The 144,179-nt window shown below is 40.6% G+C and overlaps 1 protein-coding gene across 1 annotated transcript; it reads right to left on the reverse strand.

Moving 5' to 3' along the window:
- Positions 1-12,095: 12,095 nt before the first annotated feature.
- Positions 12,096-70,771, reverse strand: UBE2E3 (ubiquitin conjugating enzyme E2 E3). Its single transcript, XM_055812643.1, has 6 exons — positions 70,551-70,771; positions 69,138-69,340; positions 66,934-66,984; positions 16,661-16,793; positions 14,750-14,897; positions 12,096-13,668 (listed from the first exon to the last, which is right to left on the reverse strand). Exons 2-6 carry the CDS (start codon positions 69,329-69,331, stop codon positions 13,571-13,573), a joined length of 624 nt encoding a protein of 207 aa, XP_055668618.1. The 5' UTR covers positions 69,332-69,340; positions 70,551-70,771; the 3' UTR covers positions 12,096-13,570.
- Positions 70,772-144,179: the final 73,408 nt, after the last annotated feature.

The following is a 144,179-nucleotide window of genomic DNA, read 5'->3' on the forward strand; positions in this document are numbered from 1 at the left end:
GAGCTGTCTATACCCTCTTGGGCAGAGAGGAGAAATGTTTAAAAGCTCTGCTCTTCATGTTTCCCACAGGGCCACTGAAGCCATGACATACTTTTCAGCTCTCGGCCTCTTGGGAACTCGTTTTTTTGGGAACCAGAGCCTGCTTGCTGCAACTGCTGCCTCTGAGTCACTCTGCATCAGCCTGCAACTACTGGCAACTTCCCCCACTGAAAGATCTTTTCCTCTTTTTCATTTCCCTTTTCAGAGGCTGGGCCAAACAGCCATGCCTGGAACTAGATGTCAGGAATCATGACTTCATATCTATCATGCTGACCTGGCGTTTGGGAAGATGCTTTTTACTGAGGCTATTGTTTTTACTTTCCTTGCTTGGCGGCACACGTTTCTGGTTTACACCCATACCACATACAACTTCAAAATACATGCCCCTTCAATTCTAAATGGCATTGCTGTTATTTGTCAGATTTTAGATTCACTATGAAACTATGTGTTGTGTGTTCATTACATGAAGTGTTTCTGTGCTGGTTTGAGACTCCATGGATTTGGCTAATTGTCTTGTTAGTTCATTTTCAATTGCTACTGCAACCCTCTGATTTCAGCTACTAGAAAGAGTCCTGAGGCATGTTCTGGAAATCCACAGATTTTGGGAGACATTTTTCTCTGCTGGCAGCTCTTCTCCCAGGAAATACTCTTTTTCTCTGCTTTCATGCTGGTCATTGTCAGCTGTTGCACTCAGAAGAGCAGAATGGGAAAGGATAGGTAGCATTTGACATAAGACATTTCTGGAAGCACCAGGAGCTCAAATTAGCACAAGGACTTACCTGGCAATTTATGAGGGATGGGATGCCTTAGGTTTGTGTGGTTTTGGCACATGGCAGTGTGTAATTTGAGTCACAGTGCAGGACGCTCTCCAGTGTGGAAAGAAGGGGCAAGGAAGAGTGTGTAACTGAATTCAGGCAAAAGATGGGAGCTGGGTTTCACTATAAGATGGAGAAGAGGTAATCCACTGCTGTCCCTATTTCTATAGGGAGCCAAGAGTGCTCTATATGTGGACACGTCTCTGGTGTTGAGGAACATTATGATTAACTTGATTTCTTTGTTAGTGCCATTACCACCTATGTAACAGCTTCTGTCCTGAAACACTTGAGCTACCATTTGAATCAGCCCAGCATGTAATCTATTTCTTGTTCTTCACTGTGTCTTTTTTTGGCAGCTTCTGAGAAATACTGAAGTGGAGGATATACAGATCAGTACCTTGGGGTACTGGTTTCAGTATAGCCTGAGATATATCAGACCCTTGGCACCAATTTGTAAGTGGGTTGAATGTAATTATGACTTTGTAAAAGATGAAAATAAGGAACTGATTGAAGTACACATTGAAGTTAGCATAGCATAACGATAGTGATCCACCTACAGGTTTCTTGGAAGAATCTGAAGGGGAATATTTAAGATGAAATTTCCACATTTATAACCCAATTGTTCACAATGTTAATCTGTTATCACAATATGACTTGATTTCAAAGGCTGCCTTGTTGAGGTTAACATACAGGCTAAGGCCCACCCTTACCTTCAATAGACTGGAGAAAATAGGATTAAAAATCCTTCTTTCTCTGTTGCGTCTTTTGAGGAAGTCAGAGAAATAAACAAAGAACTGTAATTCCCAGGCTTGCAATAAAAGCCTAAGTGACATGAATCTCAGGTCTTGGGTCCAATATATCTCACTGTTCCACTTGCAAGTTTTGCACTGAGTTAAACTGGGAGAGCGTATAGCAGGAGTTGATGGCAGCTGTCAGGTATGTAGTCACAGCTCACATGAATACTTTTGCTGAAAAAACACCAGTCTCTGGTTCAAAGCTGTCATAACCAGAGGGAGGTCTCAGGGAATATTTTGTTCTTGTTGTTATTTTACCTTTTCTAATCCAACATAGACTTCCAGCATTCCCAAAATAATGTTGAGGAAAGGAGTTCCCTAACATGCTTCCTCAGTGCTTTAAGGAATATTTATTGTCTTTAGTTTGTTTTGAAAGTGAGCTGTCCTTGCTTCATCCTGACATTGGAAGAGACAGTGAGCAATCAGGCCCAGACACCACTCTTGAATGGCAAGCAGCAGCTCAAATCCTATAGTGTACAAAAAGTCTGAGTCTTTTCCTCCTGATTATTACTTTACATTTAACTGTATTGAACACTGTTGGCTGTATTAAATCCTGGTCACTGTAAGTTATTTTGATAGTTCTTCACAGTTGGCTTTGCTCTTAACCACTTTGAATAACTATAAATCAGCAGCAAACTTTGTCCCCTTAGAATTCAGCCCTCTATTGCTTGCTTGCTTTTAATAGTTTCCCTTATCATGTTGCTAGCTTCTTTTTTCATATTGTGAAAAATCTTTCTTGAGAAGAGCTTTGCTCTGAGACCCTATATGCTTTCTCAACAGAAATGCTTTCTTTAGATACTTCCCAGTCTGCTTAAAATATTTCATCCCTTTGAATGTGCTCCTAGTGTACTGTTAACAGGCTTCTACATTTTCATGTAGTTCTTTTTTAATTTTCTTTTTCCAAATGTGTCTTGGTTTCTGGAGCTCCAGTATGGATGCTGAACAGAAGTATATTTTGGGCCCTATACAGCATTGCTTTGCAAAAGAAGCATTTTGTCTGCAGGGAGTAGGGCTGCATTCTCATTTATGGGTGCTTTCTGTAGCTGCTCAATCTTGGGCTTCCAGTCTTCCCACTGTTTATTATTTCATTAAATAAAAAGAGCAATAGTCCTACAGTTCCAGAACCAGCTTCATCCCTAACCCTAGTCCTTGTCTGGGTCTGATGCTGAGCCTGGGACTGCCAGACACCGAGAAACTCATCGGGGGATGAGTCTTTTGGCAGTGCAGCCTGTCCCTCAGTGGCCTCCATCTAGCAGCACTTCAACCTAATGCCAGGCGTTGTCTGTCTCCCAACCCCGTTCCTAACCCTAACAGGATAAGAGCAATGAAGGCCCAGTGGGATCACAGCCACCTCAGAAAGCAGCAGGCACAGCAGCCAAGATGGGGAAATCTGCACCTTCCCATCCATGTCTTTTGTCTCATAGTCAAATTATGATCCCTCTCTCTAGGAAGAGGATGAGTAGAGCCGTCCATCTGTTCATTTGCCACCAGTCAGGCCTAGCTCCAGCACATCAGTTTTATTCTCTTCACTCCCACTGTCTTGCTCCTCTTGTTCACAAGAGAAGTCCTTTGGACTGGCCCAAATTTTTGGATTTTATTCAGTCAGGCTTTATTTCTGCCCTTTGCATTGTGTTGGATTTTTGCAGGCACAGTGGCAGGCTGACCTGGCCCTCAGTTACTGGCTCTCTGAGGAGCAGAGACCCCACACTGAGAGTTGCTGGCTCCCTGCCACCTGCTCCTGTGATAGAAGATGGGTGTCAGAACAAAGCTGGCGGCATGAATTGGCATGATGAGGTGAGAAAGTAGGGTGCACAGTGCTCCAGCTGATGCTTGCCAATGTAATTGCCCTTCAGGCAATAATTCTTGCCAGTGTGATGGCCTCTAGGGACCTTCTGCAAGGCAGCGTAAGCCAGAGCCACTTCTGCTCGCCCATCACTCAGCTGCCATGAGTGTTAACCTTACATTAATTCAAGACTGAACCCCTAGATTCACATTAGTCGCTTTTTCATAATAACAAATTGAAGGAAATTACCTCTTCTTTCAAAACCCTTAAAGTGGAAGGAAAAGAAAATAGTGGCAAGGTTTGGAAGGATGGCCTTGAGAGAAAAATCTTTTGTACTGTGCACATTATAAACACCACAAGGAAGGTGTACTCATCTGGTGCTTGCAGCCTGCTTGGCACTTGCTACAGTAACTTGGTTGTTCTTAAACCAGCAGAACAGATCCCAAAGCCACTTTCCCAATGTGTCCGTAACAATGGCAAAAAATGGCAGTAGTTATATGGCAACAAAAGCAGGAAAGCGAGAACTACTGTAAACTTAAGGCAGAAAAATAAAATGAGGACAAGACCTGAAAAGAACTAAGTTAACTCCCTCAGTTTTCTGCAATAAACCCAGAAAAATCTTAACTCTTAGATTGCAAGAGACAGCCAGATCCTCACAAAGTCAGCTCTAGCAGGTTGGAGCAGTTAACAACTTTGGAGACTTTTAAACCTTCCCTTCTCCAGAGCTTCATGTTTCCCAGATTCTTGAGTCTCAGGGCACTGCAGAGACCTCACTTTCTCCCTTCTGAAGAGCTGGGGGTTGAATACCAAGGACTGCCTTGTCACTACACTTTCAAATTTCTCTCAGATAGGATTCTCAGTTGATTCTTGTTTTGGGTACATTTTTATTTTACCATGTGATAAAAGTTCCTCAGGTCTGGATGACTGCTGTTATACAAATAAATTGGGTTGGGTCATGAAACATACCTCCTCTCTTTGTAGTTCCCCTTCTAAATGGAAGTTTGAAGGTTTCCAAAGGCCAGCCAGACTGACCAGCAGCTAGAAAGTCCACCATCCTGAGAGAGTGAGCAAGAACGTTCCTCGTGAAGCAGCAACTGCCTACAGGGAGTATCACTGTGATAGATGGGGCAGATGGGTCATACAGTGCCTGGGGTGGGGGCTTAGCACCGCAGGATATCCTCATGATGCTGCCTTGTGCTAAAGTCCCAACCTGAATTCTGGCCTGACTGGAAAAAGCCTGTTTATTTTTAACCAGCTTTCCAAGCACCACTGCTGACCACTGAAATTATGAAATGTTTAAAAAGTCCACAGCCAGGAAGTATTGGTTCCTCCCAATGCAGTCTGTGGGACTTGGCAGTAGTTTTTGTAGGATTTCCAGCACATTTGCAAACCTACAACACATTTAAAGCATAAATCTCAGCAATCTGCATGAGCCATCCCCCTTTGCAGTTTATGGCTCTTTAAATGTCTTTAATAAAAACCCTACCACAGGAAACATCTTAAGACGACTGCTATTTCACAGCTTCACTACAGGTTCCTAATGTAAGTTAATAAGGCAAACACAATACCTTACGTTTGCAATAATAATTGCTCAGGCCTCACTTTGAATGATGGCCAAATACCATTGTGCGTGACTTCCTTTGCGGAGCGTCTGAATTACAGCGCAGGTTGAGGCCTGAAAAATCAATGGCTGCTTTAATCACTTAATTAAAGCCTTTGAAAATCATTAGCAATTTGGTAAATTTGAAATATTTATCCATACATCACTTTTAAGCAGACAGTGCCAGACCAGCACAAGTCCGTTTGTTACACTGGGGAACTGCTGCTGGAGGGGTGAAAGGAACAGCGTTAGCGCACTGCAGCTGAGTAGGCAAGTGTGTCACCAAAGCTGGAAGACTGAGAAAGTCAAGAGTAACCTCTGTCAGCTTTACCTGATCTACAGTGTTTAGCTGAGGTCACCCTTCAAGTGGCAAAATGCAAGTCAAGAGCCAGGAAAAGTCTTGCTGGCTTACAGAGCAGCAGCCCCCCACAGCTACCACGGGTCTGGATCAACTCCTGCGAGACCTGAACAGCGGAACAGAGCGCGCAGAGGGGAAAAGGAGGCAGCACCAGCAGAATCCTCCGTTACTGAAGGAAAACCAGCTGACTGCAAGGCCACCCTTCAGAGTGGGACTTGTGAATGAATATGGCTTATAAGAATCGTAAAAATAACTTTCTGATGCCAGCAGCCTAATATATAATCTCATAAAGAAAATCGAATCTGAACATGATATTTTAGTCCATCTGGACTAAAGCTACCCATCTGCAGATATTTAACTTTGTTGATAATCTCTCGTCTTGCATATTTATTTTCTTTAACTGCCTCTTTTTTGGAAGCAGTGGCATCTAAGCGCAGCACCACTGTTCTAAATACATGGTGACTCTTGAGAAAAAAAAAAGAGACCGAGAGGATGAACAAGTAGGCTGAGAGGAACTGACCGGTGCACGGTGCTTCACGTTCCTCCAGGGCTGTTGGCCTTATGCAAGCGATGTTTAATTTTGTGGAGCTTAAGGGAGCTTAATGAACTCGGGAGAGATGGAGCAGGGGGCTGGCAGCAGCTATTTCAGATAACCTGCCGCAGCTTCTTATTTTTACCAGTTCGGGGGTAAAAACATACTCTGAAGCGAATTGTCTGTCCGCAGGGTGCAGCGTAGCGGCGGTCGAGCAGAGCAAGGCGGCAGGTCACCGTGCTAGCACCCCACGAGCAGGGGCCGCTCCGGGATGTCGCCCTCCGGCACTGCCGGCGTGAGGGTGCCCGCTCGCTGCAGCCCCCGGTGCGCTGCCGGGCGAGGGGCCGGCGCAGCCGCCCAGCCCCGCACCCGCCGCGCTGCCGAGCCCCGCGAGTCCGCGCTTCTCACCCCCGCTGCCCCCCCCCCCCCCCGGAGGCCCACGGCAGCCGGCCCCGCGGTTCTCGCCCCCGCTGCCCCCCGGGAGGCACGGCAGGCTGCGCGCAGCCCCGTCCTGCCGGCTGTGCCCGAGCTCCGGCGGGGCCGCCGGGCGCCCCAGCTCCCCCGCCGGGCCCCCGGGGCGGGCCGCGGCCGTACCCGGTGCGGCAGCGACACCTAGCGGGGAGCAGCCCGCCCCGCAGCCGCGGGGCCCCGGCACCGCCCGGCGCTCCGGGCGCCCTCGCCGCTCTGCGGGAGCTCCGCGGCTCGTTGTAAGCACCTCCGCGGGGCTGGAGGAGCGCGGCCACCCACCCGCGCTGCTGGGGAGGCTTTCCAGAGGCTGCAGGAGCGGCTAAGCCTGGGATGCTGCCCTCTGCCAAAGGGCAGGCGCCCGCACATAGCTGGGATACGCGTGGCTCAGTAGGGACCACTGCCGCTACAGCTGGGTTTCAAAAAGCCCGCTCAAGTGAAAACTTCTCCAGTGTTTTATTTGTCTATTTCCTTGGCTTGGTATTTGGCTATTTTATTTCCACCAGAAAGGCCAGCATTCGGTTTGGTTTGACCTGACTTTAGGCTTTCTTTAATGCAAAGTTCAGACATTTAATGTTTTTTATATATGTGATGGTTTCTATTTTCCTTCTCCCTCAATCCAACGAAAATTCATGGTACTTCACCTTTTTCATTTATTCCGTCTGCTAGTTTATGAGTGCTTGGATCAAATATCACAGTAGGCAAAGGAAAATTGCCATAAAATTTTCCTTTTTAGTCCATGATTTACCTATATAAAATATATAAGGCACTGAACTAGGTAACATCCTGCTATTAAACAGCATAATCTTCCAGAAGAACTACTGTGTAATTTAATTCTTACTCTCTTTAAGAAATATAATTTGGGCCATTTCACAGTAAAATATCGACTAAATCAATGAGGAAAGCTTAAATGATACCTTAATGTTTTGAGTTCTTCATTAAATCCATACCTATGAAAAAAATCAGCTGGAAACAACAACACTCAGAAGTGAATAGAATGAAAAATGTTGCTTGTACACAATAACTAATCATTCCAGCAGTGAAAAGAGAGCACATTAGCTTCTCAGCTAACGGCAAAACCCAGGCAATGGCAGAAAAGCATAGAGCATATTAATATTTCCCTTCAGAAACTGACAAGTTTAAAATAATTTGTCACTTTAATTCCACTGCCTATAAATTAGAAACTGGAAGTACTGGTAACCTCTTTATTAGCATGCAGTCAAGGTGGTCCCAGCTCATTCTCACAATGTATGCAGATTTGAAGTGCTGGAATGCATAAACAAAACCATAGACCTCTACACTTGTAAGAAACTGTCTTCCTCGGTGTAAGAAATGCCATCACACCCTGCTGGACTTTAACAGCTTCATTCTGCTTCCATTAGTCACCTCTGCATTTCCAGCCTCACTATGGCTGCCTGGCTCTGTGAACAAATGCTAGACTGTAGATTTTCAAGCCAACCGTACCCTTCAGAGGTACATCCAATTGCTATGTTCAGGGGAATGGTCTCCCACACGATTGTGATTCACCCCTGTCTATCTATATGATATCCCAGAAAACTGATCTCCAGGATGACAGCTCATTCAGCACTCTGGAAAATTTACCCACGCTGAGCTCCTCTTTAAATAATGACCTGACATTTGTTCTGTAGAGGGAGACAAAGCCCAGACTGGTGAAAACAGTTGGCAGCTGCTTTCATTTGTGCCATTCAGAAGCCAGATGATAATTTGTCCTCGGGGACCCATCACTTCTTGGCAGACAGACCTGTCCAGTGCACTTTGCTATTACTTTTGCTGTTACCTCCCGCCCCTGGTGCATGCAGCACACACACACAGAGTCAGTATTCAAGGCAGACTAAACTAAAACTGACTGCCAAGAGTCATAAAGGATTTCATGATACTGAGAACTGGGAGATAAGATCACAGATTAATTTGGTGATGATAGAGACAATGCAGCGGATATTGGGAAAGACAAATGTGTTAGACTACGTAAAAGGTTAAATTAGCTATTGCTCAGAAAAGAGACCCCAGCATCTCCAAACACAGCTTAATGAAGACATTAGCTAAGCAATAAGCAACGGTCAAAAAGGCAGAGTATTACGAATTACTAGGCAAGCAGACCAAACCAGAGAACATTATTCCAGATGAATTGTGAGTTCACCTTTTGCATACAGATCACACACGCTCTCATTCCTCTAAATTAGCTGGAGCAGAATTACAAAATGTACAGACAAGGGTGACCGGGATACTCAGAGCATCTACTGGGATGAGTACTGGGAGAGATTAAATAAATGTGGATTACATAAATAAAATTTCCAGCCTGAAAAAAGAGGTTACTAGGGGCTGATAATAATGATGGTACATAAAATTATAAATGGGATCAAGGAGGAGAACAAATGAAACTATTCATTATTTCTCACAGTACAAAACTAGGAGACATAAAACAAAGTCACACAACATAATCACATAACAAAAAAGCCTTTTTTCACACAGTCCATAATTAAACGGTAGCATTCACTATCAAAAGATGTTGTGGACAGTAACAATTTAGGGTGGTTCAAAGAGGTGCTTATCTTGGACAGCAAAGCTACAAAATGCTTCCCAATACTTGGAAACACTATGTAAACAGACAGGGCTGTCCACACATTACCTGCAGAAGAGCAGTACCAATGACAGACAACTGTATGCATTTATTATCCACGTGTGTGGTCCCACCACATCTTACATCCCTACGAGGGGACGAGATATGTATATTTTTCATACTATACTTCTTATTCTATCTATTCCTGGCAGGTTTTATTTTTAAGGATCACCCCAAATTGTTGCTAGCATGTTGGATGCTTTCTGTTCAACCCACCAACAGAGGTACTCACAGCTGCACTCCAGAGACACATGCGCACAGAGAGGTGAGAGAAGACAAGCTGAAGCAGGTTTCCCTCTTTAAGGAATAAAAAGCAAAAGCTCCTATATGCTGCAAACATTCCATCAATTATCTTCCAAGTGCTTTATCTGCTCTTCTACCTAAGCTACAGTTGAACGTGTCTAATTATCATTGACATCAGCAAGGTCAGGCAGCAGTACAAGCAGCCGTGTTGTTGTCTCACTTCTCCCTTTAAAACACGTGCTCTATTACACGATCTCTCCTGTTGTCTTGGGATCCTCTCCAGCCGCTTTCAGCTGAGGTGGTTAGTGAGTGAAAGGGAGTGGTGGCTCAGCCTTGAAAGTTACCATGCGGTACAAACGCAAGCGGTGACACCATGAAAAGGCTGAAGGGATACTGCACACAAAGCAGCGCTGAATTCTCAAATGCATCTATTTCCCTGACTATAGCGCGGGCTGCAGAAATACAATGGTGGTTTATGGCTGAAACAAATCTCATTTTAGTCACACTACTGTCACCGTCCTTTGAAGATGTTTTAGTTCAGAATGCCTGCACAGGCCTTCCTTCTTTCACACAAATATCTAATGCTGAGTTTTGCTGAAGAAAATGCAGGAAAGACGAAATTCACCCTTCAGACTGGAGTCCGGAGTCCTTCCTTTGCTGGCTGCACCCATGCAGATGAGACTCCAGTGGCAGAAGACTGTAAGATCAATATAGAAGCTGCTGTGGTCTCCAGCTTTCTCCCCTACAGCGCTGTGGTGACCCAGGCAGGGCCATGGGGAAGCTGTGGCAGCAGTGGCAAAGGGGCAGCTGCGGCTGCCCCGGCTGGTGTAAAGCCCCGTGGCCCAAGCCTTGCAGCTTTTCCATGGTGGTGCAGGCAACTGGGGACACTGCTGTGAGGCCACAGATCTGGTTCCCACACATGAAAGTAAAGGAAGGGAGAGGCTTGGTTTCACTTTCTGCAGTACTCATGGCCACAGATAAGCTGGTACAGAACAGGAACCGGCGTGCAGCCAAGTGTAGCAGTTTCCCCACCAAGGGGCAGGGAGGGAGCAGAGCACAAAAGAGCCCTGGTTCAGTTCCTGCTTTCCTTACCGGGCTGTCTTGCTCTGTAGCCCCGTAGGACTCTCTTCCCTTCCTGGCTATAGACTTAAAATGATCACTAGTCAACACTGATCAGTGAGACTGTCTCCACATAAGGCACCCACACATCGCTAAGACATCACAGAACGTAAGGCAGCTCACCAAGAACATGTTAGTAAAGAAATAACAAGGCTTACATATTTACCTTTCCATTGTAATTAATATATTTTATTTAATACATTTATATTCATCCCTCCCTTCTCATTTGATACGACAAAGCGTTTGCTCTGAATATAGACAACGACCTCAGCTGAAAAGCAGAGATGTGACCGTGTTTGCTCATTTGGTTTGGCCCTCTCTGTTCCTCAGCAGTGTCACAGCTGGTTCCCATGTGAGTGCTCCCTGTGTCCAGAGATCAGGCAGCCTGGTTCAGGCACCTTCCCAGCCAGCTGCATGTGTTCCCCACTCAGATCCCACAGAACAAGAAAAGCCCATCCGAAATAGAGAGGAAGAGGGAATAAGAGGTATCTTTAGATCGTCTTTTCACATAAATGTTATTTCAATTCACTTTTTCTCAAATACAGAGCCCAGTGATTGGTGATAAGAAGATGGAACTGAAAATTAAAACTGTAAAATAGGATCAGTGCTGTGCTTTGATAGTGTCCAGTATTCACCCCAGCACAGCCAGGAAGGAAATAGTTTGAAAACACCAGATGCTCATTGCAATTGGTATTTTGCATGTATTTCCAGCACAGATTTCTCCCCTCCCCATGAAAACAGACACACATTCTCATTTAACAACTAATTGATTTATTTAACAATACAAATTTCTTTCTACTGCATGGTTTAGCAGAGAGAACTTGAGAAACAAAATTAGCTTCTTTTCTTTTTTTTTTTTAAAGTTTAAATGTTTACACAAAAACAACCTTTACTTCAGTAAATATAAAATTTACACACAAAGAAACTACATTAAAAAAGAACAGAATCATGACAAACCGACCAAAAAAAAAAAAAAAAAAAAAGAAAAAAAAAAGATGGGAATTCAGTGTAAAGGATCCAATTGCAAGGAAGGCAAGATGGGGCAACACTAACAAGGCATCCCACTTGTACACCTAGGTATCTGAAGTTGTAGGTACAATACAAACCAAAAATACATTAAAATTAGGATTAAAACCTGTATTTTTATACCATAATATTTTATGATAAATATCTGTAAATTCTGTAGGCAACACAGTTAATGTGTGAAATACATAGTTTGCTCTTCACTGGAAAGTCACTGGAGTGGTGTACGAGCACCGTGTCACCACGAGTGCACTAATGGTCATCAGTGAGCAGACTTTAGGTGTCCAGCCCAGACGTGATAGCCCCTTGTTTCTTTGCCAATCTGTGCTATTTCTCACATGTCCAATGACATAATGAGAAACTCTGGTCACCTTCAGCAGTGATTTCCAGCACTTCATCTCCTGGCATTTGTTACCTGACTTAGGCATATTCATCTGCCAGATCCCCTGTTTCTCATTCCCTTTTGCACTTTATAACCTGAACTCTAAAGCTATCTTGTAGCTACCAAGAGAGACTGGCTTCTAGGTTAAGATATTTGGGATACACAGTTCTTCAAGCCACCTTCAGGAATCTGTAGAAATATTTAAAGTAGGGTGGACAATTCATGGTCAAAGGTTATGTGATACAAAAAACAGGGACCTATATAGTGATGGCTAACTTTAGATCTAAATCTTTAACATTTTTTCTATTGCTTTAATATTTAAACAACATTCAGTTTTCATATATTAAATGAGCATCTTACTGATGGAAGTGCTACATTATCTCCAAAAACACCAGGTAGTAAGGGGGACTGTAAAGTTTAAAATTAAGTGTATTTTTAAAAATCATTTAAAGGGTTCAAGTCTCTTTTTTTTTTTTTTTATAATCAATATTGTGACTGGCAACCTATAAAAGCTTAAATTATAAAACTATTAGTGACTCTACTTTTTAAACTGTATGTACTATAAAGCTGTATCTTTGTTACTTACAGATGTTACAAAATTTCCAAGCCAGAAAGTGAAGGAGGGGAAACATAGTCTAAAAGTTTTACAGATTTATTATTCACTAACAAAGGTTCATCTCCCCCACAACTGTTTTTATGTCATAAAAATCTGATTAGATTTATTCTACTCCTCTCTTTTCTGGACAGATGATACAGTGTTCAATCATGCTTTGGAAGACCATTTTCAATGGATAACTGTAGTTCTCTAGATCAGCAAGTCCAACTTGCTTTACTTAGAAACAAAAGCACCAGACTATCTCTAACTTGGCCCTTGTCCTGCAAAAAAAATTTTTGTAGCAAGATTCAGGCAGTCTGTTATGAAAGCAGGACCAGCCCTGAAGCAACCAGCTACATTAACTTCTGGAGCAAGCATGTGCAATGCTCTCATTCCGACTTGAGAAAGAGCCGAACAGTATTAAATTTAAGGAAACTGTAGAAATGACATTTGTTCTGTTAAAAACAAAACAGGGAAAACTTAAACAATCCACAGGTGTGCATTAAACATTTAATAGCAAGCCTTTGCTTATGTATATTAATTTAAAGGTTATCCACAGGGATCTGTGATACATTGGCCCTGCCTTGTTACTATAATTAAATTTATTCAAATATTAATTTAAAATAGGAAAACAAAGAAACTACTCCTTGGGGAACATGTTTATTGTGTTTGAGATGATACACTGGGTGCTCTCTGAGCTACAAAGGGAAAAAGGAAATCCTTTCATTACAAACTGACAAAGGTAAAAGTTAAAACAGTTTTCACAACAGCATGTACCACATATTGGAAATAGATCTGGGTTTAATACAAATGACATAATTCCTAGTAATCTACAGCTACCTTTAATAACTTCATACAGATAATGAATTAGGCTAAAATGCACTATAATATTTGGTTGACTTCAGGAACAGTATCCTTAGTACATCACAAAATACATTTTGATATCCCAAAGAAGCAAGACTTGCAAGTAGGCATTTTAAACATAACTAATCTACAGCTACAAATTTCTACTCTTGATAGCATTTACCTTTTTGGGGGGCAGTATCCCAGTCTTCAAAAGGATAAAAGCAGAGTAGAATCAGTATAACATATACACAGAAGTCCGTATTGTAAAGGCTATAAAGATTTGTTGCACACTGCAAAGTTGCCTTCTGCACCTTCACACTGCACAAGTAGTTTGTCATTTATGTTGCATATCTCTTGGTCCACTGTCTGGCTATCCTGTCATGTTCTGCTCTGTTGGTCAGGTACTGAGTGGCTATGCTTCCAACCAGAGGGTCAGCTGCAAAAGGCAGGAGAAGATGCATTAGATGCCATACCAGAATAAAACCAAACCAAACAAAAACACACACATGATTTAAAACACGGGACCTATTTCAAAATAGTCTTTGTTAGGCCAGAAAATGCTGTCAGGTATAGTAGGGCTCTTATACAAGACTTTCCAAGAGAAAGTACACAAGGCACAATGAACAGAAAAAGAGAAATGGAAAAATCTGTCATGGTCATATGCATATTAACAAATCTTGCACCAGCCAGGTGCCCTGCTTGCACCCCTTTGGAAGGGCCGCTGGGCGCAGGGGATGCTCAGTGAGCGCCGTCTGGCACACCCCTGTCACAGTGCTGGACAAGACTCATGTACATTAGAGTATCAGGACTGTAGGACATACACCGAGGGGATTCAGTCTGCCTCAAGAGTCACCAAACTTTTACATCGTAGCGGCTAATCCATTTCTCCCTGATCATTACCAGTATTTCGTAAATGAACGGTTATCTTATTGCTACTGCTCAGTTCCTGCCCTGACCACCCGCAGGCAACTAGCATTCATTTCCTAACGACACTAGTCACCCAGTTGTTGTGGAAAAACTGCTGCTTCCAGTGGAGTTCCTCCCCTTCCAACAGGAACAAGAAACTCAGAAAAATGGAAAAATCTCTCTGAACACTGTCCCACCCACATCTGCAAGATTAAATGTTTCAATTGCTGCCTTAAGAGAAGGGACTTCCTGCGGCCCCTTCTGATCTGCAGGATTTGTGAGTTTATAACTCAAAAGAACTTTGCTGCTTTCCTAGATTGACTGCTCATTAGCTGGAGCTCCTGCAATACAGACCTTCAATAATATCAGCTTATTTTTTCCACCATATCTTGGGGGAAAAATGGGCTTAATGCTATTTGCTTTCTGTTGTGCCACAGGAGTGAAAAGTGCCATTAACTGGGGGACTGCACCCAAGCAGGCGTGTTTCATACCAAATTTAAAAAAACAGTAACTTTTATTTAATCTGCATAGAATCAAATATACAATTACATTCCATGGCAACTAAGTCACACGACTAACAGTGGATGCTCAGAAAACAATCAGCTCCTTACCTGGGTTGCAGTCTGTCAGAAGAGAACAAATAGACAGCAGAACCTTTGAAATAGTCAAAGCAGGGCTCCAGTTGTCTTTCAGGATATCCAGACAGATGACTCCCTGACTGTTGATGTTGCAGTGATAAATTCTGGTACGGAAAGTAACCTGGAATCACAGCATAAGAGACAGAAAGGTCATTCAGTGTTGCCCAGCAATGCTGCCCCTTGACTCTAAGCAGCAGCAGTGTCTGGGGTGCTCCCGGTTCTGCAGAGCTTCTGTGGAGTCAGCTCCTCTGCTCATTTTCTGAAACACAATTATTTCACAGAAAAGTGTGTATTTACTGTAGCCATGGCTACCTGTAAGAAACCTACCATGGAGATCCTTGGTACACAAACTGCTTTCACAGAGGCCCTATCTGTTACCCACAAAAATTAGGACCTACCTTGTAATGCTATGTGCTATTTAATGAACATATCAAGCATGTCAAGAACGATCTAATGACAAATGTAACTTTACTACCATTTCTGATGGTGAAGAAGTAGACAGAATTTGGCTGCATGTGCAATACTAGTTGATCTCCTCCTTTATTTCGAAATCCTAAATACAGACCGTGAAAATCAATATTTGAAATCAGAGTATTGTATTATTCTTGTTAAAATTAACAATGAAATCTTTGCCTTACCCTTCATTAGGCAGGACATAATATACAGCCAAAACAGTGCTATCACACTAACACCATCCTTGTTTTTAAATTATTTCAGAGTAGTATCAGTAGAGCATGTAAGCATTATTCTGCACAAATAAGAGGTTAGAGACATTTCTAAGTGCTTTAATTATATAAAGACAAGGAGATGAGGAAATTTTTCTTTTTCTTACTGAAGCAGGGGAAAAAATCCAAGATGTTTTCTGAAACTACTGAAAATTCAAAAATGATCATGCTCTAAAAAAATTCTACAAGATTTTCAGGAGGAATTGGTCTAAAACTCTGTAGCACTTCATTTTAACAATCTTAACTCAGAGAGTATTAAATTTTGTGGGTTTCAGAGAAGCGTGAAATACATAGAGTTTATTACACTTTATGCTGTAATCCTTCTGGGAATTGAAAAACGTGTCTGATTTATGGTAACAACATTATAGCCACAAGAGCCGTAAGTTGTAGAAACAGAACGTATCGGTCTTTGCAAATGTCAGCAGCGTCCTTTCTGGTGACTTGGTCAACAGTTGTAATTTGGCATTAAGGGAGGGGAGAAAGGAACAACCTTTAACTTCTTTGATATCGGTTAGAAATTGTAATTTCTTACACGTCCATACTATTTCCAAACAAGGAAATTAAATTTTAGTTTAAGTTAAGGTTAGTTTCATTTAATAATAAGAACTTCTGCTTACAAATATTATCAAAGAAGGTTGTTTATCTTACCAGTAGTAGACAGATTGACAATTTACAATAACAGAAATCATCACAGTATTACCCAATTTGAAGTCACAATATAATACTCCAGTTGTCTATCTAAATTTACTTTAGCTTTCTGTTATTTTGCTAAAAACCATGTGAAAATAAATAATATAGAATCTGTTTCATAACAGAAAAAGTTTATTATAAATACATTTTAGTAGCTGGAATGAGAAGCATAAGTAGGTCTTGCACTGTCTTCTATTGAAATTAAAAATTCTTGAATCTTAACTATTGATCAGAATTATCATCTCATTTATCACTTGGTAAAGCTTGGAAATCAGTATTTACTGTGGTAATCAGGATATAAATTAGACACAGGATTTTTCTCAAACTGCCAGCCAGAGTTTGGATCTTGTCGTTTTCAAGAGACATAAACAGATCTGATATTCAGAAAGGAATAAGCACTCACTCCTTGCAAGTTACATTTTTCTCACATGTGGAAAAATGACAAACACAATAAAAACCTTACCCTTACCTTTGGTGGCTTGAATGGATAGTCAGATGAAAACGTGATATCCAGGAAAAAAACACCTCCTTCATATACAGAACCTGGAGGTCCAAGTATAGTAGATCTCCATTCGTAAATGTTATCCCCTTTAGGACCAGCACTGTGCAAAAAGAGAGAGAGAGAAAGAGTCAGGTGTTACCTTTGAGAGAGGTGTTTTATGGATTTCCTTCTACATTCATTTTGTTTAACACAAACCACTTGCCTATCTTTAACATCTGCCTAATTTCCGACTGGTTTCAGGGCACTGAGTGTTTTAAACTGGCACGAAAGCTGGGCACTCCGCTCTCCCATTGGAGATACAGCAGTGAAACAGCCTGACAACGAACTGCTGAACTGTCACTGTATGAAACATACCCCCCAGATCTGCTTTCTCGAGTATGGGGTTGCTCTGAGCTTCTACATCATGCCCTTCCGATGACATCACAACCATACACAAAAACAGTTGAATATTTCGACTGCATTCATCTTCTCCAGGCATTAGATGAATCATACTGTCATAAAAACCACGACCTACACATATATTGATACATATCCATTGCCACTTGCTTCACAGGGTAAAGCGAAATGTTAGACCTTGGGCAGGAAAACTGGGGATGGAAGACACAGAATCAAGTAACCTGGAACTGAGCTTCTTACAGCACTGTCAATCCAAATAACTGTTTCCTTCAGGATATACTTGTGTTATGCCTCCAGAAAATCACCATTGAGACTACTAGCCAAAATAGTTTATTTTAAGAAGTATGATACTGAATGTATTTCTCACTAGGGGAAGGGGTTATTGCATCATTAATTATTAAAGTAAAGCTTTAAAGAAGGGATAATGAACAAGCATTTTCTTGACCTCTGAGCTATCACAATTAATGCTATTATCAAGCAGTAACCATCTAACCTCCTCACAAAAAAATCAAAGCACCATCTTATTTCTGTAAGCAAGTCTCATGAACCTAACCTTCCACAAAAGGTCCTGAATCTGAGCTGCCGAGATCAAAACCAACTGCTATGGAAAACACCTCCACTGAGCTCACGCAGGTATAGTGGATTCATCACATCAAATCACAGACTCAGAGAATCATTTAGGTTGGAAAAGACCTTTGAGATCATCAAGTCCAATCGATAACCCAGGACTGCCAAGTCCATCACTAAACCATGTCCCCAGGCACCACATCCACACATTTTTTAAAACACCTCCACAGATGGTGACTCTACCACCTCCCTGGGCAGCCTGTTCCAGAGGTTCAACACCCTTTCAGTGAAGAAATTTTCCTAACATCCAACCTAAACCTCCCCTGGCGCAACTTGAGGCCATTTCCTCTTGTTCTGTCACTTGCTATCTGGGAGGAGAGACCTACCCCACCTGCCTACAGCCTCCTTGCAGGTAGTTGTAGAGAGCAGTAAGATCCCCCTCTGAGCTCTCCCTTTTCTCCAGACTAAACCACTCCAGTTCCCTCAGCTGCTCCTCATAAGACTCGTTCTCTAGACCCTTCACCATCGACATTGCCCTTCTCTGGACACGCTCCAGCACCTCTGCATCCTTCTTGAAGTGAAGGGCCAAAACTGAATACAGTATTCAAGGTGAGACAAGCCAATACTGTGGCACTGTAAAAGATCCTTTCAATTCTCCCCACTTCGGCAGCCTCCCAGGCACCACCTACATCTCGCAGATACATGGGGAAGCGCCCTCATCCTTCTGCCTCTGTGGTCCCTAGGAATAGGCGCTGAGGACTGTCATCATATGTGATTGCACATGAAGCAAGCAACAGGGCATGGCACCATCTGTAGCCTGGGAGTTTGTGGTTTCTGGCATTGCTCGACACTCAGAGGAGCCTCCCTACAAGCCCTCCAAGTGTTAAGGCTCTTCCTATGTCATGTCACCTCATGTCTTTGTCATACATTTGTCCACAGCCTATAACATGGCATGTTGGACATTCATCCTTACCATGCAGCCAAACACGTGGAGACACTCACCACAGAGAAGGAACATGAGCAGTCCGCACTATGCATCTGCAATTCCTACACCAAAAATTCAGCTATTTTTACATTAAGATCATATTTGAGAAACAACCAAAAGCTGATTTTGATTATGAATTCCCTTTCAATTCATTACTTTCCAACATGTTTTTTATCTTGAGGACGTTTCGTGTACCAAATGTTTAAACTGTTGCAGGCCTTTCATTAAACAGGACAAAATAATCATGGATTTTGGCTAACATTGTATTTAATTAAAAACAAGAACATATTTGATGGAGCTGTAGCTATCTTCCTGTTGCCAAAATGAAAGTAGGTAAGAACAGTGTGCTGGTCTCCACAGTACAGCTAGGGAAGAAAAACAAGAAGTGCTGTCAAAATAAAGTTTGGGTCTAAAATCACTGATTTTACCTTTCTCTTTGCAATGCATGCACAAAAGTGGAAGAAAAACAGTGGAAAAATTTCAGGGAAATAAGGGGAAATCCAGAGGCAAGGAGGTCCATTTTCAATGACCTGTTCATACCCTCAGTCACTTGAGAAGATAATTCTATTCATGCTCTCTAAAAAGCAATTAGTGTAAGAACTGAAAATATTGGGGCAATAATGACAATATTTAAAACCCACACAGGCCACTGAAAAGTTTTAATTAATTCTTGACATTCATCAAGCTTACAGCTAATTAGTATTGTGCTTGGAAACCAAATTTCTATGGAGCAATTCCATTTCAGCATTAGATGTCCTAATGACTGTTTTACAGTTTAATGCAGAGGTTAGTGCTCTTGCCTCATGTGTCAGGTACCTTTCTTCCATACACCCCTAACAGCTGGATGCAATTCAATCAGATTAATGAAACAGCTCCATTAAATTAGTGACATATTTCAGACCAATGAATCAGTCACAATTAACCGTGGCACTAGTCCGGTGCCAAACTATCTGGTAATCACTCACCAAGTCAGAGCAAGGGCATCTATCAGCTAGTAGCCAGAAGCTAAGTGCAGTAACTCTATGCCTGTCTGCTATTCTCTTCTATGCTACCACTAGCAATATATAAAAGGACTGGGCTATAATATGAGAAGGGAATTCCTAACCTTGTAAGAGAAAGAAAATGCTGTTTGAACTCCTTCCTACTCCTGAGAAAAGATCGCTGCAATGTCAAAAGTAACACAAAGCTGTAATGATAATTACACTCAGATAAAGGAAAAAATTGTTAAATTGAAAAATTTCATTACACCTGATGGAGATTTGTGAAACAGCTGAAGTGGTATCTCACTTCCAGTGGTGTAAAAGATACCCCTGCTTCATTAGCAACATGAAATCCCCCACAATTACTACGTTATTGGTGTGAGGAGACAGGAGATGCGTGAGCAGGTACAAGACACTACACTTGGCTTCTACCACCTGCATATTTCCATTGCGGATCATCCTCAGCCAGCTATACCCCACTTTGGCTTTTGTATACATACCAAGGTAATCCTTTTTGGAAGTAAACAGATCCACACTCTCCAAGGCTTAGCAAAATATACCAGACCTACTCAGGTCAGTCTCGGCCTCTGCAATGATTTCCACAAGGACAGGGCAGTGGGGTCACACCCACTCGGGCAGCTGCAGAGGAGAGCAGAACGTGCAGTCCTGCCTCAGGCAACACTTCAGTTGCGTACCCAGCTGGAAGCGACTGCCCGAGCCCCCCTGGAGTCACTGCAGAGCATCCCTCAGTGCTGCAGAAAGCCCCAAGCAGGGAACTGCCACTCCCTAGTGCAAATCTAACTTCTCTGTTCCTGCAGAGGACAGCAGAAAACCCAGGCTGAAAACTGGGAATAAGGAAGCTTTGCTCTGTCCGCAATGTTCTATTTCACTGATACACCCAGAAGAAATACTCTTCTGCTGTTGGGCACTAAAGAGGCTGGCATGGGAGGTGCTTCTAGGGGCTCTACTAGAACTCTTTATTCCTGTAAGTTCTCCCGCTATTCAAGAGACTCACTTGCTTATTGCAAGCATGGGCTTCAAGCATCTTACCTTAAACCCTGAGAGCTGTGTTGAGTAACAGCCTAGGAATCTTTCTCACGGTCTGCCACACTAGACAGAATACCCCAGGCAGAGTGCTACAATGGGGAATTTCCATGGTCTTCTTCCCTTTCCATTTTGCATCACTGAAAGACCCAGCTCCTTCTGACTTCCTACCATGGAATACATATGGACACAAAATCCTCCATTATTCTGTCCTTTAAAACACAAAATCTTGATGGAGTAATGGATCTGATGACAACTTCAGTGTTTTAGCCACACAGCATACATGTGCAGTTCTTTGCTACCAGCCTGCTGCCCTCCTAAATTAGTTTACAGAACACCACAAATTCAGTAAAGGCACCAACAGTATATTCTCAATAAAAGAACTGCTCAATTATTTTTTTAAAATATGGGCTAAAAAAAAATCTTAGACAAAATAACAAAGCAAATTAATTGAATTGACAAAACATTCTTTGCAAAATTAAGGGGGTTTTACTTCATACATAAAAGCATGATTATTTTTTCTTAATAAATTAGATAAATTGACAGAATAGTTACCTGGCTACATCTGCTTCCTAAGTAAATATTCATTATGCTACTTCACGAAGGGATACACACCTGATCCACGTAAGTCAAAGGACTTATAACCATGCTCTATCTAAGATAGTCTGCTGAACAGATTTAATTCACAAGTGTGACTTCAGATGGTGAATTTGAGAAGAAACTCTAGAGGCCCATAAGCTCACACCAGGTCCTTTAAACCTAAGTCTGCTAAACCTTGGCTGTCAGGTTTCACAAAGATGAAGTCCAGCACAGCGATATGAGCATTCACATGGATGTAGCAGCATTCATATCAGCAAGAAGTCTGTTAAGACTCCTGATGCAATGGTTACAGAAATCAGAATTCAGCATTTGTTACAATTCACTAAATAAAAATGCATTAAAGCTGCCCATATAGAACTAGCTGCAGGATGAGAAACTAGGACAAGAAATTTCCAGTCTACATGATGCTAGTAGCATGCTGCCTTCTGCACTTGCTAAATGTGCTTCTGTCAACAGCACTCCTCTGAAACACAGGGCTCTAAATTTGGTGACAGAATGCAACTTCATAGTACTGAGACTGTGATAATTAAGAAAAATGTTGAAGGAAAATGTAATTTAGCTAGATTTGATGTTAACTCTGTGTTATGCTTTGTTATGAGAAACAATTGGGGGCTGTAATAGGGTATAGCTGGGGGCGGGGGGATTTAAAAAAATCTGTTTTTTAGGAAGCTTGTTGACAGTGAAGTTTGTCAGACTCTAAAACAGTCTTATGAGAAATGTCATTGGTGCCATAAACCCAAAGGTAAACATTGGCCTATATCCCAAGATGCCCATCGGGGTGCCTACAGAGCGTGACTTAAGTGGTGGAATATTTTCCTGCATTCTCCTCTCAAGGGCCCCACCCTCAAGGTCTGACACCCAGGCAGGCATCACAAAGGCAGCAGCTAACAAGCCAAATGGGGTACCTGGAGTGAGAGTTAGGTAAGGAATGAGCCCCCTCCCAAATGAGATTCAGGAAAAGTAAAACTCCTAAAGCTCTTCTTCGCAGACTGCTCAACCACCGTAACTCTGTCACAATGGTATAATTACAATACTTTTACAGCAATGTAAGTGAAGACAGTGTTTTATGAGAGGAGCAAGGTATCTTTTTTTATTTTTCTTAATTCAAGTGAAGGTACTAAAGAAAGGAAGAATGAATGCCCTCAAGTATGTTCCACAACCTCATGCTTGAAAAGTCCACTTCACAAAGCTACATAGTGAGTTTTGCAAAAGCCACAACACAGCTTCAGAAACTGAGTTTTACAAATCCTGCTGTAAGGCACTCAGCATGTTACCAGCATGAAAGGCGCTGTTTTGGACAGCAATGTCTCAGCTAAAGCTGTTGGATGATGTTCTAGTTCAGTACCGTGCCACTAGAGGGTAATGGGGCTGTAACAGATCCTACTAGCATATACAAGCCAGGCAAATACAGATCCCATCTGTATTGGGTCTGCCTGCCTCACCATCTAAGCTTCCGAGCTTGATGAACTCCTCTGCAGTGGAAGAAGAAAGCCCCAGCCTCACATAACTCCAGGTTATTGCAGAGGTGGAGATCATATCTACCATATAGCGTACCTAGTGCAGATGCCAATATTCCCAGACAATCCGGGTAGAGAGACCAGTGACCCTCTAAAGCACAAGAAGCATCTAAATACTCCCTAATACCAAGGTACTCCATCTCCCTCTGGTGGCACCTACTTTTCACTGACTGCATGGAGAGCTTGGCTCCTAGCTCAAGCCTCTAAGCTCAGTACTTAAGAAAATATTCCTCACCCTACATGCACTAAGAAAGGGTTGTGTAGCTTTGTATCCACATGCTATCTTGTAGCATACTGGCTTTTTATCTAGCTATAGATACCCACTGCCATGCTGCTCGTAATTAAAAAAAAAATAATCAAAAACCAAAACACAAAAAAAATCCCACAAGGAACCAAAAGATCTCTGTCTGAGGCAAGCTGTCTCCAAGTTAGTTCAGTATTACTCTGTGAAGCCTGGAGAGAGCCCAAATCACTTATCAGTAGTTGTATTTAATGTTAAACACAGGAATGGAAAGATGCTCAGATTATTTTCCTGCTTTGATATTTTCAACATTTTGAAGCAAATTTATCCATTACCTTTTTTTCTTAATCCTCTTTTCCCTATCATGGAGGCGCTCTTTTATTTTTGGTTACAGAGTACAAGGAAAGGAAATTAGCATTAATTAAAAGACATACGTTTGTGGCTTTCAGCCCTGTGACCTTTAAAAACTGCCAAGCATTGACAGCAGCTTCCATTTTCTTTCAATGCCTCGTTTACATGGCTTTCTGCAGTACTCATTCTCAGTGTTGATATTGTCAGCACCAGTGCCCTAAGCACCTCCACTGACAGAATTTGGGTAGTACATCCTCTATACACAGAAAGTGTACTGGTTTCACTAGCAAGAGCCTTAAGTATAGCCCTAATTTTTGTATTACAGCATTTTTCTAGGGTTAGACACGTGTGGGTTTACTACAGCAATATATCAAATCCATATTGAAAATGCTTTTTGATAAGGTACTTAGTATTATTAAGGTTTCCAGGTTATGTGCAATTTCCCACAAAGAAAAGTTTCAGTCTATTGTGTTCTTTATATAGCTAAAACTGTTCTAATTTTACTTGCCACTGAACTATCTGCTATGTCTGTTTGCTGAAAAAGGTTATTTACTGCTTCTAGCAGATCCATAGAGGCTCTGTGTAACTGAGGATACGCAGACTCTAGTGCACTGTACAAACCTTTGCTTCTGTCACTTCCTTAAAGTCTATCATGCCCTTAAGACTGAAATCTAGAAATTACTGCTGGAAAAAAAAAAATAAAAATAGAGCCTATTTTTAACTCGTGGATCCCCTGCTAATTCAGCTGGTTGTAAAGTAGTGCAGGACTTGTGCCTGAAGCCATGGTTTGATGCAACAGTAAATTCAACCTGAGCGCTCTGCCTACCAGATCAAAAGCAGCGTGGCTACTCAAAGCGAAGTGCTGGTCCAACATAAAGTAACCTGGCCAAACCGTACACATTCTGAAAATGTCAACGGATTAGCTTTGTAACACCAGGATTTATGATTAATCAGGTATCAGTTGCCCTCTTGCAGCCAGCATAAAGGGGACATAAACTTCAGATTGCACGGTCCAGCAAATACATGGCTGTATTTGGCTCATGTCAAATTGTACCATTAGGGGAACCTAACCAAGTGCAGATCTGCTATTAATCACCCTAAAGAGAAAGATGCAATATTACAGTGTTTTAGACAAAACCTCCAGTGCTAAATTTGCTATCGGTAGAAGAATACACACTGTTGTTACTAAAGGAAGCTGAGTAACAAATCATTTGATAATTCCATCAAAGCTGTACTATGTAGATAACCCAAGTAATATATTTCGGGAAGCTGACAGTTTTTCCACTGCCAAAAGCCCCATTAAATTAGTTCATTGCTACAATCACTCAACTTTACTTTCCTCTTTGTATTCCTACTAGTTCCTAGGACCTTTCTTGCTGCTGTTACAAGTCTGCTTAGGTTCTCTCTGTCTTCCAGAACAATCATAGCCAATTATGGAGACAGAATTCCCGTCATTTTTCTTTTGAAAAATAATTATTCCCAGAATGTAGCTTGCTAAACCACAACAGAAATACTGAATTTAAACCAAGTAACAAAACATATCAGATTGTTTCTTTCTACGCTTTTGACAGAGGAGTTGTAAATATATACTACTCAGGCAATACATAAAATGTTTACCAAACATGAGTTGGTTTTAAAAACAGAGAAATCACAGGACTCACAGGCATGAAGAAAGTTTGTGATGAACATTTCGTCTATTTTTAATATCGAAATCTGCATAGAAGTCCCTGTCACATGCCTACACTACAGAAATTATCCATGCTCCCTATTAAAACACAGAGCAGGACAGTCAGTAAAGGGAAACATTTCTTGCTACATCACCATGTGCTTATAATAACAAAGCCATAATTTACCATAAAATAAAAGACTAGCATCCTGTCATCAGTATTGAAACACTAGTAGTACTAGTGGCAAAATGTGTGCTATTTTCTTAGTGTTGGTATGAAGCTCAATTTGTACTAAGGCCAAATCAATTTGCCACAGAAATCTGTCTACCAGGTATACAGTGCATGTCTTCCTTCCACTCAAAATTACTGATGAACCTGTACTTAGCGAACATGGCAAATTTTGCTTTTCTTCCATGAGAGAGGATCTTTCTCGACTCCCTAACAAAACAAAACTCATTTGGCATACACACATATTTTATTCTTCTGTATGTTATAGCCTCCATACTGATGTCAGCAATCCGTACTGAAAGGATCACACGGTACCTGAGAAATGGCGCCGCCTTAGTTTAAGGCCTACAAAGACACAAAATGGAGGCACTCAAACACAAGATCGTTTGCCTAATGTCATCCAGAAAATGTGTGTGGTGGAGTATGACTGCAATGTAAATCTCTCAAATCCCAGGCCTTACCTTACCCGCTGGGCTGAGATTAAACTATTAGTAGCTCATTCAATAGTTCTGTGGCATCCACGTGTTTTAGACATCAGTCCCCTCCATGATCCACTTGCAAAATCTTCACATCAAAAAGCTAAGTGATTCTGAGAAATCCAGTTTAGGACTTCATACCAATATTTTCAATTATACTTTTACATGAACAAAGGAAATTTATTAATTCAAACATCCTCTACGCACACACTTTGGATGAAGGAAGAAAAAACAGTTAAAACAATTAAATTCACTGAAGGATATAAATAATCTAAAAAGACCACTGGCTTTAAAACTGTAGCAGACTTATAAAGATTCATGCCTAGGAACAATATCTGGGCAATCTTCAACAGACTGAGCATGCAAGTCAACGAGAGTTGTTCAAATGAAATCCCCAGCTATGAATCTACACAAAATACCCAAATATCAGGCAATTTCGATACTGACTGATGTATTAAAAGATCTGCCACTGCTCTGTGGATTACGTTTTGTTTTTTAAGGATTGCATCTTCACCAAAAACTGAAGGGAACTCCACCTACGAACAGTGCTTTTCAGGACAGAAAGCACATTAGGAATTAGACAATCACCACAGTCTGACAATACAAGCCTAAAGGCAGGCTCCGTGATTAAACTTGTGAATGGTATCAATGTAGTGGAAAACCTTCTTTCCAATATCGTAAAAAGAGAAAGTGCAATTTAGTGCATACGATTTATTCAGATACTTCATGAAGGACCAAGAAAGACAGACTTATTGGGAAGCCACCTCCACTGAAACGTGGGTGCATCGAAGATGAACACCCAACACTCCTGGTGCTACCACAATAGAACCTCCTCCTCTGGGATGTTCAGGATTTGGCTTTTCCAGCACTTCACAGCAATATAGCTCCAAGCTGCCTTCCCCACTCTGTGCCTGCCCCACCCCCCCACCCCCCAAATCAGCTTTCAACTTCAGCAACAAAGTTACAGCTTGGCCACCCAGAGATGGAGAAAAGGCAAAACCCTGGGTCAGACAGCCTGCCTCCATTAAACCACATTAGCGCTCTGAGTAAGAAGCACCTACTTAGGTATTTAATGGTCTTCAATGCATGCATATTAGTTTCATACTTTTAGTTGTTTCATACTAACTTCCTGAATGTTGCCCTGCAGCAAGCACTCTTAAGTGTTTTCCCTTAGGTGACATAAGTCAGTTCTTGGATCAGTCTTCCTAACCTTCTAGCATAGGCTTTCTTTCAAACGTAATTCTATTATTACTTTTAAATACTTCCTTGCTCTTGCCTCCATCCATTTGCACATCGAACTGTACAGCCTAAAACCCCAGCAAATACCATGCCACAGCTCCCTGTGTCGGATGCATAACTTGAAGCCAAAAAATTTTGGTGGAAATCTGTAACTAGGGAAAGGCTCTATTTCTCAAAAATAAAATTGACCTTTCCTAGTTCATACGCAAAGACCTTCCCCACCTCCCGCACAATAAGGATGACTTCTCAAGTCTGGCTCCTTTCCAAACATTGTTGGGGTCACTACGTGGCTTTTGTCACTAACTACTTCATCTGAATTCAAAGAAGTTAGCTGTTTTGAAGGGGTGTGAATCTGGTTAGCCAAAACCCAAGAATCCTGTTCAGTGTAATGGTGCATATCCGGAAGGCCTGTCTTTAGTACGATTCCCACACTGGTTAACAAAATTTCCTACACTGAGAACTGATTAAATGAGATTTTCACTTTTTTCACAAGATTCATGGTCTGAAATGATCTTCATAACTCTGGCTATGGGCTTTAAACTCTGCTTAAAGCAAAATGATGACAAGCTTCACATTCAGCTCAGGGGAGGAGTTGTTTTGTTGACAATTTTTATAAATTTTATGTATTATTTGATACTAGATTTTAAAATTTTGCACTTTTAACAAAATAATTCTGCAAATAAGGTTTTGCCAATCTGAATATATAAAGCAAACCTCCAGGGTATAACACATTCCAGCAGACCTGACTGCAAGGTGACAAATACTGTCCCACAACGGATTAACCCCAGCAAAACCAGCCCTGTGCCTCCCCTTACTCCTTCCCCTCCCTTGACACCTGCAGTGGTACTTGTGAAATCATATACTGAATTGCTCTGTGGTGCTGAGCAGGTTGAGAAGTAATGAAGGATTGCTGTCAGGCCGCCTGGGCTCCTGGAAGCAGCACCTGGCTGCAACTAGCATGGATGCCAGCATCAGCACAAGAATGGGAGCAGGAAGCTGCAGCAGGGAGTAAGGCAGAAGTTGGGGGCTGCAGCAGCTCAACCTGAATTGGCTTAAAACGTGCTGGAATTATACTCTGCGAGTGCAATTCTGGATGCACAGTGTCCTATTTATCAAAGCAGGGGCTCGGGATCCTCTCTCTGGCTCTTTATGATTCCACTCTAGTACATAAGCTGGAGAGTGACCCAACGTTATGAGCAGTAACTGTCCTGTACCGAGCACGAGGCAGACTCGATTCAAGCGCTAAAACATTAGCCCAACAATGTATGTTTCACTAGTTGGATATGAATATTTGGGGAGTTTCAAAACAAAAGTAGTTGAGGATAGGAATCTGTTTTGTATAATGTAGAATTGGAGACAGCTGAAGCAACACTTGGCGCACAGTATATATAAATATAAAAAAACCCTTGTGTATTAAAAGCATTACAAAACTGTGAACACCAGCTTTAGCTCCAAAAGCACAGTAATTCAAAGGAATGGAGAAAGTATCATGCATACAAATACACAGAAATCAATGTCTGATATGAGTTCATTTTGTTCCACAAAAGTGTACTACACTAAAGAAAAATGTGAAAATAATAATCATTCCAAGGGAAAAAAAGTCAATAAACATCTAAGTGAAACAAGTCTCACTCAGTAAAATCTGTTTATTGGCAAGCCAGCTCCAGCCCAACTATTGCTCCCTCTAACAATGTTAATTTAATGAGTAACTCTTCCAAACGAACGTTCTCTGTGGAGACAGCTGTAGCATATGGAGCAGAAGCTGTTTGTGCTGGCCTTGGGAGCAGGGCTTTGTACCCTCCTCTAAGAGAGCTGCCACTGCTCAGGATGAGCTAAGAAATTTATGACCCGCACAGAGTTTTGCTGTAGGGTTTGGACCACTGGTACCAGTGGACTAAGGTATGCTGCAACTTCATTCCACCTTTTTACACATCTGTCTGTTCAGAATTATTATTAAAAAGAAATGTAACTTCCCACATAGCCCAGATTCGAGGCAGCTGTTAGGAAAGCGGCAGTTTACTGCCTGCAGTAAGATACAGCAATGCAGACCTCAGGCAAAGCAAAAGCACGTGGGCAGCACCGACCCCTTCCTGGGTGCCAAATCCTTCTTTCCAGTAGATCAGGTTGCAACACCAGTTGCACTGCGTTCAGGAATTAGATACCGCTACAATACGGACACAGGGTGGCTGTAATCTCCAGAAGAAAAGGCTCAGACTGTGTACGGTTTTTATTTGAGACTATAAGCATGATTTATCAGTGGAAAGAATACACTTAATAACTACCGTTGCAAAATTCATCAGGTTATATACAAATTAGGTATAATCTCTTCCAACATGTCCTAATATTATATATTGATACATAACTCTACTGCCCTCGTATTCTCAGTCAGTTATAATTTAGTGAATGCCATTAAGCACACATTTGCTTACATTTGCAATCTAGAGAAAATAATGTTCTTTCTGATAACTAATCTCAATAAAGCTCTTTCTTTACTGCAAATGCCTCATTTTAAAGTTCAGCACTGCTAGAAAAATTAACTTAAGACAAGCTGCCTGCTCACTGTACTTAACAAGATTCTGAGCTGAAAGGATAAACATAATTACTAGCAGTTAGCCTGCTGGGATTGATTACCTATGTTTCGATGACTAATATTTAGAATAATAATAATAATTATTATTATTATTAGTAGTAGTAGTAGTTGTAAATATGCAATTTTTATCTTAACTATTTTTACTGCAGATGTCTAAGACAAGATCAATATCCTGTTTTCAAGACAGAATAATGAACACGATGGGCAATGACATGCTAAAAGTGACTGTATAGGTAAGGGGCAGAATGGGGTACAGAAGCAGTCTCCCAAGTCTCTGACCAGCCAAAGCACCAGGTCTCAGCGATTCCCATTCAGTGCTTGAAGGTTCAGATGCCTGAACCTCAGAAAACACACAAGCACACATTATCCTATAACCAGGGCAAAGATAGATGCTCCCAAGAGACACCTTAGAGCACAAATCCAAATGGAAAGTTTTCTTTCTTGTTTAAATCTTCTTTAATGAAATCTTAAAAATTGTGCTGGAAAGTAACAGTAGCAGCAGTAGTAATAGTAATAACAACAACAATAATGGTAATAATAATGAAAGGCTCAAACCCTGTGGCCTGGCTCTGGGTCCCTTGCACCCGAGCACACCGCCGGGAGAAGGTTACTCAGCAGGTGCCCAGCTCTAACAGCAGTCCCAAGCATCGCCGGCATTTTGGGCCGGGCAGGGGGAGGTAACTTCAGCTGGTCGCACTCCAGCAATTCCCAGCTGTCGCGCAGTCCCCAGGGAGCGCAGCAAGCTGGTGTGGGGTAGAGTGGCAGATTGGCTCAGGCACGGAAAGTCATTAACAGTTCTTTGATAACTTGTTCCCCCTCCCCCACTGCACCAAGCAAATGCCAGCAGAGGAGACAACCTTGCAAAGGGAGAGATGCTGGGCGTGGGTTTTTTTGTAGGAGGCAGTTTTCCAAAGGGGCACCCTGAGACTCTCCAGTAGCCTACTGATAATTTATGAGCACAAAGATCTAGCTTTTCAGGGTTACGCTTCGTCTCCCTCCCGCTCCCCCCTCCAGTGCAAGCAGCAGCAGCTTACACAGGGCAGGACTCCATAGGAGCTGGAAGCTAATTGCCAGATGTCTTATAAATCTTTCCAGTCTGCGCAACTTCATCCAGTTTGCAATGCTTAACATCAACTCTTTTGGAACCTTTTCATCCTTATTTTTGTGCAACAAATTTTCAACAAGCCAGGAGTTCTTTGTTCTCTCCTAATAAAACAACCTAAAAAGTTAACAGTTCATCATGAAACTAATGAACTAAATGCACTTTTCTGGACATCTGAGCACAAGTACAGGCATTTCCAGATATATGTGGATTATTAATTCTGGAAGAAGTCCTTTGGGCTGTTTCTTTAAAATAATTCTTGAATTACAAAAATGAATAAAAACAATGGTTGTAAATTATTTATGTGTTTTGCCAAACATATGGCCACTCAAATGCTGTGCTTATTGAGGCCAACTTACATGAAAATCTTAAAGCGGGCTGTAAAGAGAAGTGGACCAAGTCAGACATTAGCTCAGATTAAGCTGTTCTGCCCACAAAATTTTACTCTGAATAACTGCTAGTGGCAATGCAGAGATACCCTGCAGAGCGTTGAGCATTCAAGTCTACAATCTACATGAATGGAAGCGATTTTCAATTGCCTCCTCTTGGGGGATACAGTGAAAAAGATGAAGAGTGAAGAGTTATTCGGTTGAGTATTTCTGCTCCTGCAGTACTGCTGACACAGGAGACTGTCAGTTCTCCCTAACCTATTCCAGTGGGATCCATACCAAGTAACCATATGGATTTAGCATGAAGCAGGAACACAGACCCTCACTCACTTGAATCCTCCAGCTGGCAGAGTTGAGAGGGGTTTGAACAACCACAGAAAGCTGGTAACATCTCTGCAGGAGCAGCTGATGGCAAGGTGAATGCCTGACCATGCTCTGATTGTGCTATGGAAGGAAAGATGACTCTGAACTACCTAGCAAATGTGTCCTATGCCCAGGGCCAAGAAGAATGGATGATATATAACTTTTTACTAGCTGTATAGAGGGAATGTCCTATTGTTTTAAAAGGTTTTAAGAGTTGCTTTCTTTAATCCCCTTTGGCCAAAAGAAACAAGGCAAGAACTTTCACCTTGGGCAAAACAACAAGGCTGCTGGATGACACCTACTCTGGAAAGACTCTGTCATGACAAACTGGAAGCAGTACCATCACTTTTATTTTTTACAAACAACCCACCCCTGTGGATGCTGCAGATTACATGGTGTAAAAATAAACTTTTTTCAGCACTCAGTATTAAATGTATTTAGATGTATGCATTTTGGATAACAAGTCTAAAATACACTGCACTTCTTGGTAATTGAAGATCATCTGATAGAAATAGCATCTTTCCCCCCTTCAAAATACAAACTTAAGTACTTAAAATATTGTTCTCTACAGATTATATGCACAAAAGCATTCAGGAAACATCAAGTTTATACAAACTGCCACTATAGAAGGCACAGCTATGCCCCAAACCAAGTGACATTTAAATCTCAATCTTCATTTGAGCTGCTGTTGCAAGTAAACACTAGTATTTGCTACAAAACTTCTGTTCCTAAAAAGAAAAGCGGCAAACAGAATCAGTGGCTGTGTTCATGTGTGGGCAGCTATGCAGGAAGATTATGGTTACATGAGGCTCACATTTGGCAGGTGCAGAATTACATCATCCCTCCATCACCCGCACAGCCACAGCTCCCAAGCAGCAAAATTAAGTGAAAGTGGACTGGACCCTTCTACCACCTCACATCCCTCATGACTTCAGAAGAAAGGAAGCAAGAGGCCTCATTCATTCAAAAGAATTCAGGACAATGGGGTAGAAGAGTTGCCTCCAGTTACAGAAGTGCAGCTGCAGCACCTGAAAGACAACGCCTGAACTACATGACTGTGATGAACTTGAGGCCCATGTGGGTGTGCCGTACGAGAGCCAAAAGTGTAATGCTAAGGCAGCAGCAGTGGGGTTTTTTTCAATCAGGCTAAAAGCATAAACTGTTTACAATATATTCTAGGAAAGGAAGTACCGCAAAATCTGGTAGCATTCTCCTGCTGAGAGTCAATGCTGAAGTGATGACACCAGTAATTTCTATCCGACTTTTTCCATGTGCTTTTCTTGCATTCAGCGGGAACAGTCACTCTTGCCCACTCTACAGAGCCCATCCTAAGCTTTTGTATATTAAAGATAAAAAAAAGATTTACACTGTTTTTCTCCAGGGCACTTGGCTCCCCATGCTATCCTGAATGCCTTAAACACTTACGAGTACTTCTTTTCTTTAAATGTTAACAAATTTCAATCATTATTACAGCAATTTTACAAGCCTGGCTTTGTGACAAGATAAATTTCCTAACATGCTCTGAAACAGTCAATCTACAACACTTGCATGCACCTCTCAAACACTTCAGAGCAGGCATCTCCCTTTAAAGATCTGCCCTGGAGAGACCTCCGGCACCCGGCACAACCTCATTAACCACTGATTCATCTGAGCCATGGAAGAAGCAGCAGTCCACCTTTAATACAAGACACTAAACCACTTGAAGGTATAAAGACAGCGATTAGCAATATAAAGTGGAGCATATCACGTAGAGATTTTCTTGACAATGCTTCTTAGCCTTCTTTCCATTTTTAAAGTTTTATATATACTCTGCAGATTGGCATTTCTGTGCTGCTCAGATCAACAAAGTGGCTACGCTGAGCCTTCCTACAAGCAAGAATCACATTAGTCACTTAAACATCAACCACCTACACAATCATAAACTAATCCACTCAGCTCAATTATACTGCAGTCACAAATCCTGACCTGAACTGCAGTCCAATGAGGGGAGAACTCTGTGGAGCACAGAAAAGAGAGAACTCGCCAGACTCTGGGAAGCGGGTGCTATTGGGATACGCCTTGGAAACCCAAGAATCCTCCCAGGCAGCAGGTATGGAGCAGAGAGGAGCCATCTCTGAAACACCTGGGCTTTGAAAATCTCTAATGCTCTGAAAGTCAAGCTCCACCATGAATCCATCTAAAAGCCAGGAGGCAATTTTGTTGGCACTCCCAACAAAGTGCAGCCTGACAGACAGGCACAGGCTGCATTTTAGCTTCTGAACAGTCTCTAAGCACAGCCCCAAGCAGTGTATCATGGAGTGAAGGTACAAGGTGAAGTGTGGATAGGGGCTGCATACAAAACAACATGGTACACTCAATATGCCAAGCACAAATAAACCAAACATAGCTGTCTATATGGCATCAGAACGCATCCAACAGAAGAATAAATCCCAACCTGCAAACACTGACTTCCCCCTGCCTTTACTTACTTGTCTGATGAATTTTGACAAGTTAGGTCCACAAAACTAACGTACTACTACTGCAGACTGTACATTTGCAGCCTCCTTATAGTTCAAAATTTCAAGCTCTTCTATATCTTCCCACTCCATCCATAGCCTTCTCAACTTCCCTTTGGAACTGCAAGGAAAATATATGTCTTCCGCTAAAATCTCAGCCAGCAGAGACTGACCAGTTCTCCCAGAATGCGCCTACATTTGCTCTGCCTCCCTCCATCTGGCTAGCTTGAATGCCTCCCATCCAGCTGCAAAGAGATCTTCTCCCTCTTCCGTTAAATATGCCCCTAGTACTCCAAACTATTACTCTTACAGTGAACATGATCTTCATCTTATGAAGACAAAATTCCTTTTCCTTGACAATCTAACAGACTCAAGGAAGAAATATTAATTATAAATCACATAGTTATCTGCTTCATATCTATTGAAAATATTCATCAGACAGGCAGCAATACTTAGGTGTCTCTCACCATTGCTGATTCCAACACAGATTGAATTATTCACCTTGGACTCACTCAAACAGGAGAAGTTTTGTTTATAAAACTTTTCTAAGCATGCCAGAGATAACCATTTAACAACCAGAAACTACTGAAAACCAGAGTATTTTTTTTAGTCAAATAAATCTAATGATCCTCTTTGCGCATGGTAAAATACTTCTTAATTGGTTTAAGGTTTATGCATGTTGCATAATAATACAGAAATAATCTATCATGTTTTTACTATAAACTAAGTCTAAAGAGGACGATACACTACCTCTAGCTGCTTACATGTTTATCTCAAACTACTATATTGACATCTCTTGCAGTTACCTGAAATACTTTGATCTGTTAACAGTGCTTCTATTTCTACTGTCAACATTTATTTATCCTTAAAAATCTTTCTTTTCAATCTAGAAATATTTCAATAATGAAGACTAGACATAGAAAAGGAAAATTATAAAGAAATACTAGAGCAGATTGATTAAATATTCATACACTAGGAAATGCTAAATTTAAACTTATACATGGTGACCTTAATTCTAAACTCACCTACAAGTTCATGAAGTTCCCTTTAACTACTGACTACACACTCTAACTTTTCACAATGTTAAAGACACCACCTTTTAGTAAGACAAATATTTTCTATCTATAATCTATAGTGCAAATTGTCTATACTCAGCTTCCTGCCAGTCAAAAATATCTAAATACCAGAGAACATCTACGGCTCTTACACTGAGCCAAGTTCATTACTAACACATCCCCCTGAAACAACTACGAGGAAGACAGTTCCGCTGTTAAAATGAATTACACGTTATATGATTATTAATCTTGAGAGGAAAGAAAAAGTCATGTAGAATACTGTTGGGGTTTTTTTTCTAGAAAAGACATCAAACTAATACCAGTGTTATATGTATGATGCAAATATAGAAGAAAAAAATATTACAGGATGTATTAAGTGCATATGAAAACGTAGGCCAATATAGCAACATCAATTTGCGAAACAAACAGTAATTTAAAGGGACTACAAGGACAGGACAGTTGTACATGCAATTTTAGAGATACTGCAAGAAGCTGCTTAATGTAAAAAAAATGCATATGTATAAACATTCAGATTTGATAATCTTTTACACTTGGCCATTTGTAATGTTATCCAAGCAGCAGCAGCAGCTGCATTCCTTCTGAGCTTAGTGCTCTGAATCTTCATTTTTTGTAAGAAAGCCGAAAAATGGTAAGGCATAAAAACCCCTCTGACTTTTTCACAGTAAAATCTCAGCCAAACACTCTGAGAGTTTGTTTGCTTGCTTGCTTTCAGTCCATTCAGACCATTACATTTTATACAGTTGTCAAGCTGTTTTCCTGCCTTCTCCTTTCTTCAGCTACATGACACTGCTGTTACATTTCTGCAATTTACAGCTAAATCAGAGCTTGAGACAGCACATGTCAATACTCAAATACCCACAAAAATGACACAGGATTGAGTAATTTATTCTGCAGAACCCCAAGAGTGAAAATTACTTTAATCTGTAAAGAAATAATCTCATTTTCCCTCTATTTCAATAAATAAAACTTTTTTCTTTTGTTCATTTCAATTTGGAAGACATAAACAACAGAAACATTTGCTTGCTTTGGATTTAGTTTTCTCAAATGCTTTATTTTTACTTTAGCTGAGGACCCAGATTAAAAATATATCTGTATTACTGAAGACCACAAAAAATTATGCCAGCAGCGGCATCCAATCCTATCCTCTCCCTGATGGACAAAGTTCTTAGTCAGCCTCAGGTTGAATATCCCAGTCTGACAGCATAGAAACACCCACAGAAGACATATTGGCAAAAGTACCCAAAACCCAGTTAAAACCTACAAAACCATTCTCAGGGATTTCTACACAGTTACCAAATCATGACCAAATCCTTAAGAACGATCAGGCTCCAGCAGCAGAAACAAGCAACCAGTAAGAGCAAGAGCAGCAGAAAAACTCCACCAGCACATGGTGCACATAAATAATATGGATGAAGATTAAAGTTGCTTTTCCCCAAAAACGCCTCAGTGCCACCACGCTGCTCTGCTCTGGGAATGTACACCACACCAGAGGCTGAGGGAGGCACGAGCTGGCCTTGTCTGTGGCAACTCCATGAATGAACCCTGGGAACAAGCCAGCTCCCGTCTGAGTTCAGCATCAATTCATTTCCCCGCCTGGCACATGACAGGTAATGCTAAGGAGAAGTGGAAGCTATCTATAGGGTGGCTATTGATTCAGGCCTCTACCAGCTGGACAGTGCCTGGGCTGTGCCCTATGCCGTGACTGGGAGGAGTTTTCAGAGTCAAACACCACCTCCAGACTTCAATGGATCCCACAGCTGTTTTAACAACAAAACCAAAAACCCACAACAACAAACCAGAAAGACCCAACGCTCAAAAACTAAACCCTCAAACTCTATGTGGTTGGTTTTTTTAATCGCACTTTTCTCAGAAACACCAAAAATAATCTCTGCCAAGGTAGGGCGTAATTTGCTTACTTGACGAAGTAAACAAGACTATGTCAGCAGACTCACTGCATCCCAAGGGACTTTCCTCAAATGAAGGTGCTTGCACAGGATTTTTAAGACAGAAAAGTCTGGCTGGAAAGGGGTCAGGACAGCTCCCTCAGCCTGGGGGCCTGCCCACATACGTCCTGCACCAAAAGGATGGACAAGGTGCCCTATACTAAGTCAGTCACTGGTCTTAGATGGGAATACCTGTGGGAGGAGAGGCTACAGCTATCTGTCCCGGCAGAAGTACTGCACACACAGCAGCACGTGACTCCAAGTCTGAAATTTGACTCCAAGACAACATTCAACTTCTTTCCTGATGCTGGCGCAATGTTAACTTTTGAAACCTAATTATGAACATTGAAATGTCAATAAACTCACTCCACTGTCAAACTGAAACGTGTTATCAGGCAGGGATTTGTTCAGAGCCAGCAGGGATACACCTGGCATGTCCCACTCCTCTGTTGGTTTCAGTAGGGCTGTTCCAGAATGAACACGCGTTCAGAAAAACTGCAATACTCTGGAACAGCTGGATGCAATCTTGGCAATCTTGATTCTTACTTAGGAGAGCAGCGTTCAAAACCACGTCCAAAAATGAACCAAAAGCTGAGTGCTCAGGCCCAGACTCAGAGGGGGAATTCACATGACTGCTGAGGAGCTGTCAGCAGCGGGTCCGTGGGAACTGGTGGAGAGGAGCGGAGGGAAGAGGACCATTTTCCCGGTGGTTAGAGCAAGTCAGACAGTGGCTCAGTTCTATTATCTGGGAAATGTTACAAATGTCAGCAGCAAGTGGTCAGTTAAAAGGAGCCTTAAAATGATAAATGAGCTCAGCGTAATACACTGTATTACCTCTGTTCCTAAAGAGATAGAGTTTATGCTGGCTGGAACAATTTTAGAAACATCCCAGGCGGAACGTATTACAGGAGGATGTTCTATTCTCCCCTTTCCTGAAGATTTACCAGAGACCTCAACTAGCTCTCAGGAAACCAGGGACGATCTAGTGGAAGAGCTGGTTTCTCACAACTAGCCACTGCCTTTGTCCATCTGAGGAGCAGGTTTAGCTCTTGAGCTATTAATGGCTTTTAGTTGCAAATCTGGGAAATGTGCAACAGGGTGAGAGGAGGGGAAGGCAATGAAGACCAATGAAGACCCAAAACTCAGAACATTTTTCTATTTAAACGCTTTCTGAATAGATGTTCCCCCAAATTTAATGGAGGAGGTAGAAAAGATTTCGGCAAAGCTATTTTAATCTGTAGCTTTTCACAGAACATAGGTAGGGTATATACTGGTTAGTATATTTAGTCGGTATAGGAAATATTTTGCTGGCATTAGCTAGGCAGCGCATTATTAAAATGGACAAGGGTACTCAATCCCTTTGACCAAATTCTGTTCTCAGCCTCATCTGAGGCTTGACCAATGTCACTGAAGTTAATGGAGTTGCTTTATACCAATACACTATATTATATTCTACACTAAGAAACACCAGTAAGATTTACTTCATCCAAAATTCATAAAAAGACAGCAACTTGTGCTTTTACCTACAACTGTGTAGCAAGAGTATAAAGAATACTTTAAAGTATAGCTAATGAATTAACATTATTAATTAACATTTACCAATTAACAATAATTAACATCAATAATGTCTAGCTAATGAATTAGTATAGCTAATTGAATTAATAAACAGCATAAAATAAGGTAATAAAATTGAAAATGAACCAGACCTCCAGTACTTTAGCTAAAAACTGGTTTATAATTTCTTTGGATTTAATATTTGTTTTACAGAAATAAACATATCTTTTCTGTTATCACAAGCTATAAAGCAGTTCAAGAGCCCTGAAATGATCTTTTCATTAGTTTGAGATGCTTAAGCATCTCAGTACTGAAACGTCCCATATAAGCCTTATGAGACGGGAAGGATATAAATCCTGCTCTCCCATTCCCTTAATGAGAATGCCTAGTAAAAATGTAAACTAATTCTCTTGGCTGCCACTATCCTGTCTACTGAATGAAATCTTCCTTTTCACCCTCATATATTTCTATAACTTTAAAGCTACAATATCAGTATGGCTGTTTGAGGTTACTCATCAAATGCCACAAGCTGGCACTAGTTTCTTAACTTCCCTCATTTATTATTATTATTTTTCCTTGTCTGAGACCAGACAGCACCACCTGCCCTGTTAGCAAATCCATCCTCTTCAAGTCAATACTGCAATAGCCACACTGAAGTCCATCCTCCGTCAACAAAGCAATCACAAACCCCTCAGCTTGCAGCATTTCCTTGTTGAAGGTATACTTTACTATATTTGAATTATCTGTTTGATTATAAACATTTATGTGCTTTTAAACTCAAATACATATGAAATATGCTTAAACTGTGCTTTCCTTTCTATCTCTGTAAATGCCTCCTTGTCCTCCTAATTCAAACAAATACAGACGGTGCTTCTCCTGCATTTGTCACTGTTGCTAGCTGGTGGATACTTCCGTCTCCTGTTCTACTTACACAGAGTTCCTTGCTCAGTCCTTTCCCTGCAGCCCCAGGGTCTTTCCAGGGAAGTGAGGTTTTCATTCAGGCAACAGCCTGACTGTCCAGCAGCAAGAGAGTGGAGATTTCAGCTTATTTTCATGCCTGACCTAGAAGCCAGACATGAATGCCAGCAGTAAGTACCTCTGGACAATTCAAAAAAAACTATAAAAGAAAAAATAATCCTGAAGCCTCAAGCTAAAAGTTATAAGAGAGATTATAAGGGTTATAAGAGAGATCCCAGAAACCCTGGGATGATGCAGAGAAGCAAGCTGTCTGGAGAATGGGTCAGGGAATGCGTTGAAGCATGGGCTATTCTCCGACGCGGCCAGCAACCACCACTAACCCCAGAGCCGAGCCATGCCGCCCGCACCAGTCTGCTTATATCACTGCCCAGCCAAAAGCAGGATCACAAGACGTGTTTCAAAGCAAAGAGATACCATGGGGGAAGCTGCCAGAAAGAACATCTAGCTGACAAGACTGTTGGAGAGGTGGGCTGCCTTCCACCATATAAAGCTGGAAGCAAAGGCATGCTCATTTAGTCCTGATCAGCCATCAAAAAAGCTGTGAAGCCTACTGCTATACGGGGGTGTTTCTCCAACCTTACTCCTGAAAGCGCACATCTTGCCAGGGACCAAAGAGGGAGAAGGCTGCAAATCTGTATTAGACTGCTGCTCTTGTAGTGTGGTTAGCAATGTGAAAAGAAGCACTTGGGACTCAGCTAGGCCAAGGTACACCCAGGGGGCACAGCTGGACAAAACTAGTCTTTTAGGTGTGGTTCTCCACACTTGCTGGGTGCCCTCTCTCCTTCTGCCCCAGGTTTGCCATATCACAGCTTTGGAATGGACTGGCAGGCACCCAAACTTGTTCCTGGCTCTCCCAGGTAAACGCTCACTGCCAAGGATATACACTTTCCCTGGAAACAGCAATCCTCCCCCTCCCTGTCTGACATCCAACAGGGTGAGAGAGTGTCTCCGCGGTCAGAGAGCAGGCTTCCAGGCGGAGAAGGTGCTCAGGAGAAGAGCACCCCTGAACATCACGAGAAAGCAGGAACTGAACACCAGCACTCCTTTGTGCATCTGTACAACAGGAATTAGACCACGCAGGAGACAGCAGCCTTCAGCTCATTTGTTTATTACAAGGTACCTAATGCATAATGAGGCAGGGGGCCTTGCCCTTCAAAGTCCCTCTTCTTTCAGCCTATGCTTTAACCTTTTGATAAAAAACAGACAGAAGAAAGGAACCAAGTGTGTTTAGTACATGTAATATAAGCAGGTCTAGTGGCATGCTGATACTTCCCAGTCTCCAAGGAAAGGATAACAGCTGTCTTGCTGCTTCAACCTCCTGCTCCTGAGTCGATTCACGCAATGTCTGAAAAAATAAAGCTATGCCACAGTGCCTCTGAGCTGGGGGACAGGCAGAGGACAGCCTCTCATGCAAGCCTCATTATGCAGCCCTACACACAAAACATCCCACATCAACCACTCTGTCCCCGCACAGATCATGAGTATTTCCTCACAGCAAGCTCCAGTCAAATCTTCTGTTTCTTCTAATGCTTTGTTTTTATGAAAAAAAAAATAAATATCTTGTCCTTTTACTTCAGTATTGGCATTTTCCTGGAGCACTAGAATACAAGGCAAGGGCATAGCTTCTCCTGAGAAACACTCTGCCAAGCCTTCCCTCCCCAGCTTGTTCCTCTTGTCTTCTCCACACAAGTGCAGGACGTGGAGGGGGCCTCTCTCATGGGCACCGGCTGTCTTGGCTCGGTTGTGTTGGTCTCTGGTATATTCATACAGCTCCTCGCAGGATCCAGTGACGTTTCCATACCAAGCAGGCAGCCGTTGAGATAAAGTCAGGCCAGCTGGTCTTCCCCTACAGTATTGATCCCTCTGTGAAGCTCTGCCTTTTGGCAGTCTCTGTGGTGTGTGTTGTCAGGCCTGGCAGCTCACCTGCACTTCTTGCTCCTCACCATCTTCCCAGTGGCACGGGAAGGGGAGCTCACTGCTGCCTCAGCCCCGCTCTGTGTTTCCTAATGCTGGCAGCCACGCACCCCAGTTCACACAGAGAGAGCAGCTCCCAGAGGAGACAGAAAATCTCTGGCAGCAGCCCACTGCCTGCAAGCTTGGTCTATAGTTTTTAAATACACACACGACTCCATGTAAGAGCTGACTGACCCCACAGTGCCCCTCACCAGAGGCCTGCCCGCACAAGGGCTGAGGCCTTTCTGAGCTCCCAGCTTTCAGGAGCTAACATGACTCTCTTCCATGTTCACAGAACAGACCCAACAAATGTCATCCAAGCTATTTTGCTCTGAAACAACAGAAGTGGGATGAAATCACCTGCAATCTCATAAAGGTGTGTTTCAGACCCTGAGGGCAAGCTGAAGGTTTTTTTAATTGTAACTGATTCAAAGCAAACAGAGAAATTCATATGCCTGGCACTGAGGTAAGACATCAGATCTGCTTTAGATGATCTCCTGCAATGCTGACATTACACTGGGCTGCTCAGCTTTGTGCAGAGGAAGACAGCTTCTGCAGTGATGGTAGCCACATGTAACACATCCTCAAAACCTGCTGCTCCTCACAACTGCTAAAAGCTATATTTTCTTCCATTTGGCATATTTTCCCACCCTTCTGGAAACACCATGATTAAACAGTTGGGTTATTTTGGGTTTGTTTCCCCCACCCCCCAAAAAAAGGTTGTGACTTAAACCACAAAGTTTTTTCTTAAAATGACTACTTAATCTCAATTTTAGCAATCACAAGTGCTAGAGGAATAGCGGTGCTCAGCACCCAGGCCAGGCATCTCAGCCACAGACAGGCAGACAGACACACAAAGCACTGGCAGCTGGGTAGCCACCTCCAGACACTGCCCATTCCTGCCTGGTGTCTGGAAAGGGACCAATCTTCTGGGGTGAAGCACCCTAAGGCTCATTTCCCATCATCACGGATATGCAGACATTGCCTATTCAAACAGGAGCTGCCAAGGAAGGGAGTTAACTGAGGAGGATCTGCAGCAGCAGTTGCTAGGGTTTGTAAGCCATCCTTGTCACAGAAGACGACAGATCAGAAAGACACTGTGACCCCAGATCTGACTTTTTATTCCACCACCCACCCAGACTGCAGCCCAAAGCCTTTGCAGGGTACTGCTCCCCTCTATTTGGGTCATTGCCCATTTATGTGCACTGCAAATGAATTCAACAGCTGCAGATCAGGAAGGCTTACACTGGCATTTCTGGCATATGTGCAAAGTGCATCCAGATCATGCTTTCTTCACCATCGTCAAGGACCACAGGAATTGCCTGCATCATGTGGGAATGTATTTAATTAACTTCTCCCAAGGACCAGGATCCTCTGTAAGCGCAACCTCCCTATGTGGGGTAGCAGCCTGAGCTCTATTTCCTAATTATGTCTGACCTGGAGGTCATCAAGGCAAGCCATCCAACCCTCTTTTTCATTCAGGCAGGAGAACCATTAGCTACAGTGGGTCAACTCTTCAGAGCAAAAACTGTCCTTCCAAACATGTTTGTGTTAAGAACAGCGAAACAGGATCCCCTGGCAAGCATCCCCCCAAAAAAATCCAAACATGGAGGTATTTGCAGTGTTGAAGAGGCCTGTACAAACAGACAGTACAAAAGAATAAGAGCCATGTTACCTTTCAACCCTCTTACTTACTGGGTAGTGCTAGGGGTTGCCCACCCTTCTCCCACATGTGAGCCCAGAGACACTCCTGCTCTGAGCATTACACCCTTCAGCACTTACTGATGACAAAAGAAGGTGCAGTTTACACTTACTTTTACAGCTCCATTAAAAGGTGACCTGCAAACAAAAAAAAAATCAAGCACATTTAGTATTATGTGCTGAATGCCCCCAAATAAACAGGATTAGATGAGCATTCAGCCCTCATGTAAAAATTAGGTGAAAAACTTGCACTGAATGTGTACTTTGATTTTAAGCTCATGAAACAAGTCCTTCCTAATAGCAATATAGTGAGCAGTTCTTGACGACTACTGGCTTCATATTTCTGCCCCTCACTGCTTGCAGACAGCATACTGGGATGGAGGTGTGGCAGAAATATTACTCCTTTGAATGGCATATTTCTGAAACTGCCACAAGAAAGCTGGCAAAGGCGAGGGGACAGCAGGCAGGCCCCACTTCTCCCGCTATGTCTCTCCTCACCCTGCTTGGGTACCAAAGGCTATGCTTTCCAAATGCATTGACCTGACATGGGGCTAAGCCCCTTTCAGAGCCACTGGTGGATCAGACATCTTTGAAGACGAGGTTTTGAGATCTGTTTAAAAAATCATCAGTGCATTGCACAACTACAGGTAAAGCTTTCTTCTGAGACACTGAATGCAATAGCTATTTCTGACTCATGATCACCACACTACTTTCCCCTCTTTCCTTCTGCATCTGGCCCCACTTAACCAACTCCCTGCCCTTGGACCCAACTCAGGAAAGTGTTTGTGCAAGTGCTTTAAACCCACCGACTTCAACGGCAGATAAGCATATGCTTCAGTACTTTACTGACTGGGCTGTTTAAAAGAATGCAGACCTCTCCCACCAGTGCTCTTCTGTACCAAATTTTGTACCTTTGTTATCAATTACACTGTGATGAAAAATTAGCCCATAGGTGATTTGATTACTTCATCGTTACTTCCATTCATTCTGACTTCCAAACATATAGACGTGTAAAAGAAGGTTAAGGGTTTTTCTGTCACGGTGTCCTTCTACCGCTTCCCTGGCACAGAAGTGGAGGCTGCTGGTTGTGCTGCGATTCTCAAAGAACCTTGCTCTCTCCCCCGCCCCCCCTCCCAGTTCTTATTTGTCATTTCTCTAAACTGAGGCTTCACAAAAAAAATACATTAATCTACAGACATACACTGCAGTGGTGTTCAGAAAGCTGGTCAAAGAAGAGTCTAGCACCTAGTTTCAAATCCCTTAAGTAAACAGTAGTTTTGGTGACCTACTGTCATCAAAATGCATTCCAGTACATGCCTACTGTTTGTTGGTTTCTTTCATTTGGCTTTTTTATTTCTCAATCTTTTGTGAAATCTGATATTACTTTATAGGTGTCCAAGCTCTTAATATAAATAAGCAACGTTATCCTAAAAACTCTACTGTAAAAACTTTAAAAATACTGTTTTGTAAGGACAAGAGTTAGAGCAACCAGAGGTGTACACACTCTACACTTAAATGTAGAATTTTGGGCAAATTGATTGACAGTAACAAGAACCATTATTTGAATTAAGAAACCAAACAAATGAGTTATACCAATTCCTGCCAACAAGAAGTCTTTAGCTTTTAGTAGACCGACAAAAAAACATGTGCAATGGGTTAAGAAAGAATTTTAAAATAACTATAATTTTAGGCAGAGAGATCTTTTAATTTAAAAGTGCTGATGAACCAAGAAAACGGAGTAGGTTATGCCAAATTCACACTTATATTTTAGAAGGTGCAGATGATGGAGTTGTACTGAAAGCACTGAACAAAACCTGCTTGGGTTCATCATTTCTCCTTACCATCCTCCCTGAATAAAACCACCTACCTGATTGTCTTTCTCCTTTCAGCTAAATAACTGCTGACATGAAAGGCAGGTTTCCTCTTGCTTTGCCTGGGAAAAAGCATGCCAGAGAACAGGGTGCAGGCACGGTCATGCCCCACGTGCAGGCACAGTGGTGTCATGCCAGTGTTACAGCCAGGAGCATGACTGACCACTAACAAAACAGAGGAAACCAGCCAGAATAAAAATGCATGGTGTCTAAACCACAAAATAAACAAACAGAGTAAAACACCCAAACAACACTTTTGTTGATTTCACTTTGCCTGTAATAACAGTGGACATCATACTTTACAACTATATGCCATCCCAGGAGCTTTCCATAAAGTAATACTGGCATGGCTTTTGGTTGTCCTGTGTCTGATCCAGCATCCTCTGAGCAGCCCTTCCACTAACATTTCAGCATACAATTAAAAGAGGCTAATTGTGTATAGCGAGAACCATGCATGAAACAGCAGTATGGGGTCTGGCTGAGCTTCAGTCCCTCAGCAAGTGACTTCAAGAAGTTTTCAAGCAAGCCAAGGAAGAGAGCGGAACCACAGGAGAAACTACAGCAGATAGCTTGTCTAAGAGCTATATGTGCAGAAATAATACTTAAATGAGATTCCCTCTCTGCAACAATTAGAAGCATGATTCAAAAGGGGAAAAAAAGACATCTATAGTGAAAGATTTAAATATTTTTTAATTAGTCTATCGATTTACATTAATTTCAGCTATTTTCAAACTAACAACTGTTAGACTACTAGGCAACGCCATCTAGTGATGCTAGTTGAAAAAAATCATGTTCCACCCTTTATTAAAAAAGGTTCACTTTGTCAAAATTCTTGTTAGTGGAACTACAGTTTCAAGACGTGCAAAATTTTCAGTACCTATGAGCATTTTCAAACCTATAGCATTAATTTAGCAAAAAGGTCTGAACCATTTTACTTATCCAGAAGTAATTTACAGAACTGACAACACAGAAAGCAAGCCGGGTTAATCACATCAGAATTTAAACATGCACAACATGTAGTCTTGAAATGGTACAGAGATACAGTGCAAAGCCCAGTAAATTACCTTCCAGGTTTGGGAATGGCTACAGATAGTATTTGTATGATAAAATAATATACCTAATTTTCTGAAGATTTCGTGTGTAAAATACCTGCTTGAAAAATTTTACCCCAGCCTTACAATCTCAAGGGAAAACAAATGCTGTGCAGGCTTAAATTCTCTTCTTTAAGAGGTGGAACCACTCAGTCATCTGCTGGTGATAGCTGCTAGCTGTAATTAGCTTCTGGTGGAAATTGCCAGCAGACACAACCAGAAGTTTAAATCAATTGGCTCTGCTTCCTCCTTACAAGAAAATTGGCGTTTCAGGGCTGCATTCCAGCATGATGGATCTAAGAAACCAAAGCCAATTTGACAAGAAAGGAAAGTGTCCCTTTTCATGGCCTGCTTTAACCCTGAACACGCTGCATGTTCCTGGAAAGGATGTCTCATTCTTTCTTTTTTGTGAATCCCCAAAGAAAGTAACTACAAATATACGACAACTGTTCCACCGAAACAAGCCAGTGTACAGCCCCAATTATTTTCACTTCAGAGCTGTGAAGATGGGAGAGGGAGGGATAAGATGCAAAAAGACAGAAACTGAGAAGAAATGCAGTACACATGAAACAGGACTTGCAAGAGGAAGCAGAGCCCAGTGCCTGGAAAGCCAAGCAAAACCCTCAAGCACCAGTACTGCAGCTGGCTCATGCTCACTCCAAAGGCCACGGGCTCACAGCAGTGCTGCATTATCGCTGCACCATATTGCACCTTTCAATAGTACCACAGCAACAGTGGCATAGGTACCTGCTCTCACCCTGCTCTGCCACGCACCCCGTTTCCCCCCAGTTTTTCTGCTTTTGACCCAATATTTGACTATTTCAATGTTCAGGGCTTCATCAGCCTGCAGCAGCGTACAGGCTGCACACTGGCGACCTGTCCTGATCTTATCCTCCTTCATATAAACTTTGTCAAGCAGATACTGAATGTTCAGTCATGATGAGTAAGTGGCATCATTGGTTTGCCAGTGCTGGCCTTTGTATAAAGCTTACTGGGATTTAACTTTCTTGTATCTAACTCCCAGGGCTACCTGAAGACCTCAAATTGTAAAGAAACCCTTCACTTCAAGGCCACCATTAATTTGCAATTAACATGTCTAACACATAAACAATTGTTTTCAACGAGATGGTCTCTATAGCTGGGTTTTGTAACTACTCTTCAGAAATACCAACTTAACAAATCACGTAAACATCTATATCAGGGTCTGCCTGAAGTCTCCATGTCAACAGCACACATGCACACCTGCCTTATCAAACTAAGCAGCACCTACTCAGTAAGGACTTCTGTCAAGCTTTTGAAAAGAAATACTTTTGAAGTATTTCTATACTTCAAAAATTGGTCAATGTTTTCTTCAGAGTCACCAGAAAGTAACGTGATTTGAGATCTAGAAGAAATTCAAATACAAAATGTACTAAATACAGCACTTACAAGAAAGCTTAATGGAACAGGGAAGAGTTTAATCAAGCAGAAACTCAAGTATGGCAACGCGGCCTTTTTTGACACAAGATAGACTGGTCACATTGTAAACTACTGGAACTGAGTAGATCCTGCTACAACAAAGTGATGCTAGCAACTATTTTGATGCTTTTCCTGAAAAGACATGCAGTGACAGCACAGCAGAACTGCCACAACCACTCACCCTCCAGCTGCTCCATATATGTATGACTCTCTCCTAAATATCTTTTAGTACTTCCTTTGTAACCCTACTTAGACAGTTCAGTTTCTGAAAAAGATGTATGGGGGTTATCCTCTAGCAGATTGACCAGAAAAACCACACATGCACACCCTTGAGTATATTACTCAAACATAATACTACACTTTTCAGAAAGCAAGTTTAAGAGCATGCTAAGAATTTTATTTAATTTCAAAAAAAGCCCATTTTAATATCAAACCTCTTCCAGCACACTAGGTGGCTTTAGCTAGACAGGATCTTTTCCCCTCCAATTAAGAAGAAAAAATCCTGTAGATCAAATCCTGCCTACAGGCTATCTTTTTCTTTCCTTTTTTTAAAAGCCAACACTTACTACTTAATTACAAATCTAGTGTTTTCCAGAAAAAATGTGATCTTTCTTAAGCTCTCTTCTGCTCTGCGTTCCTCTGACCTAAAATTGCAAAGCTGTTTCCCAAGACTTTTATCATGTCTTTCTTGTTAAACAGTTATTAAACAAGCAATAGAACAAATCCTGATTTCTTCTTTAAGCAGTGGAAAAGCAAAGTTTCTGCCAAAAAATCTACATAGCCAAGAATGTTAGCTAACGTACATTCAATGCTTTCAACCTTAGTTTGTACCAGATAGGAATCTCACCCAGGAGCTGAAACTGTCTAAGACACGCTCTTCAGAGAAAGTGAGCAAGAGATTAACAGCTGCACAAAGAGAAGCAGGGAAAACTGGATTCCGGTGGAGAGCTTAGGCCTCCAACATCCCGGTTCCACCCTTTGTGGCTCCATCCCCCAGGCGGTGTGGGGCTGTAGGGCACAAATCAGTAGCTCGGCTCTGCCATGACTAACATGAGCCTTAAGTCTTTTCTGAAGGAAAGCAGGCGGCTGCCAAACCAAAGGTGCCGCGTACAGCACCTGTATGACTCTGCCTCTCTATGACAGCATTTTCTCAAAACACAACGTCATCTTCACCCAAAGTATCTGAGCAGAAATATGGCCCATAGGCTTTGCTACTCCCGTTGAGATCTCAGCTGGGTTTCTGTATGCTTGCTCTTCTCTAAAGGGCAGAACAGAGAATATTTGACTTTAAAAATGCCTTGGAAAACTACACATGAAAAATTACATGAAAAGTATACAGCTTTAATTACATCTCTCAAGGGGACAAAACAGCTTTTTTTGCATCCCCATCTTGTCTTTTCTCTGCCCTGGAAATTCATGATATGATCGGAGGTACAAACATTCGTATTTGTAGGGCAAAAAATGACCTACATTACATCCTCAGCAGATCATGTAAATAACAGGATGTAAAGTCTCACAGAATTAGTTTACATTTGAAACATTTTCAAAATATTGTTTTAGCTGGGTATAATAGACCACCATAAGATGTGACACACAGCAAACACAGGGCTGCAATTAAACAGCTGGCAAACAGCCAGGAAGAGATAAAGGCCCAGGCTGTCACTTGCTAGACAATATATATGGCTATTTTGGCAGCCAAAATCAAATGTGATAATTGAGCCATGACACATTAAAAAGGCACACAATTTCCAAGGAAAGAGTTCCTGAGCACTAAACAGGAAGCATCTATAGTGTGCTTACAGCGAACCAAGATTTAGGAGTAATAATGAGATCAGACTGATTACAATTCAGTGGTGCAAAGCCAACCTTGTTTAATGCACTGCACCACTCTACACAGTTAAATACAACCAGACGTGTGAAGCCCACAAAGGCTGTCAGTATTAGAAACAATGGGAATCTGCAGAGTGTGAGGCACTGTCTGAAATTTTTTCTCTGCGTATTTTTTATATTAATAAGGATTATATACAGTAGCCTTCTTATCTCCACAAATTACAGTCCACTTGATTTGACTTGCAACACCAGGAGAAGCCCCAGCCTATATAATTCAATTTTAAAATAAGAATGTGTAGTAATACATGAAGGGTAAATAACTCTTCAGAATCACACTTTTTCTGTAAAGAAAAATGACAGTTTTAAGACACGAAGAACCACAACACTGACAGCAATAGCTGTTTGGAAGACAAAGTCCAGGAGCTTTTCTAGTGTTTCACTGCATGTTTTATTAAATAACCTAAGGACACAACAAACGAACAAATGTACCAAATGAAGACACGGTTTTAAGTTAACACCCAACAGCTATATAAAGCCTCCCATAAATGCACTCCATCAAATTAACATGCTGACATCAATTGCATTTCCTCCTCAAGTAAAGGCCTTGAAAGCCTATACATTGTCAGCCCTCAGTCCAGTCATTCACTAACCTCCCACAAAGTGTAGGTACTTCATGATCTAAAATTATGCTTATATAAAAGAGAAGCTAAATTTAGGCTCTGTAATAGGAAAAATCCCTATGAAGAGTTTACTTCCTAATCTTATTCTAAACTTAACCATATTAAAGACGTATTCAAATAAAGAAATTGCATGCGTACCTTCCCTAACCAAAAGTTGCAGTGTATCAAGAAGAATCCACTTTTAGGCCCACTAGCACCACTGATACCAAGAAGAGTTACACAACTCTTCATAATGTCAATACCAATGAACCAGAACTGAGTCCAGCAGTATCAGCAAAACTGTTGGAAATTATACCTGCATTGAGCATCAGAGAAAAAGGGGAAAATACATTAAGAATGGGTCCCTTCCATTTAGCCTAATTTCTTATCTCAAATAAAAATACCAAGGTGCTCTAAAACATGCAGATTTCTCCAAAAGAAACTCCTTACCCGCCTCAAACTCAAATGCCCAACACATACTTCATATCTAACAACCAGAGCAAACTGGGCCAAAACAAAGAATCAGCATCAATACTAGACTTAATACTAAAACCAGTACAACTGTAATAATTACATAATCTACTTTTATAAAATTATCTGTAATAGCTGTGATAGTAACTTCATTAAGTGTCAGTAAAGGAAATGAAAAAGCTTAAAGATGAGGTCAGAACATGCACTTTTGGCTGCTTCCTCAGAAGACGCATCACATTTGTTACTTCTGTCTGAGGAACTCCTGAGGGTAGCTGTTATGCAGCCCCAAAGAGAAAAATGAAATCGTGATATGAATTTTTCTGACCCCCAAATTAAAAGGAGCATAAGGGGGCAATAGCAAGAATAAATTAGTTGATCTTCATCTGAAAATTTTATACTACTGCATGTATAAATGGCATATTGTAGTAGTGAAATATATTAAAAGAAGCATAGTCATCTTTTTTTTTTTTTTGGTCCTCAATACTGCAGGAGACACACAGGCATATTATTCCATAGGCTCGGCCAAGTGATGTTTAGTGGCAGCTGAAACTGGACCAATTCACACTCCTTTCAGAAAAACATTTAAAACCACAAACACATGTTTTCCTGAAAAAGGTGAGAAAGGTATAGTGTGCTTTTTCTGACTCAGGGCCACAAAGCAGAAAGGCAGTAATTAAAAAGGTAGAAACATAAGAGGAATGAAGAGAAGTAAGACCCAGAAAATTATCATAGCTCATACACTTGCCCCTTGCCCCAATATCCTATGAAATCTCAGTAAAAAGAGAATTTTTGCATGGATTTTGTATTCTGGCCTGATTGAACAGCCAGTTATGAAAAGAGCTCTCATGGAATTAGATGTCACCCAAGGAGTAAAATTTCATAGAGATTAAGGGAAAGTATGATGGAAAACTGTTTTAGGACAAGGAACAAACATAAATGAGTAGCTTTGCAGTATGAGAACATTCAAGGACTGTGAGAAAAACTGTGCCACACAGAAAATACTGAATAACACAGATGAGGAGGAATACTACAAGTAGATCGTTTATTTACACCTACCAGGGAATCAGGGAGTGTTTCCTGCTATGACTACGTTAACTCCATTCAACCTTTGGCCACTAGTAATCAGCTGTAATTGCAAAAGAAACTTTGTCTGAAAATACAAGGAATTATAAGTAAAAGTTTTTGATCTTCACCTGAATAGAGTGGTAGCTGTAAAAAGGTTTGTCCCAGTATGATGCAGAGCCCTAATCCTCCCCACCAAGTAGAATAGCCTGGAGTAGATAATCACATTCTCTGCAAAGTAAATCCTCTCTTTATTTATACTCTGGCACAGTTTCCCAATGTTTACATTTATTCAACAAGCCAAAAAATTACTCAGACTTATTTTTTCTTTATATTTCACATTTAGAAGAACAGCAAAGCTCTGAGCACCTGGGCCATAATTAAATCCATAATTCATCCAGCAGCATGAAGACTAATACACAAATAAATTAACTCCACCTGCCAGAAGAATTAATAATACCGGGAACAACTTATTGCAGATACCAAAAATGAGAACAGAAAGGTTTAACAGTAAAGCTTCTGTCTTTCAAACCTCACTTAGGAAGAACTTTTTCCCCAAATTCCTATTCCAGTGGCGATCCAGACTCCAAAACTAAAACTTCAGAGGCCAGAAAAAAAAAATTAGAGAAACTACTGACAGACTGAGAGGCACAGTACCCATTAGCACAGCCACAAGCAGATCGTGGCTGCACCATTAGCATGCTGAGCCAACACTCTCCCTCATCAGAAGGAAGAGGTGCCCTTGGCTGGCGCCGAACTGCTGGCTTGGGAGCAGAGCTGGGGAACCCCAGAAACACATTCGCTCCTAACAGAGGCTTCAGCCTCTTGGGACCACAAGCAGCTGGTGCAATTTCAAACAGCATCCAAGATACTGCAGTTCATGCACCCATCCGACCAAGGTGCATTTCTCTGTCCTGTTCTGCACAGAGGTCAGATAAAAGCCAGGGCCTGGCTTGCACCTAGCTTAGAGACTGTACTTATACACTCCAGCAGTGCCAGGATGACTCACGGTGCTTTGCGCTCCGCCAGCTGACTTTGTACCAAACAGAGATGTTGCATATGGAAAGCACAAGCAGTTGCAGCACAGCATCTCACAGACACTTCTCGTCATTAGCAATGAATGCTCGACATCTGCTGCAAAACTAACCAGAACTGACCCCTCCATTCTGCGATCAGCAACACACTTCAGAAAAAGATCAACAGAATTACTTTCAGAAATAACATTCAGTGTACTGCATGGACTGCTCACTACACAATTTAGTATTGCTTTTTTTTTTTCCTCCTTCAGGCTTCAAAAGTTGAAGACGCTTCAGAAGTTAACAAACCTGAAATGCTTCTGGGTATAAATAGATTTGGACTAAGACCTGGGGCAATATGGTGTCTTGTAACTACCTGTTCTTCACGTACTTTCAAGCAGCAGAAAAGCAGAGTGATATTTCTATTGGTGCAGCAGTGTTTTTCAAACACCACTCTGAGCTTCCCAAAACTGGCTGCTGTCACATTGGTGGATGTCATCTTGATGGTAAAGCTGCCCAGCCTGGATGGAGGATTTTAGAGGGGAGGTATCCTGCTTATCTCAGGTGTAGCAAGAGGTATGCTCATTGTCACTCCTGTCTCCTTACTCCAATGTTTAAAAACAAAAAGAGAGTGCAAGCACAGCTGAATCTGACAATCCAGATAAGAGGATTTATTTACATTTACTCTTCAAAGGTCAGAATTTTAATACAGGAGTAAAGAAAAATTATGCACACCAAATTTGCATTTGTCAGAAAAAAAAGCAGAGAGTTACCAAAACCTCTTACAGTCCTGCCTGAATGAAAAGTAAGCAGTAGCCATTTATAGCACAAATATCAAGCATGGCCTGCTCCTCAGCTAACAACACAAAGCAGCACACAGGGCAATTCAGAGGTGATGCAAATGGCCTGACTAGCATCCAGCAGGAAGAGGAGTCATATTCACTCACTGAATTGCCAAATCCTGTACTTCAGCAGCCTGCTGAAGGCTCAGGTACCTATTAGAGGGGAACGACCTACTAGCACACAGCCCTACCACCCTGCTAGAACTCAGGCAATTTCAGTCAGCAGTACCATACCAGGGAGCTCAACAATGTGATATGCCCACATCCATGCAAAAAGAAATCTAGAAAGCTGGGTCCCAAGTTCAAAGATTTATTTTTCCAGTGTTACATACACCCTAGGTGTTTGTGAGGACAGATTAATTTTGGCTTATGATTTCTAGGCTTGCAAAGCTTTGTCTGCCTCAGACTACAGGACTCCTCCCTGTGCTTAAATGGGATAAGGACCCCAGGAATTTGAAATTTTCTAATAAAATTTCAGTGTAAGAGTTACAATGTCAGCATGTAACTATTTCAGTAGTGACTACCTAACAGAAGCAGTCAGCAAACATGTGTGACCCACTCCACAACCCGCTGCCTAACTCAATCTTTCACACAGTCCAACTTTTTTCATCAAGCGCCAATCTAGATACGAGCATACAGGATACAAAATTAATGTTGTTTCCTGCAAAGCAGCAGGTGCCACCGCGCAGATTTAACAAAAAATTTAAAATTCTGCATCGGCTTCTCCAGCATTTGAGTTAGGCTGGAGCGCAGCGACAGACCTGACCTCAGAGACTGGGACACGGCTGGTGCAGGGCACAGCACCCATGTGCTCCGCAGGGTTTCTCCGCACCTACCACCTGCTTGCACCAAAGCACAGAGCGAGAAAACCTCTGCAACCCAAACAAGAGATAGTTTGTGGCAACTAATTCCCCTTAGGAAAGGGATAGAAGAGATAAAAAGAAACTTCAAATAGAATCTGAAAACACCCTATAACTGTATTAACAAGCCAAAGTAATGTGATTTCTCAGTGCCTGAAGGGATAGAAGGCTAAAGGTGCGAAAGGTTAGCTAAAGCAGAAGAAACCTTTTCCATCTCTCCATTCAATAACTGCCTAATGGAAAATGCTTAAACTAGCAACCCTTTTAACTGTTAAAAAAGAAAAACAACCTTCGGGTTTTCCCCCCCCTCAACATTTAAATACCTTTTTAAAGAATCTACTACTGAAAACAGCTTTACCTATTTGGTAACTAAAGCTTCAGTGCTATAAACTCATGGTTCCACAGAAAAAGATCAAATCATCTCCCAGGTGCTTCTATACTTTGGCATCAACTTGCAGAACCAGCTCCTCCTTTTCACCTCCATTAAAACACTAGAGAACAGTAAGGATCACCATCACACAATGCCAGGCCAAATTAAGTTTATCAGAACTTCAGCAAATAATTGTTTCTAGCTTTATTTAGACTTTGTATGTAAAGCACAGAAAAATCACACAAAAGACAAACAAGTGCAATGCACAGGAAGTAACAATTCCCAGTTCCTTCTGCCCAGATCAGAATTGTCGATGTCTAACTGAAGGCATATTCTTACAGAGCTTGCTTTCTTTATAGAATGAAAATAAAGTGATAACAAAGCATTTATCTGATTAGTACAGCTCGCATCTCTCTATATATCCTCCCTCTCTGACCCACCTCCACTAATTTCTAGTAAGGCGCTTGTCATGGTATGGGAACTTTGCCCAGAATGCCCTTTATATCTAGGAGAACCACACAGCACTCAGCCTACAGTAGTTGTTTTAGTATGGACAACTGCTACTGTTAGCTTGCTTTGTAACTGATAAGAAATTATTTTGTTTCTTCTATTCCTAACACAAAAAAACCCAAACAGGCTTAAGGAAAAACAAAGACTTAAAATAATGCTACTCTGTGGTAACACCATGAAAAATAAATAGACAACCAAAACACTTGAAAGAATACTTTCACTGTATTTGTTCTCAGGGAATCTAGAAAGTAATTGATTTCTCCATGTATTGATCTGTGTAAGATTTGGTACTCTATTTTATCAAACCAATCACTGCTCTCTTACTGCTCTGTTTTGGTGATGTCCCTTTTACTATAGCAAATTGTTTCTTCTTTAAAAAAATACGTTATGGTGTGTTTGCTCTGGTATAAGTATACCAGCTGTAATTCTGGCTTCCAGTTAAAAAAAAAAAAAAAAAAAAAAAGAGGTAAACCAAACAAAAAAACAGGTAGCCAGGTTACTACTGCAACTCTTCACACTACCCCAGCAATCCCAGCGCTCTGAAGGAAAAGGAACATGAAGGTAGGCACTACCTGGTGGTATAGAATTTGTATGGGTATCATACAAAATACCTGCTCCAGACAAGCAAACACTTTTGAAGCACAGCCTTATGGCTACAAATAGTTTATCATGTAAAGATCACCCTTTCAGATTTGATTACTGTTTAATTATGCTTGCAGAATTTTAGGTTGTATAGTATTTCCACCTTTTGCATAAGAAGTTTCTTTAATCACTCAGACTATGCTTAATATGCAGTAGGTTGTGCTGTGTAACATAGATCAGTTGAATTTGCTTCCATGGGAGTACAGTGTTTGTTACAGCGTTCATTGCAAGTGATTTTAGTCTCTTAAGACCTCTCTTTGCTTTTGCTTTATAGGCTAGAAATTAAACCAAATCTCTCCCCCCACCCCCCAGATGCTGAAGTCCAAAACAGAACACAAAACTAGGCTTTGGTATAATGGGTTTGGTTCACTGGGCCCTTAAGGTGTCTCTAGAGGGAGGTGTCATTAAATTTGTAATGTCCCATTAAAGCTGTAATGTCCATCTGCAGCTTCTACCATTGATATTAATGAAGTAGATATAGATATGCCCTAGGTATCCATGAACAAGTTAGGATGAGCACCAATGTATGATGATAACACAGAGCTCAATGTCAACTAACCATCCCTGCACCACATCCTCCGGCCTGGCTGAGGTCTCTGATGTTGAGATACCAGGGGGAAGGACAAAAGCGAGTTAAAAGTATGAGCATACTCCAGGCAGTAACTGCACAATAGACAAGTGCTTTGTTTGTTAGAAAAGGTGCCTGTGTGCGGGAGGAATCTGGCTGTCCATTGTCTGCTACAATAGCTGCAGCTTCACAGCAAGAATTGCCATCAGCTGAACATATCTCCTATTGCATAGCTATTAATCTATTGTAATGCTTCCCCAACCCAAACTCACTCTGCTCAACGCATTTAGACTCTGAACGCTTTACTTAAATTGCAAACAAAAATAACTTTCTGCTGCTAACCTTTCCTTACCAAAATGAAAACACCAATGTTTCACTTTGCCATGTGTTTTCCGTTCATCCCACGGAATCTGACCTGCTGATGCTCTGTAATGATTTAATCTGTCTTCAATATTTCAGTGACTTCCACATCTGGGCTTCAGAATGAAGTGATAACCTAAGTTCAAACCTAAACTGCTTCACTGCAGCTTCAAGTTCAAGAAACTGCCCTGGCATGATGAGAACTCCCAGCTTTCTGCAGCACCTGTACTGTTAACACGCTCACGGGGTGGCTTGCGTGCTGGGCATAGCTACCTTCGCTCAGGCTATGCTAATCAAGCCCCACAAGTCAGGCTGGCTTCACACTGAACGAGTACCTTAATTTGCTTACAGATTTCCAGCCCTGCCACTGAAGCTACAAGACGACTTTCTGGCAAGGGAGGAACCCACCTCAAAGACAATGGTGTTGTGAACCCCTGCAGTTGGCCTTTAGCTTTGCCGTCTGTTCTTTGCCTTCGTTGGCCACCTCCCCAGTGCCTGCACCCTTCTGCATGCCTCAGAGAGGAACTACTGAAGTTTATAGCAGCATTAACTCATCAGCTGGAAACCTGCCAGGCTGCTTATATTTTCACTACAATCTTCTGAGCCCTGACTCCAGAGGGTGCTTAGAGATAGGATCCATGGTCAGAAGCAGCACGCTATACAACTCTTTTCTGATGTGCTTGGACCCATTTGGGGTGTTGCGTACACAGATGCATTAGGGCCTGCGTATCTACTGCAAACTGCCTCTATGAAGCAGGGAAAAATTGTCCCTTGCTTTTGTTTATCTCAGTGTTGCCGGTACTTACACTTATCTTGTAACAAAAGCAGAGTACAGAGCACATGAAGATCTACTGCACAATCAGTGCTATTAGTTTCTCACAAAGGTGATATACGTCTGGAGAATTGATGACATGTGCCTAGCTTATTTCTAGTTAGCAGAAAGTGACAACTTTGTGCAAGGAAGGTAGGATTGGACCTTATATGAAAACAAAGCCAAAAAGTGGGGGTGGGGGTTAATAAGAAAAACCACTAGACATTTGCTTTTTTTAATTGACAACAGGACAAAACCTGTGTGTTTCCAGTGGCTCTTTTAATAATTGCTGTTACTGTTGTTGCTTGAAATCATAGAACCTATGTATTTTCCAGGATGATTATACTACAAGATCCTGATAAAACACAGCTTTTAAATGAGGGGGAAATCACTTCCTGATGAGCTTTAACACTGTCATTTAAATCCGGTATCACATACAGCTTGGTCAAACTGGTCCTCAAGGGGTCACTTAATCCATTTCCTGCTTAAAGATAGAATCAACTGTTATCTAAACTATTCCTGTCAGTCATTTGTCTAAACTTTGTTCTTAAAAACTGATGATGCAAATCCACCACCTCCTTAGCATACTGTCTTTATAGCCAGGTACTCCTCAGGTCTAAATTAGGTCTTCATTATGTTAATTTAAGTTGCTTTCCATAACCACCAGACAGGACTAGCAACAATTGCCTTATTTCCTTTGCAGCAACTTTCTTCTATATCCAGGGATGATTCTTTCCTTCTTTCTTTCTTTCCTTCCTCTAATCTGTATTCTTTCTAGCTAGCCTGTGTCACTTGCAGTGTTGTGCCTAAAACTGGCTAAGGTAGTCCAGTTGGCCTTCACTAGTGCTGAACTGAATGGGATGACTTTATATACCGCATCTCCAACACTTTTTTTTTTCTTTCTTTTTTTAAATGCATCCTCCTGTTGTGACTGTTGTTCTATTTATTTCTCTTGCTGTGGCCCTGTACCATTGATTCCTGGAAAGCACATGATCCTTAGAGCGGTTACACCTTTTCTGAAGAACTGCTCCTCATCCAGTCTGTTTTTCCCCATGGATTTGTGCAGCTGATTATCCCTACTGAAGTGCTGTGCCTTGCAGTTCTCATTATTAAATTACGTGCTATTTTTAAGGTCACTTCCTATATTTGCCCACATCACTTTGCATTCCAGTCCTGTCCTCCAATGTGCCTACAACCCCTTCCTGCCTGCTGTTACCTGCAAATGCAGTACTTATATGCTCTAGTCCAGTATCCACATCAACAATAAAAACATCAATTACTAATGACAGCAGGATGGTCCTCTGCAGACCCTCTCTACAAACTCTTCTAACTGGAAAATGACCCATGGGTAACTACAGGCCACTGTGCTGTTTCATCAAGTCAGTCTCTCCCCTCATTTGTTTCTGAACAGTAGTTTCAACTTTGTCAACCGAATCTGTATCTGAGTTCCTAAAAGATCTGGCCAGTCTGTTTTACAGTAAGTGCTATAAAATTAACAACTGTTTCAGCCACAGTTCTGAACTAGGTAACAGTATAGAACACTTTCTGCACAGGGAAAATTAATCCAAATCAATGCAAGCAGGCTAGGACTCATTTATTACTAGCAGTTACTGGCTCAAAGTAAGGCATCAATTTAAAGTTACAGCATAGTTCCTGGCTAGCTTAATAGTATGCATGCTCCCATCCCTGGTGGCAGCTGGATGTCCTTGCTCCTGCCTACTTAGCCCTGAATTCAGAAAACATGCTCAAGGTACTTTTCATGATGTCTGTATTATCTGTTCCAAAATGTTCCACATCTATGCAAATCCTAGTTACACCAGCTCCAGGAAATCTCCACACATCAGTTTTATATGAAGCAGTCAACTCATTTTAAATGAAGGGTTTAATGTAGTTTACTTGATTCTCTTATATTTGCACTTTGTTAGTTTGAATTAAAATTAAGTGTCCCAAGTCTGTAAAAGTAAAGATCAAATCAGACTAACTAATACACACAGACAAATCAGTCTGATGAGGAAGCATCCAGTGTGCTAGGACCTTGCCATACAAACTGTTTATCACAAACTAAATATGACAGGATGGCAGTGGTGAGCAATGCACAGTTTAAGTGCAGAAAGAAATACATATATATATATACATACATGGCATACTTTAATCAGTTTTATCACAGAGCCTGAAGGGCCTTTGTGCAGTTATACAAACGGATATTTCAAAAGCAGATTTGTCCTTAAGTCTAAGGACACATTACTTTGCGGTTTTGACAAATTTCTGCACAACAATGCTTAACGAATTGTTTTAAAAACTGGTCCAGCTTGGGCTCTTCCATTTTTTCCAGCTAAAACTAAGACATAATGAGGGTCTGTTCTCTTATACCAGTAACAGTGAAAAGTGTTTGAACTATTTCTACAACTCTAGGGTAGATGGACAGCCATGAATTTTTTTTTTTTTTTCCATTTGGACTGTAACGCTAATGAAAACTGGTGAAAGATTTATATGACCTTTTGAATAACACACAGACATTTAAGAGCATATACAACAGCATCATGGACACTGCTTACACAAGTGCCTAATCTGCAAATCTGTAGGTATGACAACTTACTCCTGTGAGTAGATTCATTGATTTGTGTTGCATAACCTTGTCTTAATTATGCCACTGAGATTACTTGCATGAGAAATTCACTGTGTGGGGGCTGGTAAAAAACTTTGGTTTACAGCTTGCAAGAGGTCGATACTAACACAGGGTAAAAAACCCCAAAACTTGAGGCATTTTGAGTTAGTGGATCTGTCATCTAGTCTCAACTGAAAGTAATTTAAGTATTCTCACAATTCAAAAAATTCAGGAATTACACAATCTTCCACTGTTGCATTTTTTAAATAAAAGCATGTTAAATAACATTGCACTCTAGCTCTACTTAACACTTAAATGTTTTACTGAAATGCCTTTCTAAATTTGCTTCATCCCTACTCCTTAAGCGGTTCCACTGACTACTGGCAAGTAAGGTAAAAGCGATACATACATAGAGATGGCAGAATCAGGCTGTTACTACAAATGGACAGAAATACAAAATCACCCGACTTCTGATTGCTGTGCTAAATTGTACAACTCCTTCCTACTCTGACCTAGACTATACTCTTCTTGTAAAAAAGAGGGAGAGAAGAAAAAGAATGGAAGAAAACACTTAGCAGAAATAATTCTAGATAAATCAAGGTTATCACTAGATAAACATATCTTTAAATCACTGCGAGCCACTGATTTATGTTCAGTAACTAACAATCAAGAAATTGCTTTTGAAAGAACCACAGGACTGTGTTCAGAGTTGGACAATACCAAAACACAGTATTTCAATATTCACTTGAGAGCTACATCAAACATGTTGTTACAGGAGCTGTGAACCCTTTTCATTGTATTTTTGTAACTGCAAACTTCTGTATAGGGAAGGAAGCATTAGAAATAATCGTGTGAGTTTGTTCTCAGAACAATTCTGCAAACTTCAGCTTTCTTTTCATTTATTGCACTATCAGAAGATACAGCAATAAGAGGTATAATCCCACTATCAGAAGATACAATATCAATTAGAGTTTGGGTGATGTTTTTTAAATTTTGCTTATTCAGCTTCAGCACAGGCATTTTTGCACATACTCCTAATACACGGTCTCTTACATACCTTAATCAACTTCTCCTTCTATAGGGAACCATTTAGTGTTCACAGTTGGGGTTTTCACTGCATAGGTGAAAAAAAGTAAAACTGATATCTTTTTTTTCCTCAGTGAGACTCAATATTTAGCAATAGCAAGATGTTTGCCCAATAAGAAATTAACAGAATAAACACATAACTGGGGGACTGCCACTGATCTGAAAAGTCAGCAGCTTGACTGGAAAAAAGAAAAAGTACAGGTGAATACTTAGGCACGCGTTTGTGCTCCTGTATAGGGGCCTAGTATTTGACTGCATTCAGAATATTCCTCCTCCTACTGATTTCAAAAAAGCAACAGAACTAACGCCTGGCTTTGACAAAGGAGAGATGGAAACTTATTACATTTGAGAGACAAAGGAATGGATTGACTTATTCATATCCTGGTGTGTCTGACAAAATGCTTTGTGTGAACAATGCCTACTCTGAAGGGAGGGAGGAAAAATCCAGCAGAGTTCGTTTGAATCACCTATTTAAAACGTTTAAGCAAACTTGGATGGTTTTTTTTTTAATTCTTCCCCCCCCCCCCCCCCTCCTTCCTGGGGAGCCCTATGGAGTAATCCCGTGAATCTGCTTCACTTACTGACTGGAGTAGTCACCTCCATGGCAGAACTGGAGCAAACCACAGCTGTGCAGTAACATCTTCAACAGGCACAACTGTTTGCAGAGTAAACATTTGCCTATAACCTTACTGTAGTCAGAGTATGTTAACAAAAGGAAGGCTTCTACCAGCTTAGCTGCAGGACCTTGCTCACTAACACAAGGCTGTGTAGCTCAAATCAAGTGCTATCCCTGCACGTGGAAGAGCCTGCACCACCAGCACAATTGTTCATTGCTCCTCATTGTTTCAGACAGCTCAACTGAAAGAGCTTAAATCGCTGGTTTGAAGAATACCTTCACGATATTCCTTTAAATACATAGTGCATTTCTTCCCCACTGATGGGGTAATAACCACAGTGAGACAGTTACAAACATCTGGATTCATGGGTCCATAGCTAAACCAGTAACAGCATTCGTCTGCCAGGGTTTTGCAGGCATTTTTTTTGTGTCAAACTCCAGGCCGTAGGGTTGGGTTGGCAATACTCTGCAGCGCAGAATTAGCCCAAGATGTGGCAGTAATGAAAGGGACAAATGTAGTCCTTAGGAAGCAGAAGAATCCTGTATTAAAACAAAACCCCTACATGTCTTGCTCCCATTGTGCTCAGTACACATACTACACATACTTCGGAGTGTTGTTTTAAAATAAGTAATCATCAACCTACTTGCAAGCCTAGGAGAGGCTGCAAACAGCAAAATCATCAGCTGCTACCTTTTGTAGTATTGCTCAGTAAATCACACTAGTATTTATTAGCATACAAGGCCTGAAAATAAATAGTAATCGAGTTAGTAATCCCTATTAAGAAAAATCTTTCAACAGACCCTATCAGGTCAGGCACTCACCAGCTAGAGGATGAGACAGAGCAGGGAGCCTTTGGTAAGAATTCCCATTTCTCAGCAGCTACAACTGAGGAAAGCTGTCTCTCTGACCAGTGCGCTAAGGCACGTGTTTTGTCTGGCCTTTATTCCTTTTTTTTTTTTTTTTACCCACTTGCTTTCAGATGTCTGATCTTTAATCTAACAAACAGAAGAGATTAAAGCCAACTGACAGAACAGACTATAAAATGCTTGAATTCTTCCACTTGCATCGGAAAGATGCACGATCTTACCTCTTTTTAAACAACATGAATGCAGCTCTGAGTGGCTACACCGATTTTGGTGTTTGCTTTCATTTCCTACAAAGTGTATACCAAACTGGATTTGCTGTAAAATGGGTTGTAAACTATAAACGAAGCTGGCATGGGTGTTACTAAATTTATTTAGTACTGGGTTGAACGTCAAAAACTTTCTCATGAACAATGATTACTTTTGGAATGGAAATGAGGAGGAGTGGGGAAAGAAGACTGGGAATACACATTTTTTGCTATTGTGGAGCAGCAGGGCAGCAGGAACAGCTAAAGGAAGCTGCTCTAAATCACAGCTCCCCTGGGAATGGCCTCATTTGTGCCAGCCCTGAAATCCAGGAAGAACAATGAGCATCGGAGCCGGCTGTGCCCTGCTGCACCTGAGCTGCAGCCTCCAAGTTGGGCAGCTCAGAACAGCAGCCTCAGATAAAACCTTAACTACAGAGCAATGACCTCTAGTCTGAAGTTTTATGCCATGAACTGAAAACAGTTATTCCAGATACGTCAAACCTATTTAAGAGCATCAATGTGGCCCAGATTTATCAAGCATTACATGCAAGATCTTTGCTGCATTTTCCTGAGAATGTGTAGCGGTGGGGTTTGGCATCCTTCCATACCTTCAAGTATGTATAAGTGCTTGGCCATGGTTTGAAATTGAGCTGCCTAGGAGCAATAGGGCCAAGACCTTTTTAGCTTTGCTTTATGCTATTAAAAGCACAAAAGAAATTAAATACAGCATACTGCACCAAGTAGCACAGCTTTGAGTTAAGGCAGCAAAAGCAAGAAAAACCAGGATCAGATACCTGTGTCCTCAGTTTACCTATTTGTCCTAGAGCTAGAGTTCATGTTGGACAGTAACTGACTCATTTTCTCCTGTCCAGCAGAAGAGGTGTCAGTTACTGTCCAACATGAGGAGAAAGCAGTACTTAGTTTCCCACCAACACCTTCAGTGGCTTAAGACCAAATCTAATTTTATTGTTTTCGATGTTCTATCTTTCTTAGAAATCACACTGAAATCACAGGAATTTAGATTATTACTGTACGTTAAAGCATAAAGTTATCAACACAAAGATACTAAGTTTTATACTTGGTACGGCACAGTTTGTATTCACTGCCCACAAACATAACGTGAGGCATGACAACATGATTTTTCTAACAGTCCATTGTCCAATTAAAGAAATCAATCTCTACTGTTGAGACAAGCAAGCAAAAACCTGCTATTCAGACATTTTTACGGTGCCTGTCATTCAGCTATCCCAGTGCCTAAAATAGAAGTTAATGTTCAGCCCAGGCCTGCTCAGCACACCCAGGAATGGGACTTTCTTGGGGCTCTGGCACTTTTTATAAAACAGATGTTACAGCAATAGATGTGACTGTGGGAAATTTAACTGCTGAGGAAACCTACACTTCTTTTGCATGAGAATCACAGTGCAACCAGTTGATGTCATTTTAAAGTGGTTAAATCAGCCTCAGCTCTCTCTGGTGGAGCAACTCCACATGCAGTTACACTGGCATGTGAGATGTGGCAGCAGCCATCAGTGTCTAACACAATATGGGAGAGTTCAATGTACTCTTCGGTATTAGTACTGTGTCCTCTTAAAGTAACATTTAATGTTTTATATGTGCCACTATGATATTTTAAAAATTGCTAAAGTTTAATCACTTATGTAACTGAGTAACCAGAAGTACCATCAACCTGCAAGAGCATCAGCTGGCAGCTCTATTCTTGAGAAGCCTGCAACATGTGGACTGCAAATGGTAAGGTTGTGCTCTAGAACTGGAGAAGAAACAACTCTGCGTGAAGAATCTCTTTAGGAGAACTTACAACACAAGTTTTTTTGTTTTTAAAGCACATATGAATATGCCAAGTTATACAGGCTTTTAAATGCTGTGGAGTTCTTTTTTTTACAAATTCTTTCTCTTTTACAAGAAATGTAACAAGTAGCATTCCGCCGCTTGTTGCATGATGAACAATGAAGAGGTAGGTGTCACATGCCTGCTGTGTCAACCTATTGCTTAATCTGCACGATTAAGCAGATTAAGTGTCACAAACTTCAACTGCTCTGCAGTTAACACACAGCTGCATTTACCTCCTGATACCAGAAAGGCTCCTTCTAACAAGTCAGTTCCAATGTACCGATAATCCTTCAGGCACTGAAACTGTGTTCAAACTGCTCATCATGAAAACCCAGAATTTCTGTTACAGAAGGCAATATCTCTTGTAAATATTTTTCATTTTGCAAAAGGTAAAAATGCATTCATTGTACAGTTGCTACTGAGTAAAAGGGTTAAATTCCTCTTAAAAAAATACTTATAGGAACAGAAGCACTGACTTCCTCACTGGCAAAAAAATAATCTTTCCCCCTATCCTCTGTAGGAGAGAAACTTGAATAATTGTAGACACACTGGGGGGTTTTCATCATTCTCAACAGTATTTCTGGGCATTTGGTAGTACCAGCTCCACTGCAGGACAAACTCTCTGCAATACTTTCACGCCAATATGAGAGGAACATGCTTTCCCAGGGCACTAAATATCAGAGGTATTGCAGGGTGTGAGGAGGGAAGCTTCTCTCTAAAAGCCAAACTGCAACTTGCTGTACCAGAAACTGCTACAATTTAGCAACTGTAAGACAAAGTGTCACTGTTTATTTCATTTAAATACTTTCTGTCCTACCATGCCCTCTCTGAGGGTCCAAGTATAAAGTGCATAACCAACACAGAAATAAATCCCAGTAATTTATTAGAAGTTTTAAAAACAGTTATTTAAAAACAAACAAGCAAGCAAACAAAAAAACAACCAGACCCACCCTCCCACCCCTCCTCCCCAAACCCAATAGACATTTGCTCTCTGGACAGAGCTTGCCTCTCGTGAAGAGGGAGAGCCACTGACCTTGCATGCAAATACATCAGACTACCATAGGCAATCTACAGAACAGTTCTCAGGGTAATAAGACACCTTTACCACAAATTCAGTAAAATACAGCTCTGCTTAGCCCCTGCTCTCATGCACTAGCCAGACAGGAGAAAAACGCACATTTTACTGAATTTGCAAAACCTGCACCAAACCTTTCCAACTATTCAAAAAGCCAAACAATTCCAACATAAAATCAGAAAGCACTTCCAGCATTTTTTTAAACATGTACAAGGCTTGCTGTTACACAAGCTATTAATCTGAAGACACCTTGCAGTAAGAAATCTTGCCGAGATGCATCAAATGAAATCAACATTATTTAAATGTAGCTTCACTGCAAATCTGAACACTGGAGGCTCACAGCTAATGAGAATTTTCAAGCATCTTTTAAACAAACGTAAAACATGCACAAGATTTAAAGAAATTAGCTAGCTATGTTACTATTTAACTTTCCTACAGATCAAGTGCTCCAGTTACTATCACTTTATCTAAGACTAAAACACTCGGTCTTCCAATCTTACAATTTAATTTTCTAAAGCCTAACAGAAGCGTCTCCCAAGTTGGGAACTTCCTTAAAAATATTCTCTATCAAGACACTACAACTGTGACCAACAGACACATAAATTTAAAGGCAGTACTTCAGTGTATCTAACTGTTAAGCAACATACTAAGAAAGCATATAAAAATCACATATGGTTCTTTACCTTTACTTCAGAATGAAGTGATAACTCTATAAACCTAGCACTCAAAAAGCCAGTTCAAACTACATGCAGAGCTTCAGAGTATTCTAAAGTTCATATAATTAATGTTTCACGAAGGCGGTGACCAGCTACAAAAACCAAACTGAATACACTTCACTATGTACATCAATAACTAATGACTACACCTCCAACATGCAGCCAAAATAGCAAACTTCAGTATCAAACGTTCCCTATGCTTGTTCAATCTGCTGTACACAATTTCTGTCTAACAGTCACCGGTCGCAAACTCTAAGTTTCCCATTCCTTAGCCTGAGCACATTAATCTGCTACCACTGTCCACAATTTAAGAAGCCGTTACATACCTGCAGTTAGGAGGAGGATCAAGGGTTATTTCAGCTAGCTCCTTCTGGATTCTGTTGGTGAAATGAGAACAGACACAAAGCATTTGAGATAGTCTATAGAATAAATCAGGGAATTACACTGCCCTCTACCACCATGCAGTTAAATGCAAGATTGGCTTTGCCTTCAGTAATGCTAACATGGCTGCTTCCTCTTTGTTCTCAGAGGCATAACCCAAATCCCACAGCTGAGAAACTTTGCAGCTTTTTTCCTGCTCCACGCTGTATGTAAACAGAGCACTTACAACTGAGTTGGGTAGGAATTTCCCACAAGTATTCAGAAAAGTAACTCTTTTTCACATCCGAGCACTTTTTACCAGAGAGATTTTCTTTTCAAGCTAATATGCAAATGAGGCAAGGGGGGGGGGGGGGCCTGCACACGCAGATTTGACAATGACTTTAAACCAGCGCTACAGACCTGTGACCGAGGCTGAAGAAGTGAACCGCGCTGGCAGCAGACACGCTCTTTTCACAATACTTTACCTACTACTTTGCAGTATGTTTAAAAAGTGGATTTGCAGATCTCCCAGGCTGCCTCTGTTACTGGGATAATCTCTCTGCATCAACTTTACTTCCCTCCACACCTTCGGCTGCCTTTCCTCCCCCGACCTTATAGAGCAGCTGAATTTACATGATAAAAAGTGATATAATAACTTGAAATACTCTGTGCTTAGCTTTACTCTATTACAAGCAAGGTGTCAAGGTCCAGAAGAAGAATACCGAAAACTTTTTGTTAATTTAATAGTTTATTCAGGTACATAAGAGGTGTGATTTCAAAAGACACATGGTAAATTCCTCTTAAATACCAAATAAGACTCTTTTCAGAAAAGGACCCATATGAGCAAGACTCTGAATTTCGTGTGAATAGCTAGTGTTAAGATACGAGCTAAGAGGAAACTGCTTGCATGCCCTTACACTTGTACCAATAAATTCAGACTACTGAACTATTTGAGATGTATGAAATTAAACTTGCAACAATTAAGTGCAATAAAGGGAATAAGGGAAAACTCAGTTGTGAAAGCCTGCATCTCAGGCTTTTCAAAAAAAGTTAAATAATAACAAATTACAAAGCCTACACAGTAGTTCCAGAACTTTTCTTTCTTTAGCCAGTCCTATTTCAAAGGGTTTCTTTAACAAGCTCAGAAGTCATCAAAGCCATTCAGTCACACTCTGCAGTGATTTTAACACATTTCAAAAAGTATTTGTGGAATTTAAGTCCAATGCAAAATTACTAAAGTGTTCCTAAAAATTAGAACTACACTATTTACACTGAATAAGCAAAACCTGAAGTTACTACGGCTACTCTACAGCTTTTATTGCTACAGGATATTTGTAAATGATTGTAAAGAAAAGGAACTCCAGGGAAAGGACTGCAGCATTATATTTCATCTTTGAAGACCACTGGAATCAAGAGATTTAAAGTTTACTTATTTCATACAGCTGAACTTACAGAAACTTATCAGAGCGCACGTCTTGAGCTGGACTGCCAGTAACCTTACATGCAAATAGAAATGCCACAGGTATAACTCAACAAGGCTTCTGAAGATTTTGATATTTAAAGGTAGAGGCTACCTGTACAACCCCATGGTTTGAATCTGCAGCTCCTAAGGGAGAAAATGCACATAAGTTTCTTCTGAAAGAACTGCAGAATGAACCCATTACACTTCAAGGCGTTTGAGGCTCTCCCAAGCATTGACATGAAAAACTAGTCAGAAGGCCCACAGAAGCCACTGGGGTTTTGTGACTTCTTTAATTAAAGAACATTGCTGGTCATCAGTCTACAGACCATAATAAAATATACCAGGAGGACTCCACCCTATACCAATCAGGCATGGAAACTCTGGAAAAGATAGCCAAAGCCGACACACTCTCGTGCATTTTTGCAAATATGAAAATGTAGGTGCCCCCTCCCAGCCAGCCTGTAAGTTACTAAGTCCTCAAACAACTCCTCAAAAGACGTATGATGAGACTGTGTAATTATGACCCCAATAAGACTTGGATTAACGAAGATACTGCATGGCAGGCTTCTGTACCGCAAAAGCTGGTACTTCACTCTTTTCCACGTAGCTTTACAAGAAGAAGCCCTCTGTCTTGAAAAGTGCAATGCAAGCACTGTGACTCAAAATACCATGCAAAAATACTACAGAACGTTTTACTGTCCCCTTTACCTTTTTGCACTAGTAGATAGCTTAGCAGTAGTTTTGCTGGATAGTTTGGTGTTCTTCTTCTGCTGAGTGGCAGAGGGTTTTCGTTCTTCTTGCTCTTCTGGTTCAGGTGCAGGTGGATCCCTCTGATCGGCATCTGAACTACCGCTGCTGGTACTTGGACTTTCATCGTCTGACCTCTGCCTATCACTGGACATCGTGGGGAACTTTTTTTGGGGAAGGAGAAGAGAAGAGGCAGAGTTAATACACCAGGCAGGACTCTCTCTTGCCATTCCCTGAGTTCCAGAGAACGCTTGACTTGGTGACAACTCTGTTTCACCGAGGAATTAACCAAAATATACTTCTTTGTCTTGCCCCCAGGGCCGCAGCTTGACAGCTACAAAGCAATATTTACACTTCTGGAAATACAGATATCTCCAATTTTTAAACCCACTCGCATTTTTTTCATACTTTAAACAATATGCCAATTGTCGACTTTGTTCTAAGGCATGAGACAGATTTAGCAGGGTACTTAGGCAATGAACATTAATAACTTATGACACATTGTAAATAACAGACCTCACTGAAAATGTTTTTTAAAAAGTCACTAATACCCTGTAAATATTTACAATGGAGCAGAGCATTTTATTGGGTCCAAACGCCAGACCCCCCCTCTCCCCCTCTCTCTGAGAAAATATATTGCCAATAACACTTGGGTTGATTTCAGATGGAAATGTACACTTGCTCTGTGCATTTAAAGGGTTGGGCTGGGGGGGGGGGACGGGGGACGAGGAGGGGGGTGGGCTATGTTGTTGGTGGTGTTTTGTGTTTTGTTGTTGTTTTTTTTTAAAAAGGGAAAAACCCCAAGATGCATTTGAAGCAACTCGGGCAGCAGCAGCCCCGGTTATTTACATGGCCAGCAGCGAGAACTGCATTTGGCCACCACAGAGCCGCCGCCGGAGGGGGAAGAAGCGTAATTCAAACTGCACCTTCTGCACGGCGCTCCCCGCCGCCGCTCCCCACGCAGCTCCACCAGGCAGACCGACATTTTTCCGCCGACCGGGGCGGGGGGGGAGGGGGCTGCCCCGGCGGCCGGGGGGGGCCGAGGAGGAGCGCGGCGGGGAGCTGCGGCAGGGCTGGAGGCGGCCGCCCGCCCGCCCGGCCGCGCTTTGTGGGGAGAGCCCGGCGCGGCGCGGCGCGGCTCGGCTGGGCTCGGCGCGGCGGGCGGCGGCGGCTCGCCCGGCCCCGCACCGCACCGTGCGTGTGCACCAAGTGAGGCGTGAACTCGGGCCGGCTCCGCGCCCCCGGCCGCCGCCAGGCAGCGAGCGCCGAAAACAAGAACAAAGCTCCTCTACCAGCCCCCCCGCCTCCTCCCCGCCTCCCCCCACCGCGCTCGCCCAGCCGCCGCGGCAGCCGCCTCGCCCGCCTCTCCCTTACCTTCGCCGGCGTCCTGTCCCGCTGCTGGGTCGGAGAGGCGGGATGGCGGGGGGCCGGGCCGGGCCCGCGGCGCCCGAGGAGGGGACGGAGGCGGCCGGGGGGCTATACGGCGGCGGCGGCGGCTCTGTGGCCGGGCAGTGTGGAACATTGAGAGCCGGAGCAGGGGGGGACGGGGGGAGGCGCGGTGCGGCCCCGCGGCCGGCGGGTGGCGCTGGCGGGCCCCGCTCTGCGGCGCGGGCTCCCGCGGCGGGCCGGGGGGCCGGGGCGGGGGGCGGCGGGCGCGCGCCGGCGGGGGCAGGGGAGGGGGTGCCGGCCGCTTCGGGCCTCCGGCCCGCCGCCCCCGCCCGCCCCCGCCCGCCGCCGCCGCCGGCGGGGCTCCCGGCGAGCGGGGGGAGGGGAGAGGGGGCGCTCGCTCCCGCCCGGCGCCCGCCGGAGCGCGCCCCCCTCCGGGCCGGGGTGCGCGCAGGCGCTCTCCCGCCGCGGCCGAGGGCGCGCGTGCTCCGGGCCGGGCAAGGACAAAGCGGCGGCGCGCGCGGGGGGGGGCCGGCCCTCGACGGCGGTCCGATCCGGCCCGGCCCCGCGCCCTCGCTCCGCCGCCGCCGGCAGAGCCCGGGTCCCGACGGGCTCCCGCCGCTGGCGCCTGAGGGGAGACGGGGGAGAGGCACCGCCGCGGGCTTCGCCCACCGACGGCTGCGCGCCGCTGGCGGCCGTAGGGCCTCCTTCAGCCGCCGCGGCAGCCTCGCACCTCGCGCCTCGCCTCGCGCCCCGCCGCCGTGGCGGGAACGGGACCGCTGGTGGCGCCTCACCGCCGCTGCCGCCCTCGCCAGTTCCCGCGCTGCAGCGCACCCGCGCCTGGCGCAGCACCTCTGCGGGAGCGCGGGCGGCCGAGCGGCGCGGGCTGGGCCGCGCGGGGCTGAGGCGAGGCGGCGGGCCGCGTCCTACGGTGTCCGCCTTCGGCGGGAGGGCCGCCCCGCGGCCTCGCCACCCCTCACGGCAGGGCTCAGGGCCGAGAGCAGTTAAGCTTAGTATGGCGTGAGCAGCCAGCATGGCCGTTCTGCGTGTGTTGAAGAGGCAGGGGGATCGTCGGTAGCGGTTGCGGTAGGTGTCACAGGAAGATGGACATAGGATGGAGGTTTAGTTTATTTTCAGGCCCCCCATGAATGTGCTGTTCCTGTGTGTACTTCAACAGCTTTTCACGTCATATGCCTGGAGTACACCATGTGGTAAAAGCAATCCGCCAGTTGAAATAATGTAAATATTCCAAAATTAAAGCCTTTTCATACTGTCAATAAAATCCACTTGTAAAAGAAGATTTAATCTGTCAGTGAAAAGTGGATGAGGTCGTGGGTAACTGGCTTCAGCAGAGAAGGAATTCACAATTACAGTAAAGGTTTGTGCATTTTATATGAAATCTCAACCTAACGTAGCTGTCCAGCACAAGGGCTTTCGCCTCGATGGCTTTTACCTCAAGGGCTTTCATCATCAACAGCCTAATGACTTAAAACTACTGTGTTTCCTTAGCTTGTGCAGGATCAAGGGGTCAGAGAGTGTACATTGTGCTCTAGAGGGAATAAACAATCGGTTCGACAGGGAATACCCTTCTCTGGGTGACTGAAGTTAGCTCAATTGAAAAGTATGCTGCAGATTTGGCGAGAGAGTTGCATGATGTGATGTGGAAGAATACTGGAGGTTTGTTTGTTGAAGTAGGCTATAGAGAATTCCCAGATCACCACTACAGGCAATTTGCCCCTGAGGTATGCTGTAGAAAATTCCTAGCATAAACAGTATCTGGCATGATGAGCAATCTGGGCATAATTAGTAAAAGGGAAGCATGGCAATATTAAAAATCTCTCAGTCAGCACTGATAGTCGTGTTGCCACCCCACACCACCACCACCCCCCCCCCCCATTTTGTTGATGATACTTGAGATGAGGCTTGCTGGAGCTTTGAAAGTCAGGATTGAGTGTTTAAAATTTTATTTTATTTCAGGTGAAAATTAACACAGGCATAAAAAAAAAAAAAGTACTAGAAGAGTGTGCACCTATGGAATGAAAGTAAGTAGATTGGTCAAGAGTTGCACACCACAGCAGCTACTACATGTTGTGTGACTTCTGTGGCTTTCAGGATACTAAGTGAAACTAAAGAAAGCCCATTTAACAGTGACTAATTGAAAAAACAGCCTAGATTTTATTTTTTCCCAGCCTTTTGTACCTTATTAAAACAGATTTACTACAGCAATGGGTGCATATAACAGATGTTTATTTGAATGAATATTCATTCATTTGACATCAGGTCTCAAAGGATGACACTTTGTTCTTACGAGTTTGTATTTTCCTTGGGTGTGTTTGTTAATGTTGTCAACCATAGGAAAAGTACTGCACTGAGAGGTATGGCACAGTTTGAAGGAGGGGGGGAAACACCAATTTTAATAGCCATTGCTACAAAGCTACGTATCATGATACCTCTGGCTTTTTGTATCCCTTGTGATTTGACATCAGTGTAATTTTAACTGATGTACACATCATGAATGCTTTTTCTCTGCCAGTTTCTTGGGTACTTGAACTGTGAAAGTGCAGCTGGTGTTGTAAAGTGCAGAATCTTCCTAAGGACCGTTCAGACTTGTCTGAACAATCCTGGGCACTCAGGAGTGGGTGAGGCCTGCATTTTTTTTCCCAGTCAGTTGCCTTTGTTGTTTGTGTTTTGTTTTGGTTTGGTTTTTTTACAAGCCCTGCTCCGAAAGGCAGTTGATATTTCTTAAGAAACCCAAAGTCTTCTTGGGTATGTCTCCATCCCTGTTCTGTCATAGTCAGCACGCGGAGGTTTAACAGCTGCTTTGGGCTGCACAGACATCTGAAAATATTTTTCTAGGTTTAGGAATTCACAGTTCAGTCTCCTCCATCTGACATGAAATTCTGTGATAGCAAACAACTCAATGCCTGGCACCAGCACTAGGGTGAAAGGCATTTTCTGCTTCTCACAGGAAAACTATGAGGGATGGAGAAATCATTGCTTGATCTCTTTGCCCCTACCATTTTAAGGGTGTACAGATGGTAAAATAAGGGCAGCATACATTTTTCATGATTAAGAGCAGCTCAACTGAAAATACTACTTAATGTTTACGGTCATGCACTCCATCATCTTTATCACAAAATCATTGTTTCCTGACAGTAAATATATCTCCACCTAGCAATGCATCTTTCTGCTCTATGTGTGTTCCCATACCAGGCTGTGTGTTAAAGCACCTGTTGGAGCTCTACTACAGCGCCACAGCTAGATGGGCACAAACTACAGAACCAGGAAATGAACAAAGTATATTTTTTAAAAGTAGATGGGGTGAAATTTAGATTGTGTTTTTATCAGTAGTAAATGTCATAGTAGCAACTAATGCTCCTTGTAAGGTAGGTCCTGTACAAATATCCAGTGTGTCTTTTCCCCAGATAATTAGCAATTTTAACAGAGAGAGCTAGGAAAGTAAATTAGGCAAAAACCTTGGGCCAGGAAGTGATGTAGTGACTTACAGAAGCAAGTGCAGGAAGCCTGCTGCAGAGTCAGTAATTGGAGCTCATCCTGTTTTGCCTTAAACTTAAAATCAGTACCATAAATAGGATTATTTTTACATCGTGATGCTATCGGTTCATTTGGGTTTATGAATGAAAAAAATAAGCCCCTGAAGAACAACGTTACTACTGTGTTTCAATTCCTTTGTATCCTCAGGAATTTACAAGAAAAGCATAGGTAATTTTTTTTGTCCTCAGAGAAGTAAAGTAAGCATGGCAGTGGGCAGGAACCAACCTTTAGGAAACCACCTCCCGGTCCCTTTGTCAGCTGGTGTTTAGCCCATCTGTTGGTTTTGTATTGCCACCTTACAAATCCTGGCATGGGGATATGGTGGATGAAGGATGGGGAGGGTGGTGTGGGGGAGAGATGGAGGGAATAGCCAGAACACTGCTGTGCTTCAGTTGTTCTCGTTTGAAGAATGACTTTTTGGAGGCTGTTATAGCACTGCAATAGCTCCGAGGTTGCTCTAATGCAGGCTGTCACGAGACCTGGAACTTGGGATGCTTAGAGGAGTTTTGAATGTATCTTTACCTTCTCTGGATCTTTATGCGCTTGAATAAAATCAGGAGGAGAATTTTACCAACTGTATTTTAACGCAGGGGTTAGCTTGTTAGCCAGGTTTCTTTATAGTATTGAACACTGCTGTATCTAAATCCATAGAAAAATACTTAAATAAAGCACTACAGATATTAATTAATCTTCACTGTAATCTTATGAAGTAGATGGTAAGTTCTACTGTATGGTGTACATTGTATTTGATAGTTGGTTCTTACACACTAAAATGGTCAGTTGGGTACTAAGTTTTAACGGGCAGATTAGCATTAAGCACTTACGAAACATAACAGGTAAATGCATATTTTTGAATCACAAAGTCATACGGAAATGTTTTTATTTCAATGTTCCCATGGAGTCCTTGTATTCTATTCTTTCCTTGTGTGTGGATTATTGATGCAAGAAAAAAACATTAATGGCCCCTTTGGAGTTCCTGTAGTCGTTCATATGAATCCAGTGTCTGTGCATGTCAAATGAGTATCAGTGCTTTAAAAAAATCCATACTTTTTTGTTGAAAGCAGCTTGTATTAGCCAGCTTTTAACCTCTGTAATTTTCATTTTACTTGGAGAGGTGTAAGAAAAAGTGAGAAAAATTAAGTAGAGAAAATTCAGGTGGGGCTGGTCTGTCTACAATAGGAATTTGTGCATTTGTTAAGAGTATTCCTTTCTATAAATAAGCATTACTTCAGTAAATATTCATCTGCAAGGAATGTCATGAAGAGGATTTTTTTCCTTGAAATTTTATTTGAAAAAATATCCTTGGTGTATATGTATGGGTAGTTTCAGCTTGCTTTAACACAGACTTAATTTTTAGTACCGTGTCGTGAACGTTCGACTAGTACTGTAAAATGCAAGTACTGGCAGACTCGTACCTGTAGCAAAGTATGAGAACAGTAGTCTATAAGCAACTTCATAAACTCCATAAAACCATGTTGTGGTGCATATTCAACAGTGTGTGTAAATGATAAGTTAGGGAGAACACGGCTCTACAGGTACAACCCTGGCACACCAGCATTCTCAGAAAACATTCAGTGTGAGAATCTGCCCCTTTTCTGCATGTGGAGCATAGTAAAATAATGCTGTCATTCTCAGTGTGTGATATTCTGCTGTGAAAGTAGTAGCTGTTGTGGTGAATAATGTTGAAGGCCTAGAAAACTTCTCATTTCCATGTTACAAATAGAGATATTCCACCTCTAAACCACATCCGATTAAATTATCTGTAACTATATACACAAGCATATATCTTGGTGCCATCTACAGACAGCTTAGATTGGAAACCTTTGGCTCCATAAAACCTTTGGCTCCAAAAGACCAGAGTTTGAGTGAAAGCAGAAAGTTAATAGGTTCATAGTAATAGAGCTAATATCCTCATTCATGCCAGCCAGAAGGCGGCAAGATAATTATAAAGTCAAACTCACTTGACCGAGTTGAGGTCAGAAAGAAACATACGCATGGGGCAGGCATTATTCATAAGCTGACTGATGTTTTAGAAAAAAAAATACTAAAATTTACATGACTAAATTGGCCCATCCTGAGGGTGTGTTAAAAAAAAGGGATCCTGGACAGCTCCTCACTGCTTCAGTCCGGCTAACCTATTTCCCTGGTGTCAGGTGGTAAAAGATTTCCTTCATCACCTTTAGGGCTGGTGACAGTTGGCACAAACAGCTTTATCTGGCTTATCAGCAGTTTGACACATTGGCCCCCAACAGGCTCTTCAAATTCTGGTTTCTGACATCCCATGGAAGAGGAAGGAACCGATCAGCATTTGAAGAAAATCTTACAAATTCCTGGGAGCAGTCACACCCTTTAGTGATGAGTCACGGTGCTTTACATTTGCCTGCCTGGAAAGCCTGTGACACTTCTGAATGCACCCTAATTATAGGGTAAGGCCCATACATATTTCCCATTATCATGTCTGCACTGGATAAAAGGGCAGCTTGGCTGATCGCCTGTTCTACAATAAAGAAACAATACCTTTTTTAGCCTATAAAGATCAGGATTACCAAAGGCTCCTGTGGTGTAGCTTTGTGGCATCTTGTTTTTTGACTAGGAGTATTACTGTCTGCATTTATCCACTCCCTTCCTGCTGTAGGAACCCTAACCTCCCACAAAGGGACAGGAAAGGCAAGTCAGGGCCTGATCTTAATAAATCACTGCTGCTAAAAACTGGGCAGGGCTGGGCTGGTCTTCTTCAGCCTGCTCTGCTGAGCGTACTGGGCAGTCTCTGCAATAGGAGGTGTTACATCTCCCAGTGGTCTCCTTTGTGCCCTGGTCGGTGGGAGTTCTTCCCATAGCAGCCGCAGTGGGTGCAAATGAGTGTCAGGAATGGATCTCCACAGTGGTGGTGAGGTCTGAGAGGCGAAGACAGCCCTGGTTGAAGAGTTTGCTCGTATTTGTTCTGTTACCTCCCCTGCTGGAGCAGTACATGCAAGTGGAGAGCCTGGGTGGTGCTGTCTTAAATAATTGTAGCTAAAGCTATGTGAGATGGAGTCAGGCCCTGGAAATACACTGGAAAAACTCAAGGGCAAGAATGGATTGAATCCTGCAGGGTAGGTGGAGGGTTTATGTTTGTCATTGAGTATGTTGAAAGGTTTCTGTGAAGTATTTGAGTGGTGAAATGGTGCAGACTTAGAAATGAGCTGCTTTTAGTGTTACAGTTATTTTTTATCACCCCCATCTGTGTGATGTGAAGATGTGACTACCTTCAAGTAGCTCTTTTAGTATCACCAGCCAGAAATCTTTGCACAGGAAAGAAGTTATGATTAGCAGGTGTGAGACCAGTCTGATTTTACTCTTGTCCCATGGTTTCAACAATAAACTCTTCTTTCAGCTTTTGTTTCTTTTTATAATGAGCATTTCAATTTCACACTTTTGAGCAACATCCTCCTTCCAAGTGAGAGCTGAACCAGGCTCCCTCTGGCGTCCCTCATTACTGCTAGACTGGCTGGGTAGCAGCTGATGGATGAGTGTCCTTCCTGGCCAGCCACGTGTGCTGTCTCCACTGCACTTCGAGCAGAGAATGAGAGATCAAGGATGTTCTCCATGCCCGTGCAGAGCACAGCTGCACTGCCAAGTGCAGTTATTTCTGAAGTTGCTTTTGTCTTAAATACCCATTGTGTCGTTTCCCTACCTTTATTCACATGTATGTCAACAGACTGACTGTTGTGTGTTTTCCAGTGCAGTAATCCCAGCTGCTACTGGAGCCCTCCTTCACAATGCAATGTGGCACTGCAGTGCGTGCTTCTACTTACAATGTTTAATAAATATGTAAATTAACCTACTCTATCTCTTCAGGTAGGAGGGTTGTATGACTGTACTTGTATATCACTGAATATGCTATTCATGAGGATGGCACAGTGTGGAGGGGCAGTAGCTTGAGGTGGAAGTTTGAAATATAATTAGCACAATGAAAGTGTCAGTTAAACCCTAAGTTTAAAGTGTTTTACTGTTTCCAAATGGAGTTAAGCTGAGATGATGCTCCTGTGTTCTGCGCAGCGCTGGTGAGGAAGACCAGGAAATGCAAGCTTAATTCACACCAGCTCTGTTTGGATCTGTCTAACTATAGCATGGCCAATTCATACTTGAATTTCTAACAGTTATCTTTTACTACTGCTTTACTATGTTCTCACTAATATTTAATGTGAATATTAACACACTGTGTTTTTAAGAGAGCTTTTTGGTTAAATAAAAATAGAGGAGACTGTACTATGCTAGAACAAATATGAACATGGTGCTAACTTCAAAACAGCAGAAAAAATATGCCAATGAAGCTGCTTCCACTCATCTAACATCAAAAGATTACTTTACTTTGTACTGTATCCATGGTCTTGAAAGCTATGAAAAAATCTCTCAGGGGTATTCTTATTCCTAAGTTACCTTACGTTGTTTTAATTAATTAGCTAAATGGAGATCATCATTCCTGAGGTCTGCTTATTTTTGTCCCTGTTTCAGCTATGTGTGAGAATGAACTTTTGGCCTTTGCTATCAGGCTGATCATGATTTTAAATTGTAATATTCTTGCTAGGAGACTGTATTAATCCTATTAGTGGAAATTTTAAGATAGGGAGCGTCTTGGTCAATGGAATCAGATCAATCTAGTTTAGTGTTGAACTGGGAACAGGTATTTAAAGTTAAGTGTTTAAATGCCAGCACATAAATAGGTGTCCAGATTGTGTAAAAAAAAAAGCTAGTAAGTCCCACCAATATTTTACATAATATCTTCTAATATCCAGTATAGATATCTGACATATTGGTATGGTACTTTCCTGTCTCAGCATCAAACCAAGGATAAAGGAGATGTAGAACCAAAATGGTTCCATTAGTCGGAATTGGTTAAATCATATCCATATAATAATGGACATTTTGCAATGTGGATTTTAGGTCTACAGAGTACATTTTCCCTATTTAATTGCCTTTCTCAAACTTAACTTTGAAATAATATGGTGCTAATATAATTCTGGCTGAAACACTTGTTTGATACCTCCTTCAGTGAAGAAATACAGTGACATTATGATAAATTTTATCAAATTAATAGGTATTAAACTTCAGTGACATGAGTAAGTGACTCAGAATGGGTAAAATCCTGAAGCAAACAAAAATCTCTTTATTAATACACTGGTTTTCATTTGTTTCTTACACCAAAGAAGCAGCAAAGTCAGTCTTTATGTTCCCAAATTATCTTTCACAGAATCCTACCCAGCAATTGCATATATACATGAAAAGAGGTTTAAAGTGCAAATCAACTTCTTTACATTGTGTCTTAGCGGTTAATATGCTACTGATGGGGCCATTCTGAAATATCAAAAAAAGTTTCATGCAAGTAATGCCCAGCAGAATAGAAAGAGCTTTTGTGCTGAGGCTCAGGACCAACAGGTGATAAGCTGTGGTTCTGCTCTAAAAAAAAAAAAAAAGAGAAACAAGTGGGAGAAAGCACTTGTCTACCACTCCACAGTATTCAGATATACAGATCTCTGTTAGCATTGTCCTTTACTACACATTGATGTAAAAAAACCCTACAGAGGTGAATAAATGCACCATTCTCTTTAATAATTATAGGTCAATTGATTATATCTGTTTCTTTTTGTCCTTTATCAACAGAAAACTCATGCTGTTGAGTGTAAGGTCCGGAACTGTTGAATTTCTACCTCAGAGGTGATCTACAACTCCACCCTGACCTTCATTAACAAAACGAGATCCGATGGTGCCAGCTAGCCAAAGTCAGTCCACTGGGCTGATCAGAACAGCAAGGAGAGAAGGTAAGCTATACTATTCAGCCATAAATACTAAAATGGTAGTAGTATCATTTGAATATATCTACCTCCAAGCCAGCTCTCAGATCTATCATGAAAGGGTTCCCAGGACTGGTGCTTGTAGGTTTTACATGCTGGTGAAGCACATTCCCTAAGGAACTTCGGTATTCCCACAGACTGTACTCAAACAGTCCCAAGTCATCTATTCAGTCAGTCACATGATGATTGTCATTGAGGTAACCACCTTGGCATGTGTTAGTGTCATTGTTTAACCCCAGCTGGCAACGCCCTCCACCCCCAACTCCCGCGGGGTGGGAGGAGAACTAGGAAAAGGTAAAACCAGTGGGTTGAGAGAGAGTTTAATAATTGAAATAAAGTAAAATATAATATTAATAATGATGATGACAGCAATAATTGTAATGAAATTGAAAAAGAGAGAGGAATAAACCCCAAGAAAAACAAGTGTTGTACAATATAGTTCCTCACCATTCAGTGACCAATGCCCAGCCAGTCCCCTAGCAGCAATCAGCACCTCCCAGCCAACTCCCCCAGTATATATATGTATCTACCGAGCCTGATGTTCTGTGTTATGGAATATCCCCCTGGCTAGTTCAGGCCAGCTGCCCTGGCTCTCCTCCCTCCCGGCTTCATGTGTGCCTCCTCATTGACAAAGCATGGAAACTGAAAAGTCCTTGACTTGGGGTAACCACTACTTAGTAACAACTAAAAACATCAGTGTGTTATCAACATCGTTCTCATACTAAATCCAAAACACAGCACTGTATGAGCTACTAGGAAGAAAATTAACTCTATCCCAGCCAAAACCAGGACAGTTTGTCATGTTACAAACTCAATTACAAAATGAGTATGGCCTGAAAAATAAAGTTGCTCACCTATGCTGGTGTGTCTTCCCTCAAACTGAGTATCTTTCAGCTCAGGTACCTTAAAGCATCGACTAAAGAAAAAAAATCATCCATTTTTGTCTGAGAATGTGGGACCTCCCACAGGTGAACACTGCTTGAAAAAATATTTCACTTTTCTTCTAGTCTTTTCCTCCATTTTCTTAACAGTATTGTCAAATATAACAGGAATAAAACAAATCAGATTTGTGGCATAATTTGCAGGTCATGTAATACTCGCAGACAAACTTGCAGAAAAACTCTGTTACTGAGGTTTCAACAGTCCAAAATTTGGCTCTCTATAGTAATCTTGAGGCTTTGGATTAATTTCTTACACTGGGCTGAACACAGTGAACTGTAGAAAGATGGTAGTGTAAGGAGACGTGGGCATACTTACCAGAACAGGTCAGCCTTCTTTGGTGGGCAGTAATCATGCAGCAGGCATAGGACTTAAGATCCTGGAAAGACGTTGGCAGGTTTCTGCAAAAAGGCACTTTCTAGAAATGCACAATGTGCTTACCTGTGATTTTGGGTCATGCCTTTGCACCTGTGCTGCAGGATGCTTCAGCACCTGGCAAAGGAGCTGTAAGATTTTCAAGAGTGTATCTGAAAAAGAAAATTTGTATTTTGTTCAGCACTGTATTCAAGTTAGACCACTTTTCCTGACATTTCCACGTACAACAGAATGTCCAACTAACAAATAAATAGTCTTTTTCCACCAAGGACTAGAAAGGCAAGGTTTCTATTCTATCTTCAGGTGTACCTGTTACTAATAGTTAGCCTGCTGCCTGGAATCTAAGAGGTTTGTTTCCCTCTCTAGGCTGGCCCTCCACAGAACTTGGGCCAGTTTCAGAATATCATTATTAAATTTAAAAGCTTTGTTTTCCAAGTCACTACCTAGAGCAGCTTGTTTTCAGACAATATTCTCTCCTGCCATCTACTTTAGAAACAGCATTTCTCCTAACCTCAAGGGTAAGTCTTATGACAGCAGACAACATAGAAGACTTTTGAACCCCTTGCTGAAACAGATAAGAAGAGTCACAACTTTCACAGCCTTCAGGGTAAAGTATAGCATGTTATTTTAGCCCTGCTGTCCCACCATGTACACAGCTTAAAGCAGCAATGAAGAAAAGAGGAAAGTAGAAAAGGTCAGAATGGAGAGTGAGAAGGGGAAATAAGTTAGATAAACCCTGTCTGGGGAAAGGAAAGAGCAAATTTAGACTTGTGGCCTATTGTAATATTGGTTATTAATTCTTGAGAGGACATCATATACTGTGAGAAAGGGCAGCAGAGATTGACAGATGAGATAGATGGCATTGCTACACTCTGACCCAGCAGTCACAGAACTTGTCTGTGTCTGAGTTTCCTCATTGGTAAAATGAGAATTGTTCTTAATTTCAGGGTCCTTGGAAGCATTAATCAGTGCTTATTGTTAAAGCTTGTTGAGACCACCAGCTGGAAGTGCAGAATAACCTGTAAATCTTGTCTTTTCCCTCTCTATATATTCTAGCCAAATTAAATTTAAAAACAGGTACTGTCAGTTCAGTTTTTCTTGGAAAATAATCAATTTTAAAAATGAGAGGGGAGGGCTGTTGTGAAACACGTCTAATTTTAAAGAAGAGGAGTGCTGCTAATGTGCTCTCCTGTCTGCTGTGGTGCTTGTCACCCCCCTCCCCATTCCTATCAAGAACAGCCAAGCCTCAGAGACTGTTTGGTCCCCTTGTGGGACTGTTCTCTGGAAATAAAATTGACATATTCTTTTTAAAGCAAGAGAGAATTTCTTTACCAGAGCTGAAAATAAGACGCCAACTTTGCCCCTTCCCTCCATACCATATGCTTTTCTTACCACTAAAAAAAGAGGACTGCTTCAACAGCTGCTGTCACAGGGAAGGTGCAATAGAGAAGTGGAGAGGTCTCACCTCTGTAGGGGTAGGTGATGCAAAAAAACCTGTAGCCCTTGTGCTCTTCTTTTGATGTCTGCCTTTCCACAGTTATGCAGGATGTGATTTGTGCCAGTGTTGTAGTTCTGAAGAACATGGTGGGCATGGGCAGTTATGGAGGGGATTTCCTTTATGTCATGTTCAGCAGTACCCACTATGGTGCTCAAGTTAGCAAGGAGAGTACCAGAGCTGATGAGATGGTCTGGCCCTCATTAAGCCGATGTCGTCAGGGAAGGAGTAAAGTCATCCAGTTGCATTTCTAGGCTTTAAATGAAAATTGAACCCATTTTACTAAGTAAAACCAAAGACCGTTTCATCCTCAGATCAGGTTAATTTTAATCTTTAAAATTATTTCCATTTTTATAAAATTCCCATAACAGTTATAGTGTCAGTGGCTACATGAAGTTGCTCATATTAGTTGCTCATGAGCTGTCACAGAGCTCTGTAACATCTCTCACCATGGCCTCTTTCCCAAGGCAGTCCTGGAGCATGAGCCTCCTTTTACTGAAGTTTATTTTCAAACATCATTCAAATATCTGTGCTGAACAGCTTCTTATTCTTGCAGCTGCAATACGCAATGTTCTTTTTTTTTTTTGCTCCCTGTGATCCATCTTGGAGAGTATCGATGCCATCCAGAGCCTCTGATCACTGACATCTCTTCCATCACCTGAAATATATAGATTTTTTTCCTTTTGCAGGTTCCAGTGCTTTCATCATTCCTCTGTGCTCTCACAGCTGATATTCCTCACAGGATAGTTCTTCAAACTGTTACAGCCCCCAACAAGCTTCCATTGGATCACAAGAGCTGTGAATAATTTTTAGACGCTTGAAGGAGCAATGAACTACTCTGACTTCTTGGCAGTCTACATCTGCACCTGTTACATGAAGCTAGTTTTCACTTCCTTGCCTTGGAAGCACTGAGCAGATGCTGTTTCCTCAGAGAAGTGGAAGGACTGAGTGGATAACATTCCTATGAGATGCCCTTCTCTTTTTCCCTGTGTAATTGCATGAAGATGAGGAATTTGTGCTTGCAAATAATTTGAGACTATGTCCTCCAGAGGGACTAGCTGTTAAGCAGTGTCAATCTTTTCTCCCAACAAGCCAGTTTTTACTCTCCATATTCTCATCCATTCTCCTGTTCTCCATTTATTCCTCCATCTCTTCTCTGATTTTCTCTCTCATCTTTTTCTCTCCTTGTGTTTGTCTGTTTCCATCACCTTAAGTTCTCATTGGCCCACCTCAATGACTCACTTGACCTTGCAGATCAGCTTTTCCCCTTTCAATGCCTGCTTGTCCAGCCTTCTCACCTCTCACCATAATAAAAAAACTGCTCCTTCATCTGATTTTAGGCGTAGTTTCTTGAGGAAACAAAATTTCTGTGATTATACCATATGAATCCATATATTTACCCTTTACTGTGAATAAGGTATTATGCCTTTGGCAAAACTTGGAAGAGGAGTAGAGGGATTTAAAGTGTATTTAAGTTTTCTTGAAGTTGGTCACACAGAAGAAAAGGAGTTTATTTCGCGTTCCTCTGAAAAGAAAGAATGCAGTTTGAGCTCATTCCTACTATACAGTAGAAAATCCACGCAGAGGTCTGTAGGACTCCTTTTGTATTATGTATTATATTATTAGAGAATATATCGTTAGAGCTTCAGTCTAGATTTCTCTCCTCTGTGGAGTCTGAGGATGCAAACTCTGATTTCGGCTTTTCCCACAGTTGCAGCCTTCAAATTATTACCCTCCTGTGTGTATCCTTTGCTGTCCAATAACAACTGAGCTTATGGTATATTGTTGATATTGATCAGTAACAAAACCAATCAGTCACAATGTACAACTCCAATGGAAAGAAGACCTCATGGATTCTGACATTCACAGAACTACTATTTTTTCACACTTGTTTCCTTATCTATTGTCTGTGCATTGTTTAGATCATAAATATTTGAGATAGGGATTATCTCTGGGGTTTTGACCAGTATATTATATCAGAATATCAGGCTATGTTTATAGTTAGGAAAGTGGTTCCCATTAGTTTTTAAACATTAAAGAAAGATTAAAGAAAACACATGCTTTCAGTTGCACTGCCTTTTGACAGTAGTAAATTGAAGCTTCCTTAACACATGCTTGGAATATTTCAGTCTTTACTTGGTACTATGGAATTCTTAATACAGGCGTTTCTCAGAAATACAGAACCTACAAGTGTGAAACATGTTGTAAGAAATAATGAGCAAAGATAAGTAAGAGCATCCCAGCTGAAATCACAGCAGAAAATAGCTAAATCATTTGAAAAGAGATGAATTAGAGTAAGGTAGCTGTGCAGTGTGTAATGATGAGGAGTGACTGTGGTCTGCAGTAGAATGGACTCATCTTGCAGGGAGCAAGCCCAGGTCCTACAGAAATGGCAGGGAATCACTCCTGGCCAAAAATATGTAATCAGATAACATCAGAAAACATGTAAAAAAATATCTGTTTTTTGTAAAGATAATTTTATGTAATATTCCTGGAGGAATCTTGAAGCACCTGTGTAACTCACCCTATTTTGTCCTGGATTATATAAGACTAATGAGCCCAGAGAGATATTTTCACACACACATAGACACAAGAAACCAAACCCAAGGATATGAAAAGAATTTTGAAATTGTACTTAGGTGGATTTAGTGACAGTTAAAAATGAATCTGAGTAAAAATGGGAAAATTTTTGCATCCTGTGCAGTCTGGTGTACACTCTGTGTCCTGTGTGTAATTAATCATTTACACCTGTGTGGAATGTCACAATTCTTATGTGGTAGCATTTTGCACTGGGATAAGTAATACAGTAGCTGCAGGGGTTTGGTAAGTAAATGGCTTTCCTTATTTACTTATTATCTTTTCCCTCACCTAGAATATGTTAAACATGCTTCAGACCTGACTTGGTTTCAAGTATGAATAGGTTTTCAACAGCAACATCATGTATCTTACTTGAAGGTGTGAAGAAAAGGAAGAAACAAAAATATTTTAACTCCAGTACACTGTTTCCATGCTTCAGCATACTTATGTTCCCTAGGTGTCATGTAAGTGATAAATGAGCACTTCAGACAGCAAATATACTTCTGTATAACCTTCATAATAAGTGGCTGGTTATCTAATGTAATGGCTAACTATTCTCTGACTTTGCAAAACTTCTTGAACACCATAGAATTTCATGGATGGTTTTGCAGGGGAAGAGTCCTGCTTTGAACCTAAGAGAGGCAAAACACAATATATTCTGATTTAGTGTTAACTAATTAGTTAATATAGAGGTTTACAAATATAACCAGTTTATTTATACACACCCACTTGTCAGCCCCCATCTTTAGTCAATAGATTGCTTTTCCTTTGAGGCTTCCTTTTCTATGGGAAGAGCTGTGTGAATGTTCAGTGTGGAAAATTAACCCACAGTATACTACTGTTTTATGGAGCTCCTGGTAGACTACAGTGAGAGCTGAATCCCTAGCACTTTTCATTTTAGCCGGGAAACAAAAGTAATGTTGATGCTGTCACCAATTCAGCACCTCCATGAGCAACACAGAATTGTTGAGAATCCCAAAGTGGCTGTTACCACCTGTCATCTTTCCATGCTGTTGATAGCACTTAAACCAACTGTTATTGTGGGAGAAAATGAGAAGGCTCATTTGAAACCGGTATAAAACCAAAAGATTCTATTCAGACACAGTTTACACAGTTTAAACGGTTGATTTCCATGGAGTTGCAATTACACTGCAGCAGGTCTGGATCTGGATACAAGTTCCCCGCCAGGAGCTGTTGTACTGCTGAGAGTTCTCTGCAGCAGTGTGTGTCAGCTGTCTCTTCTGCTTTTTCAGCTTTTGGTGTCACAAAATTGCCAAATTGCCTTGATGCAGAAATGTAGCTCTTTTTCTGGATGTTTCAGCTTTTTCTTAACTATATTCACAGTGCTGCATGCTGTTACCATCCCTTTGGACTGCTGAGACAATGAATGAATTTAGACTTTCAATAACAGCAACCTTAATGCCCTTATTAAAAATGAGATGGCGATCACTACTCCCTACATTCGCCCTCCACTGATGTCTTTGATCACACCCTCCCTATCCCAGCCAACCTACGTTACTCTTTGGGGACTGGATGTGCAAATTGGACTCACTGTTTCTGATGTCAAAACTTACTTTAGTCTGAGTCCCCTTCTGTCCCCTAAGTTTGAAATCTTTTCTGATCCACAGCTGAGCAGTACTGGCCTGTATATTCTCTACCTTTCTCATCCATTGTTTGTCATATCAGTATTCAAAGATATAAAATGCAGCAAGTAAGAGAGCTGTGCAAAAAGCATTTTACCAATTAAATGTGGTCATCTCTTTGAAGGAAAAAAAAAAAAAAGTCAGATGTTTGATAAACTGCTCAGCAGGGAACAAACATAATCTTTCAGTTGGTATCTTTTCCATATGTATTTCTTCCCTGATTATGCCAGAAACAGCTGTGTTTAGGAACCTTTAACCTTAGGAAATGTAAAATCTCTAACTTACCTAAAATAGGAAATAATCATTTTCTGTCAACAAATGCTATGAAAGCAGTGTCTTTGCTAGGCGTGTTCTGCAGGAATCAAGGAACTTGTGCCATGTGAATTTTTCAGAGAGACATTTGAAAATATTCCGGTCTTTCATGTCTATTAGTATGTACCTGCTGCTTATAAGGGACTTATTCTGCCAGCTGCCCAGCAAAGTTTTTAAATGCAAGAATAAAAACTGCTGTAATGTATCCTTCAAGATCTAATCTATATTACATGCAAACACAAAGCATTCAATGAAAAATCCCTTCATGAGATTGTATATTTCGGTTGTATTGTATACGATATTATATCCCTGTGTAAAACTGGGGAAAAAATTATTAGTAGAAAATTAGATTTCAGTAGAATTTGGACTTTTTTATTTCCCTCATGTGTCTTTTTGCACTAAATGAACTCTAGTGAAAATATAAACTGCCTGTCCTGTAAGAATAGCGCATTGAGGAGTGATGATGTAGTTTCACAAGTCACCACATCATCATTCACACATCATCTCCTGCTGAACATAGTACTTTATCTTCAAGAGATAAATTCAGCATAATTGCAGGAAGAGAGATTTATGTTAGACGTCAAGAAAAACTTCCTAGCCCTAAGTGTAGTACAACAATAGGGCAGGTTGTCTTGTGAGATTGTGGGATCACTGAGGATTTCTGAGAAGGTGCTAGAGGAAAATGTCCATCAGAAATAACTTAATCCTGTTCTGGAGTAGTAAGATTTACTCTTTTGATTCCTGTCATGATTGTCTCAGTGTGACCGGAATAGCATGTTTCAACATTGGCTCAAAAAATGAAAAAAAAATGAAACATTTGGCTTCTGTGAGAAAATTTTATTTTTCTCTTTTAACCAGAAATGAAAACGTCAGCTGTGAGAATGTATGCTTTGTTTCACAAGTCTTCAGGCGACGCTTACAGAAAAGAAAAATAGTGGGCTTCCTAGAGCGCTCCACCTTGCCTAGAGGGTCCTTTCATAGTTGGGGGGGCAGAAGAAATCTTGGCACAGGTCTGTCTTCCTCCAAGAGCAGTCTAGGCCTTGAGTGGCAGAGCGCCACAGTAGACCTGCTTCACTTGGTTGCCCAGAAGAGCTGCAGGGCAGATCCAGTGGTCCTGCATATAGATCTGTAGGTGAATAGTGTTGCTAATTTTGAGTGGAAGGAACGTGTTTAAAAAGAAAACCTCCCAATGACAGGCTTAAGGGCTTTCTTCTTGTCTCTGCTGCATTTCTACCAAAAAGTAAATCTGGTCCTATGTTAGCATAAGGTTTTGTACACACAGGTGGAGAAATTGTTTCCCAAAATAGCCTTAACTTGTGCTTACATAGTGCTTTGTATTGCTGTGTATGCTGCTTGCTTTAATTGTTTGATGTGCGGACTGCATGGTATGTTCATCTCTCTGCTCAGGGCAGCATTAGAGGTGTTGAGAATATTGTAATTTTTAACTTACTGACTTAGTTTTGTACAAACTTACAGCCTTACTCATCATATCAACATCTTCTACCTTTCATTTCCTTTTAATTGAATACTGTCTCATCTTCTGAACATACCTCTTAATGCAAGAAGTGCAATATTTATACATGCTGATTTGTCAAGCATGACATTTTGCCTCCAAAAAACTTTTCTAAAGTGTCTGCAATTAAGTTAACAACAGACTTGAAATATTTCAGCTGAACTGGTGAGCATATTAAAGCATTTTCAAAGGCTTTAGAAGTTAGAAGCACCTGGATAGAAAGGCTTAGAAAATGTCTTCTCAACCATAAGTCTAGGGTTGCTATAGCAATGTTACAATAGTACCTAATTAATAGAAAACTGCCTAAATATGCCTTAAAAAATCTGTGCAAATTTGTGCAATAATTTTTTTAATGTCAGTGCTGGTGACAGGCTTAAGAATCTGAAGACAACAGCCCCTTTGTTTTGGGCTGCTTTAAGCCAGGATGGAGCATCTGGCTTTTATCGAACTGTTTTGCTTTATCTAAGCAAAATGGTTATCTAAATTTTGTAGTTCATAGGAAAGCCTGGTTCTATCTTCAGTTCCTATTTACATGCACCAGCTACATGTGCAGTTCTGTACATCCTCTTCTGTGCACAGTATTCCCTAAATAGTTTTGTTGATTTAAATGGTGCCTGTTAGAATGTCAATTGCAAAATGATCTGTTACCTCGATGCTGCATGCCATTTTTTTGTTCTTCTGACTCTTATCCCTCCCAGTGTGTTAACGGCTATATAAACCCCTGGAATTGAATTGAACCAAACCATCGAACACAACAATATTCCACTAACTTTGGTTGAAGGATCTATTTGGTTTGTTTTGTGTTTTTTTTCCATAGCATTTCCTATTCCTATTACCAAATATAATAATGAATAACAGCAGGTAAGATGTCACACTGCATGAGAAGTTAATACATTTTTCATGCTCTTTACAAAAACGTTTTGAATGTCTACCAGTGCTTTGAGGTCATGTCCTTTAGGAAGGAAAAAGGCCACTGTGACCAGAAAAAACCCAGTTTGTTGTGAGCCCTTAGAAAGAGTTAACTATCATCCACAAGGCTTTTATTCGTAGGAGCTGTTGCAATCTTCATTTTTGCTGTTGTGGACATTAGAATATAACATTTTGTGAGTCAGGCTACTTTTTCAAGGTTTTCATTACTTCCACTGTTTTATACTCAGTGTTTCACCTGTGCAAGAAAGTAAAGCAAATGAGAAAGTAGGAAAGAATGACAAGAACTGTTGTTGTCATGACTAACTGATTTACCAAAATTCCTAAAGCTCTTCGGTAAAGAGAAATAGTTTTTCTCTCTCTGTACTTAAAACAGGTAGTTGGAATGTAGTGTTGATGATAGGCTTGTTGAGGCTACATATTACTAAAAAAGTTAACAAGTACTGAATAAGATAAATGTCTTTACTTTTCTCTCACAAGATTTTATGCATTAACCAGAGGTTATTTTAAATGTCTTCTGTAGAATAGGACACCTTTTCAGGAGGGTCCTTCTGGCTGATCAAACTTGTTAAACATTGCCATTCTTTTAATTTTATACTAAAATCACTCCACTACTTTTCTCAGTGTTTTTGTTTAACAATTTGTCATTTAACTTAATTTTTTCCCTTCCAGGCAGAACATTTTCACATGATTGCTGAGGGTGATGATCACACATTACAAAAAGAACAGTGGAGACTAATTGTTTTCATTTTCGTTTGTGTCCCTGCCCATGGCAGGGGTGTTGGAACTAGATGATCTTTAAGGTCCTCTCCAACCCAAACCATTCTATGATTCTATGATTTTCATGGCTTTCAAATTAAAATTCAAAATAATCATCATAGGTTATTAAGGTTGGTTGATGATTAAGATCATTAAAGCAATGTATCTTTGTGACTGAAGACTGATAGGAGGAAGAAAGAAGGATTTCTATCTGGCAAAAACTAAACTTCTTTTATGGTGGTTTTTGACACTTACTCTTTAGATTTGCCTTAATAGCTTTCTCCAAATTAAACATTCACAGGTTATCAGTAGATTCTGGCTCAGATAAAGTTCCATGTGCTCAGAAAATTCTTTTCACGTGGCCTCACATCATTGTTCAATTATTTTTCTGCAACCTTTTTCTCTAATCTCTCTAGTTTCTCTGTAGTAAGCTGCCTTTTTCATAAAAAATGCTGGTTATACCTTCATTTCTATGAAGTATGTCATTTATGCTATGGAGCCTAAATTATTTTAGCTTGCAGTGATATTAATTTTCTCTTGATTTACCTGGTTTTCACAGTGGTATTCTGCTGCCCTGTGTATTTTCATTTTTTCGTGTCTTTTTTATTATGTTGTTTTCTCCATGGAATCAAGTAATACTTCAGTTATTTTTTAACCCAAAGGCCCCTCATTACATTCAATGCTATTTTTTGCTTTGGGGAAATTTTAATACTTCTGCATTATATTTTTCTGTGAAATTCTTAGTGTTAGAGCTAAAAAACAGTCCTTAATTATTGACTTAATCAATGAACACTGTAGTGATTTCACTTTCACTTTTGTGTCCAGTCTTCATATTTGCACAGTTTCTCAATATCTACTAAAATTTCAAAAATTTCAGAAGATACAAGTATTTATCTGGACAACCATATCAAAAGTGTATTTTATATTGTTATTTCATCTCTATTTTATTTGGACATTCTAAGTCACCCTTCAAGAATGGAAATTTTGGCTTGTGAGCTAAATGATCAATTACACGCTATGAATAGTCAATATGAGCGATTCGCAAACAATGCAGAAGATTGTGGCATGCTTACACAGAAGCAATTTGGTGTATGCCTACAAATAAAGAAAATCTGTTCACAAATGATTCATGAACACTAAACGTATAGTAAATCTTATTTGCAACGTGTAATTTGACCTGATATACATGAAATCAAATTTCAGCTGATGTTGCTTAGCCTTTTTGTCAGATTTAACGTTCCAGCTTCCTGTAACAACAGCAAAATGGATTTTATTTTAGAGCTCAGCCTTCATAAACTGTTTCCATTTTAACTGAATGACTGCTCTATCCAGCTGCACTCTACATGTGCATCCCTAACAGTGTATATAATTCCTGTCCTTTAATATAATTAACTCATTCACTATTATTTCAGAATCCTCTGCATTTTCATTTCTAGTCATCACACAACTATGTCCTCCAGCTGATTATATGCAAGGACCTAATGCAGCCAAAACTGTGTGCTTGGACTGTGCCAAGGACAGTGGAATAGTGTAAAGTCTGTGTAGGAGGTCTCTGTATCTGTTTGCTGTTTGTGTGGCAACTGTAGTTGCTCTCCACTGCAGCACAAGAGTGTTCTGATGGCACACGACCACCTGGACCCGTATAGATCTCTCTCAAGGGACGGTTATGTTCTCCATCTGCTTTTCCTTCCCTATTAAAAGCTGGTTAGGTGGACAGCCTGGGACAAGTTGTGGAACTTAGATTTGTGATTGCGATTCCAGGCCAGATTTGCTAAGGAAAACTGAATCAGGTAGCTGGCCACTTCCAAAAGTCAGTTTTCAGCTGGTCTGCAGCTGTCTTTTTATGTAGTTTGGCCTGTGACTTTCTAAAAATGCATTCAAGGGTATTTCTACAATTGGAAGACAAAACTGCAGGGAGCTATCTGGAAGGAAATGGAATTTTGTAATGGCCAATAAAACACTCTTATATGCTGTAAAATGACTGAATTTATTATGCCAAAATTAATAAGAAATGATATATTTATTAGAGTTACTGTACTAATATGAGTATTTCTTTTTAGGTATCATGGAAGCTATTATCTGTCCTAGTAATTCTTTTGCATTAAAGAAAACCTACTGTCAATAGCAGTTTTGCATTAGATAAAATTCTTTTGAAACCAAAACTACTTGGTACCTAGAAAATTGCTGATTAGAACAATACGTCTTTATGTAGGATAACGTTACTACCATGACCTGTATGCTGATAGTAGCATTTTCAGGACTTCTTTGCAATCGTGCTTTACAAAGTGTTGGCAATGGCATTTCTAACTTCCAATCTTTAAATATTGACAAACACAGTCATTGCAATTGTTTTGTGGTGCCTGTATAGAGCATACCTAGGCATGCTCTCTTTAATGTATATGTTGATCGAACACTATGTTTATTGTATGTGGGTGATTTTTTTTTTTTAATGAAACAGGCAAACCTAGAAACTATATACCCTCTGAAGCAAGTGCTTCTCACGTAAGGGAAATAAGATACTTGCTGCCTCTTAACACTTACTTGTTATGTGGGTGTCATAAGGCAAAGAGAAGGGAAGACAAGATGAAAAATAGTCCTTTTTTAAAATTTTAATTTAAGCATTAGTTGTCTTCAGAAATTTAAAAGAGTTCTCTGGCAATAGCTGCCTAGGGTCTGGTGCTCAAAAGGGGCATGGTGCAGCAATGAGACTTGAAAAGCTGTGAGTTTGTACTCCTCCTCCTCCTCTGTACCTCCCACTGAGCATCCTTAACAGAGGAACAAAAACATTTCACTTAGCAGTCTTTCTGCATCTGAAGGGAACTTACTGTTATGTACATATGCATACATATATACCTAAAAAGAATAGCCATAGCGCATCGTTACCTAGCAATAAAGCATAAAGAAAAATGCAACCTTGATACACAATAAATATGCAAGTGTAGGTGTGGTGCTTAGGGATATGGTTTAGTGGTGAACTTGGTAGTCCTGGGTTAATGATTGGACTTGATCTTAAAAGTCTTTTCCAGCCTAAACAATTTTATGATTCTATGTTAGGTATTTGTTTGAAACCACTGCCTGTGTTCACCATATCTCAGTATCAGTTGGCAATATCCATACCAAAATCTAGAGGATGATAACAAGTTTGAAATAATCAATAGTCATTTATTACTACTTTCTGAATTTCTAGAAGAGTGCTTGATATAATCAGCTGAAGATATATCAGGATAATTTAATACATTAATAGTTAGAGGCTCCAATTGAAGCTGCAATTTCTTTCTAGGCTTGATTATAGATCCGTAAAATATTTATTTCCATCTACATTACGTGGTAATTTGGCAGAAAAAAATTACAGCAAATTAACCTCTAATAATAATCTTTTACTAAATGTGCTTGTATCTCCTGATTTGAGTATAGAAAGATTATTTAAGTGCATTAACCCTACTCCACAAAGGGTACTACTGAGACTATGCCATTGGGACCACTGCCTGGACCCCAGCCTTTGGACCAAATGCTGTGTCCTGTGGTGCTAGTTCAGTTTAGGTGGCTTCTAAACTTCATCTAACTAGTTTGTCCCTGCATATAGCCTTACACTTAGTTGTTTGGCTTCTTCTGGTTCATCCCTACCCAGGGAAAAAATTTCTGGTGAGTGAAATGATGAGGCCACAGAATGAAACCCAGCTTTAGGAGTCAGGCACTCGCTACAAGCATCTTTTGGTCAGTAGATGGAGTTTGATAGGTCTGAGTTTGAGACTAGGTCTGTGGATCCGAGCATTGGATAAAGTTCTGCTGGGTACTTACATAGGAACACAGCTCTGACTGACTAACCTGAAGGAAGTGGTTAGCAATTAAAAAGTTAATTACTATTATCCTTGTCTGGTAGGTGACCAGAGCAACACTTAATTCACTATGAGATTTGAATAGACTTTCAAATAGAAGTTTAGGACTATAGTTTTCCATTTAAGATGTGACAAACAAATACTATTTCTTCCTTCCTCTCCTTCCATCTTTTAACACACATATAAAAAACAAAGATCCCTAAAATTTTCTGGCAAGAGGTGAAGGAAAACCTGCAGGCTAGAGTCCCTCTAATAGTTGGAAGTGAGTAAGGAAGAAAAGACATCTTTCACCATTCCATATCTGCCAGATCGTTACTGGGTAAGTTAAAGTAGCAAAGCTCCAGCTTAATAGGTCATATTCTTGTTATTTTCATGTGTTTACATGTCTGGGGCAATGCAGCAGGTGACAATCCAGAAAAACAGCGTGAGAACTAAATCACAGCTACACACCAAATATTAGGCAATGCTATTCTTAGCCTGTTTTAAAAAAATAATAACTAATTTCTAACTAACATACAAAACCATTAATAAGCCTATAGCTATATATGAATGAGATATTTACACAGCACTGGAATATTACTAAGTATCAAAAGTCTGAGGTAAGAACCCATTTATTTTTATCTTGTCAGTTTATTACATTTTAATTTTCCTACTCCCTGTGTAATCTAAGTTAATTCAATGTGCAACACATAATTTGTGTTTTTAGCTTTAACAGCTTTAAAGTATTTGTATCTTTTCATAATTGAATGTGGACTTTTTCATCTGCCGCAAATTCACAGGTTTCAATTATGGATTCTTACGGTATCACATAGCATATTATTTCCTAGATTTGATGGTATTTACACTGGAGTTTGGAGTACCCAAAGTAACTTTAACATTTAGAGTAAACATGAATAGTTATGTAATGATGTGCAAACCCGAGAATAACAGGGAAGTACACTTCACAGCACACTTCTTATACAGCACACAACATATAACTATGCAACAAGCACTGGACTGACAAACCCAGATCTCTAGGCTGACCTTCTCAGGGGTGTCATACTGAATTTGAGTGTACAATTTTATTGGATGAAAACATTTGCTAGGTCTTTTGTTAATTATGTCAGCTTTTGTTAATTATCTTTATTATGTTCATCATTGGCAGTATATTTTTCACTGAATTCTGCAAATGGTGCAGCCAACTGACCTGTGATTGCCAGTGCTTGATATGAACTTTTGGTTAGTTTTGGTGAGGCTCAAACTTCCTTGCACAATCACTTTCCTTGACTGACCAAGGATACTTCACAGAACAAACATTCTAGTGTAGATGGTATAACCCCCAAAAGTTAAAAAAAGGTAAAAAAAATTCTGATATTTAAATTTAATATTTTTAGATTAAAAAACCCCAATAACTTGCTACCAGTATTTGGCAATATTCTCTGCCTTCTGAAATAGCATGCTAATACTGCTGGTAAAGCCATCCATCAGGCCCACAAACAGAACTAGTAAACATTAAAAATGTGAATGACTATTCCTGGAAAAATGTTTGCACTATTTATATTAGCTCTCATAATGAAAACTTACGGCAGCAAAAACATTACAATTCATACTGAAGTGATTCACACTGAAGAAATATTTCTGTGGAAAAGATGAACGGAATAGCCCGAAAGAAATTTCTAACAGCTAAAAAGACTGTAACAAAAGCAGACAAACAAATTGCCAGCTATTGTAAATCCTATTATTTTCTCAATGTGCCTAAATAGCATACTACCAGGACTCCCACTGGCATTACTAGCGTGGAAATAGGATGCTATTGTGAATGCATTTTCAAAATATTGTAGAAGCCAATAGGGTCCACATAACAGTCTATAGAATATGGAATATAAACTATCAAGCTCTCCCTCTCCTTTGGTGTCAAAAAAACATGTTTCGTACACAGAGTGAGTCTGATTTTTGGTTAGGCCACTGTTTTACCACAATAAATATAAGTATATGTGACTAGTGCATTTGCAGGTTTAGAAGACATTTTTACCACCTCATTTGCACTTGACTTATGCAGTCTGCTACAGTTTTGACATTTCAATTTTGTCACAAGACCTGTCCCTACATGAGGCATGTTGTGAGGAAATGCAACGTGTCATGGCTGAATATCCATCATATCCATCTCTTCATTCTCACTCACTAACTGTTAGAGATGATTCCAGGTCAGTTGTCTTGGATACAAAACAGGTGACACTGAGTGCTGCACTGATGCTGAGCAAAGTTTTTTCCAAAAGATCTGTAAAAAAAAGTGTTTTGCCCAAATCTGTCCTATGTATCAAAGTTTTTTCCTCCCTCCATGCTAAATTATTGGTTTATTTTTATTATTGGTTTATCTGTAGCTCTCAAAAGAAGTGAGAGGGTTTTTTAAAATCCCATTTCTCTTTTCTACCCTGTAGTTACATTGGAAAAAGCTCAGTCATCCTTCATAAAACAAACAGTTCATTTTATTGGTGACCCATTGAGGAAGATATGTTCACACACATGCATGTGTGCATGCACACAACGCATTCTACACATCTATGCTCTAGAAAACTGAGCTTGCATCATAATTTTTTTAAAAGTTCCTAAGTGATTTACAAGCTTTAATGATGAAAACAGTTTGAAGATGTTGATTCTAAAGCAATCAGGAAAATGATGATTTTTGCAGTAAAAACTGAAGACTAAAAATACTAGCAAGTGCACAGGAAGACATGGCTTCACCAGTACAATTGTAAATTCAGTTCGTTCAGCTCAATTGTTTTCAGTGTTACATGATACTGGTTTAGATGTTATTGTTCCCTGTGGGAGTTTCACAGTGTATGAACAGATATGAGTAAAAAATAGTTTGCTTTGGATATGTAACTTTTAAACCAACAAATTACTAAAGGTAAAATGTGCATTATTTTTAATTCTTTTTTACGTGATCCTAGAAGTTTAGATTTTCCAGCTTTTTAATTTTACTTATCCTATAAATTCAATGGGAAAAGCAGCCTCTTCAAGTTATCATTCTGAATAGCTGCATAACTTGCTTGAGATATAGGACTTCTAACCCAATGGCTTTAGTATTTCAGATTTCTCCATTATTTCCAGTGTAGAAGGTTTACTGTCGTTGTCAAGGGAGTTAAAGAAATAAGTTTTCTGTAGTGGTGGCTGATTTTTATTTGGTCCATGTGCAAAAGCTTTGCATTTTCAATTTTTCCTTTTTAATTTTAACATGAGTAATTTGTTTAAAATAAAGTTTTCCGTTTTCCGTTAGTGTTTGCTGTAGGGAGCTGGGGCTATATGAAAATGCCATGTCTATTAATACTTGTGAATATTGGGGACTGGCAGCACTGGGTTTGAGATTATAATTTTTAGCATGCATGCACATAGTACGAATTTGTAGAATAAGCTCAATTTATAAATCTTTCATTATGATTGTCAAGCCCATTAAAAGTTTCCCAGAGAAATCCTTCATGTGGAACAACGTTTCCATATGGAATTTCATGCAGAATTATATAAGCATTTGAGGAAAAATCTTGTTACTGTTGTAGGTAGCTTTGGTAAAAGTCTGTGATACCTTCAGGATCTTATTGTCTGTGTGTGCATCTGCATCTGTGTGTTCGTGCACTGAGCATATGATTTTGCTACAGTGCTATCTTCCTTTGGTAAAATCTGATCTGTGTATAATGAAAACTTCATAGAATACATGTTGTGTATATCTTGTGATATACAAGAATATCTTGTGGGAAAGATAAGTGGTACTGTCTTGGTAAACTCAGTGCAAATTTCTCATTGTATAGCTCAGATTTCCTGGCATGCATGTGTAATTTGGAATATTTAATACAGTGCCTACAGCTCACCTGAGGGAAGTGCAAATCTTCACATGAATAGCAGTACCAACTTCACAATAGACAGAGAACAGATTCTCAATACGCAACGTGTAATAGATTTTAACTTGTCTGATAAAAAATTCTCAGTCCATTCAAGAAAGAACCCAAATTTAGTAGCATAAGTTTCATGTTGCATGCAAAATTAATTACAAACCACACATGATTAAACTTTTACATCAGATCTCTCACTTCTTTATGTTGCTGGAACAATATGAGCCAGGTTATGTACATTCTGCATCACATTACATGCGTTCACAACATACACGTTATACTGCATTTTAAAAGCTTTATGCAGAAGGACTCTTAGATCTTCTAATACAAACTTCAGGAGATCAGTATGAATTTCACTGAGCAAGACAAGCTGCATGTTGTAATATAGATTGGACAATCTACAGATGAGTGAAACCTTGAATGTATGGATGGATTCAAAATAAATTGCATTGGAATGTGTCATAATAATATTTCTAAGAAAATTAGATAAGTATCAGCAATTCTTTTATATACCAGCTGCAAAAGTTAATAAATTTTATATTCTTGCACATCCCATACCTGCACGTGCACACATCTGCCCACCTGCAATGTTTTTATTAAAAAAAAAAATAATCCCCCAAATACAAAGTCATTATTAGAAATGTAAACAGTTCAAATGATTCAATTTGAATTGAAAAAAGAAATGTAAACAGTTCAAATTCACAAGTAGTGTTTGGATTAGGAAGTGAAAAGCCACAACAGTACACTTAAATACAGTGGTTAGACAGCTAATGTATCAAGCAAATTCTAGCAGCTTGGAAACGCTGGTAAAAAAACAATGCAAATTCAACAACTGTGATGAATAATTCAAAGCATACCCTCAGTGCAAGCTTTCCCACACAACTTTCCAGCTTGACACAAATTCTGATTTTATAGTGTTTGCACAACACAAGTTTCACAGCACAGAAAACTCATATTCAATAAATGAAAATTATCTCTCATGGAGAATTTCTATGCACTGTGGGTGAATGTGCAAACTGTGTTTTGCAGGGCTAGCATGTGTAATAACCCCAGCAGCAGGCTTTAAACTTTGACTTTAGTTCTCTATTGATATAGTCTAGTAAATAGCATTGAGAAGTACCTGCTGGAGATGGATGTCACCTGTTCACTTCCAGTTGTTTCACATGCATGCTGTGAACCTGTCTGCTCCTCCTGCCTCTTCTACAGTCTTGGTAGAAGACAGATTTTGAAGAGGACATCGTGAAACATGTGTTGTACATCATATTTGCAATTTATGTTGCACAAATTTCTTCATGATTTGATGCCAATTTGCCATCAACACAGACACACCAAGTAAAAAAAAACAGAAAAAAAAAATTACATGTATTTATTACTAGTATCTACTTTAACTTTGGAGGTACAAAGATGTCTTATCAGTATATAATCTTGCTGCCTGACTTGCTAGCTGATGGTTCTCTCTGAATCCTAATAATTCTGAGGGAGCAACAAGACATACTGGAGTGCATTTCCTCCTGTCAGGCAGCCAAAGGATTAGAGCTGGAGCTGCTATTCACTACCCAACCTTAGCATCAAACCAAGTTTGTTTCTTTTTTTTTTTAACTACAGTTTGGATTTGCTAATGACAAAGGGAACTCCCAGTGGGTGTGACAATCATGAGATAATCAGCTTTAGAGGATTAGAGGACCCCAGGGGTGTGATTAGCTCAGGTTGGCCAAGCCCTCTGTCATGAATTAATTCAGAAATGAATATTTGCATTCCAACACTGCATCTTAGTGAAACCAATTTCCAGCCTAAAAAACAGGTGTGGTTTTTTTTCTTTTTTTTTCTTTTTTTTTTTAATGAAAAGCAATTCACATTGCACAAGACAATTGGCAGCTGTGGCTAATGAAATGTGAGATGATTAAGCAATAAAGATCTGGATTTTGTGCAGTTTACTTCTGCCAATGATCTTTCAATGCAAAGAACATGTTCATTGTTATTTTTAGTCACTCTTTTTCCTACACTTTTGTTAAATGCTTGATGGAATATTTTCAATTCATTTGATTCCATGGTTGACAATCAGATAACTTTTCCTTCCATAATTAGCAATTATCAACTGTACAAAAATACTGAATGCTCTTGGGTTTGCATAATAAAGAAAAAGCAGAAGTGATGGTAGCAAGTTTGCTAACTGAAAATGTATCTTTTGTGCACTTGACAGTTACTTGGGAATTTGAAATGGTGTTACATACTTGTGAATGCACTGGTGAAATGGCCTATGTGTCTGACAGTTGCATTAAATCCAAGCAGGCAAAATTGTTGCCTGACAGAAATTTAGCCAGTGCATTTGATAAAATAGGCCAGAGAAACATAATCTGACAAAGCAGCGGTAATTTAAATCTGCTTTATCAAAGAAAGGAAAATAATTACATGCAATAAAAGAAACAGATACAGATTTGTATGGCTAACATTTTGTTCTAAGAGTGTTTATTACATGTACGAAGGATAATAGATGAATAGCAACCCCATGGGCTGCTTAGTACAGCTTACATGTGCACTCTCTCTATATATCCATTTGCCTGCTGGTTCCACAATCTGTTCTTCAGTGTTGTCAATTTCTTGGATACATTTTTTTGTAATTTAGTTGTTCTGATCTTGTATCTCAATTTCCATGTCTATAAAATGACAATGATAGTGATGAACTCTTTAAACCGTAGTTTGAAATTTAGTTGCAAGAAACATTAAATACCATCAGTAAAGACAATTAATTTTGCTGTTTCCTTGCCTGAACTTACTTTTGTTTAAGATGCTTATTCTTCTCTTTGGGGAAAATTAAGAATAATTCCATTCCAGTACTGCCTGTGTTCCTATCTGAAATTGTTTTTTAACTGAACAAAAATATCTTCTAGTTCTCACTTCTGACTTCCTGCTTTATCAGTCCATTCTTCTGTCATATCCACCAAATCTGATTTAATCTGTTTATAAAACGTTGGCTTTTGCTGAATTTTGTTAGATTTTTCTATTACATTCCCTGGGAGAAACTGATGATTATTTTTTGGTTTAATTGTCCGCATTGTCTGCCTAAGTACTTCAAAGCACTCAGCAAAATCTGAACTTGTATTTCTTCACCAGTAGTAGCAATAGTCATAGCTGTAGCCCTGACGACAGAAAAGCAGTAAGATTGTGTAAAAGCCAATACTTAAGCCTCTTAGCCTGAGTATTAAATTGTCCTATCCTATGTGGACCTGGAGAAAGGAAAGGAATAGAGATTGGAGTTGATGGGCTTTCATCGGCTTTGTTGAATTGTAACACGTGTTAATCCAAACCCTGAAGTTAGCTGCTCCTTTGTTCTTAATATTTGCATCTGCCTTGTTTCCTTAGAGCACTTCTGTACTTAATATCCTTTATTAACATCTTAAAATGAAATTTTAAAGGATCGTCTATGGTTCTGTATCCCTGTTGAGATTCTCCTCTCGTAAATCCCTTTGCAACCTGTTTTTCTGTCTTCCCCTGTTAATCCCTCCTTGAGTACACTCCCAGCCACTGAAAAATTTATCTATAGGTTGTCTGTTTTGAGGACTGTACCTTAAAAACTGAAAGTCTAAGTGGAGTGGTAAAAATCTTATAGTTACACACTGCCATAAAGCACTAAATATAAAATGAAGTAGACATCTTGTGAGCACTGGAGTCATTAATAGCCTGACTGTGAAGAAATTTTAGATGTAATTCCCATTTGATTTTAGTGGGTGCGTAAGTGCCTCCATAATTCTGGCCCCCAAAGACAGCCTAAGAAACAGCTTTTAACGGCGAATGGTCTTATTTTATGCAATGGAAAGCAGTCGGTAGTGAAGGCAACTTCATTGATAACATTGCAGTTCATCCATATTCAATATAGCGCACTGCCAACAAAACTGTATTCTGTATTCTGCCTAATAAATACTAATAAGCCCGCATCCATTGCATAGGGACAGTACTTTTCTAAGGTGCACGTTACCAGCCTCAGTGAGGGAAAAGTGGGCTTCTTCCAGTATGACTGAAGCTAAAACAGTCACTTGTTCCGGGTGATTTTTCCCCTGTAGCCACAGTCAACAAAACCTGCAGAGTTGCTGGCTGTCAGAGGAGAAGTTGCTGCTGTACACAACAGAGCAAATAATGCTGCCAAACTGGGAGTGCTTTGCACAGCTGGCCCTCTGCTCCTTCAGAGCAGCCTGTGGCTGAGCCTGCTCAGATCCAGGCAGATCACAGACTTCATGAAGAAAGTCTGCAGAAACTGCAGAGTTAGAGGGTGTAAGAATTTGCCTTGTTTTCTATATTGGCTATTTCTAGGCAGATACATCATGTCAGAAACAAAGGAATAGGGGGACCAAAACTTAAAGATGCAGACAAATACATCCAGCACAAGATTCATACTGATAGAAATGTGCGTTGAATGCATGCATGAGGACTTTTGAAATTCTGCAGGGTCCCTTTCTGTATCTTCAGGTGCTGCAGTGTCTCAAAACTGCGGCCCTTAATGTTTCCATTTCAGGTGTTAAAGGACTTTGCAAGTTCTGTTATTTCACAATACTAAGTACTGATTCCCTTCATGTATAGTGAACGGATTTTTTTTTTCTGCAATTCAGCTTGAATGATTCATACCCATTTTAAGGTGATAAACAACTGTGGTACAAGATACCTTTCATGTTTTCCTTAAAAGGGTAAAGAAATCTTAAAAATGTTTTAAGCTGAGCTTGATCCAAATAAAAAAGCGTTGGCTGCATATAATCAAATAGTGTGGATAACAGGTCACTGGACTAAATAGATTCTTCTCAGGCCCCGAATGCTATGATGAGCATGAATGTGAAATTTCTGCTGCACATGATACAGATAATGGATTTTCAGCAGTCACTCAGAGAAATATCCTTTCAGATGCTGTACAATAACAAATAAGTTTTAATCTTTTATTACAATATAACTTTGGCATTTTTTTTTTTTTTTTAGGTTTTATTAGGTTTATTCTGTAAATGACTTCCTAAGCCTAACTGGAAGGGTAGGTGGGTGGTAGTGATGCCACAAATAGGATGGGAATGGATAACTGGGTTTTGTAATGGTGCTTTAACCATACTGCTGTTTGACAGCAAGAACCATAGAAAGGGTCATATTTAGCACTCACTAAAAATACAAGGAATCTGGCTAAGTTAGGTTCTTAAAATATCTATTCTAGAATTCGTATATGGTGCTCTAAGTTTCTGTTGTTGAGCAGTCACAGCCAGAGGTGTCTGCACCACCTAGTTGCTTCAAGGTATTGGGGCGTTGTAGTAATGGTAGGGACCAGCAGCTAAAAGGCTGTGAGTCCTTAAAACCCTCAGCCTGTGTTCACTCCATGAGTGTGGTCAGCATGTAGTTACTGCACTGCTTCTGTGTCCACCCTGATCCACACACTGGAAAAATTTGACTGTTAGGGTTTCACAGAGGAAAGGAGTACAGAGAAGGATTGAAAAAATAGGTACCCTGACCAATATTATAAAATATGAATTAAAGCTTCTGGTCCCCTGTAGCATGATCCAAGGTGCACAGCATGCACCCAGAGTATATGAATTTATGTGTCAGATTTGTAACACTACTGTTCCCACATCACAGTCCTCTAGAGAAAAATGCATACTAGTTTTCACTCCTGTAAAATTTGAGCATATCCAAACTAATGTTTAGCATGGAAACAACTCTGCAGTGTGCAGTGCTGCTGCGTAATTATGAAGCATTTTAGAAAGCAGTTGCAATAGCTGTTTACCAGATATAAGTATACAGTACCTTTCACAGCAGCAAAAGTAATTATTCTACTTTTATGTAATAAGTTCTTGCTAACTAATATCCCCACCCCCCACAACACCCCTCAAAACCCAGAAGTTTTGGTTTAAGAACACAAAAATATTAACTTTGCTTGGTATTCATTAAATAATCTGTTCTAGAAAAAGTTTTACAGAAGTTTTTTATATTTCTGAAAAGGACATTCAAATGTTTGCATCAGTGATGAATCAAAACAGCTTTCATGAGAGGCATATTGCTGGACACACACATTTTGCAAACTCTTACAAATAAATATATGCAATGTACAGTAATTTCAAAAGACCTCCTGTCCTTCCTGTTGTAAGCCTTCTTTTAAAAAACAGAAGTCTTTGGAGATGTATGATCTAAAATAAGATACTGCTATCGGCCAACACCCGCTTCAGAAAAACAGGCAGACTCAGCACCTGACAGCAAGCTTAAAAATGAGATTTGATCAAAAATTTTCCGCAGAATTAATTAACTGAAGTGTAGAAGATTATTTTTCAAGGCTAGACTTTCTCAGATTGTTCTACATTTATTTTCTGTGTTTTGATTCCATGATGACAGCTCTATGTCTCTCTGCTAGCAATGTCCAAATCCCTTTTGATTGTTTTTAGAAGGGGTAAGGTTGCTGCTTAGCTGCAGGGAAGAAGCAGAGGCACAGAACTTTCAGCTCTCTGCTTTGCCTTGTTTGGATGGGGAGACAGCTATGGATCTCCTAGCTGCATTTTGGATCTTCCAGAGTAGAAACTTTCAGGAAATCTCTTCCCAGAAGAATAAAATGTGATTTCAATTGTCTCCTTACTGGGCATTAATTTTTCTCAAAAATCACAGATTATTGATTATTTTCCCAATATCTATAAAGAGAATGAAGGTATAGATGCAAACTTTGCAGCCTAGGCCTGTCTGTAATGTGTGTCAATTGAAGGAAGAACCATTTGGAAATGCATTGAATACTTAGGATTAATGGTTTAAAGGTAAAACACAAAAGATGTATGTAATTCATAGAAATATTTCTGAGAGGGAAGAAGAGGGGGATTTCTTGATAGAGAGCAAAAGGTGAGGTGAAATAAATGATGCAAAGAATCGGCATTATAATTAAAAATTCTAATTACTATGTCTATATCCAAAACCATACTTTTAAGCAAAAGTATTATTTGAAGACAGATGGTCGTCTGGTTAGGGCTTAAAATAGAAACTCTGGTGAGTTTCTGATTTTGAACTATGTCTCTACTAGTACTGGTGATGTTAGAAATTAACACACTAGCATCACAACTTAATGATTATTCTCTTACAGATTTATACTGTTTCCTTGAAAATGACCAGTGCTCTAAATTCTCTGAATGAAATTCAAATCTATTAGTATTAGTGAATTACATAAAAGATAGTTTTATATCTTGCCGTTAGTCATAAGTAAAAGTATGAAGTAAAAGTGTATCTTCGGAACAAAATCTTTTTCACTCTAGATCAGCAAACAAAATCCAGGGAGCTGAATTGAATATCTGCCTTCCTACTGAGGGAGTCTGGGCACAACTTTGTGCTTATCAGCCTTATTTTGCATCAATTTATTGATCTTCTTCTTAGTGACAATCTTACTATTGGAATGAGGCCTGACTTTAAATGGCTAAAGTTCATACTGGCCTTTATCTCACCAATTAAAAGGAGCAACAATGGAAAATACTCTGCTTAAAACAAAGAAACCAGCCCTCTTAACAAATACACAGAAAAAAAGTATGAATGTGAATGTCACTGAGTGATTTTGGATAACTGCCATCTGAAGGTAACTACCGTTTTTTTAAGTTTATTGCATGTACAGCTTTGATTTTAAATGGTAACCAGCACTTGCTTTTCTTTTCCTCTTTGTTCTTAAAAAAATGGGACTTAAAGCTGCTACATCTAAAGGAAATGTGGACTCTGCTATTACAAAAGTCTGGCAACAGACCATGGGTAACGTTGTGCCTGGTGTGGTGTAATCAGAAGTTAGCTGCCAGGGCTAGCTATCAGTCTTCTAGTAAACTGGACCAAGTGGAGCCCATAACATGCCCACCACTATTACATTGGCATCTGTGTTTGCTGGAGAGAGTGAAGCTAAAGTATGACATTGATTTCTGACTGCTGAGATGGTGGGACAGGATCTTCTTGGGAAAGACTAAATATGACACTAATCTTGTAAGTCTGGAGCGCTTTACTGTTGTCATTGCCAGAGAAAGGCTGTAATGTCCAGTACCATACCACCATCTAGACATCTTCACCAGCTATTTATTTTGCCTGTTGTTAGTATTTGCTCTGAAATATGAGATCACCATGGAAACTACTTAGTATGTATAGTATAGAGGTAACATGCGGGTATTACAGCTTTCTGGTCCATGCTGGTATGTGTGAGCAGGTTTCTGGATCTGCAGAATACTTCAGTTTCTCTCATTTCATACAGTTATGTTTGATCAAGCAGAGGATGTTAGTTATTGGGGTAACATTTCATGTGATACAGTGGTGTTTAGTCAAATGTGAGATGTGTTACATCAGATCTCAGATAAGAAAGTGAGGTATTAATCAAACTTGGAGCAACTTCAGGTTGGGTCCTGATCCTAACATTCTGAAGCAGGACAAAATGATGCAAACATGAATGAATGTAGAACAGAAATTATGCAGAAATGTTCCTAACTCTCATAGTAGTGAGATTCTGGAAGAGCTTTCCACTAACACTCCACTAACACGAAAGGACAATTTTGAATACGGAACTCCGTATCTGTAGGACATTTATTTACAGTAGTGTTTCAGTGCTGGAAGACTGACTTTGATTAAGAGTTTCCTTCCTGTGTTTGTAAGGCTGCTAACACGCAGGTGTACATGAAATTTCACTCAGCTGAACTACAGCAATAAATCAGTAGGAATGTTCACAGTATCATTGTTAATGTGCTTAAAGGGTGGGAGGATCAAGGCTTTGACTTCCCATAATTTAGCAAAAGGATCTTATTTATGAGCCTGAACTGGTAAGTCTTAGAAAAAATACAGTTTGAGAAGTCTGCTGTGGTACATGCAGAGAAGGCTGTGGCCCCACAACACAAATCAGAAATCTTGAGGAATGTCCTTAGAGTGTTTTGGACTTCTCTTATCTGCTTCATCTCCCAACAGCATGAGTGGACTTGTGATCTACAAAGTTAGGCAACCTTTGTCTTTTCTTGAATCCTGCATTTCATTCACACACTTTCCATGTGCCTACTCATATCCAGGAGCGGAGTGCATATCAGTGTCTTCAGTCAAACTCAGTTTTGAGTGATTTTAATCACAAATATGATTTAAAAGTACATCTCCAGCTATGACTGGGCATTACTTCATATTAATACAGGTTTTAAGTATGAGTAGACTTTATAGTATAAAAAAGCACCTTCTTTATATGAGTCAAGTGACTAATTCTCCATGAATAATTTATAAGATGAATTGAGGTTCCTCTTTCATGTGCCACCTACGTGAAATAATTTCATTTATTTTACTTTTTTCTTTTTCTTTTTTTTTTTTAAATTATGAGGTAATATGCACATCTGAAAGCTGAGCTTCCTTTCCTATTTGTGCCTGGTCAAGTAAGATCCATGTTTCTGTATCCTGAATGGATGAGCAGAATATAAATATGTTATGGAAGCAAATCTTTTAATTACAGATTTTAAATCTGCTTTTGACAAACACTGCTTAATATGAAACATGCTCTCAGAAGTTATTACCAGGAGTAATGTGAATAGGATAAGATGATTACATAAATCAAATACAACAGAATAATCAGAATCATCTCTCAATTCATGTACAGGTATTTTCATGGTGAATCCTCTTTTGGAATAGATATGCAGGAGGTACGTTCCCTATTTTAAAGGACCTAAAGTACCCCTGAAAAATGGAGCACTAAGCACAAGCAGAGAGCATGCTTTCTGGCTCTGTGGGGCCTTTTAGGAAGGTCTCCAGAGGGAGCAGCATTATACAACAGAGAAAGCGTGGCTGAGGCAATCACACTATTCCCTTGTTACATCAAAGACTGTCTCTGGTGTACAGGTTAGTTTCAGTCCCTTTTTAATACATGCCAACAGCTAGACCAATTTCAAGCTGCCCAGAAAAAAGGAAGTAGAAGCTGCCTCCATCCTGTTTCTGTGCTAAGCTCTTCACCATCTCAGAATGAGTCAGGCCTATGATACCTACTTTACAGAGAGTTTCAGACTCTTAATCCTATTTAAATTTTAATGTGAAGGCTTGTTATAGTTTCTATAATTTGAGGCATTAAAAGCAGATGAAGCATCTTTAATCATAAAAGCTTCAATGCTCTAATTTATGACACCTGCATTTTAAGCCCTGACATAGAGTGGATTGTGTTTGGGGGATGATGGTTCACAGTAAGGAAATGTGATCCATCAGGAAACCTGTTTACATTAAAACATTTTGACAGCGGCAGTAATTAAAGCTGTTTCCCAGGTGCACAGCAATATTTTAAATGCCCCTCTGGCTACAATGCCATTCAGGTTTGTCTGTCTTTCTGCCTTATCATCTCTTACAAAAACAAGATAATGAGAAGAGGGCAAAATAAGGAGGGCTGGACTAGCAATTAATAATCTAAGTATATAATCAGAATGTTAAGATCTCATTTTAACTGATTTGTGTATTAGTTTGTATGACACTGAAAAATTCTTCTGCGTATTTCTATGTGCCTGAGAAACAGTAAATTGGAAATCATGGCACAAATGCTCACTGCTGTAAGTTACAGACCTCTCCTATGAAGATAGGCTGGGAGAGTTGGGGTTGTTCAGTCTGGAGAAGGCTCCAGGGAGACCTCACAGCAGCCTTCCAGTACCTCAAGGGGGGCTGCAAGAAAGCTGTGACTTTTACAAGGGCATGGGGTGATAGGACAAGGGGTAATGGCTTTAAACTGAAAGAGGGTACATTTATATTAGATATTAGGAATAAATTCTTCCCTAAAAGGGTGGTGAGACACCAGAACAGGCTGCCCAGAGAAGCTGTTGATGCCCCATCCCTGGAAGTGTTCAAGGCCAGACTGGACTGGGCTTTGAGCAACCTGGTCTAGTGGAAGATGTCCCTGCCCATGGCAGCAGGGTTGGAACTAGATCATCTTTTAAGGTCCCTTCCAACTCAAACCATTCTATGATTCTAACATGATCATTTATGACTTGGAAACGTGAGTTGGCTCTAGAGCACAGCTATGTAAACCTTTTTATGCAGACAGCATGTGATTTTTTCTATGAACCTTGCTGTGAATAACAGTGCATGAGGACTGGCAAATCCTAAAAACCTGATGAACTCATGAAAGCATAATTTCCCAGAATGAAAACAATAATTTGGACATGTGCATCCTTGTGCCATGAAGCCAAGGGTAAGATCTCTTTGATTTACACACAGCATAGATCAAATGCTGCTCCCTGTCAGACTGCTAAAATTCTTTTAACACCCCATGCCCAGGCTAACTTGCTTCATTTCAGTCTCCTCCTTGTAAGTCCCAAACTGACAGGTGGATGGGTATTTAACCATACACTTATTGTCATCTTTTTGGAGTAACCAGTCAGTCCTGCTGTCCTCATCAGCTGGAACAGCTAGTCACAGTGCTGTGTTTCTGAACCACGCATCTGAAATCTTTGGAGATTATCTTGGAAAGCAGGGTCCCAGACATGGGTCTGGTCTTGGCACTATGGCCAACATATACTTTTCATATTCTGAACACTTGGCCTGGCACACCTAGCTGTTTAATTCTTTGCTGGTTTTCACATTGTCAGAGTCACTATACCAAAAGTGGACAGCTCAGCCTGGGAAATTTGATTACATTGGAGGGATGTGGTGACTTCTGGCAGTGGGCTGAAGGCAGGAATAGCAATCCACCTGTGGGAAGTTTTGAGAGGGAGCAGGACAGTCACAGGAGGTCTGAAAAGGAAAGGTTTTAATACTACCATATGTCACAGCCAAGTGTGCCTGCTCTTTCCAATGCAACGTTTTCTCCAGCAGACGAATGGAGAATTATCACCAATTGTAAATGCCTGACAGCATATATATCATACGCGTAACTCAAGTATTTGTCATTTAAGAACACCTTTAAAAATATCAGAAAGCCATAATTATTGAAATACTAAATGTCATCATTGCTGTTCCTATACAGCTTACATGCAAATACATGCCTCTCCCCAGAGCGTGAATTCACAGGAAATGAAATGGAACAGCTTTTTTCCTCTTTTACGTATTTTTTTTCCATATTGTGAAATAAGGCTCTGCACAAACTGGCATGTCACTTGTACAATCTATAGTCAATACAATAAAATCTTCATCGCTGAATCAGAAACTCTAGGAGCACCTTCATATTCAGTGCTAATTCAAATAATTTCTATGGCGGCTCACCAGCTCTGCACTGTGGTGAGGAAGCTATGTGGAAACATTAGTAGCATGGGTTGATGCCTGGTGTAAATGAGACCCATTTCAGAATAAATGGTATTTTTGAGTGTTTATTACTTTCCGTAAATATACAAATATATACAAGCATTTGTTAGAAGCAAAAGCCACTGTTCACCATCCATTTTATTGATAATGAAAGTGATCTGATTTAGCACAGCTGTAACAATCATGTTTTTATACACATGGTCCAGAAGCTATTTGTTTACAAACTGCAACAAAGCAGATCATCTGAGACATTGCTCATAAAAGAAAAAATATTATCATTATTTATATAGTTATTGTCAGAGGGCATAAGTGAGCATAGCGAGTAAACTGTTAATACTCTATGTGTCCTGATGCCTCTACATGCTGCTCAGCTGAAACATAGCACACTCATTTCTATCTGGGTTTCTAGGGTAAGAGGCTGCCTGGATCACCAGAGGAATGGCAAGGACTGTCTCCTAAGCAGCATAAGAAATATCTGTTAGGAGTTGTTGTAGAAACCTGTACTACAGGAGAGATCATAGTTTGCAACAATAACTTGCGTTAGTGTTAGGGTTTAACCCCAGCTGGCACTGGGTTTAAGTACCACACAGCCACTTGCTCCCTTCTCCCCCTGCCCACAGTGGGATGGGGAGGAGAATCATGAAAAAACTAAAACTCATGGGTTGAGGTAAGAACAATTTAATAACTGAAATAAAATAATAACAACAAAAATAATTGTAATGAGAAGGAGAGAGAGTGAGAGAAGAGTAAAATCAAAAAGGAGAAAAACAAGTGATGCACGATACAGTTGTTCATCACGCGCTGACTGATGCCTAGCAAGTCCCTGAGCAATGATCGGTTGGCCCTGGCCAACCCCCCCTCCCTCAGCTTATATACTCAGCATGACATCTCATGGTATGGAATATCCCTTTGGTGTCCCCTCCCAATTTCTTGTGCCCCTCCAGCCTTCTTCCTAGCAGGGCCTGAGAAACTGAAAAGTCCTTGACTTTGTGTGCAGCAACAACTAAATCCATCAGTGTGTTACCAACATTATTCTCATACTAAACCCAAATCACAGCACCGTACCAACTACTGAGAAGAAAATTAACTCTATCCCAGCCAAACCCAGGACAGTTAGTTTACAAAACCACAGCTCTGTGCCATACTGTGTGCTGGTGCTGTATCTGTTTAGTGTTTATATACCAACAGCCAAAGTACTTCTGTAACCACAGGACTGGGTGATAGCCTGTCTTGTTCATTGGGGAATTAATTGTGCTTGTTTTAGAGTTAGCTGCTAAGGAGATTAGGAAGGTGAAGCATAGCAGGGTAGCTGTGGTTGCATGGCAACTGGAAAGAACAGTAACATCTGGTATTCTTAATTTTTTTAGAACGTATAGAACTTTGTGCCATCATATAAGTATTATTATTTCCACCACTGTACCTCATTTTTCCTAGTTGTTATCCAATAGGTAATATCTTTGATGTTACCAGTTAACCCAAGGGCAAAATTAGATATAACATTGGATGCTGTGATGTTAAAGTCAGCTTCCTAATTTCCAGGCATGGCTAGCCGTAGAGGATATTGTTAAGAGGCAGCATAGAGGAAAAGGTCTATCCTTGTATGAGACCAGCTTTGAAGTTAGTCAGCCAGTGCTGCTAGCTACTTGAGTGTGTGGTGTCTCTGCTGTCTGCTGAAAAAATAGATCTATTTGAAATTTTGTTTACCTTCCTCCCACAGGGCTATTTCTTTCCTGTTAGGAGGGCAGGAAGACCAGGCCATCTGTCACAAGAACAGCATGTATAAGAAAAAGTGCATTAACTGCACTTTAACTCATCTTCCTTGATAATTTCCCCACCTGTGGCTCCAAAAGCTTCATGTTTTATTTCTGACAAACAAAAGAGCCTTATTAAAGCAGTGGTTTGCTTCATTCATTCTTGAAATAAAAGCTCAGTTAGTGATGGGGTGTCAAGTTTAGACCAGACTGGTTTTGTTCAGCTGCCTTTAAGCATTTGGCATCACTCACCCACCCCATGGTTTTCTTCGGTGGTTACTTTAAAATAAAAGGAACAACAGCCTCAAGTTGCACCAGGGGAGGTTTAGATTGGATATTAGGAAAAAATTCTTCGCTGAAAGGGTGGTCAAGCATTGGAACAGGCTGCCCAGGGAGATGGTGGAATCACCATCCCTGTAAGTGTTCAAAAAACACATAGATGTGGTGCTTAGGGACACAGTTTAGTGATGGACTTGGCAGTCATGAGTTAACGGTTGGATCTGATGATCTCGAGGGTCTTTTCCAACCTAAACGATTCTATGATTCCATAACAGAGGGGTTTCCACAGAGCTTCCCACCGGGGAGCAGCAGATGTTGGGCGGACTCAGCAATCACTACAGCACTCGGCTGGTACGGGGCCTTGGAAAGCCTCCCCGGCCTTGCTGCCCCAGAGACAAGGCCTTGCTGCCCCAGAGACAAGCTCTATTTAAGCTGTCCTTGCCTCTGTGTAAGCACCTGAACCAGCCCACTTCTATGGCAGAGCTGCTGATCGTGTCAGGCCTGAATGGCAGCGGGGCTTTGGAGAGCAGGAGCTGGGAGGGAGGGTGGTTGTGCTCCCCACACTGCTCAGCACACCTCTTCTCCAGACCTGCTGATCTGGGCAATGCTGGACAGAAAATAAATATAAAGGAATCCCCTATGCCAAAGCCTCTTTTTCAGTCTGAATGCTTTGCTGGGAAGATCAAGCAGGGACCTGTCGTTTATGAACATCAATGAGGATCTGTTTTCCTCAGTGAGTGAACTTCAGTGAACCCTGTGCGTGCATTTGCTTGGCTGGTACAATTCTCATTTTCTCCCAAGAAGCTGATGGGAGCATTCTGAAATAACTAACAATTGTATAAACATGGAAAAATAATTTCTTATATTTTAAAATATTGACTAGACCAGCAGATTGTACAACTGCTGCATAAAAATCTTCTTTTGCATGTTCTGCCTTTAAGACTTCATTTCATAAAACCACCTTTATAAATCCTGTTTTGCCATTCCTATTCATCCTTTTGTTCTGATCTTTTCGAGAGTTAGCCCGGATTAGAATTCATCATATCTAAAAAAAATGAGATGCTAAAGGTATTCTTTCTTCAGTGTGCATCTCCAGCCTTTCTTGACAGGCTGTCAAGAAATATGTCTCTAAAAGCCAGGTTAGATCCTCAGAGACAACCAGTGATGCAGTTCTTAGTAATGTGCTAAAACCCAGTCAGAGTGCACCTTATTGTTGCTGTGTGCAGTGATGTGACGTCTGAGTTATTTGTTTGCTCTGCCATAAGATAGCATTAGTGGATATAATGTGAACAGATCACTCATTTGTGGAAATATTTATGGTGCTGCTTTTGAGGTATCATTCAATTCAAAAGCAGATGGCAAAGCATGGATATTCATGGACTACTTTAAAAGCTATCTTAGGTAAAATGTTTTTATACAGAGCAGCTAAAGCATGTAACAATCTGATATTTTACAACACTTATTACTTAATGTTTACATGTATTTACAATAAATCTTCATAAATGCTACTCAAGCAAGAATTTGCTAGTTCCAGTTTTTATTATAGCATGTCCCATGAGTTCTTTATTACTCAGGCCCCTGACCCTAAAAACACCTACGCATGCGTTAAACAACACTCAGCTGAGGCGACCTACTGCGTTCAGCAAGACTGAGTGTTTGCAGCACAGCAAACTCCAGGAACACATGGTGTGTGTCAAGATTTTCAATTGTTCAGGGATTTGGGACCTCCAGCTCATGACAGCTAAAAGAAGTCTAGCTTTAGAAGTGATGAGCTTGTCTGCTCAGAACTGCAGGATTCTTCTAAAGCATTACACTGGGCATCCAGAAAACAAGTATTTTCTAAAGATGATGTCCAAAGGCTTTGACATTCTGCAAATATGAATTCAGCTAAATGTGAGCTAGCTGTTTAGATCATTTCATGTCCTTCTTTCCTGATTGCCTGAAGCCCAGCTTTCCACAGTTCAGTGTTTAGAAAAGGTGGTGAGCAAAATTCTGTTAATAGTGTTGAGTTGGAAGACTGGCCTATTTCATGGAATAGGCAATTTAACATGTATTCAGATGCCACAAACTTTTCAGCTTCCTGACTGCACTTGTATCTCTCACCCAGCACTCCCTAGGCTGCCTCTTACCCACTGCCTTCCATTCCTCAGGGAACATCTACACATCCTTTTCACACAGTGGCTTTAAGAACCTGTGTACATTCCAGCAGCAATACCCCATATGCCATGTTATCCAAACCCACACACTTAAGATTGATACCAAAGGAAAAAAAAAAAAATCAGATTGGGTTTTAAGCTATTCACTTAGTAAAACTTACAACACAGAGTTTTGATCTGGCTAGTTTAGCTGGTGTTCATTTATAGTTCTCTTATACTCAGTTGTCCAATATTGAAGATAGTTCCCATTATATTGATGTACTTCAGGTGTGGGCTGTGTGTCTGCCTTTGGAGGGCTTGGCCCTCCGTTCACAGCTGGAGCTCTTTGGGTTGTTCCTGCCTCTCAGCTGTTTGCAATGAGTGCTGTGCTGGAGGCTGCTTGATTTGGGAGGGGGCTGGCCTAGGTAAGGCTTTTCCTTTGTACCTGGGGCTGTGGGCTTGGCTGTGGCACAGGTGATAGGAGCATGTGAGCTGTTGTCAGTTTGGTAGAGGTCCATTTCCACAGGACCTGGAGACGAGTTGTTGAGGTTTTATGTTGCTGAGGCTGCCAGGTTCTGCATGATGAGGAGCTTCAAGAGAGAAGGTAGTGCATTAAGATACTACAACTGTGTCCTAAGTAAATATCTTGAGGTGCTTGGTTTTAGATTTGTTGGCTTGGTTTCTTATAGCTGTATGAGTATGGAAGCATTGAGCTGAGCGTGGATCAACCTTTCTGGTTGTGGTCTGCCCTGCCTGGTACTGGGGATTAACTAATTTGAATTTTGCTGAGTTGAATGCACTGGTCCCTGTACTACCAGCATATCTTTAGATGTCAAGGCAGGATTTTATCGTTTCTACTGTTTGTGTGGGGTCTAGTCTTGTTACTAATTTTTGTAGTAATAAAAATTATTATTAGTTATCCTGCTGCTTCTCTCTACCTTACCCATCCCATTCTGAGTGTAGCTATTTCATGTGTAAAATTGAAATAAGTCCTCTGACTGAATGTTACCTCTGCACCCACTGTGGGCTGTGCTCGTTCTCTGGCAGTACCATTGTGAAAGGGCCATCCTGCAGACCTCCATCTAGCTCACGGTTTTATTTTCCAACTCAATTTCCATACAACTTCATAATGCTTTTTTACTTACTCTTTCTAGTCCTGCAAATCAAACTGTCTCTCAGCTAACAGTAAATGCACTTGGTGGCATAGCAGGAACAGTAAATGTTCTGGGAAACCTCTTACCACGAGCAGTTCAAAGGCCGATGTGAAAGCATGTACTTATATGCATATGTATGCAGTGTTTATTAAAATGTACTTGAATAAGTATTAATAATGGATACAGTGCTAATGTTTGCAATGGGTTTTTAAGCCACTGGGGAAAGTGTAGTATAAACTGCAACTTGAAATAGTTCCCTGTTAAGAAATAGCTAGCTTACAAGTACTGCAGTGTGCTCGCTTTCCAGGAAAGCAATTTGTTAAATCTGATTAATGATATTAACTGTCTGAAGGAGATAATGCACATCTGAAAAATGCTTTTTAGTAGGTAAACAATTGCGTTCAACTGTATTAACGGTATAGCAAGGGCTGAAGCTGTTCTTTCTGACTCAAATACAACGGATTTGTGATCTTGCTTGTGGAGAAAGATCTGCGTGGAACAGACCTGGGATTTTCTGTCTTTATTCGCTTTGAATCGGATTTTTGTAGAAATCAAGTTGGAAACTTAGATTCAGATTTCTTTAGTTGAAGCCTGGTGCCAGTGGTTAAGGTGGTGTGCAGAGTTTGTGTGTGGTGTTCGGGTTAAATTACTTAAGCCTGGTTTTCACCACATTAGCGTCATTCATGCTTTGTGGTGTTTCATGCTATGAAAGTCTGTGAAGTATTGCAGCAGGATTCTTTCAAATTCCTCATTTTGCCTGGCAAAAGGAGTAATAAGGGGTAAAAAGAAAACAAACAAATGAGACTCAGCAAAACTTACTGACTCTGCACAATGTTCAGGCATGCAGTCTGTGGCTGGCTTTAAATGAAACAAGAACACAGGGGACTATATTTAATTTAAACACCACTCATCCTAAAATAACTTAACCTGCAGAATGATTGCTGTGCAAACACTAATAATACAGCAGAGCTGTCACTTCAGTCAGTATTTAATAGTCTCTGGCCGATTTCATTATTAACACTTCAAGCACTTCATGAAAAGTGATGAAAATACAGATGTGTAACCCTTACTGAACTCTCTGAGGTCCCGCAGATGTTTGTAGCTACTGCCTGCCACTTCTAGAGGGGGGAAAGCAAATGGCTGTGAACTGAGCTGTTAGTAGTGGATTCCTAAACTCCTCCTTTTTCAAGATGTTGTGCTTTAACCTCAGCTGGCAACTAAATACCCACACAGCCACTCCCTCACTCCCTGTGCCCAGAAGGATGGGGCGGAGAATCAGGAAAAAAAGTGAAATTTAATGGCTGAAATAAAATAAAACCAATGATAATAATAATTGTAATGATAAGGAGGGAGAAGGGGAGAGGAAAAAGATCCAGATGGAAGGGGAAAAAAAATACCCAAGTGCTACACAATACGGTTGCTTACTACCTGCTGACTGATGCCCAGCCAGTCCCTGAGCAGTGATCGGCCGGCCCTGGCCAACCCCTGCTCCCTCAGCTTATATACTGAGCATGACATCCCATGGTATGGAATATCCCTTTGGCTAGTTCTGGCCAGCTGTCCTGGCTGTGTCCCCTCCCAATTTCTTGTGCCCCTCCAGCCTTCTTGCTGGCAGGGCCTGAGAAACTGAAAAGTCCTTGACTTGGCACAAACATCACTTAGCAACAACATCAGTGTGTTATCAACATAATTCTCATACTAAACCCAAATCACAGCACTGTACCAACTACTGAGAAGAAAATTAACTCTATCCCAGCCAAACCCAGGATGCAAGATTACCAAAGTAGATGAAATGGGCTCCACACAGCTTTTCCTTCCATGTGATCTGTGTGGAAGGCTGGTAAGTGAGGTATAACATCCCCCTCTTCTATCCCAAATGGCAGGGAATTATTTTTTTGCTTTTTTTCTGTGCTTAAATTTATATGGTGACTAGGCTGGTGTATTGCACTCGTCCGAACATGTATTACTGGAACAGCCAGGAGCGAGACTGTAGGCGCAAAAACCCCTATCTGTAGTCACACTGTTAAACTTCTGGGTTTGTTACACTGTTTTCTGAAAGTTCCTTACCATAACACAGGCCCTGATGATTGTGGAAAGAAGCAGACTAGCCAAAATTTTTCTATTTATTTATATTTGTGTGTGTATAGACACTACAATTATGTGCACATATGAGAGGGTATCACTAAATTCAGCTGAGTTCTCTAGCCTTTTTTAAGGGTTTACAAATCCAGTTGCCTAATACAGGGAGAGTGTGCTTGGGCTGCTGCTTGTGTCACCATTGGGCTTTTGTTGTGATGGTTTGTGTGGCTGTGGCTGGGTTAGTGGTTATAGCTGGTAACAGGTGGCATGGGGCTTGATCACTTGTCTGAAGGAGCTGAAAAGAGCTCTAAAGAGCCTGGATAGTTCTTTGGTTCCTGACATAAGCTTAAGCAGCAAGTCTTGAGCTATCCATGTTGATTTACAGCAGGTGGGAGGTCTGTATGCCTGTTGTGTGTTTTCATTGGTGACAGATCAAGTAGCCTTAATTTGAACTTGGAGGTCTATCTTTAGGTGCGTGTGTGGTGGCACCTGGCCTGGAACAAGCATGAGCATGGAGCTTCTGGTCTTCAGGCAAGGGCAGTAGGTGGGAGAGCTGAGGCCAATGATATGGGGTCTCCATGGTGAACCATGCAGAAAACCCCTTGGGAAAAGAATTCCTTTCTCTGCCTCCTTCAACTTCTGTAAGTATCTGGAAATGCCCTAAGGCATTTGACTGGCATTTAGTGGTCACTTGCGTTGCTTTGCTCTGGTCCAAAGCTTATGTCTTGAAACAGAAAACCTTGATTAAAAGGACAGGGAATTACTCATGGCTGAGTAATTTTAATTCTGAATTTCCAGCTGAGTATTTCCACTGGATGCATTGGTTGTTTCTTCTGGACAAGCATGTTTCAGATCACAGAAAAGCTAACAAGGGTGGTTAGATTCTTTTTTTCCTTAAAAATCAAATTTATAACATGTCCCCACTGTGCTCCTTTTTAATGTTGTTTGTATGTGACACCAACTGTGGAATTTATGGAGTGCTGAATCTGTATAATGCATTGCTGATGAATTTCTGTGGTCTAGAGGTTGGCTTGGTGGGGCTTTCAGTTGATGCTCTGGGAGCACTTCAGTATAAGTTGTACTTGATTTAAAGAAAAATTAATGCTTAGAACTTTTTCAGGCTTCATGTGACATTTATGGATGTAAAAAAAAAAATCCAAACAAACCCACAGTTTAGATTAAAATGGATAATATTTCCTAAAGTTGCCAGTACCTCCAGAATGTGGAGTGGCAGACATAAAATCAGAGAATGGTTTGGGTTGGAAGGGACCTTTAACGGTCATCTACTCCCCTGCAGTGAACATGGACATCTTCAACTAGATCAGGTTGCTCAGAGCCCCGTCCAACCTGACCTTGAATGTTTCCAGGAGTGGGGCATCTGCTGTCTGCCTGGGTAACCTGTTCCAGTGATTCACCACCCTCCTGAGGTTCAACAAGGACAAGTGAAAGGTCTGCATCTGGGTCATGGCAACTCCTGGTTACCAATACAGTCTGGGGGGGTGAAGGGATTGAGAGCAGCCCTGCAGATGAAGACTCAGGGCTACTGGTGGATGAAAAGCTGGACATGAACCAGCAACATGTGCTAACAGCCCAGAAGGCCAACCAAATCCAGGGTTGCAACAAAAGAATTGTGGCCAGGAGGTCGAGGGAGATGATTCTGGCTGATTCCTTTGCTGAGTGTGAGGCTGACAGTGGGGGAGAGGGCAACGGAAGGCCACTACTTAATCTCATGTGGCTCTTAGGGATGCATCAACTAAACTGGGCTTGTTCATTTAGTAAACTATTAAAGAAGTTGTCTCCAGGGTATTTATTTCAGGCAGTTCTAGTGAAGTAATCCCTTAATTCCTCGGAGTAAATGCTGATGAGGATTTACTGCAGGCTAGGTGGTGTGGAGGTCACTGTGTGAGTGTTTACAGAGTGTATTTGGAAGCAGTGCGGCTGCTGTCACCTGGGGCTGGGGGTGGGAGCTGCAGGGTGTCCCCCCAGTTGACCTACAGCAGGGCTGTCCTCCATGTTGGTGTTGGTGACTGCAGGTGTGTGCCATGCTTGGATGCTTATGTTTCGGAGTCCAGAGGAACGGGCTGACTCTGCTTCAACTTTGGCCGAATCAATTCTGCTTTCAAATGTTCTGCTGCTTTGTCCTCTTGTGCATGCTTGTCTACCTTTCCTCCTTTTCCTTGAATCTTCCTTTTTCTGGGTCCTCCCCAAAAATGGGAGACACCTCAGCCCCAGTTGAAGCCATGCCATGTTCCATATACTTAGAATTTAGTGCTGTCTCCTCTGTATTCATAATCTTGCCCACAAAAACATAATGATTTTTCACTGCTTAAACCCAAATGATTTCTAAACTACGTGCAAAGAATTCTGCTTCTTTGGATGCCAGGGGACAGCTTGTGCTCTTCTGCTTATTCAAGATGGATGTACAGGGCTTCAAGTAGCTAGGTTTACAAGTTAGGAATTATTTATGCTCGTTTTGGTATGGTGGGAGCAAATCAGAAGAAACCCAAGAGGAGTTGCAGCCCATGGTGGGCAAAGGAAGTAGAACTTCAGTATTCTGTCAGACTCCCCTTCCCAAGAGAGCTGGCTTCCTGGGAATACCAGGGCAGGCTGCATGACAGTGAAACTCTGTGAGTAAATCTTATGCCAATATCTCAGATGGTAAGATGAATGTTTACAGAATGGCATATGGTATTGAGAATGATGAGCTGCGTTATGAAAACGAAATGGTAGCCTGCAGTGGTAGAAAATGTACATTGAGTAAGCAGCTTATTTGCTCCCTCTGTGTTCAGGGAAAATTTCTTAGTGGCCAGAATGTGGCTGTAGTCTGAGCAGGTACTCCTGCTCTCTGCCTGGCACCGTGCTATTCTCTGATTCTCTTCTGCAAGCTGTCCCTGCTAATGGTTGCAGCAGCATTATGCAAAAATCTGATATTATAAGTTTGTTTTTTGGTAATAAATCAAAAACTGAAAGTGTTGGAAGAGCTGTTGTCACATAGAAACCCCAGACTTGTAGGAACTTTGCTGCTACAGAGAGAAAAATTAACTACTGTGACCAATTCCAGGCTACTAAATAAATATTTAAGCTACCGCTTTCTAAAGAACTGGGTCCTTTCAGCTTTTTTCACTTCTCAGTATCTCAGCTCAGACATGGAGCTGGTTAACATGGGTAACTTGTTATATTAGAAGCTCCAACATCTTGTATGTTTTCTTTCCATATTCAAACAATTATATTGGAATGTTTCCTGAGATTAAGTATTTTAGAAGGCATTTGAAACTTCAAATTGACTAAAGGAACACTGTAATTTTAAAATGTATTGTGCTTTATGTATGGCTGTTATATATAGTTTTTGCATTATTTCTGGTTAGGTACTGAGTAATTGTAGTCCCTGACAGGCCCCATAGTCAAAAGGGGCTGTTTTAATTTAATACTAGAAGCTCAAAGATATTGAAAGCAGCTGCTCTTCTGTTTAGAAATAGTTTAATACTTTGATCTGGAAAATAATGATGTGTCTCATTACAAGGAAAAAAGGAAACATTTTGATCTAGAAAATAAGGTAAGTTTCAAGGAGTACTAAGTAGCAGCAGCCACCCTTAAAGCTTTTTAAAAATAGAATATTTCATGTGTGCCTTAGTCTGACATGTCATTATAACTACAAAGCTTGTGACATGGCTTGGTATGATATGTTCTATTAAATGCTATCACTGACCTATGTCATGAAATAACATATGAATAATAAATGTAAAATCAGTTTTTATTTTAAAGTATTTTTCAACATGAAATAGAACCTAAAAATACCATCCTGCTTCTGGAAATTGTTCTGAAAGAACAGTGCAAATTCATGCAGTTTAACACAGGACACTGAATATGTGCATGTTCCTGCAGCCTGCAAATAACAACGTGTTGCTGGAAATAAGTCAAGGCTCTTTACACTTCGTAGCCTCAGCAAAGGGTGAAAGGTGGCCTCATGGGGGTATATGGCACATCTCCCATTCACTCCACTGAGGCCAGGATTTTGGCTGTAGCTCTAAGAGCAGCTTTGTGTGAGCAGCCTCTGTTGCCCTTGTGGACTTGGGAGTCCCTGTTCTTGCAGGGACTGTGGGTTGTGCTGTGGGCTGTTACAGGCAGAGCTGGAACACGCTGCAGAGTGAGCAAACCCTGGTGTGACTTCCCTCTCTTGCGGTGGCTCTTGTGTTAAACCATCTTTGTATGTAACGTTCATAGGCATGGGAACTTCAACTCAGTCTATCTAAAATTGCAATAACTGATTATACTTGATAAATGTCATCTTTCTGAGTATTTAGGGTCTAAATTCAGACCTTTGAAAGGGAGAACAAGTTAATGTCAAGGCCAGCATGTAGCAGCCTCGTTTCCTATTAACCCTATTCAGATCAAAACACTGGGTTACTAGACTCTCTCCAAGGCTTGATTATTGTGGAGTCATTATTTGAGCACTTTCAAGGTACTAAACTACAGCCTGTTAAATTGATTTTCCTTTTCCTTGTGGTAAAAAGGTAGCTGATTATCTTTGTATCTTGGGGTGGAAGAAGGGAAAACACCAAGGACAGTGAAATTACAACTTGAATTTAGAATCATAAATAGTCTGGTTGGGAAGGGACCTTTAAAAGTCATCTAGTCCACACACATGCACACACACCCTGCAATGAACAGGGACATCTTCAACTAGATCAGGTTGCTCAGAGCCCCATCCAACCTGACCTTGAACGTTTCCAGGGCTGGGGCACCTACTACATACCGTGGGCAACCTCTTCCAGTGATTCACTACCCTCATTGTAAAAAATTTCTTTCTTCTATCTAGTCTAATTCTACCTTCTTTTAGTTTAAAACCATTACCTCTTGTCCTATTGCAACAGGCCCTGCTATATGTATGTTAGCATGACAGCTGCCAGTCTGAGTACGTGTTGCTGGTTTCGTTTGGTAATTGACAGTACAGAGAGAGCTAGTGGATTCTACAGTGTTTCTGTGTGGTTCTCCAATTCTGCAGAGAACTGAGTGTTAGACAAATTAAGCGTTGTGTCCAAGGTCACACAGAAAAAAAAATAATTGGGGAAGCAAGCATACTTGTGTCCTCTGGTGCCAGTGCCTATTGTGCACTCTGACTTATTTTAGGAAAAAACACAGCTCATCTTTTCTCGTATCTATTGCTGGGAGACATGTTTTTCAACAAATCTCATAGGAGTAAACTAGGGATGGGGAACTAGAGAGCGTCACTACAAGTAGAGTTGTTTTGCTGATGGTCTTAACTGGTGCCATTTATCACAAGGCCTTTTGGGTTTATCATGATTTTTCCTCCACCACTGCTAGTTGTTTGTCTAACAAGCAGGAAGAAATGAACACAATTATCACTGTTAAGTAGAGAAACACTGCTTCAGGCTAGAAGTTATGATAGTAGCCGACTTTATAACCCTTAGGATATTTATTGTTCAAGATGGATAATATTATTTAATGTTAGTAACTGGTGCTACAGCTGCTACTTGTGGCCACTACTTCTGCATGATGTACACATCTCTGCTTTGGTCTGTGTTTTCCTTGCTGATCTCTGCATGGTGCTCATACCCAAATCAGTCCTGCTGAGAAACCAAAACAACTGTAGTGCTAATATTGGTTATTCAGGGCCTCTATTTCCCTCTGGATTAAGTATTTGCAGGGCTAGTGGCTCTTACAAATACAATTCTGGGGGGAGATGCTTGCCTATGGCTACAGCTGCTCCTCCAGAGCCTTTTCAGACCTTGCCCCGCTCTGCAGGTCTACATTTTTATTCAGGACAGGATGAAGGTCAAGTATAATAAGTGATTTTAGTGAACAAGTACTTCATGCTTTCACTGTCATCTGAGTGTCCAGCAGCCTTGACTTGTTGCATCTCCTGTACTTACGTGTTTACTAATTTCCATTATATATGTTGTTCTATATAGCCAAGTAAGATTTTTATGATAAAAAAGATTATTTTTCTGCTGATTTGTTTATCCACACTCTATACTATGAGTTTCTAGTGTACTTCTAAAATGCCATAGCTGGACCTTTTTATATTTTCCTCTAAAAAATGCTACAGGTGTCCTGGATACCTTTATTAGCCATTTAATAGACTACAGGCATTTTTCTCATTAGTGTATTATCTGGCTGCTTATCAACCTTGCTCTCAAGTTCTGAACATGTTGTCCTGTTATAGTAATTGGGCTTCATTCTTATCAGGTTTGTGTAACGTTGTGATTAGAGCAGTTATTCTTCTGAGTATAAATAACAGGAGCATGAATAGCATTTTCTCATGTTACAGAGGAGTTGAGGATTACTGTGCATAAAATACATTTTTACTTTTAACTGACAAAGCTATAGCAGTACACCACATTGAGAAACTTGATGGATCAGACCTGCTAAAATAGTAGGGGAAAAACACAGACCCTCTGCAGAGATAAAAGAAGCTTAAAATGGGAAGGTGTTCAGTGTGGATACTCCTGTCTTTATGTCAAACTATAGAATTTCCTGCCTCACTGAGGAGATGTGTGGACAATCTGCTACTGTCTAACAGAAAAAAAAAAAAGAAAATCGTAGATCAATTTGTGAGCCTGCAGTGAAGAGTGACACAGTCAAGTGCAAGGTAAAAGTAACTATTGAAATAGGTCACTGCCGTCAGAATTTGTCTGAGGACTCGGGGTGGAAAAGTCAGACCAAATAAAAAGTGAAAGCTCTGTACTGGTTCTTCCATATCTTGAATGCGTTTGTCTGAATTGGATTTTCAGTTTCAGTCCCCACAGCGGTTCCTGGTGCCATGTGGCAGAATGACAGATCTGTAGCCTGGCTGCCTGGTACATTGTATTGCAGAAAGGTCAGTGCAGAGGGAAGGAGGAGGGATAGTTGAGCATCTGTCTTTTTTTACAAGGTTGCCTACTGGTGGAAGCAGGGAAAAGCCTTGGAAACAAAGTGGGATGTGGAAAGAGAAGCTGAGAAAGGAAAGTGACAGAAAGGCTGTTTCTTGTTTCTCTTTAGAAATATTATTACTAGTATTTAACTGCATGCAACTGTGAGTAGGATATCACATTGAAGAAGCAGGGTAAATTTACTACAGGTATTTTTGCTACCCAAATATGAGACTAAAATCAATTAAAAAACCTGGTCTTAGCCTCAAGTTTGCATGCAAGGTCCCAGGCATCTTGTTTGTCTTGCTGGATGTTCTGCTTTTGGGGAGAAAAACTGAAAAAGTGGTCATGGGGAGCTGCTATCTTAAAATCTGATACACCAGGAAATTGCCTACATTGTTCTTTAAAAATGCAGTCAAAAGCAATTACATGTGACAATACAAATACTCCAAAGCATTTGTGTAGCTGTAATGGTTTCAGTAATTAGTCCATATTCATTTAGACACATGAGAGATGGTAAATCCAAAATAAATGCCCAATCAACTGTATTGAAGATCTCACTTACTATAGCTGTGGCTGAATAAACCGAATGGTGCTAACAGAGACAATCTGACAAATAACTGTGCTAAACTTTGGCTGTCACATGGGTTTAGACATAGTGACCCTCCATACTGATGCTTATGGGTGCAGCAATGAAAGCATTAATGTACATCTGTAGTCTGGCTGAGAGTGAGAATTAATCTGTGCAGAGACCTTCACATCCTCTGCGTGTGCATGAAAATGTGTGCGCTCTGACTTCAGGCTGTGTCCTTTCCGTGGCTTGCCATTTGTACCCTTTTTTCCTTTTGGGGGGAAAAAATATACCGATCAGTGTTGCTCTGAGACTAACAGTGTTTTATGAGACTAAGTGCATGACACTTGATATGCAGAAAGGAATGTAGTGGAGTCCTATGTTCCATTTAGATGGAATAAATGCAATTTAGCTCTCAGCTGACGGAAATACAGTTGACAACAAATCTGATTCAGCATTATCTGAAGCAAAAATTAGCCATATGTATTTAAAGAGGTTTATCTCGTTTAGGGAGAAGGCTTCCTAAGTCAAAACCGACACTTTCCCCCCATTTAAATACTTGTTTTGATTCAGTTGTTACAGGATTTAATATTTTTCTTTAATTTTTAGTTTTGAAAGATTAATCAGTTGCAAAACTGCAATCCTCCATTGAAAGTTTTGTCTTATTGCTCTGTATGACTGTTTCTCTTTTACTATAGCAGACTTATTTGCTGCTGAATGTAATAGTTCTGTCTATATAGTAGAATTTGATCCCTTCTGGCAGAAGAATTTACTTGCAAAAATTTTGAAATAAGACCTTACAAACACTACTTAATGCAAAACTTTGAAATGGATGTACTAATTGCATTTAATATTTGCAAGATATACTGACTGTCAAGTTAAAATATTCAGGAAAAACTAAAACGACAGGAAATCTAATGTTACCTTATGCTGAAGCTGGGTGTTTTGCAAAGTTGCTAGATGAAACAATTAGCTGCAGGAACAGAAAATAAAGGCGCTCTTTGTTTACTTACAGTTGGGAGGGCTTGCTTTATATAAAATTAAACTGCAAATCTTCACAAAACTTCTTAAGAAAATGCTTCAAGAAATATTCAGAAGCAATGCAAATAATTTCTCCTTTCTACATGCTTTGTAAAGATATCGCTACCACCTTTAGAATCACAATGGAAAACATTCTTGTTCGGTCTCTGCATCTTTGAGTGGAGATGTATTAAAGCTCTTGCTCTGAGGCAGGCACCACAGGTCCTCAGTCTGGCTTTATGTTGGATCCCTGTAGCAGCTGGCAGGAGGCTTTCAGTGCATCCTGTAACATACGTGAACTGAATTGTACATAATTCATAGAGTGCATTATTTTCCACCTATTTTATATAAAATGGAAGTACTCTTCAGTGTGGTTTGAATTCAGTTCCCCAATACATTATTTGTAGGTTTTACAGATGAGACTCCAGTTTCTGGTAACTGGTGTCCTATCGTGGACCTTAAAAGCCTTTTCAGCTCCTATTTATTTACCTATGTATTTACCGAATGAGGTAGAAAGTCAGAGCTCTCCTTTGGAAAGATAGTACAATATCACTTTCAGTCCTGCAGTACATAGGTGTTGTTTCTGCCCTACTCAATTTAGAAATTTAGAAATGTGGAATTTTTTGAGACCAAAGGATTGGGAGTTGTTAAGCAGCTCTGGGAACAAAAAGGAAAGCATGAGATGGACCTCTTCAGCACAAAGCCACAAAGCTCAATCTGAACTTACTTGAAAATAAGAAAGCTGTACCATCTACTGCTAATCTGCTGGGGTTATGTCTCATTGGCTGTGTGTGCAAAACTTGATGGCTTTATTTCCCTCTTGCTTTCACCCTGTTTAAAGCAATACTGTGATATTGTGTGTTTGCACAATATACTTAGCAAAACTGTCATAATGCTAATAGGTTTCAAATTGTGCTCCTTTGCTATAGTGAACATTATTGCTGTTAAATTGTTCTCTGAGGCTGTGTTCATCTCTGTGCAAGCTTCACCAAGTAGCTGTTTCATGGCTTCTGATTACATGACTATGAGATCAACTCTGTCTCTTAGGCTGCTTTACACCTTTTTGCTAAATGTTACAGGTTACTTGGATCTCCCAGGCAAAGAAAACCCTTTGCATGGACAAGAGGGCTGTTAGAAGTAGCAGAGCATGTAAAGTTAGTTATTAAATATACACTCTTGACAACTTGGCTACTGTTTTGTATTAACTTTCGTTGTAATCTGCAAAGTTCCTTGGAGAAGCATTTGGCTGTGTTAAATTGTTACTAAATGGAGGTTAAAAGTGTGAAGTAGAAATGGGGCACAGTATTTATGCTTTGCTTTTGAAGCATGTATTTCCACAGCTGGCTTTCACGACTCCAGATTGAGGGGGTTTAATTATAGTTTAAAAGCATCTCTTTACTAAAAAACACTAAAGCTGATGCTGAAGAGGTTCTTGGAAATCCTGTCAAGACTGAAGAACTGAGGTCTGAATGGAGAAGAACATAGGTTAAACCCAGTATGCGCTAAGTCTCCTTAGCTGGCATCATGGCAGCTATTCTCTGGCCAAAGTGGGTCTGCCCAGTACGTCTTGGGAACAAAAAAAAATTCTCTCAACATCAGCAAAAATTATCAAATGACACTTGTCTTAAAACTGTAATAGGTTATTTGTACAACCTATATCCACTTTCACTGGAAATGGGATATTGCTGTTTCTGTGAGAACTCATGTAGGGCGCAGTTCATGTCATACATGCTGGCTTTGTGTTTGACAGGTACAGACCATTCTGTACATAACTACTCATCCTATAGAGCCTCTCTAATGCCCTGATGAGATCATGTCTTTCTCATTCAGGAAATACAGGAGTAGAGCCGGTTCTGACCTGGGCTATACCCCCACCTGAAACCAATGGGACAGTTTGCTTTTTAAATAAGGACAGAATTTGGCCTGAATTCTGTGTGCTTTGGAGCAGAGGAAACCAAGAAGTGATCTCATCAGATAGATAACCTGTAAAATATACTCACAGAGTTCATGAATGCTACCTTTGAAAAAAAAATGCTTAACTTGATCTTAGGACATCGGGACTTTATAGGCAGGGTCTGAGTAAATTAACAGGCCTTTGGTACGGACCGTTGCTTAGTATTTATTTTCAGGTGCACCTTGAAAGAGCTTGTGTACACTGAGGGCTGTTTTATGATTGATTAGTAGATTGACCCAAAAAACACTGCAAGAGTGCAGATCAGAAATAATTTTGTTGGCCTCTTCCTGGAGAGAGACCTGGCCCTGTGCAGAAAAGTGGAATGTCTAGTCTTTGCTGCCACCTCTTTCTTGAATACCATAAATCATTACTTTCTCTACTACTGCACAATCCCAGGATATTGTGTCACTCAACACTATTTCTTTAGAGGGACCTTTTACCTTGAGCAAGCTAGGAGTCATCTGCCCTTATCCCCCTACCCAAACAGAATTTTTCCCCACAAAATCCCCTATTTTTTTTACAGAAAGTTTTCCATTGGGGAAAGCATAAAAAAATTTAGTGCACTTTTTATTTAAAAAAAAAAATAAAATCACTTTCTATACCTCATACATGAAGATTGGTGTAGTCTGTAGCTCAGGTTAGGAAAAGCATCACAAACAATAGCTGTCCTGTGTAAAGAAATTATTAGGTTTGATTACTTCCACTGTGGCTTTCTTCCAACATCTGGAAGCTGCCACCACACCCAAAACTGCAGGAGCAAACTGGAGAAACCTAAGCATCTTCCTGAGATCCCATGACTCTCTTTTTCCAGCTTCCTTGACTGATGGGCAGCACAAGAAAAGGAAAAGAATCCCTAATGGGATCCCTTTTGCCCTGGAGAAGCTAAGTATGAGGTAAGCACCCTGAGCACTCTCCTGGCTGTTCCAAGTTTGATATTTCTCCACCAGAAAGCATTGTCTCTTCCATTATTAAGTAATTCAGTCCAGCATGCTCATCCTGACTTCAATGATAAGTGGTGTAGCTTGCCTAGAACACTTGAATTCTGAAGTTGCCAATGTATTTCTCATGCTGCAGGCTGCCTTTGAGACCTTGAGGTACACAATAGTTTTATCATTGACTTGTAGAGGAATGGGAGTTTTCCCTTTCTTGATACCTGTGTTGCTGTCTTTAAAACAAATCTGTGACTGTAAAGTGAAGATAAGGTGTGACTTCTGTGGCATGGCTTTTTATGACCTCAGTGGTACCAAGAAATACTTGCTGATATAATAATAATGGCAATGTGATTTAAAGCATCATAAAGGTATAAAAGATGCAGCACCTGGCAAGACCTGCCTAGCTCTAACATGTCCAGGATGTGAAGATGCAGAGCCATTATTTCTGTGAAGGTAGAGTATTCCTGGGAATCGCAGTCATCTCTAGGTATAAAAGGCTGCTTTCTATCACTAGAAATCTTTTTTTATTTTTTTCTGCAAGGCTGGCATTAACTGTTTCCTTGAGTGCACTATGCCTCAGCCTCTGTTTGTCTGTGCTCAGTGTGAATGCTCATTTGAGTGATGCGTTGCACATACCCACTTTGGAGAATATTGTTGCTCATTATTACAGTAGAGTTCCTTTCCACAGTTTTGTAAGTGTGCTTCAGTAATTGCTGCTTCGTACCTTGGGTCAGAGTGTTCTCCTAGTCAAAGGAACAGGTATTAAATTACATTCCCTGTTTAGCTTTCCAAGGTTTCTGCTTCTGGCAAGCAGCTGGTCTACACAGCCACTCTGGAGTTGCAGCCTTCAGCCTCCCAGAAAACAGCACCAAGCATAATCTCAACATGAATCTGCACGAGGCACAGCAATCCAAGTACCAAACAGTATTGGTGCGATTATCAAAAAGAACAAGGAAACATGCCCAGCAGCAAAGCAACCTAGCTTAAAGACAGACAGTGAGTGGTTTCTCAAAAGTTCCCCAGAAGTTCTCTGAGTGAATAGAGTTTCAAAATACGGTAGCAGTGGAAGTTCACTGCCTTTTTTTTTTCCCAATATATAAGCAAGCAAGGCACCAATACTGTTGCAGTCATCCTGTGTTAGGCCTGGGTCCTCAGGCCTGCCAGCAGCCTGCTGAGAGGGCAGTTCTGCATGCTGGCCCAGGGCAGTTTGCATTCCAGGCACTGTTTAATGTTCTGATATGGAAATATATCCAGTAAGAAGTGGAGCAGGACAGCTGGCCCACTGGCTGCAGAAGGCCAGGGAGGATCCCTGCTGATGGGACAGGAGTTAGCTGGCAGCCTGCCGATGAAGAGCTGCTTTCATTGCCAATCTGTATTTCATTACCAATCCTCTGTATAGTCCAGTCCCTGAGAGGGAAACTAATGCTTGAGCAATAAAATAAAGGAAAAAAAATCTCATTTTATATGATGCATTATAGATCTTATGGCATAATAATTCATGATAGACATTTTTCTTATGATTATTATTTTTACATAGATTATAATCTGATTGTTACCAATTTAACAATCTTGGTGGCTGAAGCTGCAAGAGGAAATAAACCTGCCTATAAAACAGCGGATTAGTCTTTTTGATGCATACATCCCAGCTCTGCATAGAAAGGCAATAAGCCTAGATATCAGTAAATCTGTTTTAACATAAATTGTTTGCTAATATGGGTTTAGATTTCTAGAAGCAGGAATTATTTCCAGTAGTATTGTCCTTGATTTGAGCACTTAAGTTAGGGCCCTTATTTTTCCTCTTTTTCCCAATTTTAGATCAGATGTTTCAGCTTTCTTTATAAGCAAGAGGTCTACATCGTGCAAAAATCTACTTGCCTGATAGTGCTTTCTATCTTGAGCTCTCTTTAAGCTATGCAATTGGAGAGTGATGCCACTAAGCTTATTTATAGCTTGCTCAAAAGAACAAAGTATGCTTACTCTGTTCTGAAAACCCTCTTAAGATTTCGGCTCTTCATACTTCTGGCTCTTTTTGCATATTCCTTCACCCATGTCTTTTCTACGTATTAATTGATGTGCCATTGAAAATGATACTGTGTTGGTTTTTTTCCTGAGTTCACTGTCAAGACAAGGTGTTTTGTGTTGTGGTTTTTTTTTTTCCCTTCCAAGAAAGAGAAAGGCCATATTGTACATGATGCCAAGAATATACTTTCTACATGTTACTTGACTAGTGAAATCCATACAATGAAAACCACTTAAGGTCAACTTTTTATTGGTTAGCTTTGTTTCACATGCTTGTTCTGGCTCACTAAATATGAGGGCTCATATGGGGTCAAATTAATTGTATGGCTAACTTGCTGTTAATCCTTTGGGGGTTTTTTTGTTTGTTTTTTTTTTTTTTTTTTTTTCCCCAGAAGGCTTCTAAATCCTGCAACTGAGCAGCAGTGTAATTGATATGCATGTGAATAGTTAACTTACTGCAGAATCCCCTCTTCCTAGTGGTGCAGCTATAGCAGGTCCACTCCTGCCTTGTGGAAGACTTAAATGTCTATCCCCTTACTGCCCTCCTAGCGTTTTTATAGACTCTTGAGTACACTGTAGTAGTAGTTTAGTGCCTTTGCAGAGAGGATATTAATTTGGTTTTGAGTAGGTAGCTCTGACCCATCAGTTGTTGCCTGGCACTGATCTTTCAGTCTTGGTCAGATGGCATCTACTGAATCCTACGACTGCTTCCACTTCAGCTACTGGTGCAGCTCCTATATTAGCTATGCAAAGGCTGTACTTTGAAAGAGAATGTTACATGATTCAACTTACCAGTGGGCAAAAGAAACCTATTTAGAGAGAAGTAGGCAATAAAGAGAAATGCTGATTTTTCAGTGGGTTTTTTAGTTTTGTTTCAGAACCCTTTGGACTTTATGGCATTTTGTTCTAGAAGTGATCATTAAACTTAGCAGCTCACTGAAACCTCATTTTCTTTTATTCAGACAAAGTAGTTTCTCCTCAGGTTTTCAACACTGAGGCATATATGTGTAATTTTCAGCCTTTACTGTACTTGCCTTGGTATCAGGCCTATCAAAGGAGTCCTTTTGTGTTAATTTCTATGGCTTTCTGCCCTGGGACTGTATTAATTTTACCCTGATTACTGGAGCAAGATTTCTGGGATAAACTCTCCATGCTGCTGTAACTCATCTTTTCACATGGTGAATTGTCATGCAGCCTTGATTAAATATAACTGATCTCATGCTTAACTCTGAATGCATATGGGAGGAAAGTTTTGCTCAGATACTTAGCAGAGAAAAACACTAGCCTAGTTAAAGTGATGAAGTTTTTCAGTAAGGTACTCAAATGTACTGTGTTACCATCTAGTCTCAAAATTTTTTCTTCCCATGATTTGTGTGACACTGATACTTATATCTATGTATAACTTTTTTACGGGATTTATAGCAAAAAATGCATCTATGAATGGGCAACATAACCCATATACAGAACTTAAGTCTTCAAAATGATCAAAACTTTACTTTAGGCATCTCCTTCATGTTCTCAGCAGGTTAAACATAAATATGTGTAAAGGAACTATATATTGTTCTCGCTACATTATCATTTTTAGCTATATAAGCACAGATGCCTTTTGGTATGCTAAAAAAGTTAGTTGTGTCTAAGATGATTAAAGAGATTACTTTACTATTGCTTCTTTGTCCTATCTTAATTTTCCACCTAAGCATCTGGCAGGGGTGTTCTTAGCTAAAGCTTGCTTTTCTCTTCAGAGTAATGAAAAGCACTTTTTGCCCTTTGAGCCAAGAGCTTCTTTCTTAGTCTATTTTCTTGTACAAATATTGCTTCCCTTGGAGGCCCTCAGCAGTCACTCAGCCTCAGTTACAATTCTTTCTGCAATGTAAAGCGAGGATAATAGCATCACTAATCGCACCTTCACAGCAGTGTGCTAAGAATTAGCTAGTTACAGCTTGTGAGCTGCTGTTATGATAACGTGTGACTGGTTCTAGCCTTACTCTCATTGAAGCCAATGGCCAAAATTATGCAAATAGTCTAGTATTCCTCAGCACACACACGCACCACCCCCCAACGAAGAAACAAAATCTGTGAAGGCATAAAACTATCAAGGAAATAGAAGGCAAAGGTGAAAAGAAAAACAGGAAAACTCCCTAAACTGTCCTTAGGAATGTATGAATTCTTGCCAATACCACGTTGCATCTATAAAATTTGCTACTCTATTTCTATTAAAATTTAATAAAAAGGTGGTTTGCTTGTCTTCTGAGCTACATAATTGTACTAGGCAATCTAAGACTCTAGAAAGCAAGGAAGAATGTGAATTTAAGTGAAATAAACCATACCGACCTCTTTCATGCAGCTTTCTATAATTATAAAATTATTTGAAATACTTCCTCTGGCAAATGGAGAATACTAAGAATTAGCCTCATGGCAAACTTAACAGGCATTGTATATATTCAGGTGATTTCTTGGCAATAACTGATCCATAATCCTTAAGCAGTAGCCTTTATATCGTCTGCAGATAATTGAGCTAGACTGTTGCTCACAAAGCTGAAGGAAGTGAAAAAAGGAAAGACTATCTTTTTGTCTTGAATCACATTTCAGTTGTCTACAAAAAATTTCCTGTGGTCTTGTGTTGGGGCTTCGTATACGTTGCTTTGCAAAGATAAGGATAGGTGGTTGTTGTTGTTACATCTGAGCTAAAAGCAACTGAGTTTTTGTTGAAGCTGCAGTTATGACTGATGGGAGTGGCAGCAGGAGTGCTGCTGGCCACAGTGCGACACCTCGCCTCCATCCCGAATCAGAGAGAGCAATTTGCACACAATCTCGTGCATGAACTGACAGTGTGAGCTAAGCTTAGCTTACCGCTGTCAGTTCATGCGTGAGACTGCATGCACAGACTGCCTGTGACAGTCTTTTTATGGGAAGGATACATGCCTTTTAATTTGATCTGTTTCTTCTTATAAGATGGCTGGAACACAGCTGGGAAAATACTCTGTAATGTGCCTTTTCCCATCAGCACAGAAAATGCATGTTCTTAGCCATTATTTTCTGTGCAATTAAATTTTATCCTAACCTCTGAGGAAGGACAGTATTGAAGGGCTCTGCAATGCCAAAGAGTGTTTCCCACACAGCCTAAAATAAAAATCAAGCGTGTTAGTTACAGAAAGAGGTACAAAATCGTTAATGGAAGGAAGTACCTTAACCTGTTATGTGATCCAGCACATGTGTAAGATCATCTGGAATACTTGCAGCAGTTTTATCTGCCAAGATCGTGTCTTGTGGTATAACAAAACCTTCAGTCGGTTTTCAGGAATATTTCAATTTATGAACGGATGCCATAGGATTATGATGTTTAGTTTGACAGGTTCTTCCTATTTTTCTTAAATAAAATGACTGCTTAGAGCTGTGTTCACATTGCATCAAGTATCCTGTATGCTTCAGAGTGAGAACATATAATTACTGATCCTTGATACCTTTGCAAAACAGAACTGCACCCATTGGACTGCTCCATGTGCAATTTTTTCGAGCAAGTTAAGTACTTACTATGCTTGAAAAAAGAAAGCCCTTTAAAGTATGGTGGGTGGCTTCAGCCTGAATTTAACTTTAGGGAAACATAAGCAGTCAGTCTTTGAAATCTCTTTGGTACTGGCTCATGCTTCTGAGTTCAGCCCTACTGTTACCTACTTTAGCAACAATCCATTTGGGATTGGATCCTGGTTGTTGTTAACTAATGAAGCTTTATCAAAGGAAGTATGCTGATTTACACTCACAGGAGCAGTAACCCTCAGTATTTTTAAGTGTTAAGAAGCCTGTTTGCAGAGGTCTTAATGCATTGATCCTGAAAAGAAATACTGTTAATAAAAAAAAATAATTAAACAGGAACATTAACATCTTGGACGTACCAGATGATGGTTTAAGTCCTTCAAATATTTACATGTGCAAATGTGGTGTATTTAGACAGTGAAACAAAGGGTAACCATATATATAGGCCCGGGGTGGGGTGGGAAGGGAAGGTGTCATCTTAGAAGTTGGTATATTTCCCTGGCTGGTAGGGGAAGAAGGGAAGTATCATTGACATGTTAGTAAACTGAATACTATTAGGGGTGCAAAACCTCATGCAGAGCTGAGATAAGAAAAAATTGATTAGAATATTATTGCAGGGCAAACTGAACTGTTGTGAAGCATTCAACCTTTCTAATGCTGTAAGAACAGATTAATTTTCTCAATTAAAATGCCTCACCAGAGTTTTATATGTTCTAAAATATACTGGGAGTATAGGTCAAAAATAGGGAATATGACAGCTGAACTGCTTCATTAGAGCTGACCTGTTGAAACCTTCACAATCAGTCTAGTCTCATCCAGTCTTTTCTCACTATGAATATATTCAGTGTGCATTACTGCTTCAAGTTAATTCTGACTACATTTCAGTCAATGCGCTGAATAATATTACCTGATTGATGTTGGATATAATGTAAGAAGAAGCTCAAAGTTGCAGCTGTTCTGATTTCTGGTACACACCAAACCATTTTTACTTAGTCCATCAATTTCAGTAGCCGAACTTTCTAAACTTTGTTTGGGCACAGAAAGAAAGAAAAGGCACCAAGCTAATTCATGTTAATAATATGACAGAAAACACTAACTCCAACGCTTTTCCAACACAGATAATGTAATCCTGTGAACTGGTGGAATTTTCTGAGGGATCAACCTGAGGCATAGTGACCATCTCCCTTTCTCCAGACAGTGAAGTGCACTGGGACTGATTAGTAGTATGTTGATTTGGGATATGAAAGTGGATGATCTTGTGCTGTTGTAAGTGGAAGACAGACTTTATTGTGAGCAGCCCTCTTCAGTAGGAAGAGCTTGATGTTTCTTCCTGGAGATGTGCTCTAATGATGCTTTCAACACCTTGCAGGGATGAGATGATTTCAGCTTGGGTCATAACTTGCAGAAGACAGGTCTTTTTGCATTTTTCGAAGTGTATTTTTGGAATGGATCAGGTGAAATAATAGGTGAAGCAGCTAGCTAATGCTGGGTGAAGAAAGACTAAGGTGATTTTGATGCAGTGAATAAAAGCTTTGGAGGTCTATAGTTGCTAACACACTACCAGTGTTGGTCTGCTTGGTCTACATACTCAGAATGTTCCCTTGATCCCTGGTTCATAGCCTTCCAAAAAACAAGTATTTTCTTTTTTGTGACTTGGCTAGAACAATTATAATAGTCTCTGTTTTACACCAATATAGCTGGACAGGCAAATGATAGGATTGTTTAATAAGAATTTGCTGGTAAGCAAAAACTGTTGCCATATTTTATAGAAGCAAAAGTTTGCTTCTGGTGAAGGTTGGAGAAAATCCAGGTGTGCTCTGGTGGCCTGGCTTCTTGCCTTCAAGAGTTTCCAAAGTCGCTTGGTGGCCATTTCAGGCTTGGGAGCTCCAAAACTCTTCTGATGAAAAGCCCAAGTCCCATCATCAGAAAAAGGCTCACTCTTCACAGATATGGTCCTTGACTTCTATATGTATATATATATGTTCTTTTTTTAATCTGAGGCATACACTTCTGTAGAGTGCTCTGTATTCAAATATACTTGACTTGTGCTTAGGCTGGAGCTGGCAACAGAAAATAGTAGTTTTTAATGCCTCCTGAGCAAGCACGCTGATACCTACAGTCCCCAGGCTGCATTGGTAGCTTAGTGGCTACAAGATTAATACTTACTGTGTTACTTCTGCCTTCTGCAAGCCCTAAATGACCTCTCTGATATACACTGTGTGTTTTATTGTTTTGTTCTGCTGTGTCTGTTCCCTAGAAAGAAGCTCATGAGATGCGTGAGAGCTAGTGAGCACCAGTGTTACTGTCCTGGGCTTCTCTTCTGTAGCCCTTCCATCCATCTTGGTGGGAGGCTAGCAAATGGGAAGGGTCAGATCTAGTTGTGTGGATTATGCCTTTATGGAGTTCTAATAGGATTTCTTATAGCTGAGACATGATAGTGAAAACCTCCTCTTCTGAAAAGAATGTGTTGCTGATTTTGTTTATGGTACTGTACGTAAAGCTTAAGAAGGACAGTCTTTTCATTTTGAAAATCTTGTGTTAGCACATTGCCCTCTGTATTAATCATGTTGTGAGGGTGGGAAGGGAAGGTCCTGATGTAACTTTACAAGTCTGGAGGCTGGAAAAACTATACCTCAGTCACTTGTTAATTTTTTTTCCTAAATTGAGAAAAAGATGGAGATACAATAAACAATTAACTCAATACACCATTTCTCCGGGGCTGCTTTTCCAAGCAGAACTACATGTTACGGTTTTACGTATGAGGCTATAAAGGCCTAGTAAACACTTTTGCTAATTTTGACGTACAGTAAATAAGGTTGTGTGCTTCGCAGGCCAGAAATGATATATTATGCTCCTTGATCACTGTTTTTCTTTCTAGAGAGTAATGTTATTTAAATAAGTAGCACTTGAAAGCTGTATATGAGACAGTTTGTGGCCCATGAGGCAATTTCTGTATCACTAACAAATATAGGTCTTCTAACTTAATATACACCCTGTATTCACGGAAGCAATGCAATGAGAAAAGGCCTTTTGATTTTTCTGACATGCAGAGCAAATCTCTTGTGGGGGGAAAAAATCCCCAGCTCAAAGTAGTGCTGTTTTGGTAGCAGCATATTGTTTGCTGATGCTTTTTGCTTTGGACCTGGTGTTACATCAGTAGGTTTAATAGAGCCCTCCTGCTGTTTTTATAATGCTTATTGCAAGTAATGTTGCATTCTGTTTGTTTCGTAAAGTTGATACACAACAGCGTATGTGAGTGTGGCTCAGTAGGGGAAGGCTGGCACCTGCAGATGGGCAGGACATGATAAAACAGTGAGAGGCAGGGGGAGGAAGGGTCCCTGAGGCAGGGCCCCTTGCTCCTGAGCCTGCCTCTGCACCCCTAACCCCAGTGGTGTCTTGGATACCCACCAGCATGGCAAGGCGGTTCCTGCTGGTGCCTGTGCTTTCTGAGCTAGGACTGAGGTGAAAAGTAAAACAGGAGTGGATACCAAGCCAAAAGAGTAGGTATGCTGTGCATGTGACAATCTTTAGCTCTTTGGTGTTGCTCTGGGACGTGTGAGTGTTGGTATAAATTAAATTAACAGTCAAAACTTTTTTTTTCTCACTGAAACTGCTTATTTTTTCTCATCCTTTCAGCATCATTGTTACTGAAATAGCTTTGTATAGGATATTCTTGCCTCTGTCCCAAGGAAATACTGGCAGATTCTTCTAATCTAAAAATGTGAGCTATGCTGAAGGAAAAATTATACATCTCAAATACCAGTGCTGCTGTGAGCTCATGGTTTCCAGACCTCCATTGCTGGAGATGCAGGGGAAAAAAACAGATGAACCAGTTTAATGTCACTGGTTTTCCACACCTGGAGATTTGCTAGGCAGGTTGTTCTTTCCATCAAGTTCCGTGCCCGTGTTTTGTTCTTAACTCCTAGCATGTCTTGCCCAAGAAAGAGAAGCTCATTTCTAGCTTTCTATGCTCCTCTCTGGAACCCACCTCTTATCCTGGCACTGCAAAAATGCTGCACTATGCCTTATTTCAGAGCTCGATTAGGCTTACACTCAGTAGGAGCTCATTAGTTAAGGGCTGGCGAATTGGCTGTGGGGAGAGGGACCTCAGCTAAATTCCACATTTCAAACCAAGAGAAAATTAGCCCATGTTCAGCTGTAACTAGTGTGTGTATGCATATATAAAAATAAAAAAGGTAAAGTGTGATTATTCCCTTGCTGTAAGTGCATAAGTATTCTAGATGCAGCTTGTCCTTGAAATTGTCTCTGTGGGTGTAGTTTTGACAGTTTATTTCCATTTGATCACTTTTTTGTCGTTTGGGGAAAAAAACCAATGTTGTTTGTATCTGTAGATATGAACAATTTATCATTTTCTGTTGGCATTAAATTTTCACTGATAGCACAATATGAATTTGGAAACTGTTCCCTCAGTCTTTGGTTTTCCTACCATAACTACTATCTACTGAAGCTACTCTATGCTGAAGGGCCTTGCACCTGGGTTTCCATGTGCCCTTGCTTCCAGTAAGTCACACACCCCAACCACTTCACTATGAGAAGGCACCGTGTGTCTTACTCTAAGTCTCATCTGCAGACCTTAATATTACTCATGTTCTAGGAATCTCTTTTTTTTATCTTGCTGTGGTGTACTTGGAGCCTCTTTGCTTTCCAGAATGGTGGCTGCTCTTTCCAGTTGTTCTTCTGCTGGCTAGTTCCAGCGATGTGGACAGAAACAAAACAATTTTCTCACTTTAATAGTATGTCATTTGTGAGACCTTGCATGAATCCCCCAAACAGAGAAAACCTGCTTCCCTTAGGTCATCCTGCCTGGTGTATTTTGACTATATCACGAAGTGATAAATACAAATAATTGTTGAAGCCCTATTCAGTGATAGTAGACAGATTTTTTTTTTTAATCTGCTACCCAGTGGATTCTGCAAACAGAAGCTCTTCCTTCTTATGTTATTAGGGTCCCTAAGCACCCTCCATCTCTATTTGGTCACATAGTTAAGAGGTGAAAACTAGAAGATTTGTAAGTCTGACTTTCCTGCTTTTTGATAAGACATGCACAATCAAATTGCAGGTGCATAGATATGAAAAGGAGGAACAAACAAATTAAAGTACAAGCCCACAGAGTCTTAACTCTGGTTCCTGGCACTAGCCCAGTATGCCTGCAATATGAAATTTCTCTTTTGATTAACTCTACTGCACAGACCTTACCTTCCCTCTCATCAAATGTTTTATCCTATCACAAGAAGGCACACAATATCTACTTAATTCTCCAGTTACTGTTGTTCTTGGCGTCTCCATCCTTCCCACATTCCCTGCCACAAAATGTGATACTTTGCTACCTGTCATTAATCCTAGACATCATGTCAATGTGCCACCTGAGTGCTGACGGTCCCTCTGGCAAAAACCTTCCTCAGTTGTGACAGATGTAGTCTATGTAACAGAGTACTGAAATAAGCCGTTTCTTTTTCTCTGAAAATACTTCAAAATTTTTTTGCTTTTAATCATATATAGAGGGTCTCTCTTTCCCCTTCTCCACCCCATGAGATCACTGCTCCTCTGATGTTTCTTTATAGCACTGAGAAGCTTCTTCATGTAATCTCCCTGCTGCTCCACACCTACATCCCTCCCAATGAATGTGGCCAGCCTGTTTGCAGATAATTACTTTTGGCTATTACCAGCTTCAGGGTTGGCTGTGAGGGCTGCGCTGGGCTGCTGTATGTATCTTTGCCCTGTGTTTTCATGTGTTTGGTCTGAGTTCCTCTGCATGTGTCTGTCCTGCAAGGCAGAAGGTATGGTTTGCTAATGGTCATTGTTTTTCTCCCTCTCTGAAGCAACAATATTGAGTTGTTGTAAGCAGCAAGAAAACTTGACTAAGTACAGACCAGCTTTATACAGTTTGGCAAGTTGTTCCTAACCCATTGCCTTATTAGCCGAATTTATGGGATAGCAGGCAAAAATAACACTTTCAAGCCATCAGAGAGGAAGATTTCATGAATGAGACTTACAAAAGCTAGTCTTGCTCAATGTGATTAGTGAGGGAGTAATTTCTCACCTACAAGAGATGTAAAAATCTCCTGGTTTGGCTCTATATGCTTGAGAAATTAGCCTAAGCTGGAATTCTGCAATGATGGTAAGATGCAAAGTCAAGCTGGCAGCTATGCATAGCAGCTTCTGGAATACAGCTGATGGGCTGCAATAATAAAATATAGTATTGCAGATATAATGCAGCCATAGCAATCTCAGTAACCTGTGCCTTTGGAAAGTCTTTCCAAAGGGGAGTGAGAGGGGCAAGAATCCTACTGAAAGAATTTAAGGAAAAGAACCTGGCCTGACTGCAAGAAATCTTCCATTACTGTCCATTTACCCATTAATATATTTTTCAATAAATAATTGTGCACTATAAATAAAAAAAATAAATAAAAATCAGTCTTCCACAGTGTTCCTAATAGAAATAGATGCTGTGTAAAATACTTTAAAATGGGAGAATAACATTTATTGCCCTTTTGGAGAAAGTTATTGTAAACATTCAGTCATAAAAAAGTGTAAATAGTAGATTCCTCTATTCCTGCATTCTCCTTGAGCTGTCTGGTTGTATCTTTTAAAAAAAGTTATGCAATTATTTTTGAGTATTCTGCTCCTTCGTACATCTTAGTTATGCTTCCTGGGGCAAACAAAAAAACCCAACTGTTTTCTCTGACTTGTTACTTTATAATATTTGATATGATATTGTTTGCTTTGTTTATCAGAATACAAGTTTGATAGCATGTGCTCAATAGTAAGAATCATCAGCTAGGGACATCTGAGTAAACAGAATTAGATAAGGCTTTTTAGTGCATGAGTCACAGAGTCAAATTTTCAGACTTTGTTTCTTTGAATACCAGGAGTTGGCAGTGGAAGAGAGCCAAGAGACACCTGAAGTGCTGTTGCTGGTTCTTATTTTTGCTTCTGTTTCCGACAGCTAGTATTTCTTAATTCCCTAAACTATTGCTTTTCTCACCTTGGACTGAATCCAAGGTGCCACCACTATTCTTTGATATTTTTTTTTTTTTTTGTTATTGCATAGGTTTAGCATTGTAACACCACTTACAATAAAACATTCAAACCCCTAAAATTTATAACAAGTTTATCAAAAGTTAGATCATGAATAATAGAAGTCCTAGAACCAGAAAGAGAATGGTGTAGATTCTATGTCACATGAAGCAAAACCCCCAGAGTAAATTGGGCATCCAAACTGGCATAAGAACAGTAACTAATTCATCTTCGTGGACCTGAAATAAAATTGTTCAGTGCAGGAGTGTTGCTGTGCTGTGGAAGTATATGCACATGAGTTAAGATGATGCCTGTCCAAAAACGTGTCACTCTGATGAACTCACAACTGTTCAGAATGATGGATTGGATTAAAACATGTAAAGGTAATGTTACATGAAGCACCAGCGCCCCTGAAACAGTAGAACAGAGAAAAAACTTTTCAGCTTTTCTGGGTAGCTTTAATTCCCTGTAGGAAAGAAGCATATAGCACTCCGAAGCAAACCTCCCCAGGTGTCCCTCTTATGATTTGCTGTAGGTGACAGGATCCCACAGGACACTGTTGTAACTTGCTGGGCACTGCTGTCATCTGCAGGCAGTGCTGGCTCAGCCTGTGAGGAAGCATGCAGCTTGTCCAACTTGTGACAGGCTGTTTTAGCCCTGACATCGAGCTAGAGCTGGATGGTGTAAAAAGTTTTGCGTGCCCTTTCTCAGAAACTAAAGGTTTCCTTTTGCAGTTAGTGTAAGGCAAGTGAGTAGATAAAAGCATGCAAAGGAGGACTTTATGAGCCCTCATGCAATTGGACAGGGAGACTGAAATACCCTTAAAATCCCAGAACATGATGGCATAATGGTTAATATTTCAGAAATGTATGTCTTATTAGTTCATATAAACTCAGACACTGTGTAATCATCCTATGTGATAGAGAAAGCTGGGGCTTTCATCTGGATTTATTAACATGAACTACTTATGAAAGAGTTCAAAAATCTGTCTCAATGTTTAAATAGTTGAGAATCTAACTAAGGATAGACACCTAACAATTCATAGCCTACTATAATCAGCCTTGCACATCATAAAACATAAAACAGAATCTTTCTTTTAAAGTGGTTGTTAAGTCTAGATCAAAGGTAGAGGATTATGCAGTATGCCCAGTTTAAGAAAGTGCTATTCAAGAGGTTAACATAAAACTGCAAACACTAACACTTTATACTCAGTCTTATCTACTATCTTTCTATTATGTGGAAACATTAGTGAGTGTTTACAGCCAGCCATGCCAAACTTCATTGAGCTTAGATGAAGAAAGAATAAAGGAACCCTTAAACTGTGGGGTTTTGTGTTTTAAAGTGACTGCCTAGAAGTGGCATCACGTTACTCAGTGTTTCTGATCACTGGATGTTTGCAGGCTTGCAGTCTCTTACATAATTTTAAACAGCAAGGTGTTACATACACCTGTCAGCCCTGTGAATTTCACCCAAGTATGAAAAATTATGTACTGGGTCTTGTGTCTTAGGTGTCAATGGTGACAGTGGTGATTGGGTTTGAAGGCTGGTTGCTCTGTATCCTCTTCAAATCCTCGTGAGTTCCATGCTCTGTGTGGGCTCCAAGATCGCAGGATTAAAAGGTGCATAAATGTATCATGTGCTTTTTATTCATGCTTATTTTTGCAAGTCAGAGCTAACCAGCTTGAATTTCAAGTTTCTTGGGGAGTCTGAAAGAGCAGTAAATAGAACTGCTTTTCTGCTCCTGGAGCAATTTTGACTCTGCTGTTGAGATTTGGAGCTGATGGAATGTGGCTTTGCCCTTTAAACAAAGTCACTCTTCAGAATATACAAGTACATTAGCAGGAATTCCTCCTCTTCATTCCTTTTATTCTCTGTAGTTATCTGTACTTCTTCAAGATTTATAGTGTCTTCTGTAATGAGAGCAATCTTATATAATAGATGCAGCCTTTGTACTTTCTAGACTAGAGCCTAATCCAGCTTTTAGTCCTTTGAAAAATGCCTTTGTGTCTGCTTGGCTCTCTCAGATCTTGGGCTTTCAAAACATAAAGACCTATATTTTTTAATAGTCTTTGGCTGTATTCCTTCCTGATGAAGATCTGGTAAGTTAAAAAACCAAAAGTTAAATGTGAACCAGATCCAGTCAGAAGACCTGGTGGGCTGAGTGCATAAATATATATAATTACACACACACTTTTTTAATGATGGTATGGAAACTATGTAGGCAATCTATTGATACAGTAATAAGTGTAAGGACTGCATGAGTAATAGCTTTTGAGGTTGGTATTGTGGCTGATCAGTGCTATCCTTGGTGATGATTTGTTGTTATAAAGCCTAATTGTCACAAGCTACAGTAGTGTCTCAGGCAACTTGGCATAATTACTCCGTTTTTTTCAGGAAAACACAAGGCCTGCCTTTGTCTGGCAATCACTGAGTAATTGCTGAAGAGTTACATGTTTATATGATAT

The sequence above is a fragment of the Falco peregrinus genome, chromosome 8, assembly GCF_023634155.1.
Source record: "Falco peregrinus isolate bFalPer1 chromosome 8, bFalPer1.pri, whole genome shotgun sequence".
Taxonomy (NCBI): Eukaryota; Metazoa; Chordata; class Aves; order Falconiformes; family Falconidae; genus Falco; species Falco peregrinus.

What these genes read in the sequence shown, in the direction of transcription:
- UBE2E3 (XM_055812643.1), bottom strand. Translation starts at nt 69,331, where the DNA reads ATGTCCAGTGATAGGCAGAGGTCAGACGATGAAAGTCCAAGTACCAGC. An exon ending in GATCCTCCTCCTAACTGCAG is followed by an intron (nt 16,794 to 66,933) that starts GTATGTAACGGC and finishes CTTTTTGCACAG; the next exon opens with TGCTGGTCCTAAAGGGGATA. An exon ending in ATCCATTCAAGCCACCAAAG is followed by an intron (nt 14,898 to 16,660) that starts GTAAGGGTAAGG and finishes CTGTGATTCCAG; the next exon opens with GTTACTTTCCGTACCAGAAT.